We start from the raw sequence: 117,873 nt of genomic DNA on the forward strand, positions 1-117,873 counted from the left end.
TTGATTTTGTAAATTGTGATTGAAAGGTGGTTTAAACTTTCTGGTTTAAATTTATTCCAGCTTTTATTTTCAAAACACTACTTCAAATGTTTTCAGAACGTATTGACTGTGTACCTAAGACCTGAAGATAACAAATCTCTTGCACAGTGCACTGTGAACCAGCCTAGTCTGGACTTGTTAAATGTCACAGGTGTATTAGGGCATGGCAGATAACACACTCTTAGATGTGGAAGTGATCTTAAGGATCACTTTCAGAAATGCAAAAGAAATGCTGCCATTGCAAGGGGTCATGTAGAGTGAAAGATTCATGAAGTGATATAGGATGATTTTTATTTAATTGCCTGGCACATAATCAGATTGATAGAAAAATTGAAAATGTCCTTCTTTTTAAGATACAGGTTGGCATTAACTAATGACTGATGCACTTGTTGAAGACACTTGCTTTAGTGTTTATATTAGTATGATTCCTCTGAGAATTAAAAAAATCAAAAGAGAAAATGCATTGAAATGCCCCATGTATTGTTTTTGAGGAAATTCAAGCACATCATCTCAATACCAGTTTCTCTGGATCAAAATGCATTTGGTTTCGATACATTTGAAATGGTTTACTACTCAGATACTTAAAAAAAGTAGGTACATCACTGGAGTGGGTCCCCAGTTAGGTCATTCTCTCAGTGAACTCTATTAATCTGCTACAAAGGGTGAGCCTTTAGGTACAGTAATATAGTGAACTGCTCATAAACTAACCTTCAGTGGTTTTGGAAGATTAAAAAGTAAGAAGAATATTTTATATGTCAATGGATTTGCAAATAAGATAAGTCTTTAAATACATCAGTGTCACCTTGCCAACATTCAGCATTTAATTAAGAATGTTGAAATTGGCTAACACGCATTAATGCCCAGCTTCCAGTAATTGACAACTAGTAAGAGAGTTAAAATTTGAATTTATGTTTAAAATTGGATGATTAAGAACATTAAGATTAAGATTAAGAACATGCAGTGAGCCCATCCTTAAAACCCCTTCTGTGATTGCAGTTTCTGTGTGCATAGCCATTTCATCTTAAAACATTTTGTTAAAACACTTGCACACAAAAGCACCGTGATGAACTACATAGACATGTGGCCTCATTTCCCAATTGGTGTAAAAACTAAGGCTCATAAAAGCTCAGTGAACTCGAGCTCGGCTCAATCGCGGTGCACACTTCTTTCCTGGAGTCAAGCCTAATTTATTCCTGCTTCAGGAACTGTGTTTGTTAATTGTGGCTACATCAATTTGTGGAATAAATAAATACCTTGCTGACTCACAGGACAATGTATCATACAAAGTGCAAAATATGCTATAATTTCTTTAGAACTCCATATAAAATATCTTGAAGTAGTAAAAATAATATCCCTCTTTCATACCTTTGTTGTGTCTTTCTAGATGTTTATATTTAACAGTTGCTTTAAATGAAAAGCTTTGCAAATCATGTTGACAATTTATAAAATATGGTATGTTATGAATCAGGACAAATAGGAGTACTAGGATCACTCAGAATGCTAGTTGTGTTTCCTTATGATTAATTTCTAGGTTGAGCTCTGTGATCATGGATTCATGCCGGCATCATTGTATCAGCCAACTGTGACTGGGATTCCCCAATCCCACTTGGCACTTGGACAATCACGGTCATAGTCGGCTAGTATAATAGGGTACAATTAATCAGCCTAGGGCTCTGGGATGTGTGTGAAGACAAGAGCCTCGAAGGTGGGTTGGTCAAAGGAGTCTGCCTACATTAGCTTATTGTCAAGATGTTCATAGCTACGTGCCAAGCTGTGAACAGCACACACAATTTGCTATTTCCGATCAAGTGGGTATAACAAAAATAATTGGCAATTCTAAATTTGGCAGTAAGCAAGCAATTTCTTAATGTTCTGTTTCCTCATCTATTTGTTTCTCCACTTTGATTGCTCAGTATCCTAGAATCTGACAAATACAAGTCTGATTATGAAAATGCCTATAATTTCTTCAGTGTAAAACATTATAATGGCTGTTACTGGAAAACGGAAATGAGGAATATTTACATTTTTTTGTTTGAATAAAACTGGAGTCTTGAATAGTTTCTAAAAAGAACAAGAAGCGGAAGTGTGCAGCAACAGACTCTGGAGTGAAAGTGCTCCTTTATCGAGGTGATCCTGTGCTATGATTACTGCCTTTGATGATTTTGATGCAGCAGCCTGACCACTGTCATGGGTGATTAGCAAACAGCTTGATAAGGTAATTAGCTGTAATTTCCAGGTTCCTGGGGAGGTAGGCCTTTTGTGCCAGGTCAACCTAGAAACATATATCAGGCTGACATAGTCTGATGGCAAGTCTGATGGCACCTTGAGTACTTGTTTTTGTTTCTATGAAAAGTACAATAATATATGATTATTATTATCAGTAGTAATAATGATAACATTAATTCTAATAATCTGTAGCTTTAGCTTTCAGTCTGACAATTCATCTTAAACATTGGTAGTTATTGGTAGTTATTTATACTGACCTCTTCTAAATCTGCAATGGGTGTGAAAAGTACTGTACTGTGGAATATACAGTACTTTAAGTGTGTTGGCTATGCTTTGTGTTAGTGAAACCACCAGTAATCAAAACAATAAATTAAATTTATATCAGTTATGAATCTTTCATGTAATTCTTTGTGACAGGATCACTGCTTTGAGGCATAAACATCCTGGCTGTTCTTCATCAATGATAGCAGTCAAAGAGGCCATTGGTAAACAGACTCAACACTTACACACAGTGTGTTAGTGTCACATTCAGGCACAATAGCAAAGATACAAATTGACAAGCTGCTGGCTTACATTATACAATTTTAAACAAAACCTATATTTTATGGTATACAAGATTGTTGGTTTGCAATAGCACTGCCATAACCTGTAACCTGTCTGTTGTATTATAAGAAGCTTATTTTTCTGCCTTTGAATTGCAGAGGTTCCAAAATTAAAGAGACATAGCTTTATAGATGCTTGAGTAGCATACATAATTATAATTAGTTTGATCCATACTAAAAACAGCTGTAAGAATGTATGAATGTCTTCTGTATTGACAAAATGTATCGTCAATTGTATTGTTAAGCACCTTGGGGCAACCTTGTTGTGAAAGGCGATATATAAAAATAAATTGAATTCAATTTGGAAATGTGATACATTCTCTATGTAATTGCATCTTCTATTTTTTACCTTTGTCCTCATAATCCTGAAAAATATTTTGTAAGAGCAGCTGCTTTTCCTGGGGGGGGGGGGGGGGGGGTTGTTTTTGGGATCAATAGCTACATCAATATGTTTTTCTAATGGCATCACTAGGTTCTTGAGGAAATTAAATGCATTGTATTACAGAAACCTCAAGGTATGCCACACCCATAAAGGAAGAGAAGTCAGGGTCAAGCCATTCTCTTTTAGTGTGGGATCTCTGGAATGTGTAGTGAACGCAATCCAAACAATACAGTACATCTCCTAGAAAATTGTCAAAGCAAATTCACCATCCAAGTCATCCATTTTCAGATGGTGCCAAGATCAGACATAGCTTGCTAAATTTTCCATAAACAAGAACTGCATGCTCCAAAATAAGTTTATTCTGATCATTGCATGTCTGTGTTAATATATTTTTCTCATGTTGACGCAGAACCCTGTGCTCAAACTTCCCGGCTGTTTTTTGTGGTTTAACAAAAGGAGGAAGTATGATACACAAACTTTAGTAAGCATTGATGTGTCTACATGCACATACTATTTCTGTGTTAGAAGATAAGAGTCTCCTCGCTACAGACATTATGTTTTTCTTTATTTAATTCAGTCATGTCTATTACAGTTAATCCCTTTGCACAGTAATTAAGGCATAACACATATCAATTCTGGATTTAATTAATAAAGCAAAGAATCTGTGTAATTTGGGAAGCCTAGTGACTTGATAAATAATTATTATCTGCAGGTAAGACGCCTCTGCTTGGAAATCCACAGACCCCTGCCAAACAAGGCTTTAATAAAATGTTCCCAGTCTATGTAGGTTGTACTAGACATTTGCTATAAATAGAACATCTGAATTGGTGTTGGAAGCTAAATTGAGGGCTGTACACAGAGTCACAACAGAACCCTTTGTGTGCTGGTCTGTTCAGAGGAAGGAGCACTGAGATACAAAGTACATTACCTTTGTGAAGGTTTTCAGTGGTCAACCTGCCTGGTCCTTCAAATACTGTACCAAAAAACTCCTTGCCAGGATTTGTTATGTGTTAAGTAATGCTTTACCACACTTCCATACCTCACCATGATTTTGCTGTACTTTTCTTCACTTTGTTTTCTTTTTACCTTGATATAACACAGTAAATGTTTATAAAGGCATATTTCATATATTGTCTGAGAATTATCAGCAGTTGAGCATGATGTTACCTCTTGGAGCCTAAGCTTGATTAATCCTGAAACAAAATGGCCTTATTTAACTCTCTGTGGGTAGGATGCTGCTCAAAAAGTATGTCATTTAGGGAGAAGGCAGTGTCCCAGATTATTCATTTGCGTCATGTACTTTGTGCAGCTGTTGCCTCTGTTTCATATAGCTACTGTATCTAGTGAAAAGAGTTATAGATAATCTGTACCAAATATTGCTTTCCTCGTCAGTGGAGCTCTGCAGCTACTCCTAATTAGTCATTTGTTGTAAAAAGAAAGTATAGCTTTGGATAATCTTCAGTCTTTAGATTATCTGGATCTAAATAGGGTTGGGTCAAAATATGGTCAGAGATGGTACCATTCTAAAAGGCTCACAATTCTCAATAACTGTTAATTTAGGAAAAATGTCCTGTACTGTAAGATTTCCTACACTCTATTTCACAAAAGATACATTCAAATGTAACTACATGATATATTTATATTGTGTGCAAGACTATTGTGTGCTGCAGTAAAGTTAGACAGATAAATCTAGATAGCTCTAGTTGGTCACAGTTTTCCCATTTCTATTTATTAACTCATGGCAAATAAAATTGTCATTACCATTGTAAATTCTATTGTTAACATAGGCAGGTAATGCTCCTAGCTCATTTTTTTATATTACAGGGCAGTTAAAAGAGATAAAGCCTTCATAGGAGGTGTTAAACAACTCACAATTATATAATTAAAGTGCACCTCAAAAGTTAATTAGCAACAGAAGATTGGGGAGGGGGGTTTTAATCATTAGGGAATTCACTGTGTGATGAGGTGAACATCTTACCAGAACACTGATGTATTTTTAATTATTTTATCCATCTATCCATTTTCTAACCACTTCATCCAATTCAGGATGAATTGTCATGGAGGAGCCAGAGCCTAACCGAGCATGCAATGGGCTTAAGACAGGGTACACCCTGGGCAGGACTTCAGTCCATCACAGGGCACACACTCAAACAAAGGCCAGTTTTCCCCAGAAGCCATTTAACTACCAGCATGACTGTGGGAGAAAACCAGAACACCCAGGGGAAACCCACACAAACATAGGAAGAACATACAAACTCCAAACAGACAGCACCCCAGGTCTGGAATTGAACACAGGGCCCTGCACTGTGAGGCAGCAATTCTAACCACTGCGCCACTGTGCCTCCCTTGATTATTTCATAAAAACTCTTAGGATTGAATATAAGTCCATAAAGATCTAACCTTTCATAGTGGGATTAAAAAAAACCTGTAAGTCTGTGTTCCCCTTTCATCTGAGTTTTAGGTTAAAAAAAAACAGGTTGACTTCTAATAGAGCCTTATAAATGAAAAAACAATCAGCATTAATTGTGATACAAACAATAATTCACCTGTATAGCTCTTCAAACCCACATTTACAAATATGTTATAGAACTTAAAGTAACCGTTATAGTACTTTTCACTGCACGGTTTTATCATGCTTTAATGTAATGGGACAGAACTGTTCTCCCTCATACAGTAGCTCCAGAGACTTAGGTTTGGCCTCGGGTGTTTGTCTGTGTGGAGCACATTTCTCCTGTGTTCTGATTCTTTCTTGGCTTCTAAAGAGTGATTGGCTATTCTAAATTGTCCCTTCCATTTAGGAGAGGAAGGAAAGGAATTGTGTGGTTTCAGGCCTGTTTTGCACTTTGTGCTTTTGGGATAAGAACATAAAAGGTTTTGGTTATCCACAACCCTCACCAGAATAAGAGGAATTTATAATGCAAAACAGGAGTTCGGTTATGTGACTTCCCAGGTCTCTTAAGAGTGTAGATATTTCCTCGCAAGGAACCATTCTCTTGGCATAGTGAGTTTCGTTATGGCTGTCCATACTTAGCACTGGAATCTATGATGAATGATTTAATCTGCAATCTGAAAGCATACACTCTACCAAATAAGTTGAGTGCAAGTGTGTAGTATAAAATAGATGTTTTATGAACCTCAAAATCTAGATGACAGCTGAACTCACCAGATTAGCCAACCACCAGAGATTATTAAAAATCTTTACTTTTTCTATTTTGCTTGCACTACAGGTTTTGTTTGACATTGCAGAACAAATTAATGAAATGGGTATGCGTTTTTTTTTCAAACCTAGGAGCCATGGTGCCATAATGATTATTTCCCATCTGTAAATGCCACACACTACAGTGTAAAGGCAAAATATTCCTGTTGATTAAACAAATCTCTATGTAGATACTGATCTCTTTCAGGAATTGTATGAATTAATATGATTCTTTCTTTGCATTTGTTTCCATTCACACGCAGTTTGTGTTTTGGGGTTTTTGGTTTTAAACTTGGCTTCTGTGTTTTCTGTATTGGCATTCATGGGATGGGACTGAACTGACTTTTCCCAGGAAACATACTGTGACAATCTGGGAAAGTGCTCAGTAAGCAGCATATTGTCATCAGCAGGTAAATGATGAAGTGCGAGAGAGACATGTAAATCAATGAGTGAAGCAGCTTATGAAACAGGATTTCATAACAGACCTACATTGATGGTCCCATTTTGTGTAACCCTGGTATCTGTGAAATGGAGAATTCTGAGTAACAGTTGATTAAAGAATGTTACTGGACGGAGTGTCCTGATAAATGAAGCCCAATAATATTATAAGTATGTATCAAATCTGGCACAAAAACATGTTACTTAAACCTTTATCCTCTCTCTAGCAATTCACTAATTATGTTAATGAAATAATCTGTGACAAAAACAGCAATTTTAATAGAAAAGAAAAAAGAAAATCCCTCATCCTCAGGTTTCCATGGCTACAATGACATCACCACTCAAGCCACAAAGCTCTGGCTTCTGAATAAGTGTAATATAAAGAATCTCCGCTTCCAAGCTGGATTGGATACTGGCTACCAGCTGTTGCCAGGCAACCTTAAAGCACAGCACGGTGCAATAACGTGATATGGATTAGAATTATTCTTGGCAATACCATATGAATTAAGTTATCGCAGATAAGGAGATCACACCTTGTAAACCTGGAAACAATGTATGTGAATAAAATAATAGATGCCGTCCTTTTTCATAAGAGGTGTGAATTTTAGTCTGTAGGAGAGAAACCTGAATTGTGACAAACTGCTGCCATCACTGACCTAAATACCTTACTGTACGTGTCAGTGCCCTGATCTATTTGGAAGGCAGTGCTAAAATGGGTTAGTTTGAAGGGTGGGGGGGGCAATAGTGTCATTTATATTAACATTTTAATTTTACATTTTCTGTATTCTAGGTGTCAATGTCTGCACATTTCTAACTATCAAAAATCAATCCTGACATTACACTTTATATTTTCTTCTTCATCTGGACTTCAAATTGTTGATGGACAAATAAAGAGGGTGCAGTGCCAAGTATCTGAGATCTGATGATTTACAGTCCCAACCAATAAAAACACTAAATGCAACAGATCAATCACTGGATTTGTTCTATGATTATATATGCCGATACATTTTAGTGACTCAGAAGTTGCTTTTCTGAGTGATGTCCAGTTCAGGCAACATATATCATTCTTAGGTTGTTTTGGAATCAAGACAAGGAGCCTGTGTTCAGTTCGGCTCTAAAAGACACAATTGAATGTTTTTTTTTCTCTCCTGCCAAGCATAGCTTTGCTGAAGAAGAACAGAATGGAAAAAATGATTCTCAGATACCAGGAAACAATAAACTTAGAAAGGGAAGAATCAGTATATTTAATGGTTTAGTCATTAAAGTCAGCTGAGTGACTCTAATGGTATGTTTTTTCCAGGTGTAGATTGCATGAAGACATTTTCCAAATAGAACTCTAAATCGTCTTTCAAATAAGCTTTGTTCTACAAGAATGTAATTGTGCTCTATGCAGACATTATCTGTATCTCCTACATCATGCAATTGAAAACAAGATGAAAACTGTCCCTTGTAAGGGACCAGAGCTAAGCTTTGCGCCTTTTTCTGCTCTTAAAATCAAGAAATCAAATACATTGGTGATTACATTTGCAGTCTGTATCTTGGAAAGTGTTGAGATTTCCATGGTATTGAACTTTTGAGGTGGTTACTTTCATAATTTCCAAAGAGTTTCAGCTCTCAAAAATTCCTTGCTTTCAACACAAATTCTAGTGCACACAGGCATTTCCTTTAACTCTAAATTAAACACTCGCATCCAACACACATGGTGTGAAATTAATGTTTGTCACACATGAATGCAGAATTGGATATCTGGTGAAAACACACAGTCCCTTCCAAATGAACTGGGACAACAAAGTCAAGTTTAGTGTTACCAATAATTAGAATTATTAACTTTCATCTTTCAAATTAATTTGAAAGTAATATTACTAAATTGGAAGGCTGTAGAAACTGCCTCTAGTGACAATGACATAACTTACTGTACTGATACAACATGCTTCCCTTGAAAAGTTTACCTACTCTTTAACAAATAAAAATTAATGAATTTCAGTGTGATTGGAAGACATTTTACACTCATTTTCACTCGGAAGGGTGTTGATCTACTGCCTTCAACACTTTAAATGATACTTTTTAGCTGGTAATTCCATTTTGCGTAATTCAAGATGGGCTGCAGCCACTGCTACTTTCAGTTCTTGCCTATTTTTGGGGTGTTTTCACTTCACTTTTTTTGTTCAGCATGTAAAACACATAATGTTCAATTGAATTTAAATTAAAGTCTAAGAATTTCCATTTTTTTCTTCTGATGAACTACTTGGTTTTGTTGGACATATACAGTGGACTCTGGAATTATTGGCACCCCTTGATAAATATGAAGAAAAAAGTAATAATAAAATAAACCACATAGTAATGACAGATATTTAATACTCATATGTAAGGGGAAAACATTTTTTTTCATGTCAGGGTTCAATTGTAAAGAAGTAATGCTGTTTTACCTAAAAAACATAGGTGCAAAATTATTGGAACCCTTCAAGAGCCTTTCAAATACTGTACAATTAAACACATCTGAAAAAAATAGAAGATTTATACTTGTTTAAGTTCAATTTTGTCTTAAGGAACTAATGTGTGTACTTTAGTGACTTCCTGTTTCCGTAGGGTATTAAAATGACGAAACATGCACAGAAAACCTTTTGTCATCCATCAGCATGGGGAAGGTCAAAGAACTAACAACAGAAATGAAGCAAACAATCTTCACAAAATAAATAATGGGTACAAAAAATAAGTAAAACCTTAACATTACCAAAAATGACTGTCAGAGCAATAATTAAAAAAATTCAAGACCACTGGAATAGTTAATTTGCCAGGAAGAGGACGCAAGCCCACCTTGTCTCCATGCACAGTGAGAAGGATGGTGAGGGTGGCAAAAAAGATCCAAAGGTTTCAGTTAAAGAAATACTAGGATTTGTTGCAAAAAGGATTATTAGACAACACCTCCATGCCAACAAGCAAATTGGAAGGGAGGAACAGATTGAAGCACCTTGAGTTTGCCCAACGCTATTGGCACTTGGACTGGGAGCAGGTGCTGTGGTCAGATGAGACCAGAATTGAACTTTTTGGCTACAGTCATCACTGGTATGTTTGGCGTAAGAGGGATTAATTTACCAAAAAGGCCATCATACCTACTGTAAAATATGGTGGGGGATCTTTGATGCTTTGGGGCTCCTTTGCTGCCAGTGGACCTGGGGCCCTTGTTAAGATTGATGACATCATGAATTCTCAAGAATACCAGGATATTTTGACCAAAAACATGGTTGCCTCTCCCAGGAGGCTGCATCTTGGCCGAAGATGGGTCTTTCAACGTGACAATGATCCAAAACGCACTTCAAAATCAACAAAGAAATGGTTGACAGAAAAGAACATCAGCTTTTTGCCATGGCCATCTCAGTCCCCTGACTTGAACCCTATTGAAACCCTGTGGTCTGAGCTGAAGAGGGCTGTCCATAAGCGCACACCTACAAACTTCAAGGATCTAGAAAGGTTCTGCATGGAGGAATGGTCGTAAGATCCCTCTTTGATGCCCTAACGAGCTCCAGTGCACCTTCACCAAATTCAATTCCACATTCCACATGTGGAAGGAGCTCGTCAGGGCCATCTCAAACGACATCAGGCCGGGCCTATCAACCTCATTAAGGGGACATCATTGACTATTTAAGCCCTGGGGAATCACTCCTTAGGGCTCAAATATTGAGTCACAGTAGCATGTGGAGTGTCAGGTTTTTCCAGGTTTTTCCTTGGCTTCTCCCAGGACACTCCCAGAGCTCCTCCTAGAAAACTCCTCCTAGAGCCCTCCCAGACCTCATCCATTCTGATTCCCCCTATTATTCCATTGATTTTTCAAATGAACTCATTTAAACTTCTCCGCTGAACCTACTCTGGCAGTTATTAATTTGCTGTGCCCTGTTTTCCATTCACGGGCGCAGCATAACACCCTCCCAATAAGTTCATCATCCTGATGAAGCATTACAGGAAAAGACTTACTGCCCTTATCCTTGCCAAGGGAGGCTCCACCAAGTACTAAAAACAGGAGTGCCAATAATTCTGTTTCTTTTATTTTGGGGAAAATAATTTATAATATAATAGTTTTTTTTGTCTTGGTAGGTTCCATTGAATCATTCATTCAGGAAAATTAATTCCTTATGTTGTTAATATATTTTAGTATTTAATGAACTCATTATTTGTTTTAAACTTTTTTGTCTTCATATTTATCAAGGGGCACTAATAATTCCAATGTCCACTGTATTGTGGGTCGTTTTGACGCTCCATGGTGAAGCACCGCCTGGTAAATCTGGAAACATTTTGTTTTACAGAAATATTTTGTCTGTTTTTGTAGCAGAAAGTGCTTCCATATTTATTGGGTGGAGCTTTATCATGTGGCATGCTTGTTGATTCATAATATACAATGATATAGCACTATAACTGGGTATGAAACTGTTGTAAAAGTCCTCTTTCATAAAAAAGAACAAATCATTTTCAGAAATGTTGAGTTATTGAAACCACAGTGGTTTTACTATTAGGATTTATGTCCTTTGTACAACTACAACACAGTCTAGGGTTTTTTCAGCATAAGTAAGGGTCTGAGAAGTATGTACTGTAAGTGTGATATAATTCACACAGTTATTACAACACATGGTAACTCAGCAAAAAGCAAGTTTTGTGAACAATCAGCACCCCAGTTTTTCAGTGATGTGAGATACAGCAAATGATTGTTAAAATACCACTTATCCTTCTAATGTAGGTTCAGTTTTATTCCTAATTGAAAACAAATAATAAAGCTTGTCTTTATGCTTCTGTGAAACATTAAAAAAGACACTGACTAAACCTGCTCTTTTTTCAGATTTATGAACAACAGAGTTCCGTCCAACAAGAGATATCAGCCGACAGAGTATGAACACGCCGCTAACTGTGCCACACATGCGGTGAGTCAGACCTTGCTGTAAACTTGGATTGCTGCTTTGCCCCATAGTCTCATCAAATTTGTGCCAGAGAGGTTTCTAAATATCCTTTGTACTATAAGCAGTGGGGTTGGAAATTGAAGATAACCCTTTATTAAATTAATGCAGCTCATTAACAAGCAGTGTGTTAGTTGATATTTTTTTTAGGAAATTCAAAAAATTAAATGTTAATTATTTATTCTCATTTTTTGATGAGTAACCCATGTGGTAAATTTGATCAAATTAGTGATACATCTCTATGCTGCACACAGACTCTTTCTTATCAAACAGGTAGCACTGCTCAGCTGATAACTTGGCCTGCTTAAAGCCAATGATAGTGAGCAGTAATGAATCAGCTTAGCTGTTGTTTACAGAATAGGAGATATCACTACAAATTATTGTTGCGTAATGACAAGGTAGTAGTCAATTTAAGTTAAGCATAGGTTTGACAATTACACATTGATTACTCTCAGATTACGGGCCACTTTACCTGTCCTGTCTTAAGGTGATCTCACATTGTAGTAGTGATAGTGACCCTAGCCAGAATTCCTGACTTCCACACACTTCTTCAAGAGGCCTAAAAGTTGTGTGATTATAATAAATAAAAAGGCAAACAAAATCTTAAGACACAAAATCTTAAGATAACATGCAGTATGTAATCAAAAGTGTTGAATAAAGTTGTTTAATGAATTAGGAAGACCTTGTTTAGAGTATTTTTTCCAATTTGGTTCACCATGTTTCAAAAGAAATTGCTGCTCTGGAGTTAGAATGTAATTATATGTCCTACACTGACAGGCTGAATAAATTGAGTGTTTTTAGTCTTGAACAGCAAAGATTACAAGGGACCAAATATTCAAAACCTTCAAAGATGTTGAAAAAGTCAAGACAATGCATTCTTCAGAATAAACTGTAAAACACAAACCATAGGACACAAATGGAAACTATGTGCAAGTGCATTTAAAACTGAGAATAGGAGGCACTTTGTTATACAAAGGGTTGTGGGAGTATAGTGTAAGCTTCCCAGCCATGTTGTTTGGAAATGAATACAAAGCAAATGAGGAAAACAATACAGTTATTTTTATTATCATCTTTTAAATTTCATTTTTACTTTGTTAATCTTAATTGTTAACAGTGTAAACTTAGAAAGAGATATTACTTAATAACAGGATTTATATTTATATTTGAATGCTGTTTAAAAATAAATCCAAATGTATGATTAAATGTATAGTCTTTTAAAGAAAGATACAAAAAGGAAACAGCAGACCTAATAACAAATAACAAACAAGAGGGTTATTACTGGCTTTATGGAAAATTCTCAAGAACAGTAGGAAGTATGGGAGTGAGGCTTTGGAGCCATTGGGACTTCATTGATTGTAACAGACTCCTCTTGACAGGAAAAAAATAAATTATTGTAGAAATCTGGAGGCTTCCTGGGGAGAAAAATAAACGGAAGACGAGTAGTCTGGCAGCTGGTATTGCTGCCTCACTATTCCTGGGTCCTGGGTTCGACGATTCTGGCCTGGTTCATCTTCTGTGTGGAGTATGCAGGGTTTCACATGAGTTTGGTCCAGGTGCTACACATTCCTTCCAGTCAAAAGTTGTGCTGTGTGGGTTAACTGACATCTCTAAATTGTCCGGTATGTGTGTGTGTGTGTGTGTGTGTGTGTGTGTGTGTGTGTGTGGGGCATCCTGTCTGGTCCTTTGTAGCATCCACTGTCAATACATTCAACAGTCTATCCTTCAAGTAGAATTCTACCAAATATACTATATTCAGTTGCCCAGTGATCCTACAACCTGTAATTGTGAAGACAGTTGGGTTTTGCTTGCAGATCTTGTAGCACCTTTCTTCAATACCATGAATCCAACACCAGGATATACATCAAGATAGAGGAAAGGAAGACCCCTATGTAACTGTAATGAATATTTCTTTTTGGGTTTTTCTTTCTGATTTAATATTAGCATAATTATGAGTGTCCCTTCAAGAAAAAATGTGTTTCGAGTAGCACAAGACAGGATACATTGCTGAATCCAGACTCGCACTCTTAAACAGATTCATTTGAAAAACAACTGAAGCTGGGTTTCAGAATATAAAAAAGAAATGCACCACCTTTTTTAACATTATAATACCTCTAATCAGTAGAATGAAGCTAGGTTATCAACTTCATCCTTATAGAACAAGCTACCCAACCATACAGCCGAAGCCTGTAACCTGGCTTCCTTCAAGAAATGGCTGGATAAGATCCTTGGATCCATAAACTGCTAACTACAAATGGGCCAAAAAGCCTCTTCGCATTTGAATCCTTTCAAGAGGTGAGTTACTAAAGAGCAGCTATTCTTTATTTTCTGTTTATGGGTTTTGCCATTACTTTAACTGAGGATCGTGGTAAATTAAAGAATCATAAAATGTTGAGACCAGATCCGACAGACAAGTTATGGCTCCTGCAGTTTATTTTTAAACATATTTTTTTTCCAGCACGAGAGGTCTGTACATAAAGATAACACATTGTATGGCAAATTAATATTTTATTGGAGTTGTGTAGTGGCAGGTGAAGGGAACACCACTCAAGGAGTTTCGCTTTTAATCTGAACTCATTTTAACCTCAGACCCCCTCTGCCTTTGTTAAGGTATGATTTTTTTTCAAAGGCAAAACCAGTCGCCTGATGTTTTAGAGCAGCTTTACTCCTGTGAACGTGTAAAGGGTGTGAGTTGATTTGAAGAAGATAGAATGAGGTGGGTGGTTTAGAAACAGCTGGTACACATCACTGCTTTTGCTTCTAAAATTAATTTCCAAGGGGGTTAAATTCAGAGGACTCATACTGTATCTCACTATCATTGTTTTGTGCTGCATCCCTATAGATTTGTGTAAGACGTAGATTCTTTTTCATTTTTGTCTCTACTAAGTACCCCCCTGTGGTCAACTTATAGATCACTGAAATAACCTGATAACTTCACCAAGGAAAAGTTTATAGTATACAGGTTTCATCTAAAACTTATCTCTTCACTTGTACATAAGAATGATGATATATTGTATAATAATATAAATACAGAAACTTTGTTAGTTTCTTTTACCTTCCTACCTACCCTGTTGTCTCAAAACAAGCCAATATTTTAGGTTAATTTTATGTATATGAAAGAAACACCTAATGACTTTTAACATAACATTCCATATTAAACGTTAAATATTTTGTTTCATGCCTGGGATGTTGTAAATGAATATAAATTGTTTTTCACAAGGATTATAACCTGTGCAATTGACTGACAGTGGATTTATTTTCTGGTAAATTGAATTGCTTGAATGTTTTATTCGTAACCACATGCATTTTTACAAATCAAACATTTCTGAAGTAAAATAAAATTACAATTTGAAATATTCAGGTTCCATATTAAAAACCGGTATTTTCTATATGTTTTTTGAATGCATTAGTGGAATCATCTTAATTAGAGCAATAGAAACGTCTTTAGCAGTGTTTTGTCTGTGCAGTTGATTGTTAACATAATGTTATGTAAACGTGGGAGATTTCATTTTTTTCTTTTTGCATTCCTGGCTCCTTTGGGCAAAATGCACAAAGCTAACAGAAGGAGTATTTGTATTAAACCAGAAGCAGAGGTTAGATAAAAGATTCTTTTTCCTTTTTCCAGCTCTGGATAATTCCAAGCATTCTCGGCAGCTCCATTCTCTACTTCCTGTCTGATGACCAATGGGAGACCATTTCAGCATGGATCTACGGATTTGGGCTTTCTGGTCTTTTCATTGTGTCCACTGTATTCCACACCATCTCCTGGAAGAAGAGCCACCTCCGGTAGGAATACTGATCAGTGATTGTGGCAGAGATCATAGACAAGACCTTTAAAAAAGGTCTACAAGGAATAAAGGAAAAAAAAGATCAACAAAATTATCCTAGGTCCACAATTTCAACACAATAGATATTGAATAAGCTGTATACATGAGTTACGTGACTCATTCTTTGGTTTATTTGAAGGCACACACAGTAAAAGCCTTGGTTACGAGCTCCTGATAAAGACTTTTATGAAAATGTTGAGGTTTAGCAGTGCCCCGATTCTGTGAAATTATATGAATAGAGTTTAATAACTTGTGTAGTGCTTTTAATATTTAATAAGATGCAGTAAACTTTCACTGTTACTGGTGATGTCTTTGTGAACTAGAGAATGTAATAGGGTTGCTTGAAGTGGGTTGTTATTATGGTTAATTTTATTAACCTATTGTCAAGCCATATTTCACTCATAACAGTCTCATAACCGTAAGCCAGCTTAGTGAGCCAATTCATATATTATTAGGAGATGTCATACCAGAGCAGAAACATGTCTGTGTCTATTGTCTGTTTATTGTGGCCAAAAATTACTCGGCATATGCTACTGTTCTTAACAACTTTCTATTGAGGTTTGGTAATGGTATGTAGATCTGCAAAATGGGGCCAAGCATCTGACCAAATAAAGCAGTAGTGGAAAAACATTTTTATTTACACACGAGGAGGTCTGAGAATGCACAAACTAAATCAACTTCTAAACTTCAATTTCTAAACTATGGGGCCATGTATTAAGTACAACAGGATGATAGTCACAGTTCATGGTATGGCCCTCTCAGACACATACACCAGAGCCCGTTTTCCCAGAAGCCAATTAACTGTGGGGGAAAACTGCTGCACCCCTAGGAAATCCATGCAAACACAGATAGAACATATAGACTCTATGCAGAGAGCACTCCAGGTTCAGAACTGAGCCCAGGGCATGTACAAAGGAAGGCAGCAATGCTAACCACTGCATCACCATGCCGCCACTTAACCTCACCCATTTCTATCTACAGTACATTCAGTTATCTTGTCCACCAATGCAAGTACTGTAGTATAAACCTTCACTTCTCCTCCCTCTCTCTTCCTCATCACCACCCCTGCAGCAGCAACCTTGGCTCATTCCTTCAAGCAGGAGGGTTCCATTAGCCAATTGTTCTCTCAGTCATGCACGTCAGACCTGTACCAAATTACCTCTTCATTAGCCACGTGAAGTCTTTAAGTGGGAACCCTGTGGTCTGGATGAGCTATAAACACCCATGACGTGAAAGCCAGCTTGTTATTGCCAGCTTGTCACAACAGAATACTGAAGACAAAATACCGTCCCCATTCTAATGGTCAGAATCTATAATGCAATTATAGGGAAAGGTTTTCCTTTTCTGATGAAGTGCTGTGTGAGAGACGTATGTCAGTGCCAGCAAACATTTAATAAATGTAACTCTTTGTGGAAGAAATACATCATTACCTCTTCCCTTGAAGAAAGGTTCCATACGAAATTGTTAAAAACCTAACTCAGTTTGGTCAAAATATGGTTGACCAGTTTTCAGATTTGTATTATAAAAATAACTTTTTTCAGTGACCAATCTAGAGGTTAATAATAGAGCTAGTGTACAAGCCCCTTCGATATGTAGTATTTCTATTAGATGTAGATGAGGCAGTGGAGGTGAGAACCGTGAGCGCTAAGGGAAACACAGGCAAGAATCTGTAATTTCTCAGAAAACTCCACCCATTTCAAGTGAGGTATTCAGTCCGAAATGAGTGTGTATATGACTGCACGGGAAAGTAAACAGGATGTTGAATAGTGTGGCATTTGTAAACTAATAAGAAATTGGATTTTGTAACTGTATAATTTCTAAATTAGATTGTGAAATCCTTGCAGTTAGTTATGCAAATGTAACATAACAAAAACAGGATTTTTTTGTTACAAAAATATATTTTCTAACCAGCTCGGCAATGTGATAAGTATATTTTAACTGGATGTTCATTTTACAGGAAAAAGCACAAAATCCCAGCTGGCTTTTCTCATTTTATGAATGCGGCTGTTTGTGTCTATGACTCTACTGTTAGAGCACATAAATGCCCTGCCTCATTAAGAACATTTCTTTCCCCTGGGATGAATTTGCACATTTGCTTGGGAATTCATTAAGTTTGACCTGAAGTGCAATTAAAGTAATTTTCTTTTTAAGAGAAAATGTCTTTCAATATTAAAGAAGCTGATTTAAAATAATACAGGAGGATTCCATCATCTTTCCATTTGCCAGGTTGTTTTAAATTACATATTTTTGTTTCTGTCATTTTGTAAAATAGGTCGTATATTAAGTGTAGGGACAACTATATTTTACTTTGTAAAATGTAAATGATTTTGTCGATGTTGTTTAGAATTAATCCGCAATAACCAGAAATTCTGCCTAAATGTTTAATGAAGATATTAAGAAAAAAACTGGAAGCAAGAGCATACCTCAGACGTAAGGTCCAAGACTAAAAACTGAGGAACAGGCACAGAAGAAAAAAGACATTAGAATTGCCGAGAGGAAGAAGGAAAAGAATTTTGCAACAGAGGCTAAAAAATTATCAAACATTTTTTTTCAATTCTACAACAGTAAAAGAACTGTAAAAGTGAGAGTTAAATTTGTTGAGTTAATAGAGGATTTATAATAGAATATTATAAATATTAAAAGGTGTAATAAACATGCAAAATAAATACTTCACATAGGTTCTTAGAATAGACAGTGTCAATAACATGGCCCACGCCTTGGAACAAGCAGTACTGGGTAATGTTAGAACAGCTGACAAAGAGATTCTACAGTGGCTAAGATACTTTAAAAAATAAATCACCTGGTTTTAATGTTTTTTTTCTTGGTAAGAATTAAGAACGTAGGAGGATGCTATTTATAGACCCCTAGCTAAGCTATTTCAACCCTCACACAGAATATGATCAGTCAGTCTTATGTCTGTTACTGGTAAAGTTTTGGAAATGCTAGTTAAATTGTGGATGGCACTGTACTTGAACTTCAGCCTAAATTGAAAAACTTGGGGGTGATATTTGATTCAGACTTGACATTCGACCCACATGTGCAACATCTTTCTTCTTGGACATATCTCAAGACTACATACCATGTTATTGCTAACTGTGGCTGAAAAGCTGATCAACACATTTGTTTTCTCCTGAATTTACTACTGTAAAGCACTACTCGCTGGGGTTTCTAAATCCACATTGAACAAACTCCAGTATGTCCAAAATTTGGCAGCTAGAATACTGACCAGGTCTAGTGCAAGTGATCACATTACTCCTATCCTGGAGTCCTTGCACTGGCTTCCTGTCAAGTTTCATGTCAGCTTCAAAATCCTAATACTCACCTACAGGCTCTGCATGGCTTGGCACCCCAGTACCTGTCTGAGCTACTATCATCCTACTCCCCACCTTGCAACCTTTGCTTTTCTAGTTCTGGTCTCCTATCTGTCCTCCAAGCTCGTCTACACTCTATGGGTGGCAGGGCCTTCTCCTGTTATTCCCTAAAGCTCTGGAACTTTTTCCCCTAGGATATCAAGAGTTACCTTCTCTAAACACCTTCAAATCTAGGCTCAAGACCTTCTCATTTAGAAGAGCCTTTACTTAACTGGTTCTGTTCTTTACTCCTGTGCTCCTACTGTATTCAGTACCCCCATCTACTGTCTTCTCTCATTGTGTGTTCTCATTGTGCATATCTTGTGTGTTTTTTTTAAGTTATTGTTGTCATTCCTGTAAAGCACTTTGAGAACCCAGCTTTAAAGGAGCTATATGAAATAAACTCTATTATTATATTAAATTAAAATAGTGTAACTAAAAAATGAAATTTTAAGGAATAGCTAACATTAAATTAGAAATGAATGGTATGGCTTAACTAATTTACTGGAAATAATTATTCAGTTTGAACAAGCAAAAATGACATTAGATACCACTAAAATATATGACACTATCTCTACCATATTTTGATCTCCAGAATGCTTTTGATAAGGTCCCTCACAAAAAGGTAACTTCTGAAATTAAAAGCCGTAGGATCCAAGGTATGTATGAATGTTAACTGAGAACTGGTTAATGAACAGAAAAAAATAATCTTAAAACTCCCATTTGGATAAAATGTAAACAGTGGTGTGCCTCAGGGAACTGTTTAAGGCCCATTGTTGTTCGTGATTGTTGTTCAATCTCAATATTTCAGATTGTGATATAGTTTATCGTGCTAGTTACATTTGCAAATGACACAAAAGTATGGGTAGTGGCACAAGTAGAAATGTGGAAAGAGAGTTCCAAAGAGACTAAGAAAAATCATGGAGTGGGCAGGAATGTGGTAATGAAATTTAACATTAAGATGTGCGGAGTGATCCACAGTAGGAGCAGGTATATATACTGTACATTGAGTGATTTTGAGCTGCAGGAAGACAATCTTGGGGTGCACAGATGGGATCTGGTTCATTATGTAGATTCTTCATCAAGAAGTGAGCAAGCAATAAATACTCAAATTATTTGTTGGGTATGTATGTGTGAAATCCAATGATTTGTGCTCAAAGTTTACAATATGCTGTTTAGAAAATCTTGCAACCTTGTTTAGATTATTTTATACAATGTTTGTCATTCTATCATAAAGGATACTCTAGACTCAGAAAGAATTCAGAGAAGAGCATCAGGAATGGCTCCTTGTCTCTGGGGGTTAGAATGATGATTAATAGAGGGAGATAATTGTCTTCAGTCTAGATCAAACAAAACTGAGAGCAGATTTGAACCAATTATATAACATTACTGGGTGTATAGATGGAGTCAAAATAGGGGACTGTTTCACATTCAATAGTGAAACAAGGATATGGTGTCACAACTGGAACCCAAAAGAGATTACATTTTGGATGAAGAATAAGAAACACCTCTTTTGACAAAGATCTGTGGGCTTCCCACCTGAGTAATAAGCAAAATGTGCTGAATGGCCTTTTCTCATATGAATGATTTCTTATGTTCTTAGGTTGTTATTTTATTAATTTAATCTGTGATCACATTGTATTTTATTAGTTTTTTTATGAATTTCATGAGTATTATAAAAGAACTACGTACATATTGGTATCGCCACTTGATATTTTGCTATTTTGTTTGGCTGGGTCTGTTTTTCAAACTGAACCACAAGAGGGTGGTTAAGAACCAAGGTTAAAAAAGAGTTCATATTGACTGAGTTACTTGCCAAGTATGTCAAGGATTGCTGAACAACTTAAAACTTTCTGGGTATCATGTACACGTCCAAGATCTGGTCCTATTATCTTTAAATGATTCCAAAAAGTTCAAAACAACCCTGTTTTGTTGATCCTATTTGAAATGACCCATGAGGGATGCTAAACCCATTAAGACTCCCCCCCCAGTCAGAGAACAGAAGCATTTTGGTTCAGGATATTTTAATTTTGCATGAAATTCTCTAAAGTTCTCAAATTCCTTGTTTAACAACACATATTTATAAAAATGTATTTTTTTACCTTTGTCAGTTTAATTAGTTTGGATATCATTCCTGGTTTTCAGATTTGGTTTAATCAAAAGCTTCTTCAACCTTTGGTTCAGTAATTTTCCAGTCAGATGGTACAGATCTATAACTCTGTGGTCAAGCACCCCCACATATTGATGAAATTATGGTAAAAAACCCACAAGCTTCCTAATTTTGATCTATTATTAGAAACTAATTTTAAGCTGACCTTGTTTGCAAATAAGAAGCAATAAATCACACTGTCTTTCCTGTTTGTGAAGGGGTTGTATATTCCCCTCTAGTCTACTGTAAAAAATCATTAGCCCTCCATTCTCCAGGGTTTTTAAAATGGGTTTTCCAGACCAAACATCTCATTGATGTTTTCCCAGACTACACAGTGGAAATGTGCATGAGGATGTCCTGAATAAAGCGGTACCATTTAAAATGAAGGATGACCCAGCAATGGCTAAGATTCCCTGTAAGATTGCAATCAGTTTACAGAAATCTTTAAAGGAGCACTAATTGGAATAGTTAATTATATTCTAATTCACAAGAAGAGCAAGAAATTAAAGCAAGCATGTGTCCAGTTCTAAATGGTCTGTTGTGTTGAGGCCTGACTTCAGCCATTCTTGTCTTTCTTCCTGTGACAGGACAATTGAGCACTGGTTTCATATGTTTGATAGAATGGTGATTTACTTCTTCATTGCTGCCTCCTATGCTCCCTGGTGAGTACAAATGTTAGCTGCATCTCCTTTTCCTGTGCTTAAAAGATTGCAATGACCCTGTGACATCATGGTATTCTCAAATGTCTTTTCCGACTTAAGTCATCTTACAGCATTTTAATTTTCTGTTATAAATAGTGTTGCTCTAAGCCACAGTGTTTTTGTCTAAGGTTCTAATGTGCTATATTTATTTTCTAATATTTTACCATAAGGGGCTTTAAACCGTAGCATTAAGAACAGCAAAGAGTTTAGTGACATCTTGCAAAGCCCATTGTATTAATATGTAAAAAGATGTATTTAAAAGTGTGTTTTTGTTAGGAGTCAACATTTTCATTCTTGACTGGTGTGGGTCCCAGTGCATTAGTCTTTTTGTATAATCTTTTGCCTCTTAAGTACATTGAAACACTCTACATTTTTTTCTCGAACAATCTTCTTAAATTCCTTCTGTTGTGTTGAATGCTAAGTTTGTGGTGTGAAAGCTGAACTATTTTGTGCAGCTTTTACTTTGTCTGAATTATTTTGTTTAGTAGCTTAGTAGCTAGAATTTATATGTTCGAAATAGGATTGTAATATTTTAAAAAGCCATTAGTAATGTTTGGGTCTTTAATTTGAATTGTTTCCTGCCATTGCTAAACTTAAAAAGATCCCTCTCATTTTCTGAAATTTCTCACAGTGAATGGCACTGATCAATACTGCATTAGTGATGATATAATCTCTCTTTACTGAACTGTTTCCTGTTAGTACGTCCTTTCTAAGAGGTCATGCTGGGTTGCTTGAATACAAATATTCAATATAATGGCATTTCAGTATTTATAAATACACTAGTTTATCTTCAAAAGCCTTCTAGAAATGTTATGGTATGATAGTTCTTTAGTCTGTTTAGGTGAAATGTATAAATACCAAATTCTTAATTAATTCATTTATATTTACTTTATTTATGCTTATCCAAATGCCTTTTGTTTAGTTGTTGATCCATCATATTTTTCACTTTTACACACATATTTTCAATTTTTTTAGAGAATCTGGCATTTAACCTTTAATGTTTTATCTGTGCACGAAATGCTGCAAATTCAGAAAGAATTTCTCTTTGAGAGTGCAGTTTAATTTATAACCATCTGTCTCCCTCTCCCTTTACTCTTTCAGGTTGAACCTGCGGGAGCTGGGACCGTGGGCTTCTCACATGCGTTGGATCATTTGGATCATGGCCTGTGTGGGCACAACTTACGTCTTTTTCTTTCATGAAAGGTGAGAGATTTTCTGGGCGAGACTCCTCTGCTGCTGAGGCCTTTCTGTGTGCCGGAGGTATTTGATTTTCTTAATGATGTGAACACTGCTTTTAATGCACAGACTGTCTCTGTCTGTCTCTGCTCAAGATGTCAGGAAGCTCTCCTGCTTCTGCTAATGGTTTTTGATCACGTAGCCTTTTAGAGATGCATCCATTATAGCAGGAAACAAGTACACAGACTGTATAACAAGGTCAATTACATTTGACATTTTTTAGATTTTAATCTTTGCCAGAATGCAGTAAAAACCATTTTCCTCAGTGACTGCCTTCCATCTGTAATCGAAAGTTACTTTCTCCAGATAACATAGATAACATAGAGGTTTTTCTATGTTTGATATTATTGAGTTTTTACCAAGGTATGGCTCATAACTTCAAGTTTGACTTTTACCTTTACTGACTAATTGCTACAGTATCCCCTTTAATACCAGGTGGACAGATGCCAGGCTGTAATTTCTTTATTACTTGTGAATTCCTCACACAATAAGTATTTTGTTACTCATGCTTACTTTTATGTATGCATACTGACTACATGTTGACACAACATACATTCTTAAGTGAATAGTATTAATGACAGGAGACTAAATGTTCAGTGTATATTAAACTTGAACACAACAAAAAAAAGTGTGGCTTCTGGGTTCAAGCCTGGATCATGTCATTAGCCGGAGGTATGGTGTGGTGGATACATTTTACTGCAGTGGGATTGGCTGGCCAGGCTCTCAGCGATACAGTGACTCCCTGCAGCCTCCTTGGTGCTGACAAGCACAGGATGGCACAAGACCCCCGTCTAGTTGGCACTGAACCTCTGGTATGAAGCTGTGGTGTCTATGATGTGTTAAAAGTTAAGTGTCCCGAAGTGGGCAGGTTAGCGAAACCTATCTGCACTTCCTCATTCTCGCCTCTATGTGGTCACATGTAGTGTAGCTGCTACTAGTCAAGATTTGAAAAAAAACATGTACTGTAAGTAGCTGTTTGTAATGTGTGTAGGTATAATAAAAATAATTGGCAATTGTAAATTTCTTAAGAAAAGTGACACTAAAACAGCATAAAACAATATACAGTATATGATATTTTTACTTTATTCATTCCTGATCTTTTTTGGTATATCATTTACAAGATTTGTTATAGAATGATAAATTATCTAAAATTATCAATGTTATAGTTCACTTGAACAAATGTATGCATAACAAATGTATACATTTATACATACAATGTGTAAATGAATAAATGTATGTTCTAAGAAGAACACAGCATATGGATTTTGGCATCATTCTTTAAATGCTGATCTCTGGAGCGATGTTTTAAATAAGAGAGAGTTGGACACAGATTATGAGGTTATTTAATCTGTTGAATATCAGGCTTTACAAAATAAATAAAATTCCAGAAAGCAGCATCTTCAACCTGGTACAAAGTATGCATCACAGATGTACAGCTTGTATTGAATCTAGCAGTAGCCACACATGCTGCTAACCTGTGAATTTCACTGCAAACACCTCCTGTTATGCAATGTTAATCAGCATAATGAATTTATCAATGTCATGTGTGTTCAATAAAATGTCAGTGTGCTTGTTACAAAAATGGGCATATTATTGATAATATGTCTGATTTCTTCTTGCAATTTCTTTTTAAATCTTTTCTAGGTGTACAGTTCTACATAGAAGGTGTTGAGCATGTGCTTTTTGTGCTTTAGTGTTGCACTGCCACCTGTTGGTCATTATGTATATTACAATTACTGCCATGTACTGTGGTTCTTTCAGATGGGTTTTATGTGATTATGTGAGTGCAGTGTCATAGAAATACAATTATGCCAATATAATACTAAATTGCATTTATGCATCACTTTGTTATCCCAAAAGATGTTTAAGTGCTTTACATGCAGGAGGGGAATTAGCTTCATCCACCACTGAAGTGTAGCACCCATATAGGTGAGGCACAGCAGCCATTCTGCAGCAGCAGATCAATAAGAGAAGTGAGACCTTTCCTTTGTGGTCCCAGTACTGACCCACTTGTGTAGGTTCTGAGATCTGATCAGATCAGGCTACAAGATGGTAACAATGCTGTAGTTGTAACTACTGCTGTCAGTATAACACTTGCAAGTTCACTATTTGCATTATCTGTGTGCAATTATACCTCTTTTCTTTTTCTATTCTATTTCTATTTCTGTTTTGTAGGTACAAGATTGTAGAGTTAATATGTTATGTGATAATGGGTGTCTTTCCTGCCTTAGTGATCCTCTCAATGGTAAGAAAATTCAGACAGCTTCAGTGATTTCAGCTTTAAATAAGTACAGCAGAGTCACGATTTTACATTATCAGTAGATATCCATTCCTGCAAGGGGGTGGCTTATATGCACATAATTTACAGTTCTCTAAGGTTAATAGATGATTCTGCTCAATTGGAGATAACATTTGTGATAAAAAGAAAGCCACACAGTGTGCTTCTGAATTAAACAGTAATTTTGTATGTTAAAACCATAGGCACTCTCTTCTATGCACAGCAGCAGATAAAGATAAATTAGTTTTACTGTACACAGTTTATGTTTTTCATATTTTATGAAAAAAATATTTTAAGTTCCTTAAAATAACAATGGTATACAGTACATACTGAACGATGTGCATTTCACAGTACACAATATAACTTTAATATGTAATTATTTCCATATGATGTTAGAAGCTTAAGCATGACTTTTGATATTACATTTCTATAGATTATTTGATTTTATTTCACTACTAGCAGCAGAACTTCAGATCTCTGATGTTTCTCTCTGGTTGTTTCAGGCGGATAGAGATGGGCTGTTTGAGCTGATCCTAGGTGGGATGTTTTACTGCCTAGGTATGGTGTTCTTCAAGAGTGACGGTCGCATCCCTTTTGCTCACGCTATCTGGCACCTCTTTGTGGCAATCGGGGCTAGCATCCATTATTATGCCATCTGGAGGTATCTCTACAGGCCTGGCAGCACAGAAATTAAAACCTCTAGATAATAATGCGGAACTGTGTGACAGAAATGTTAGCACACAGGAAATGATCACACACAATGCCAAGTGAGAATGAGTTCCTTTCAAAAGTTCCTTTTTTATGTTCTGGATAACAGCTTTCCTTAATAACCGCCTTATGAGTAAAGCCTAGCCTTTTTTACAGAGGCCACCTACAGAGGCATGTTTCAGCATAAAATATGATTCGGAAAATTAGATTTTACTATCGATTTAGATCAGGGCGGTTTCTAGTTTGGATTTTTATAGCTGAACTGAATCTTTTACCTACAAATGTAAAAACAGATCTGTGCTTAATCCTTTTCAGTCAAATGACATACTGTACTTAATACATAATTGGGATAGTTTGCTAATAACAACTGGTATTTTCCAAGCTTTGGGTTCATGATATGGTGATGCTTTAATAATAAGAGTTTTTAATTCCAGTGTTATTGTACATTAACTAACATGTATCCTATTGAAGTCAAATTGAATGTATATGAAGTTAGCAAGTATTAATTTCCATATTCTCTCATATAATTTGTCTCATTTGACTCTTTAATTTTAAACAGTATCTCATTATGTTCTTAAGATTCAATATAGGCATCCTGAAGGAACTTAATTTTTGAAGAATATTATTCGAGCCTAGTAACTTTCCTTAGAAGGATAAAGTAGGGTACCAAACCAAGAGTATTAAAAATACACATTAACATTACCAGAAATACAGTATTTTTGTTTTTCAAACTAATGTATTGATAGTTTTAATTTTGCAGCAAATGTTGCTGGAATGTTAGGAACAGAAAAATGTGAATATTATGTGCAGGGAAATTCCCTATTCCTTGCGCTGTATTTGTTTTACTCTGTGAATTTTTGTGAGGTGTGAAAATAAGTATCTCCATGGTTCAACAGGTTTGTGGTATTAGAATGCTAAATCCAAAAGCTAAAAAAATAAAAAAGCTTTTGGGGGGTATTGAAACAACTAATCTGCATAAAACATACTAATATTCTTTCCAGAATATGATTTCCAGTGTTGCAGAATAGATTTGTATTTGCTTAACAAAATCTGCTGAAAAGTTTGGCTGATCTCTGATTTGATTCAAAATTTGACAAGAATTTTATCACTCTTCTTTTGAGATGGGTCAAGCATCTTTTGCTATTACATGAACTTATTATGTATTCTATATCAATAAGTACTGTATGTTTTCAAAAAAGGGACAATAACCTTTTACCTTTATGATTACACAAGTGAATATACTTGTTTTCTGTTTTAAAACCCAGGAACTATAAGGGTAACAGCTTGAAAGTCTTTTGTGACAATTAATATCCTCGGAAAACTTGAAATCATTCCTATTAGTTCTAACTGCACTGGACTGTCCTTCATGCCAGTGTTTCATTCAGAGTACTGTATGCATTCCTTCAACTATAAGCACCACAGGGTTCTGTCATCTTAACTTCTGGATGAAGCCAAGTTGCTACATCCACAGCAAGGCTTGAAGGATGACAGGTGTAATGCATGGGATATCTGTCCCATTTTTCAATGCTGTAGTATTTAAAACACAACCTGAATTAACCTAGCAGAAGTGTAAGTTTCTATGAAATAAGGATTTTATGATTTTCTCTTCATTACCATCTACTTTTTTTTTTTATTTCTAAAAATAATAAACACCTTCAATACATGTCCATAAATTGAGTTATATGATGCAGAGTACTCCGCTGATAATTACCAAGAGTCATGGCCTTGTCAAGTATTTGCCATGCTTAGCTGTACTTTACTCTTAGTATTTACTTAGTGCTTTACTCTTAGTAGTAGTGTTTTGTGGGTACTCTGCACTCTTGTAACCAAGGCCTACAGTATTCCACCTTTTATATTCAGGGCCCCATATTCAAAGCACTTAAGTGTAGAAATAAGGAAAATGGGCAGGATAAGCCATCACAGAAGTGCCTCACCTTACTAAACGTACGTTATACAGTGTAGTAACTACATATAAGCACATCCTCAAGTGAGCTGTGACTGAGAGCATTGTTGGATGTGTCAATGAATACATGCACACTCAAATCTCATTTTCAGAGGCTTTGTCTCTTAGATGTGTGTGAATGAGTTAAGCATTCTGAAACCACAGCTACTGGTAGGTACCCAACACATGAATTAAAGTACTATGCAATCATATTAAATCAAAGGTTCCTCGACCTCTCAGTTATGATAGATAATGTAATATTAGAAAAGAAAACCACAGTCAAATAACTGTGTTTACATAGTACTGCTATTACCCATCCCAAATATTTAATTTATTATATACTGTACATCAATTAATAGCCCCCACACATAATAAAGAAGGTGGTGGATTATCATAAATAAATATTGCAACTAGCACATATCCTGATATTAAACACAAAGAAACACTAATAATAACAGGTTTACTTTGTGGTCATTTTGAAAACATTACATATACTAAGAATGAAATTCTTAGGAGTTCTTATTTATACGTATAGTTTTAAGCTAATTTTTTGTTGGCTTAAATCACAAATTGTGCATGAGTTCACAGAGATTTGAATATGGGGCTCTCAGGAGAAAGGGTGTTTAATGATTTCTGTTTAACTGGTTTTGCTTCTGTTCATAAGATCCAACAACAGCAGTCTTCACAACAGCAGACCTTCAGTTGTACATAAATCTGTTCAGAAAATACCAATGACTTCAATCTTCTAGTATTGGTGCTTTAAGGTTGCAACACACAACTTTTGATATAGGATGCAAAAAGTCTTCCTGACTTTTTCCTGATAGTTTCTGAAATGGCATTAAAAACTACATTCTCCAAGACTGTGGGTTTATTTTAATTCTAACACAGCTACTATTATGCTAAGTAACAGTTTACAGTACATAGAGGCCAGAATCATTAAGTTAAACTTAATGCAGATGGTCATTTTGTTCAGTACACAGGGTAATAGAACAAGATTGCCAAGATCTGTCTCATACTGGTGCAAGCAGCTGTTGGCAGTACAGTCTGCTCTTGTTTCTAAATTGAACAATGTATTCCAAGCACTGAGTTGTAACCAGGCTGTTATTTCTGGTGTTTTAGAATTCCTTTCTATTGTTTTTCTTTTCTCTAAGGAAATTTAATGATAGAATTTTATTAATTTTCTAAAATTTTTGCCCTGGGGAAAGTGAATCCCTGTGCTCAATGTGTCATAATTTTAAATAGAATTACCAGTTTTTGTTTGCTCAAAGTAGTCAGCTCATACAGTATCCAGCATGAGGTCCATTAAGGAGTAAAGGAAAAGTAGACTAATACGAATCCCTTAATATCAGTTTTACACCCAAATACCAAGTGTGAAGTATTTATTCACATTTTTGTTTGCTCTACAGAAGTACATAGAACTTTTATTTCTGTTAGCCAGATTTAATTATTTCAAATGAAACAAATTCTTAATCCCTGTAAAAATGTATGAATATAAATCCTGGAAAATTGAATGTGAAGCTTCGGCTTGAAAAGATTTTGCTGAAAATACTTAAAAAACAAATTGAAGAATTTTCTCTTAGGGCATTTTGTTTGTGTGACATACTGTACAGTAAATGGCATTAGTTTCTTAATTAACTAAGCAGTGTACAGTAAACTTGACCTTTATCTTTATACAGTAAATAGAATGTTAGAATTTCTTCATTGGCCCTTGTGCTGAATGCGGTGTCTTTCTCTTGGTAGTGTGTATGTCTCACAGGCAAAGATTTTGTCATCCTGACCAGATAATCTTCCCATGTCTGCCTCATTTTTTACATTGTTATTTAATAGTAATAATGCTCTATGATAAACAAAACCAGAAGGTAATATTAAAGTTGTAATATTTATTTACATTTTTAATGTATAATTTATAATGTATGATCTTAAAAGTACATACTTTGTTCATTCCTTAAAAATAATACCTACGTGTGACAAATCTTTTTATAAATTTCTATTCTATTTTTTTTATATAAGTATGTGTGCTTAAAATGCTTTCCTGTTTATTGACTGATAGCATAGTACATAGATACATAGTACATGTATAGATACATACCGTAGTAAAATGAGTGCTTTCTGAATCTCTTTATATATTTATACATACAGGTATATTGGAAGACTCATATACTTTGTGGCTGAAATGTACTGTACATTTCTCAAAGTACCATTCTTATTATTATTATATCACTATTATACAGCCTTATCCTATAGAAACAGCCTGTTGCTTTCCGTTCCATAATTATGCTGTATTATGTTCCAGCCAATCCCTCAATTGATAAATTGATCTGTAGCACCTAGGTTAATGAAGCAGTTAAGGATGACTTAAGGTGCCAAGTCTGACTTACCCTGCTCTAGGTCTTTATTATGAGCAGGACGTTTAGCACTTCTTTGCCTAATTTGTTGTGTAGTGGGACTGCTGGCACATAATGTCTGTTGTGTGTCAAAAGGTGAGGGTTGCACTTCAGAGGTGGGCAAAATGGGCACCCCATTTATATAGAAATTGCTTTGGGATTCTTTTGAATGAAAATCATTAGGTAAATACAAGGAATTATTAGAATTGAAACCTTGTCTTCAAAATCTTTTTTATGTCTGTGTGATGTCTATCAGACAAAAAACAGGAAAGCAGTGAAGTTTTTCTAACTTTTATATGTTTATGCTGTTTTTGGAAAATATTGTTAGTTCATTTTTAAAGCACTGCAAGTTTTATTTCTTGAGATAGAAGGTAGAAATTAACTCATGAATACTTTTCTATTTAAAATACAGACTTACAGAGTGAGGGCTACTTTGTTTCCTACACCTCAGATACACACTACGGAGTGCAGTGAAAGCAGTAAAAAAGTAATTTTCTTCAGTAATCTCTCTATTCTTGTGACAATAAGATTTGCCTTTTAAATACCAGTATAACTGGAATTAGTGCAAGGAATTATAAGCCATCTTTGTGCTGTGCTGTGCTACTTGGTTTAAAGGAATAGATCCTACAAAACATTTATATGTGTTCACAAGATGCACCTCTGTAAGCCTGTGCCATCTGTTGAAGCAGCATGAGACAGCTGTCAGCAAAATAAAAGCAGTTCAAAGACAAAGATGTTTGAGAATTCGCCCTTCCATTTTTCACGTCTTGGTTATTTTAAAACAGAAGAAGAAGCTCACCTACTTCATTGGGACAGTCTGTGATTTATTACTGCTTGCCGAGTGTATAACCTAATATTCCTTTGCAGTTTCATTTGTACCTATTGTAACATTTTGATGTTAAAACATTTTGGTTTACCATTAAGGCATGAGACTAACTTTATTAATTACTAAACCTTTACCCCAGATTCAACTGCTGCACTCTAGAAAAAAAAAACTACTGCAGGTTTCTATGATTAACCACACTGCCTATGACTTTTAGAATGATTCAAAACATATCTACTAAGAATACTACAGCAACTTTGTATTAAAGCATAGTTTATAATACAGTGTTATGTATTATTGTGTGGATCTAACCATTGTCTATATCTGCTGGCTTTACTGTAACTAGAGATTTGTGAATGTGTTCAGACTTTTTAAATCAAGGATTGTAATTTTTGTGGTGATGCTTGTATTTTATATTGTATTTGTCATTTAATAATAACTTTTTATAATTATCTTTTGTGTGTTGTGTGTTGATAATGTTTGCATACAGAACTCAGTGGGACAAGGTATTCTCTATAGTTGCATTCAATTTCTGAAATAATACAGTATACATTAGAATTAAACATGCAGCTCACACATATAAATAGATGTTATTAGATCTATTCACTCTGAAAGTATAAAATAATCTGGATCTTTGGTTCCAAAAAATAAATGAAAACATATACAATAAAATTTCACTTCTAAAACTCTTGTTGAAATGAGTCTAATCCTAGAATTGTCATCAGAGTTAACAACTGCCTTTCTGTTAAACAGAAAATAATCAAAAGGCTTAAAGGAAGATATAAAAACATTATAGCCAATATGCACAATGAGAGTCAAAGTTTCATTTATTTTAAATGTATCTACTGTCATTTATTTTAAATTTGTCTTTTAGATATTGGGCAATAACCAGCACATAATGGACAATGAACGTACACCAGAGAGAAAAAAAAAGCCGTAGCCAAAAATATACTTAAAAAAGAACAACAGTTCATTTGTACACGTAATGATGAATCTCTAAATGTATTATACAGTAGATAACATTGACTGGGATTTGACGGAGAGACAAATAACTATATAATTATAGTTATATACATATAATTATGTTATATACATAAATTACCCTTTAAAACAAATTGGTTAAGTTTACAAACAGGACAGCCAGAGCTGGTTGTAATAGAAACTGATGGTGTAGTGCTTACAGTCCGTTTGATAAGCTAAGCATTGCGGATCTTCCCAGTAGATGGAGACAATTAACTTGTTTTGCGGTGGTCAGCTGCATCTGAAGATAACTGGGGCTGTCAGAACACGAGTCGACAGCTTACATTGAGTTCGCTTTTCTCCGGCGAGACTCGGACCCGGGGAATGCAGATACAGGAGCTGAAGGAATGAAAGGGTAGTACTGAGAGACGCGCAATATCAAAGGGAAGCCGAGCTGTGGAGACGGATTAGGTTGCGAATAAAGCGTCCTCGCTGCATATACTGTAGGACACAAAGCACTTGCTTACGTTACTGTATTACCGTGTCTGGAATAGTGAAGTTGAAGAACATGAGAATATCAGGAGAATTGCACCGGCGCAGCAGAAAACGTGAGTATTCGTTATTATTACACAGTGGGTATTTTGAGATGCATTAGAAACCGAATTTGAATTTTAGAATAGAAAGGCAAAAAGTTGGGGGAAAAAAACTTGATGCTAAAAAATAAAATTGCCACCCTGTATTGAATTACTTAAATATACATAAAACATGTAGCTATAGGATGGTGTTTCAAATAAAATGATTTCAGTGTCGGTAGAGATATTTATTTCATAAAGTTGTTGAGCATAAATATTGATCCTAACGTAGGCGGACGTCTACGCTTTGCACTCTGAGTTCATTTGAATGTATCTAACGTTTGTTAATATCTGTACTAAGACTTAAGAAAATAAACTAGTTCGTAAGAGGCGTGTAAATGCAAGCTTGTCCGGTTGCTATTGGAAACCGAGCTGTCCAAGGCTGTAAACACAACCAATGCCGCGGTGTGATCAATTTATTGCTCAACGCAGCTGCTTGGAGTTTCTAGTGCAATGTAATACATTGAAACAATACATTCATTTACTGGTGAATTGCCCCAAATTCAATTAAAAATGGATATGTTAGTATTATAAATGAGTGAGATTTAATTGATACAAGTTTTGGAAAAGGAAAATGAATCTAAGAGCCGTAAATTGGAGCGCTTTTGTTTTAGAATCATTTGACCGTTTTGTTCTAAGTGATAATTACTGAGAACTGCAAAACGTTTGTATGTAATTGATAGACCAAGAAAGAAAATTGATTAAATAAATTATTACGAAAGTTATCTTGTGAGAAGGTATTGTTATTTACATTTAAAAAAATACTCTTATATCCGTTATACATTAAGGATGTATTTAGTATTTTAGTATTTAACCAAACACAAGGCAGAATGACCAGTAGTTTACAGCATAAACGTCACATAATTTTAAAAGGTTGCATCTCTCCAAAATATAATTTTAAGAATATGTCGGCTAATATTGTTGAAAAAATTGTAAGTTTTAGTATACAGTATACTTACAACTAATAAATTCCTAGTTAAGAAGCACTGGAATTACAAGATGTACACTACAATTATTTTCATTTTGTTTGAAAAGTTCGAAGATTAAAACTTCTTGAATAAAATGTTTTCCGATTTTGTTATTTTAATGCGAGTATTGCAAGAGTATTCTCTACACAGTTTTCAGTCACATTGGCTGAAACATTGCACATTCATTTTTCTAAGTTAAATATTTCTCTTTGGATTCAACACCCTTAAGTAATTGTACAGTACAGATCTTTTACAGAGTTCTGTCACCTTCCTAGCCTGTTTTCGGTCTGCACTGTGCCTCACTGGTTTCTGTCAGCTCTTCATTTCAAAGTTTTGGAATGTTCTGGCCTCAACTCAGAGCACTCACATTTAACATTTTTGTGTGTCCAAACACCAGGATGTGTGTCACAATGTGGTGGTGCCAAAACAGTTTCTCTTTCTGTTAAATTCTGACCTAACCACCATCTTAGAGAGCTGGTCCTTCACTCTTGGTTAATAATTAACCCATCTTCTTCTTGACTCAAGATGCTATCTGCTTACAGTTTCAAATGTCATGTGGATGTCTGGTGGTTTTAAATGTAGTGTAGAGGCTGTTTTAATGTCATCAAACATACTGTGGAGTGTCCCACTAAGCTCACTCAGCTCACTTCTCAGTTAGATAAAAAAAAACATGGGTATTTTCAGAGTGTTTAATGTGTTCTTGGGCCTGATGTCCTGATGTGTTTAATGCATGAAACACTGTATGCTCCATTCTCTTTTTTCCCCCCATCTAAGACAAAAAACCATTCCTGCCCTTCACAGCCAAAGTGATGAGCTCCTGAAATGAAGTGAAGCTGTAAGGAGATCCCACTGAACCTCTGGGATACAGCACTCATATAGTCTGGATGCAGTGGAGAAGGCACTCTGCTGCAAGGTAAGCAAACAGTGAACCATGGCTTGTGTTTACTGCTTAGATCTACAGCAACTGAACCAGTCTGCAAAAGAGTCTCAAAGCATCTGAAAAATTCGAATACATTTAATATCAAATGCCAGCAAAACAGGTGAATACTATTCTTCCAGCACCAGATTTCATTTACAACACACCATTAGACTATATAGAGAATACTCCAGGCAATCATTGCAGTTCAATTATTATATGCACTGTGGTAAATTAATCGAGTGCAAAGTAATTGCTGTGGGATTTCTATCTCATTATAATAGTTACCATTACAGAGTTTAATGTCACAGAGTACTGTATTCAGGCCTTCCAATTACTGCGGCTCTGTAAAACTGCCATCACTAAAAAAAGTATTTTCTGGTACATTTAATCAGGACAGGCTAGGTCTATCATGTCCAGTCTCTTCTTCTTCAATAGACTGCACGATTAGCATTGTTCGTCTACATTTCATTGTATTGTAGAAAGAGGTTGCATTGCACAGAAAGAGATTTCTCTTACACATTAGCGTCTCACACATCATCTCTGTTTACTGCCTTTTAAAAGCTACTCAGTGCAGGCATTCGGTACTTACTCTTACTTCATTTACGTTTTCCAGTGGTGTTTTATTCTTCCATGTTTTATTGGGCACATTTGTGTTTGCTTTGCTTGGGGAAATCAGTCCAAGCCCATCCTGCCGGGAGTGTGGCTGTGCAGATGTCAACCGATATTTCAAATTTTAGTTGTACAACTGTGTATGAGTGTCATGGGGCAAGATTAGATCATAGAGTGTATAAAATTACCTGCTGTCATAAAGAAGGGGTACCATCTACAATTACAAAGATGATTATTACAAATATTATTTTTTTTTTAATTGATTATCTTAACATAATCTAAGTCCAGTTGTCTTGCACATCTACAGTAAGTTACAGTAGATTTAATAGAATATTACCAGCTATGTGCATCTAGCTTTCTTATATTGCTTAAAAGTTATTTTTACACAGCACTTCCTACTTTATTCCTGTTTTTTCATCCTAATCTCACTCCAGTCCTTTTTTATAGTATAGTACTTTCATTTTAGTCTGATTTTTACCATAATTTTTACCAACTAATACTGCCGTAGAGTGAGATAATGTGAAAAGATCTTGTAAATAAAATATTATTATTTTTGTCCAAGATAAAGCATACTGAAAAGGTTTTCCAACTGATATAGTATTTTATACTGTACACTAAATATAGTGTAATATCTCAAAAAGTATAAAATATTTTGACATATAAAGGTTTTGGGCGTGATTTGGAAAACTAGGATAGTGCTAACCTACTGTATGTATATTTTCTCTGAATATTTTTTTTTAAAGACCTTCATAGTTACAGAACTTCTCATAAATGTCTTGAGTGAGGTGACGTTCAGTTTTATCTCCTTTCTTTTTGTGGTCAACTGGAGTTTAACAAAAAATACAGGTTTTGATGAAAATTAGAAAATTTTCTTGGCTCCTCTCCTGAATTCTTCGCTCAAAACATTTTTTATCCTTTAGTTCTAGAGTGCAGTCTAGCGAGAGCCCAAGCGTGATGTTTTATGGGTCCTCGGCCAGCATGTCTCTGCCGTCCAAGAACAAGCTGAAGAGACAGAGTCGCACCTTCACACAGGTCCTGTATCGCACGTTGAGCTACAGGGATCGCCGATCAGTCACTGACCTCCCTGAGCGGGTCACGGATGACCCGGCGGAGCTGTCCACTCAGAGCTCAGCCCCGGGGGTCCTGAAGATCTTCGGGGACGAGATCTGTGTGGGAGCCAACTACAAGAGTGTGTTGGCCACACCACGCTCCAGTGCTCAAGAGCTCATTAAGGAGGCCCTGGAACGCTATTCCCTCAGCAAGGCAGCCGCCGGCGAGTATGTGCTGTGTGATGTGATTGGGAAGCTCGAGGGGCCCGAGAAGCACTGGCGGACTGAGTGTCTCCGAGTCTTGGGGGACAACGAGAAGCCCCTCCTGCTGCAAGACCTGTGGAAGCCCAAAGAGGGTTTCGCTCGCCGCTTTGAGCTACGCAGGCGGGTGGAAGTGGAAGAGATGGCAGCCCGAGAGAAAGACACCGTCACGGCAGGTGAGCGTTCAAATGGCTCTCACTCCTCTTCTTGCTTTCTTACATGCTTTGAGGTGTTGGTGCGGACTTACCGTAGAAGTTCAATTTTAAAAAGTGGCTCCAGTCCCCCTGGTGTGCTCTTTTGCGCTACATGTATTCTGTGGATCTTTAGGGATTTTTTGGGAAAAGCCACATTGTGTTCTGTCCAGCCCACCATTATTATTGTTACTATGATTGTTTTTGTTGTTTAGGATTATTATTGTCATTATTGTTAAAAGCATTTTCATAATGCAAATCCAGGTTGTACCCTGGCCTGTGCCCGTTGCTTTCCAAGATAGGCTATAGCTCCACTAAGACCATGAATTGGAAGAAAGGTTAAAAAATGGCTGGATAGTAGGAACAGTGAAGACTGTTTAAGGATTTCTGCATGCTTCCTTTATTTCTGTTTAATCTGAGGGGTGAATAATAGAACCTCAATGTCACTTTAACCCTCTAGCTGTCAAAGCAAGCAAAGCAAAGCGTTACTATTCCAATACCATTGATTGAATTCCAGAGTCTAAAAAGTTTTGAGTCTTAATGTGAGAATGCTGGTTTTTCATAATACAAAACAGTATAACAGGTTCAAAATTAGTGCTCAGATGTTTGGAAAAATATTGATACTTCTTACACAACTGCTTGTGCAAAAAGTGTGGTATGCACTGTGATCACTGTGAACTTTATTTTATATAGTGCCTTTAAAGGTTGCTTCTCAAAGTGCTTTACAGAATGACAACAACAAAAAAATACACGAGATATGCACAATGAGAATACACAATGAGAGAAGATAGTACAGTAGATGGTGGTTCTAAATACAGTAGGAGCAGGGGGGTAAAGAACAGGGCCAGTTAAGTAGTAAGGTTCTTCTAAAGAAGAAGGTTTTGAGTCTGGATTTGAAGTTTAAGTTTGAGTTTAGAGAACGTGACTCTCTGATATCCTTGGGGATAGAGTTCCAGAGCTTTGGGGCATAACAAGAGAAGACCCTGCCACCCATAGAGTGTAGATGGGCTTGGGGGACATATAGGCGAACAGAATTAGAAGAGAAAAGGTTGCAAGGTGGGGAACAGGGCGATACAATCTCAGGCAGTTACTGAGGTGCCAAGCCATGAAAAGCCTTGTAGGTGAGTATGAGGATTTTGAAGTCGACACAAAACTTTACAGGAAGACAGTGCAAGGACTCCAGGATAGCAGTAATGTGATCATTTGCACTAGACCTGGTCAGGATTCTGGTTGCCAAATTTTGGACATACTGGAGTTTGTTCAATGTGGATTTAGAAACCCCAGCGAGTAGAGCATTACAGTAGTCAATTCGGGAGAAGACAAATGTGTTGATCAGCTTTTCGGACAGAGTTAGTGATAACATAGGACGTAGTCTAGCGATATTTCTGAGGTGACAATATGCTGCACGTGTGGGTTGAATATCAAGCCTGAATCAAATATCACCCCCACATTTTTCAATTTAGACTGAAGCTCAAGTACTGTACCATCCATAGACAGGTTTACAGCATTGGCTTTATTAAGTTGATGGGGGATGCCAATAAGCATGACTTCAGTCTTGTCACAGTTTAGATAAAGGACATTTTGAGCCACCCATGTTTTTCTGTCTGAGAATTACAGTAGATAGAATAGAGACAGCCACATCAGTATCTGAATTGGTATGGATGTAGATTTGAGTATTGTTAGCATAGAAATGAAAATTGAGGCCATGTGATCTTAAAAGCTGACCAAGTGGAAACATGTAAATGCTAAAAAGTAAGGGGCCCAGTACTGAACCCTGAGGAACACCAGACTTAACAAATACGGTTTCAGACCTAAATCCACCAAGAGAGACAAAGTGATAGTGTTCAGTGAGACTTGAACCATTTGAGAGCTGTGTCAGAAACTCCAAACACAGTCTCAGTACGAGTAAGTAAGATATCATGGTTAACAGTGTGGAAAGCAGCACTGAGATCAAGAAGAATTAGGATAGAAAGAGAACCAGAATCAGAAGCTATTAGAAAATTATTAGTGACTTTGACCATGGTAGTTTCTGTGCTGTGAAGTTGTTGGAAGCCAGATTGGAGGGGTTAGAAAATTTGCAATGAGGTGGTTATTTAACTGAATTGTAATAGCACATTCTAGGATTTTTGCAAGAAAGGGTAAGTTGGAGATGGGGCAAAAATTATTTAGATTGTCCGGAGTCATGTAAGACTTTTTTGGCACAGGGGTAATGGCAGCAGTTTTGAGATCGCCGGAATGTCAGTGCTCAAGGTTATTGGTTATCAGGTTATGATATTGAGGACAACGGCACAGAGAGAAGTGAAACAGGACTGAAATAAAGTGGTGGGGATGGGTATAATATACAGGTGGTGGATTTCATATGTGAAACCAGTTTACTGATGGATACAGAGTTAAGAAGAGATAAGTTGGAGAGTAGGGAACCAGTAAGGTTGGGCAAGCAGGGAAGAGGTGTGGAAATGATATGCGTTGTGTAGAGAATGTAATGCCAGATGTTGATCTTGGGACTACAAAAATCTAAGAATGTGTGGCAAAGTTGCGATGAGACGGGTAATGTGGTGGAGTAGTTTGGATTTAGCAGTCTGTTGATGGTGGAGAAAAGATGTCTGGGGTTGTTATGGTTATTTTCAATGATGCGAAAGAAGTAGGTAGATCTAGCAGACTCTGTCGTATCCTTATATTTAGACAAGTAATATTTCCGAGCCTGATAATGTACGTTTAGGCCAGAAAGATGCCACCTATGTTCATGTTTCCAGGAGACTGCCTTCATTGATCACAGATGGTTAGTGTACCAGGGGGTAGAGCTTGAAAAAGAGATGGTTTGAGTTTTTGGAGGAGCAAAGGTGTCGAGTATAGATAAAAGAGTGCTATTAAGCAAATGTATTTTGTCCTCTAGAGGGTCAGAGGAAGAGCAACAAGATAAGGAGGATAGAACAGAATTTGTGAAATTAGGCTGATCAACTGATCGCCAGTTGTGGAAATTTAGAGCATGAGGGGGAAGTGTTAGGAACAGGTAATTCCAGACTGAAAACAATAGCAAAGTGGTCAGAGACCTAGTTCAGGGGAAGAGAAGTGGGGAAGCCAAAGAGTCATTTGATTAAATCAAGAGTGTGTCCTTTGTTATGTTTTGGGCTAAGAACAAACTGAGTTAGATCAAAGCATCCCAATAGAGCTAGAAAATCCTTAGCCGAACTGGAAGACGTTGAGCCGATATGTATATTAAAGTCCCCTAGAATAAAGATCCTCTTAAATCCGAGGCATAAAAATGAAGGTAAATCACCACACTCACCTGAAAAGGCTTCATTAGGTTTGGGTAGTCTATAAACTGTGGCAATGATGGTAGAGTAGGGAACAGAAACATTTATAACAAGACATTCAACAGAAGAGAATAGAGGTGCAGTAACAGGACTTAAATTGTAAAGAGGATTGTAAATAACAATAATGCTCCCACCTCTGCCTGAAAGACGAGGGAGGTCAAACTTGAACTTGAACTTTATTGCCATATGTAACCGGTACATGAAATGGTACAATGGAATTCTTACTTACAGAAAGTCTCTCAAAAAAGTGTAAAACACAAAGTGCAGACAGTGCATTAAGACAATATACAAACGAACAGTAGACAATGTATAAGTAAACTGGTCAAATGTAAACAATGCAGACATGTAGACTATGACTGCAATAAATAAAATTACAATGAGGTAGATGGTGTAGGTGTGGTCCAAGGGGCATGGCCAAATGTGTTCGCCAATCACACTGCTTGTGGGTAGAAGAAACAACTTGTACCCCGGAGGGACTAGTTGGTTGAACAGGAGACCATCATTTTGTCTGTGCCAGGTTTTTTTCTGTAATAAAATTACATATATACAGTATTACATATAAGAAGAGGTTAAATATCTATGAATGTGTTTACCTCTTAGCCCATAGACATGAAGGCACTGAAGACTCTGTTGAAGAGCTGCCTAATCTATGGATTAGCAAAGGTTAATAGTCAGTGGATATTCTTGTTGACTGTATTGTTTTTTGTTTCATGTTATGTATTTAAAAAAGATTTAAAGATCAGGATCAAGCAGGTCCTTAAGAGCTTTTTCAAAGTTTTCTTGTTGATGCATTTGTGCTTGGAGAGGATAGAGCATACCTTTTCACTATACATTTGTTATAATTTAAAATTAGTTCTATCTTCTTCCCTATATCCTCTACAAATGTAATGTCTTTGCTACTTCTATTGGTAATTAATTTCTTTGGAGTGGGCTGGGGTGACATTTTGAGATTGTTACATTGTAATGTGAACCAGCATCTTGTCATTGTGATTGAGTTATAAAGTGGAAATTAATACTTCATACAGACAAGATACCTTTTATATGCCACAGGTATCCAGATGTTTCTGTTAAAGGCATATAATTCTAACATAAATACAGCTGTAGTTTTTTAAGTTTCTAAATTGACTAAAATCTTGAAATACTAAGGTACAATCATAAATGCTTTGGAATACTTAAAAAGAACTTGGCTTTATAGACTTTTGGTTGGCAATGACGGAACATTTGAAAATGCTAAAGTGTTGGTTAAAATTAATGAGTGATTATGTTGTGTGTCCGGAGGTAATGTGACTGAGGCACATTTTAAGTGAGAAAAATGGAAACCTGTCTGGATTATGTGAAATCCTGACTTTTTGTGTGGTGTCACATCTTGGATCAAGACTGCAGCAATCCACTGAACTGCAAACCTCCTTTTCTATGATTGTTTATGTTTGTGAAGTTTATCCTCTTTCAGTGCTAAATCACTATTTCAACAAGATTTTCAGCTTGAGCCGAAACCCCAAGGAGAACCCAGATCAATACAGCTAACAACTTTATTGAATCATTTATTCTCAGCCATCTGATACATTGGGTTACTGTTGGAGAGAAAGAACCCACACATTCAGCACTATTACTTCTACTCTCTATTACTGTGGGGTGTCAGCTCTTTGTGTGCAAGACATAAAATTAATGTTTTCTTTGTATGAAGTGTTTGGTTTCTTCTTACTGACATATTACATAATATACCAGTTTTTATTTTAAAAAATGGAAATCCTTTGAATTGTTAAATAACAAGTGAAATACATTTTTCCTATTACTTTTATGTTTTGGCATTAAATCCAGATAAACTATAAGGACATTTAACAGACTAGCAGCAGTATAAATTTACAATTAATGTTGTTCACCTTTGAATTAGTTACTGCTGGCAAACACAGGTGAAGGTATTCTTTTAACACACAGTGTCTTAATGATGTAAACCTGCTGTTTAAATATTTGTTTCTGATTATCTTAAAAGTGACTGATCATCCCAGAAGAGCTTTTAAGAGAAGGTCTCATATAACATAATAAGAAATATTAACTTAACTATTATTATGTTCTTGAATGATAGATGAAGGACAATTAATTTGCTGCTAGCTCATTCAATTACACACACAATTTTGCACAACATCAGTGTTAAGTATGTTTTATTGATTGCTATACAGTAGCAATTTATTAAATTTTAAACTTTTGATAGCATGGTTAATCAATAAAATGTCCTCTTTGTTTGATTTGTGGCTGCTTTTAAAGCCCTGGAGTTTGATTCCTGTTTATTTTATTTTCAGAAGACAAGGTAATTTAACAGTGAGAGGAAGACACATTTCTAATTCTATGAACTTAACTGTTTGAATTACTGTAATTCAGAACAGTCCGACTGTATTGTGGTAGTGAATAGTTGATCAGATATTTAAAGTAAAATTTCAATAATTTTCAGCACCCTAAGGTAAGAGATAAGGTAAGAGAATTGCCCTTTTCATTATTTAATAAAAATCTTTTTTAGACTTTTAGTATACTATATATCACAATATATGCAACACAATATGTAATTACTTTAACTTAGTAGTTACAGTATTATTAATTTATTATTTATTATTCAGTAAATATGAAATAGGAAGCACCTCAAGGATTGCTTCAGCAAGACAAAAACTACAGGCTATCATAGAATACCCATGAATCCAACTGTATTCCTTAGATGACGCAGATCTCCTTGTATCCAATACAGTCTTGATAGCATCATGATTCAATTCCATAGGGCTATAGTACTGTTTGCTGATTAATTCTAGTTCTCTGTCTTAAAGTGGCAATGGTAGAACACCCTATAAGAAAAACCATGAAAGATCTTTGTCACTCAGGCTGCCTCAATGAGGTCAAAACACTTCAGCTTGTTTGTCTTTCTCTTTTCCCTGCTATCAGGCCTTCAAGGTGCTTCAGAGTGGTTTCTCATTGGCTTGAATGCCATTTCCCTCTCTCTCGCCTTTTCTTGCCATTCTGTTGCTACCTACACACGCTTACTGAACAGAGCACCCATTAAAATAGAGAGTACTGCAGCTGTCAGCTATCATGGTTGTAACAACCAACAGCTGCATCCTCTCAGGTGATTATTAGCTGATGGCCTGTCACAGTCTGTGTAAGGGAACAGCATCATTTTGGTGGTCATAGTGTAACAGTCTATAAAACCATTAACACAAACTTTAGGAGCCTAGTTGTTGTAGTCCTCTGTAATCTCAGCACGTACTCTATCATTGTGTATGCTATATCACCCTACACCTCACAACTGGCAACCCACTGCATCTAAGCAGGTGTGAGCCTGGCCAGTACCTAGATGGGAGACCTCCTGGGAAGAACTAAGGTTGCTGCTGGAAGAGGTATTAGAGGGGCCAGTAGAGGGTGCTCACCCTGCGCACTGTGTGGGTCCTAATACCCCAGTATAGTGATGGGGAGACTATACTGTAAAAAGGTGCTGTCCTTCTGATGAGACGTAAAACCAAGGTCCTGACTCTCAGTGGTCATTAAAAATCCCAGGGTGTTTCTCGAAAAGAGTAGGGGTGTTACCCCGGCAAATTTCACATTGGCCTTTACCAGTCATGGCCTCCTAATTATCCCCATCTATGAACTGGCTTCGTCACTCTGTTTTCCCCACTGATAACTGGTGTGGTGAGAATACTGGCGCACTATGGCTGCCGTCGCATCATCCAGGTGGTACTGCACATGGGTGGTGGTGGACGGGAGTCCCTATTACCTGTTAAACAATTTGAGTGGAGTGTCCAGAAAAGTGTTATATAAGTGTAAATGTATTTATTATTTGCTTTACTTTTTTGGAATTTGAAACATCCAGTTTTGTGTTAAGTGTTATGTGTTAATTTTGTATGCCTGTTTTGGATTAGGCAATTATTAATCAGTTGTTAAAACCCTCCTGTGACCACACAGTCCTCTGCAAGATACACTGTGAGAATCACCCATAATTATGCACACTGCTAGTCCAAAAGTCCTTACAGGAGGGTTAATATCAATTAGGGGAATGATGCAGTTCTCACTGACAGTACAGTTCATTTGAAATAGAAGCGATACAGTAGATATTACTTTTTGCAGCAAACCAAGGACATACTGTCTGATTCAAATCCAACCAGCTGGTGCTCATGTATTGTCTCACAGGTATTTGTGGTCAGCAGTTTTCAGCCCTCCTCTAAAAGCAATGTGCGACCAGCACTCTCTGAATCTGGGTGATTGTCTTTCTTTTCATTCATGTTCCTTTTTTTTTCAATGGCGTATTGCACTTTTTACAGTAGATAATGCACCTAGTTGTCTTTAATTTGATCATTACAGGTGAAGCTTGTTTAGTCGTAAGGCTTACCTTTGAAGTGCACAGGAAATAAAGTTAAAAGGTAAAGGTGACAGTTTTGTCTTTGCACAGCTGGAACTAGATACTGCGGACATAGGGAGGAAAATGGAAAAGAACAGAGTGCTCTAAGCTGGCAGCCCTGGGCATTGCAGTCAGCATCACAGAGAGGGAAGGAGCTCAGAGCCTTGGGTTAGAAAAGAGTGCAGAACCAAAATTCTAAATTGACAAAGGCTCAATGTTTCATTAGAAAAAATAGCTTTTGCCTCACTAATAATTGTAGGGCATTACTGTTGAGCTGCTCCAGGGCTTGAAGAAGCAGATAAGAATGCAAAGCAGGCTGTGATGGATGGGAAAAAGAGGATGCACAGGGTCCCTCTCAATTTGTTAATCTGACAGCTCGATGGGACTCATCTCACTAATATTGGAGTTCTCTGCCAATTTAACCTTGCATTTTCGATGTGAGGGGAGCTCTAAACAAAACGTTCTACATGCAGCTGAAACTGGCGCAAAATAGTATTCCAGTCACAGCATTTGTTTGAGTTGCATTTCCGTACAACCAAGCAAATGCAGTAATACATAAGTGGACCAGCTGTTTAGAAACCTATGTGCCTAGCTGACTAATGTCCCATACACATATGCAAACATTTCATGTTAAAGAAATTACAATTGGTGTAGAGTTTTTTCGGACCAATTTTGCTAATTTAAACACCAGTGACACCATTGGGACATCCCTGCTGGAACAGTTGTTCTCTGATTTATGTCATTTTCATTTTTTGAGCAAATATTTGTTCATTAAGATGTTTCAAAACACAGTTAACCAAGTACAGAATAAGGAAAAACACTTAGCTCAGCACACAATATCTCCACTTGTTATCCATAAGAGTAGATCTCACCTCTGAATAACCCAACTTCAAAGGAGATGGGTGAATATATAAGAGATAGGAAGCTTCATGTAAACAGCGTCAAAGAAAGACAAGAGTCCAGTAATATTTGGGAATTTAACGTTTTTCAATAAACAGCCAATCAAATCTGTTTCTTCTGCTTTGAAAGACTAAGACTAAGGGTGTGCTTTAATAAGAGCACAAAATGCAAACAACAACATACTGTATGAATGTAAGAATGAACCTTATAAATCTGTTTCTTGAAGGAAGCCAATATATAAGCTTTAACAACATGGCTGCATAGCTTGTTCAAAGACATTGTCCAAAGAAATTAAATTGATAGTATTCAAATCCCTATTCAAATTGTAACAGGTTATACCAAATATTTATCATTTTTGCCCCTGATTCTAGCATATTATTTTCATGTATTATGAGATGTTTTGTGATTCTCTACCAAATGTCAAATTGTTATTAAGTGTGAATTTTTAGGAGCATTTTGCATTCGTTGACAAGAAGGTAATCAACACAATAATACAAAAGGAACTGAATAATTGCTATTTAGGAAAATATATATTACTATTTAGTACGCCATTATTTCCTGCTCTGAGAGCTGTATGTGCTGGTATTGGACAAACTTTGGTATTAGAATTTATAATACAGAATTTGAAATGTTCATGTTATTATTCTGGAAATCTGTTAATTTGCTACACCTAGTTTTGTCTTTTGAGGCTGCTTTCTATGTATGTGTTAGTTTTTCATATGTTCAATTGTCAAATGTGCATTACCCATATGCTGTGAAATTGAGTTGCTTTTGTACAGTATTGTCAATTTAAACAGCAGGCATTACAGAAGGATCAAGGTCACTGAAGTTAAACGCTTATGCTAGAATAGTGGCAATGAGTAAGTGATATCGTAAAAAGGAGAGTTTAACAATCTATTTAGTGAATGAATTTAAACATTTAGGCCAATTTATTCAGATTTTATTGAAATGTTTCAAAAAAAAATTTATTTGTTATTGTTAACTGAGCAGTCTTGAACTTAGTGCCCATCATGAGTCAGTGATACAGGGGAGTTGATAACAAAAGGTGATGTTCATAGCTACAGTATACACAGTATGAATGTCACCATGTCCTCTGTGTAACCTCTTCAGAGATTGGGTATGGAACTGTGCCTCCTTTTAAATTCCATACACTTCTTTAACTGAGTTCCATTTAAGGTCAAGGTCAGCTTCAGAGTTAAGTGGCTGAGAGAAGGTTTATTGGCACTGAAGTGTGAAAAAAAAAGATGCAGAGTTATAATAATTGTAGGTATGAAGAACAGACTCCGTTGGGTTGAGGGGAGTGTTTTGTGTTCTGAGAATACAGTAGGTGCTGGACCCCTTTTTGAATCAATCACACTGGCAGCTGCTCAGTGGGGTGATTGAAGCATTTAAATGAGTCAAGGTTAATTAAACTCCCACAATTCTATGGTGAGCACTTAAATCTATAATTAATGGATGCATCTGGTTAGCTGTCACCAAGCAGGTATGCAGACCTTGATCCTGAATGTTGCAAAAATGATACAGAACATCACTCTGCACCAGGACCCAGGCTTTATAGTTGAAAACTGTACTTCTACACCTGATTTATCTGCCCTTAAGTCAGTGCCTTTGATTGGCAGTAGTTCACTCTAGATTTGTGGTCACCCTGAAGTGCCCTCCTTGAATATCTTGTTGGATGTACATTGCCTTGCAAAGGTATTCATTCCCTTGTAATAATGTTTCATTTTGTTCAATTATAAAAAAAATATATCCAGGGGTAAAAAATTATCATCAAGACCTCACTGGTGAAACTTCCAAAGGACCCCATAAGAACATTTGTTGGTGAAACAAGTTAAATGTCAGCAAAACCCTGAGTCAGGAAGTGAATTTCAAGCAAGGATTCAACAGCGGAGACCAAGAAGCTTTCAAAACAGGCTGTAGAAAAGCACAATTCAAGAGAAGGGTATAAAATATTTCAGAAGTACTTACTGTCTGTTTGAACACAGTGAAGTCTATCATTAAGATGGAAGGTGTATCATTCCACTCAGACAGTGTCCCTCCAAACTGAGCAGCTGGGCAAGGAGGAAACTGGTTAGGAATGCCACCGTGAAGCCAATTGTGACTTTGAAAAATAGCAGAGTTCAGTGGCTGAGATGGGAGGAAATCCTTTATGGAGTTTGCAATAAAGCATTCAAGTGACACTTTGAAGCTTTCGTGGCCAGACTAGACAAAATTAGAACTCAGGTTTTAATTAGCAAACCTAATACATAACAGAAGTACAATGAAGACTGAGATACCCTAGTGTTCTCCTTTTTCCCTGACGGCTTGGCACAGGTTTTTACTCCATATCAGAGGCTGCCCAATTCCATTGATGGGCTGATTCACCAGGGTTAAGATGTCTGGGCTGGATACTGACCACTCACCTCTTGCTGCTGAGGCAGTCTGCTCAGACTCCGATCCAGCTCACGCCATTCCTGGACTTCTCACAGCACTGTAACCTCCTGTTCCAGGTCTATTCAGGGCTTTCTCCATGCAGCTCTGCCTCTCCATTCCCATTCCCATTGTACTCCACTCCCAGATCTCACTGCGCAGCGCAGCATCTGACTTGGACTTGGACACAGACACCTGATCTCCACCTTGAACTCCTTGGACTCTGCTGCCCTCCCATCCCTGTGGTTCTGTCCTACATCCAGGAGGCAGCTTCCGCCCTCCTGCACTTTAGGGCTCTCCCTGTGCAGCCGTGCATCTCTGTTCCACTTCCTGACTGCTTGAATTCTCCTGGCCTCAGCCCTGGGAACCCTGGACTTTTCCCTGCTGCCCCCCTTCTCTGGAGGTTCCATCCTACATCCAGGAGGCAGCTACTGTTGTCCAGGACCACAGGACTCTGTCCATGCAGTTCCCTCACCATTGCCGACAGACCAGTTTTGGTTTCTGTTAGTCCTGTCCCTTGCACCTTTTCTTTTCTCTGTCCTTTTTCCAGCTGCCCTTCTGGTTCCTCTTTGGGACAGCTTCCTCTTTTGGTCCAGGGATCTCTTATTTCCCTCCTGTCTCTCAGGTTGTTTGGGTTTTTATCTTTTTCTCCTTTTTTCCTTAGTCTCCTTTCAGCTTCCCAGATGAACCCTCCAGGCATCCTGTGACCGCTCTGCCCAGAGAGCATTCCCCTTTTAGTCTGGCCTTCCTTAGGATTCTTGTTCCTGGGCTCTGACTGGGACTGCACCCAGCAGCTGTGCTGACACAGGGCTCTGAGAGCTGAGAGAGATCTTAGGATGGGACCTTGCCACCCATCCTCCACAGATGTCTCCCCGAGTGGCTCCAGAGAATGCCTGGGTATCTGATTCCGTTTGCACCCAGGCGCCTGAGAGTGAACCAGAGAGACCGTGATGACAGAGCACATCTGGCCTGGACTTGGAGGAGACCCTCCATAAGGGCGTGTGCCTTGATTCACTGGTTCCCAGGCCTGGATCACTGTGTGGGGGCTTCCTGCCTCGCCAGCTCGGCAAGACCCTTCCTCTCAGGAAAGCCCCTGGGGCAAAGTACAGCTGTGCTCTGAGGAGACTCTATTCTGTCCTGCACATCGGCCTGTTGGTTTGCCGGCCTGCACCCCTGGCTACTTGGTGGGCTGCCTCCCAGATCTATGCAACCCCCTGTCCTTCTGGGAGCTCGGTAGTCGGCTCTATCCCAGGGCCGAGTGTCCCAGATTCCAGTCTGTGGACACTTTGCCGTGTCAGCCTCTCTCTTTGGTCGTCAGGGAAGCAGACAGCCGGCATCTCCCAGGTTGTTGCTCTTCACTTGGTTTCTTTTCCTGTTGACTGGCTGGGGTGTTCCCTGGCCCACTGGCCAGTTCTATTTTTTCCTTTTTCTTTCCATTACTGTCTGGCCTGGGCTGATTAAACTCTTCCTGCCAGTAATTAATTATTCTCTTTTCACCTTTCTGTTTCTATTTTCCCTTTGTCCTGGGGCATCCTAGCCCTCAAACAATCGGGTCTTCTTGAGTTTTTTTCCACTCTCCGGTCACTTGCGCTTGGGCTCTGACGCATCACCACCCGCATGGCAGTAACCGGCCACGGCATTACACCGAATTCATATTTTTGGATGCCAAATTTACGATGAACCCAGATTGTCCCATGAAAAGTCTTCTGTAGTATTCCAGTCCCTACTAAAATTGTAACAGGTTCTATCAAACATCTAGAATAAAAATAGAAATGGAGGAACCCCATTATTTTAGTTTGGGGTTTTTACTTGCAGTTTTTGCTCACATTTGCTCTTATTTCAACCATAAAAGTGTTCAATGTGAATATTGGTTTTGGTTAATAATCTTCACTGATTCTTAATTATTTTTATATACACCATTTGTAAGTCATTAAAATGGCACATCATTGGAAAGAGGTAAATGCACTTCCAAGGCACTGCACATTATATTGTGATGTCCATCTAGAAAAGCGCTGCTATAAATCTGTAGGGTCAGATTGTCTGCTTTTCCTGTGCAGCTCACAATGTGTGGATACTGAGATGATGACAAATTATAAGTAGGCACACTGTCCACAATTTCATTCTCTTTAATTGCCCTTGAATAGTATTTCATATACACAGATTTACATAAAGGTCTCATTTAACATTACCTTTCAGACACTTTTCACTGAGAGGTAAAGAAGGATATCTTCCCCAGATTCATGCAGAATCTGTCATTTTTCAATGTAGAGCTTTGTCAGAAAGCAAACAGTTTTCCAGCCTAAAAATATATTGATAAAAAATAAATGTGAAGTGACATGAAGTAATGATCTCTCCAAAGAATCTACTAACTGAAAGAAAAAAGAACCAATACAGACTGATATTGATTAAGAAGAGGGACTGTTAGTTAATTGCTCAGTCTTACCTAGGTAGAATTAATTAGCCAATCAAGGGACATATATTTAAACACATAGAATAAGTACATGGCCCATCTGAATTAGAGAATGCAGCACAGGTGATGAAGATGATGTCTTTTTAAAAATGTTTTGCTGTGGCCTTAAAAGTAATGTTACCCTAAAATTGTATTGCCTCAATACCACTGGATTATATGGTAGAACTGGTTTTCAAAAGTTATTTTCTGTCTGATTTTTTTAATCCTTAAAAAGAAAAAGAACAGTTAAGAATGAACACAGAATATCCAGTAACTAAAATAAAGCAGTAAAAAATGCGCAGTGATGTAAAGTAGGCTTTAGTCACCTTTTTTTCTTCCACCAGAAATCCAAAAATAAAATTGCTGGGAACTATGTATGGATATTTGTTTAGTGTTTTATTATCAGCAAGGCTACAGTATACTGGGCATCTGCAATGCACCAAAATATTTCCTCTCTGTGTTTCAATTAGAGTTAGAGTGGTGTTTGGAATATTATAGAATGGCTATAATGGCTGGAGTCAAGTAATTAAATATACATGTAAAGCACAAAACAATGATTAAGATTGATAATAAGTAGATACATGTGTCCCTTCTGATGGCAAAGCTGCAAGAAAATGCAGCTAAGAAATATGACAGAATTTTCAAAGTAGTTCAGGGATAGAGGATGGCATGTTTTCGAGGAGGCTGTAGAAATGTGTTTCTGAAAGGTGAATTTGGAAATGGACATATTGTGAAATTCCACAGTTTTGTTTTGGGGAGCAACTGTGGGCAAGAGAAAAAACTTACTTTTTATGTTTGCAGTTTTTCAAGGTCAGTTTTTTTAGTGACCTTGTTAGGTTTTCTGCTCATCCTTCCTGTTTGCAATAATAGTATGCATGTCATTTCCAAGGAACATTATTTCTTTGAAATTGCCTTCTGTAATTGATAATAAATACACAAATTGTTTCTCACGTGTCTTTAGGGTTTTCTGCAGATGTTTTAATGAGAAATAACTATTATTTTAACATTCCTAACAAAATAGGTATTTTAAAGAATTTGCCTTACTCTTGGTTTGCAATGTTTAATTTCTTTTTTTTTTCTTATTACAGACTACTGACTACTATTACTATTACAGACTACTATTTGTAAGGTTTCCTCAAAGGTTTCAGTTTTCTGTTTCTTCTGTTTCTTTGGAAATGATAGCTCAATATATTGGTTTATTATTTGCATGCTTATGCTCCAACATTATGATACTAAAGCCTTCACTTTAAAGCATTTTCTTACCTCAAAAGTCAGATTTGCTTTGAGATATGTATATACATACTGCGTTTTTTAGATATTTAATATGCCTTCCTTTTCATTGAGCCCAGTGGCTGAAGATAACCCAACATCCCTACATTCCTTGTTATAGGACCCCTCAAAAGCTCTCAACTAATAGTGCCACCTACTGGTAGAGCTGGGAGTGTTAAAGCTAGGAGTTCACCCCGCTACCATCGCTTGGCACTGCGTTCTACTGGTCCAAGCTTTAAAGGTGGGGACTTTCCGAAGGTATGGTTTCTCTCAGCTCCTCATCTCCATCGCTTCTGATACAGTACATGGCACGTGGAGCTAGTCAAGACTCATCATTATAGAGTGCTGCATTTTTACAGCCATTTCCATGCAGGTTTGAGACCTTCTTTTCTTAATTTGTACGAATTAGAAACTGCCATTTTTCTTTTATACGCGCCCATTTTGGAACTGCCCATACTTACAGTTACTTGGTTCACCGCTACAATCCCTAGCACAGAGAGAGTAAAAATAATATGCATGTGCTTCAGAACATTCATCAGACCATCAGCTTTCTCTCTCACTGCTGGCCAAGAGTGCAAACAGTGCAACTACTGCATCAGGCACAGACAGCAAGCTCAAACACGTTCACTCAGTTTGGAGTTACTGTAGCATGGAAAGCCAGGGTACCCACGCATACTTTCTAGCCTCTCATCCCCAGCACTGTTTCATCAGTTCTTCACAGGCTCAACTTGGAGTCCTGTTTACAGTTAGCTAAACAAAATATCTAGATTTTATCCATAGATCTTGATTTGAGGGCCAAAGCTGTGCTCCAAATGGAGAAGGTTAACTCTGTGACATTCTGAGATGAAAAACTAAAGATAATTCCCTTTTAAGTTAATTCAGTGAGGGTGGAACACTACAATACTTTAAATCACACTAAAGGCACCAAAGAGGTTTCCTAAGTGCAATGGTCTGCCTACAGTTTCCATTTAATCTGGCATCACTTTATATTAATGTAATTTTTATACAGCACAATAGGTCTCTTTTTATTTGGGAAGAGACCTCAGGCTGATTAGAGCACATAGCAGAAACTAAGAGATGGCATACATTCTCCAGTGCTAATTTGTGGCTTCCCCACAAAGACCAAAAGGTTGCTATTTTACTTTTAAAAGGTGTTTAAAAGTCATTTAAAGTGAAAATGAGCCAACAGGCTCCATGTCTGAAGACTGGCTGACAGCATCATGATTGGATTCCAGTAGTGTGGAAGGTGAAAACAGTAATGCTCACCAGCTCATGATAAGTTCATTGAATGTGTAAGAATGTACTCAGAACATATTCTTATTTTATTATTCTATTGCTTAGATTCATATTAGGTTCACTAGGATAAAAATAGAAAATAACTACAGATAATTTGGGGTTTTAACTTACTTTCTCAAATGAATTTTCTCTCAACAATAATCATAAAAAACCCCTTGACATTACATTAATATCCCAATGTATGCTCAGTGTTAATGAGCAATACATGTGCTATCACGCGCCATCAATTTGAAGATAAGTCTTCATTGTTATAATTGTGATTATTTCCCTCTAGTGTCTGACTGTACACCAAGACGAGTAAAACTGATATACCATGACACTAACCTTTGGTTTCTTTCCCAGATATAAATGCCCAGGCCAGGAAACTGCAGAGGAACAGGACAAAGGGATCAATGGCGGTGAACCCTGGATCATCATTCTCCCGCAGCCTGAGTGAAACGAGCCTCAATCTTGTGGGTGAGCCTGGAGACGAGCCAAAGAGATATTACTCCACATTGCCGGGGCCACTGAGAGGGAGGAGCACCAGGGAAGGCCCTCTGATAGGCAGGAGGAAGGAAGAGAGGGATGCTGGGGGCGTGCGACACTCTCTCTACCAGTCCCCGCATCTCCTGCTGCTCCAGGGATACAACCAGCGTCAGGTATATCTGTAAGGTGTTTCCCCGGGTCTGTCTGCAGCTTCCACTTTCAGCTGGTGGTGCAAAGAGTTGGTGCAGCTGTCTAACTGAGGGCCCATTTAAGGGGACCTACTGTATAAAACCTGCTGGACTGTTGCCCAGACCAGACTTGGGCAGCCCTGTTTTTATACACATGAATATTGTCAATCAAAACTTGAATGTCCCAACTGGACACACTTACTTGCATGGGGAAAAAATGTGAAATGCCTATTCTGTGTAGTTAAAAGTCCGAATTCTATTGAGTCAGGGCTTTGAATGGCCAACCGAGGACGTTCACTTTCTTCTTGTTAAACTGCTCTAGTGTAGCTTTGGCTTTGTGTTTTGGGTCATGGTGTTGCTGAGGGAAGGTGAATTTAAATTCCAATTTTAGGTCTTTAGCAGAATACAGCACGTTTTCTTCTAAGATGTGCCTTACTTTGCTCCATCCATTTCCTCCTCAATCTTGACAAATTTTACAATCCCTGGTGATTACAATGTAGCTCCTAACTTAATGTTACCACCATAATGTTTGACTGTAGAAATGGTGATGATTAGGTGATACACTCTGTTAGGTTTGCACCAGATTAAATGCCATGCATTTAGACCTAAAAGTTCTAGTGTTATCTTAACTGAACACAAGTGTGTTTGTCTCATGTTTGCAGTATTGTTTAAAAGCTTTGTTGCAGACATATAGGATCTGAGTTGGGTTTTCCTCTCTGCTAGCTTTGTGGAGTGACAGGGATATTGTTAACTCATGGATAACTAGTGGATTTTCTCCCATCTCAGACATTGACTGTTGTTCTTTCAAATTCACCATTGGCTTTACTGTGGCATACCTAACCAGTTGTTTCCTCCTTGCCCTGCTGTTCAGTTGGGAGGGAGAATCTGATCTGGGTAGTGTTTGTGTGCTATATTACACCACCCACTTCTTAATGATCAACTTCACAGTGCTCAAAGAGATATAGAGCATTTTAAGTATTTTGTACCCTTTACGAGATCTGTGCCGGATAACTTTATCCCTGAGTTGTTGTATAAGCTGCTTGGTCTACATTAACAATTTTTTTGCTTGAAACTTGCTAAACTGACTCAAGGCCCTTACAGAAAACATATTCATTCTAAAATCATGTGAAACACATTTATTGCAAAGACAGAGACCATTCAGCTAATTGTGGTGTAATGTAGATCTACCAAAGGTGATGAATACTTATTTATTTAATCAATCTATTTTAGTACATGATTTTCTTTGTAGTTTTTGCTGACTTTTAACTTCTTTCATTCATTAAAATGGTGAGTTTGAGCTTTTACATTTTGATTAAATGGTCACTTTAATAAAATACAGTATATACAGTATACATCATTTGGCGTTCAGCAAAATGGGGCATTATTGGAAAGGAGTGAATACCTTTGAAAGGCACTGTATGTTACATGTCACAAATATTTGCAATTAAACTAGTTTATTTAATAATCTATTAAATTTAATATATTGCAGAACTCTTAATCTGTAAGTAATAGCTTTTCCTGTTGTATTGTTTCATAATTTCTAAACAACATTTCAAATATTCTTGTGAATTCACATGTTTAAGATACAGTTTAATATTTATGTTTGTAACAGCAACATTTCATGACATGAAATTCACATTTCAGAATGTCATTCAGTTAAATGATAAGTTATGAAATTTGCAGCACATTCATTTTAAACAGTAAATCCTTTAATTATGTGTTGTTTTGTAAGCAAAATATTTTTAAAATAAACTTACAGTTTTAGTTTTTTTAAAAATGAACTGCAACTGAATACACTTTTCAATTGGAAAAGGGAAATCTCATTTAACTGTAAAACTACAGAGAACTGCTTTAGAGCTATCCTGTGCAGTCTTCATATGAGAGGGCAGTACATACAGTAAGCAGGCTTAGACATAATGCAGAGAAACTTCAGAAGCAACTGCAGTGGGTATAGTCAACTGACTGTGCACAAGTGAACACTGATTGCAATGCCAGCATTTTTGTTAAACAGGGTGTTTGCTTTTTCCATTGCAATAACAGAATACATGACGAATGTTTTCTTGCAGAATTTATAAGAGTAACAAAAATTAGAAAGGTAATAAAACTATCCCACCTACTCCTCTCTGCTGAGGTGAGATGATCATTTTTTTTTGTCTAGGCATGTAACATAAGAATTGTTAATCATATAAATACGTCCACTTGGTGACAAACAGCAGGCACACATAGACTTTCCATCTGGTTGGTGTCCAGAGATGCTCTTTGAAGTGCTGGAGTGTTAATGGAAGGTAAAGGATTAAAGTAATACAGTTGTATTAGCATTGCTAGCAGAGGAATCCAACAAGGTTTTCAAGTCTTACTTTACTGTTGCTTGAAAGTAGATTACTTTCATTAGTGTAGTGAAGAAGTTTTAGTTTTATACAAACATTACAATCCTTAAAACAAATGTCAGAGATACCTAATCATTTTCCCATTTATTAACCTCATGGCTATATTTTATTTAAATGTTTTTTTTTAAATGTTGTGGTAAATGTTAATGACTTTTTTCCATTTTCTAATTATGTGGCAATGCACGTTGTTGTTAGAACAACAGAACGAGTGACTGGAAGTACTTTCAGTGGGCAGGATTGGATGATATTCATTTTTTAAATCAAAATCTTTATTTTCCCTTTCAAATTCATTAGTTCTGGTAAGGCATTTATTTTTTGAGGAATTATTACTCTGAAGTCGGTGAATGCTGATATTATCTTTTGTCTGTAAGAAAATTAAATACATTACGAAAAATACTTAAAATAATATAAATTTGTAGTTTTCTATGTTCTAATATATGAAACAGAAATACAATAATTTAGATGTATCTTCAATAATATATTAAGAATAAATTACATTTATTTAGTGCATTTAATCCCAAAGAATCCCAAAGCACTATATACATACAGTATGCACATATACAGTACTTCATTCACCAGTGTCATGTGGAAGGCCAGTGGAATGTACCAGCAAATCACTACATAGTATATTAGATGAATAAATGAGAAATTATTTCACCAGATGAATCAAGAAGGAAATTGATAGAACAGATTGTTAAAGCCTTGAGTGGAATTTAGTCAGCACACTGGGGTTGATACCTATAATCTTTTATATTGTGCTATGGGTCCTCTAATGACCAATTAGTCAAAACTTCAATTTAATGTCTTATCCGAAAGACTGTCAATCATGCAGCATTAATATATGCACTATAAGTGAGCATTGTTTGGAAATTCCTGGACCACAAGGGGATGGGCCACCTAGTAGTCCACCTACACTACTCTCAGGAACATCTGATTTCCTTAGAGTTTGTCATCCCAGTGCCATCCCAGTCTTGCTTTGTTTTAAGGTCTAACAAGATCAAGACTACAAGGCTCATAATATGCAGTGGGATGGGATAAGAACAGTACAATCCATTTTAGCAGACAATAGGTCTGAAGCATGTTAGGATTTGTGGGAGTAGTCTTTAGCAGGTGAGTTCTGAGGAGACACTGGAAGGTGGCCTTAGGTGATGTATATTCTCCTTGCAAAAATATGCCAACAGACTTCAGTGAGTAGAAAGAACAGAGTGGTGGTTGCATCTTTCCAAAAAACAGTTACACTGGGTTTACTTTCCTTGCAGGATTGCCTGGTATACCTTCTGAATCGAGATCAGCACACAGTAGGCCAGGAGACAGCTTCGGCACGACCTAACATCTGCCTGTCCTCCCCGGATATCCTCCCACTGCACTGCAAGATCAAGAAGATCCAGGTGGTCCGGAGGTTCAGCCACACTGTGGAGGAGAGGCTGGTGCTGGAGCCATTGCCTCATGGCAGTGTCTTAATAAACTTCTCCAAAGTGGAGTGCACCACCCAGCTGCGCCACGGTGACCTCCTTTCCTTCGGAGTGCACTACATCTTCCTTTACAAGGACCCTGTCAGCTCCAAGCCACTACCTGCCCAGACACTAACCAGGCTCAAAACCCTCAACCAGCTGTCTGAATCAGAGCTGGACGTTGGCTCAGCCCAAGCCTGTAGAATGTGTGGCACAGTGATCAAAGACAAGATCCCGCCTCGTCGAAACTTCAAGCCCCACCTGATCAAAAACAGGAGCCTACAGAGGAGGAAACTGCACCTGGACTTCGACAAAGCCCATGAGGATGAGTTGATTGGGAGAATAATGTCCCTCATTGAGCCAGGTGGGGATGACCACAAACTGACCCCAGCCTACCTCCTTTGCCTGTGCATCAAGCACTCAGCCACAGCTTTTGAGCCAGGGAGCTTTGGGAAGCTTCTTCTAAAGATTGTGAAAAGGATACAGTCTATAGCTTGGGTTAGTGTCGCTTTCCCTAAAGCATTGGGGATGTCTCTAAAAGCCTGTTTATTAATTGTGTGACATTCATTTTTCTCCTCGTTCTCTATTCCTTCATCTTTCATTTCTTCAATGATTAAAACACCTTTGTTTCCAATGCTGCACTCTATGAGGAGACAGGTCCTATATGAATATTTATAATTATAAGCTACCAGCTATTGCAGATTTCAACTGTCTTGACATATAATTGCAGATAAATTGCAGATAAGAGTTGAGTTCAGAGACTTTTCTAAAGAGGTTTGGTATTGTGTGTGCCTTAACTTATCTTGTATAGAACTGAAGTTCTCCTTACTTGAATGCTCCAATGTAATGTTCCAGGAGTATATTACTTTGGTTGCACCTTGGGAGTTGTAAGATTAAAGAATATCTTATAGACACCCAGTGCAGTTAGTTGTCCTTGCAGAAATAACATGCCATACTGAAAGCTATAAAGTAAAACTGAAAAATGCTTTGAGTGTATACAAAAACATAGACACAAGACATTGACTGTGGCCTGTTTGCATAGTAATTTCTGTTAGATTTAGAACCAAATAGAAATTATTGATGGTCACTGTATTAAAATAATATCAGATAACAATATGTAATACAAAGGAACAAAATTGTGCTATGTATCACTTGATCATTAATTAATATACCTAAGACACTAACTACTTTTCTATGTTATTTCTCTAATAAGCACATTCTATATGATTAAGTAAACCTTATTGATTACTGAATGCATGTAGCTTGAATTAACTGGTGTGACAGAGAAAGTCAAATGTCTTGTATAATCACATGTATACAGGAACATCATAAATGTTCAGAATAGTTCTTTTGAGTGGTTACCTTTGACATCTTAATCCTTGTGCAAAGAATATTAGGTGATAATGGGAAAACAGAATGGTGTTGAATATATAGCACATAAAGCTGTTAATTCAACAATTGTAGCGATATGATGGTTCAAATTTATTGAAATTGGGACAGTAAACTTGGCGAGTACTTTATACAGTAGCTACTATATTACTTTATAATAATCAATTAATCAAGGCAATCAACTTCAATACAGTTTCCAGGAATACAATATATAGATATATTAACATTTAATAAAACTTGCAAAATAGACAACTGCAAGAGTAAACATATATATATATAAATACTGTATGCATGAAGTAGTTCAGGTGGGTAGCTGTGTCAGCATGCGTAGGCTGCAAAGGAACAAGTAATAGGTTTATTCCATGCTGAAAAGAGAAGAAAGAAAACACAATGTTTCGGCCATGGAGACTTCTTCAGGTGTGAGCCAGCACAGCCTCCACAACACTTCTTCAGCCCTCACACCTGAAGAAGGCTTCCATGACCAAAAAGTTGTATTTTCTTTCTTCTCTTTACAGCATGGAATAAACCCATTGTTCCTATAAATATGCATTGTTACAAATGGTTGATCGTGCACTCCGGGATTTAAAAAAGATATTAAACTGAACAGGGTAAGAATATGATGATTATAATATTTGATATTGTATCCAACCTTATAATTTAATTATTCTCATTCTGTGTTCCAAATAACAGCTTAATTCTTGAAAGTTATAATGTGAAAATTGAATTTATCATCCAAAGTAAGACATTTGGCTAAGCTATATTGATCTCACGGGGATAGGAAATAACCGGATCCTGTCGCAGTGTGAACAGTCCTTCTGTGCTGAATGCTGAAGGAAGTCCTGGCTCTGGGCCAAATGAGCTTCAATTGGTGCAGGAAAAATAGGGGAAGGTTCCACTTTACCTCACGCTGAAGATGGATCCTTAAATGAAATGTGCATGAAAAGTTGGGAATTTCTGCAAATTGAGGAGAAACTTAGAAGGTCTATTCACCCAACTTTTGTGGCTGCTACTCTGAATATTCCACACTATTCAGGGTTTTCCACAAAAGCTTAGCTGTATTATTTTATTGATCAGATGAAACTACAGTACATTTGGGAGCTTGCCACAAAATCTCTCTTGCTGCAGAGGACATTTTGGGCAGGATTCTTTTCATGTTTAGTCTCTCAGTCTGGCAGTTACTTTCAGGTAACTTTTTACTTTCCAGCTGCAGAATGGATAATAGTTGTTAGAGCCATGTGAATAGTTAGCTGTCAAGTTGCCAAGGTTTCCTGATCGAGAACATCCCAAACTATAATTTGTGTTGTCATGGGTGGTGAAATGGTTATGATGTCATCTGGTGTAGTGTTCATGTACACTCTGTACCCTGTCAGTAAATTTATGACATGATCTCTATCCAGTGTTTGAGTGCAGATGTGTCTTCCTATTAGAATTGCGGACTAAGAGGCCTCAATGTGGGCAGTTCATCACTTAGAAAATTGACTAGTTAAGCAGTGCCAGGGTAATTTTCTGCTAAGGCAAGAGGAACATTTTTATACTTTTTCTGAACACTTAATTCTAAGCATAATAATAATTAATTTCGAACAACCTTTGAATTTCCATTTAGAAAATGCCCTTCATGCTATGTATTTCCTTATGACCCCTTCCTGTTGAATTCTTGTGAACTTGAGCCACTTAAAGTGAAAAATTCATTAAAACTAAGATTTTAACCCACAGGAAATGTTTTAAAATGAGCAGCCATTCAAATTTATTTCCCATGATAAAACTTGCAGTTTTCTCATTTTTGCAGAGGCAAATGGTCATGTAACTGATGTACAAACTGCATTGTTAAGGAGGATAAAAACACCCCTGGTGTGTGCAGCACATTGCTTCAAAGAGATGATTAAATTTGAAAGAAAACCATTCCATACATTCAAAATAGATTGACTCTGTTGTTTTTGTTTCTAGTTGAATTGCTGTTATTTTTCAATGTAAGCTGTTACATATTCATTGTACTAAAATTTTGCAATTTGTGTTTGAAAGGTATAGCATTAAAATGGATTGAGTAGGTAGCTGCGTCAGCATGGTAGCTGCAAAGGAAAAATTAGAGGTTACTTTCACACTGAAAAGAAGAAAGAAGAATAAAACACATTTCACACAAAGTGTGTTAAGCACTTGAATAAATTTTCAGAATTGAACTAATCTCTGTTTCTAGTACTAAAATTGTCTTAAATTTGAATGATAATGGTAACATTATATTAATTAATGTAAACATAATGAATGAAATTATAACATTTGCTGTGTATTTTCAGTTGAGTTACATGGTGGTGCAATGGTCAACATTACTGTCTCACAGCACCAAGGCTCTGGGTTCTAATACAGACCTGGGGTGCTATCTGTATAGAATATTGTATTTTCTCCATGTTTGCATGGGTTTCTACAGTACCTACAGTTTAAGGAAATACTGGTAGATTATTTGGCTTCTGGGAAAATTGACCCTAGGTTCAATGTATGTGTGTCTGTGTCTCCTCTGCAATAAACTGGTGTCCCATTTATTAATACCCCTGATCACATAATACAAAAAACTCATATAGCAAAAAGATTTATGGATAGGATAATGTGTTATCATAATAGCATTGCACACAGCAGTCATATTTGTCAGAAATAATTAACATCTCACACCTGAAGAAGGCTCGACAGCCTCCGCTGTGTTTCTCCTTCCTACTTTTCAGCATGGAATTAATCTTTTCTTGTTCCTCTCATGAAATAACTAATTAAAGTCCGGAGCTTTATGCAGGTACTGTCAAATGGTGGTTTATGACAGCCTGAATCTCGAAGATGTCGGTTTTTGTTGGAGATCTCCAACTGCTATCTTTGGATTTATTGTTGCCTCTTGAATCACTTGTCTCACAGTTTGTGGTGTGAAAATATAGTTGCATCCTCTTAATGTCTGGATTGCCACTATACCGGTAGCCTTAAATTTTATTTATAATGGACCCGACAATAAAAAAATGGAAGACTAATCTTTTATAGATTATTTTATAGCCACAATTTATGGAGGTCAGTGACCATTTGTCTGCATTCTTCAGAGAATCTTCTGACCTTAACCATGATGTGGCTAGTTGCTAGTTGCTGCTAACTGTCCTCCTTGTGCTATCTCCTTTTATACACCAGAAATGGGAAACCTTCATAGACCTCTACATAGTCCAGAATACACGAGTAGGATGATATTGTAGAATTGTTTTTGTGTGTCGTTTTTTTAAAGATTCTTAAACAGTAATACACCATAAATCCGACCCTTGTGTTTTCTGGAATTCAGTTATGTTAAATATGAATTTGCTCGGTGCAGTTGCATTCTAATTACATTTTTAGAATTGTGTAAAATAAGGTACATTATCTAGGCAATATTTGTTTCTGTTATACTGTATGTTGTTTGTTTCCTATTCAATCTAGATAGACTTCATAATGACTATTTAATATAAAAATAAACATCTTCCTCATTTATTTTCTTTTTATATAGATGTTTCATGGTTTCCTTAATAGCTCTCTGCTCCTTTATGCAATGGCTTTAGCATGTCTAATTGTGTGTCTCTCACAGGAGAAGACGAAGGAGCTGGCAGAGAAGCAAGCCCAGCAGTGAGTATTGCATTACCCATTATAGTGGTCCATTTCTTTATCCCAAAAGGCTACGGTTAAACAAAGCTGAACAATTCAGTGATATGTAAGAGGGAATATTAGTATAAGGAAGAATTCTCTAAGTGTCTGTGAGGAACTGAAGCAAGACATATTACATGATGCGAAGGATCTTTTTTATCCTTCACATTTAGGGATTGATTTAATGCAAAATAGAAATTTCTACAGTATAGTTGAATTTGTGCTCATACGGAGCTTATATCAGCTTTGTACTGATATAAATGTGCAGACAATATAATAACCCTATAATAAGACTAAAAACATGTTCTGCATTCATAACATAAAACAGATGCCAGAGACTGAGTTAAATGTAAGTTTGCTTTTTATTTATCTTGTTAGAACTACAAATTGGATACTTTTATATATTAATTATACTGTATATTTTAAAAGTTGTTTATCCAAGTTTCAGTCACAATTCTAAATACACAAAGCATCTTAATACCAGTGAATGTGTTTTCAGATACTCTAACTAGTCAGACATAATATCAAGTTGTAGGGCTAGTAGGAAAAGTTTCAAATTAAAGCTTCCCCTGTTGGTGGCGACATTGACAATACATGCTGACATTGTCCTTCTCTCCCATCGAATAGCCAGGACCCAGCCTCCCTGTCTCTCCTTAGTATCTCTGACCTGGTCCCTGACCTTCAGATCATTCTCTTCTGGATGTCCAACGCAATTGAGATCCTCTATTTCATACAGCAAAAATCTCCTGTTTACATGCAAGGCATTGAACAGATGGATATTAAAGGTACTTGCTTTCATATTTGTTGAACAGACGTTTTTTAGGTGTGTGTATGTAAAGTTTAGGGCCTAGAGTGGCTCATTGAAAATTGATAGTGGAGTTACACTCCCACTCTAGTGCCCCCTTACGATTGGCATTGACCAGGGGGTATCTACAAAAAGTATTGTTTACTGATCTGAGCAGATGGTTTAATGCAAGGCCTCAAGCCCTTCTGAACAATTAAGGGTTTTAATGTGAGTGTTCTTTATTTACACATTAGCAGATGGCAAGATATATGCCCTTCCCCCTTTGTTTATAGATTTCATTTTTTTTCCTTAGATTTTGTGTTGCACTTTATGAAAAAATGTTTTGAACTTTTTTCAACATAAACTTCAGCTGGTGTCACTTTCCTTAGGTAGATTGCGTATACTGTGACTCAACAGTGTCTGGGTCTCAGGGTAGCTCATGGCAAACAGGTGCAGTTGTGAAATCATGGAACTAAGGATGAAGCCACCACCTGATACAAAGGTGTATTCAAGTCAGATAGTTTGAAGTGAATGAAGAGACTGCTGTTCTATAGTTATTCCTCACTGTTTTATATTTAAAACGGGCACATATTAATATTCTATTACTACATAGTGACACAGAGATGTGTTATTTTCTTCTTTAATGTGTATATATTTACTGTGTTTTATAAATAAAGTAGGGATCCTGGGGCTTCTTTTCAAATATGAAACCAACTACAAGTCATTATTTTACCGTCACAAAGTCTTAACCAAATAACTCCAAGAATGAATCTAAAGAACCCCAAAAATGTGTGGCAGAATTTATCTGTAATGATAAATGTAGACTGGTGTGTTGCAAACGTTAATTAAGTACATGGTTTGGGAGTCATTTGTTATGGAGATCCTTGTGAACTAAGAGGAATTAATCAAGACGTGACAGCTTATACAGAACATAGCTTTCATGTAGAAGAACTGCATTAGAGAAATAAATGTTAAGCATGACTCTTAAATCTTAAAAAATAAAAGCCCTTTGCTTCCTGAAATGTCTGGTGTAATGCCTTGCATGGTGGAAATGAAAGACAGTTGATTGGGCGAGTCAGTGAAGGGCACTTGATCTTGCTTTATTGCGCTCTTGTCCTATGCCCAGTGTAATACAGCGTGATACAGCGAACTGGAGGTGCTTTGTTGGTAAATGATGTTTGAGTGCTAATTAACAGTGACAGCCCCCAGCCTCTGAAATGCTATTATCTCTCACAAGCTTAGCTGGGATTCACCGTCATAACGTCCTTGTGACTTGTGTTACTAAAGATGGAATTAAAGTCAGAACAAGACAGTGTAAGTCATGGATAGAAAACAACAATAAAAGGTTTAATGAATCATTGTTAAATTGTTTTGTGTGTGTTACAGATTGTAGCAGTCCATGCCTGTCTGTTTATTTACTGTTTAATTCATTTGGAATAATAAGTGTTAATCATCCAGGCTACATTTTCTCAACAGCTTATTCAGCAAGCAGTCCCATTTTTATGGTGGGGAAGGTTATTGCTGACATTTTATTGACTTTGGCCAAAATAAACAGTGCTGTAACATACATGTGATGCTCTGTGTCTCCCACAGGAGTCTTATCTCAACAGCACAATTTTATCAGTTCTAGTTAACGCATGGAGCCTGCACAAACAATACAATACCGTCAAAGAAAAACTATTATTTTATTTGAATTAATATTAAAATTGATAATTAATCTGAACAAAACATTCCCATAGCCTTGAAAAAAGTAATAAGATCTGAAAATGCTTTTTTTTATTTTTGTCAGGTGGTTTCTACTAAAATCTGTTGAAGCTGATTGAGTTTCTTTCTGCATTTATGAAACCTTTTAGATAGGCTTGGAAAGGAAAAAAAGTTTGTTCTTACAACTACATGTAAAGTAACGCTGACAACTTTATTCCTGGTAATTTCAGTTCGGGTTGAAATGCCATTAATTTTAGTGTTACACCTAGGCAAGCATCCTGTAATTGCAAGGTAGATCTGGCTTTAAAACTCATAACTAAACTCCACATTGGTGACCAAAAATATTGCATGTCTTTGGGTTTTCCAGTAATTCTGTCCATAACGTCTTTGAACCTGCACTTGGAAATTTTATCTTGAAAGCATAGAGAAAAAAAGAGTAGCAATCTATTTTGTGTTTTTGTTGATATTCACACTATGGAGGTGGTGAACTACAGTAGGTCACAGTATACTTAAATTAACATAGCGTCTGTCCTTGTACCAAGCATATTAAATTCCTGGGTTCCCACTTAACTTTTTTTAATTTGCTAGCACAAATTTAATAGTTAGACTATCCTTCCATGTGCTTGTCAGCATTTTTTCCTAGCTAAAATAATAATCTGTAATACTTGTGACCTTTATCCAAGAATACCATTATAGTAAAAGTCACTGTTTGGCTGTGTGCTGTGCCCTCTGTAACAACCCTTTCCAATGTCCCCATGCATTTATGCTAACTCAGGCAGTAGAGCTCAGCATGTAGAGGTGTCTGGAAGGAATCCCAAACCAAGCTTCTTATCTTCAACACAGTGTAATAATAGAAAGTCTCCATGGACAAATGTTCTGGATGCAGATTTATTAGCAATATTTCGGTTTAGGAAAAATACAGCTGTTCTGTTTATTATTTAATATTACTCACAACAGATGTTTCTACACCATCTTCACACTCAGCATTGACAGCATAGTTTCTAAACAGAATTAAACCAGCTAAATATCCCAGGCCCACTTGAGCAAGTCTGTTTACAACCTAAAACTAATTCAGTACTGTTTATTGTTGTTAAACAAGAATTGTACAAGAAGAAAATTGTCTTAATAAATGATATATCATTTCTAACATCAAAAACCTAAAATGGCCTCCGGGTTAACATTTGTCTGTCAGAGACAGAGCCTCGTGTGGAAGCAGAGATCTGAGGTGACACAACTCAAGATCTTAATGACGAGTCACAATTCTGATGAAAAGAGGCCGATAGGAAACTACAAGAAAATCCTGTTGCCAGAAAATAAGAAGTGACAAAACAGCTGAGGTACAGAATGAAACAGTATTAAGGGCACATAAGAGAAGTAGATGCAAGACTATTAATAAAGATTCTGTATGTTTTTTTACAACACATCTTAATCAGCAATGCCAAATTCTTTCTTTTATTTCTGGCAAGACTGGAGTGACCATTTAAGAAAATGACAATATACATTAAAAGAAAAGACTATTAACCATACATTTGTCAACACCATTCTATTCGGTAGACACACTACCACCTTAAGCAAGAACGAATTTGAATGAATTTTAATGAATGGATTTGAATTCTTGCTTCAGTGGATTGATAGCAATATTTAGGAAGCTCCATAACCTAACTGAATTGAAATTGTTCATATTGATATACACATGAGTCATTTGATTTGAGTATTTTCAACACTGTGCAACTTGCTGCACATTTTTTAGAAAAGTACGGTCTTGAATGAATGCTATCCAGTTATTTCTTTTCAACTGGAAAAAAGACTGTGCTGTTTGAAGTGCTTATTGAAAACATGACACAATTCCTTTGCTTTATCTGGCTTATGCCGCATTGCTACCATACTGTCTGGTGCTGTCTATTACAGCAGCATAACCCCTTAGCCTGGAGGGTCCCAGAGAAATATATTGGAGATGCACTGGTTGCTAGACTGTGACCATTATGCAGGTTTTTGTACATATCTCAATGTGGGATAAGTCTGATACCTAAGAATTGGAGAATCTCTTTACAGTTAATCTGTTCTTAACCTGAATAATGATCTCTTGCAGCAGCAAAAACACATACATGTTTGATTTGTCTCATTGCAGCTAAAAAATGTTAATGATGCATTCCCTGCCATCGCTTTCTACTACTTGGATGTATGTTGCCAGTGGAGAGGTGGCAGCCGAGGCTTGGAGTGCTGTAGCAGAAGCAGTCAATTCCTCGCTGCACAGTGCCTCTGTCATTGCTGTCTTATGCTTCTACTGTGGCACTTGAGTAGCAACAGGAGGGGATGCTCGGGATAGTGGGAGTGCTGTTGTACTTTACTATTTTGTGAGAGAGGGTGGCATGTTCACACAAGAAGTCACTTTGAATTATTGACCTTATCACAGTAAGCCTCTTAGCTTCCCAGTTTTCAACTAGAGAGGAACGGAAGAAGCCAGTTAGCAATTGTGTGTCCCATTTGTGTAAATATTGATGATCAATGAAAAGTCTAGTGCATCAGTAACTCATTGGGCACATATAATATGTTATCTACATTTTAGAATGAACAGATAGATGTTGATTGTTTGAGTATTGTAGTATGGTAGTATTGTTCTTTGGGATAAAAAATACAGTTTGTTTAGTTAAAATCTTAAAAAATTTGAAAAGACACGATTTTATTTAGCATGTAGAAGTGAAAAATCTATAACAATAACAATGCCCCATCCTGATTAGAGATGTCACCTGAAATAATAATAATAATAATAATAATAATAATTTTCGACTTCAAAATTCAGCAGACCAGTCCAGAGAAACCAATCAACTGGTTCTTTTAGGGACAGGCCACATCCTAAAAGGTACAGTATAGCATCACCGATCCAGTTCAGGGATATCACACTCATCTGATCCATCCACATCTACAATCATTTCCAGAATGCAGTGGTTAGAGCATGCAAAAGATGACGCATCCTGAGCATCACAAGAATGACTGTAGCTTATTATCTGCATAAAAACGTCTAGAGGCAGTTCAGGGGTCAACCTGAAAGTGACTCAGACTTGTCATCTGTCAGCCAAAGAACACATGAGGTGGCCACAGAGAGAGGTGGAGTTTGTTATTGACCAATGCATGTTGCTTTATCCTTGACGGACCTGATGGCGACAATGTGGTGACCACTATACCAATTGTTGCTCAGGTTTGTTTGTTGAGATTGAGGGCAAGCTTACTGCTCAGCAATACAGTGACAAAGACCTTGAACACAACACACTTTTAAGAAGTATTGATTTTTCAGAATAAGACTAAAATTAAAATGGCAAAACATCAAGAAAACAGTTCCGAGACCTGGTTGTGGTCAGCATTTTTTCCTGACCTGGATCTGATAGAACATCTATGGGAATAGCTTGCCAATGGCCATTAACTGGAGAGAACCATCACCAATAGCCAACTGGCTGCAGCTTTACAGGAAGATTGGCAAAGCATCCCACAGCAGTCTGTCCAGAGGCAGGTGTATGGCTCAGCACTGCCAGGATTGTGTTAAAGATCAGGGAGATCATATCTTACCATGTATAAACATGCCCAAATCAAACGTTGGCTTTTTTTGTATTTTGACAGTGTGTCACATTGTTTGTTGAAAACTTAACATGGTTTTCTGTATTTTGGTTCATATTTTGTCTGTTTGATTTCTATGTTTAAAATATTTGATTAAGTCCATGTGAGTGTTGTGGTTCTTCCTTCACTATAGAAACTAGATGGCAAAGCTCCACGGCACAGCTTTTTTGACACATTTAGAAGTTAGTTTTTCCATGTAACTGTTACTTTAGGATGGTGCTTTCCAAAAAGATATTTTTTTGATTTGACATCAAATATTGCTTTGAAAATAATAACACGAGGTCTTACAAATACTGAAGAGCATAAAGCACTGTAGAACAGAGGACTGCATAGCCCAGCCTCTGGAAACATTGGTGTGGTGATCCTGAAGTGATTTCCTCCAACTGTTTGAAGGAATTTCCTATTTCACATGGGAGAATAGACAAACTGACCTGAGCCTTAGTTACTTCACATTCTTTTTTCCACTAGTTTTATTATATATTTACATATTTCCAGCTATTTGGATTGCATTTTTTGCACTTGGATAGCCCTTTTAGCCTTTATACTGTAATATTTGTATTTATCTTTTAATTAATACTATTCAGTTTTTTTTCTGTCTCTTATTTCGGAAATAATTTTCTGAATCTTTCCAAACCATTTCTTTGCTATCTTTGCTATCTGCTTCCAAAACTCTTCTACGGACAGGTAAACTGTTACACAATCCACTGTGCAAATCTTGAAACCAAATCATCCAGACCTTACATTTATAATTTAAAAAAATGTATTTTCAATAACCAATTTATTGTTCCTTTTTTCCATTTAATTTCATATTGCTCAGGGTGACTATTTTTAAAACTTGCAGTGTATTCCTCCCAGGACATACTGGATTGAAACTTCCAGAGTTTGCATGTATGAGTTCATACAGTAGAATGCCCTGTACATGCAGGATCTATGGAAGAGATAATTAAAGACCTGAACTGTTGCTTGAAAAAGCAAACCTGTGTTTCTGAGAAACCACAAGAAATGTCTGAATCTCTTTTCCCTTTCAGCTACATTGTAAAACTGAACAAAGGAATGGCTTGATGAATTGATGGTGGCAGTCTCTGAAATAGCCCAGAAACTCTTGAATGTTGTTGAAGCCAGTCACTCAGCTTGATAAATTATGGACCAAGGGTTGATTTGGGGAAGAAAAGAAAGTTATGGAAGCATGTATGAAACCCTCAGTACTGAAATTATTACATTTTGTCCTGCCTGGGGCATAATTTTATATGGCATCAAACTTTCCATATTGCCATTTTTTGTTCTTTTTTATGTGCCTTCAGTAGTAAGCTGAAATAGACTTGATTGGGAAATTGTGCAGCTTATGCTTATGTCAGAAGGCTCTGGGTGGCTTTAAAAGATACCTTTCCAGAAGCAAAATTTATGTTTTCATTAAATTCTGTCCAGGTTGACTGCTTCTAAATGTCATCTTCTGTTGAAAGGTGGTTTAGTATTGTGGTGGCCTGCAAAATATCCATGATCTGATTTAAAAGTTTTTTGTTTATTTTTAGGCTCCAAGGAATCTCTGCTTTCCACTACAATATCAGCCAATGAGGAAGCCATGACAATCCTGGAAGAGGTGATAATGTACACATTCCAGCAGTGCATCTATTATATAACCAAGGTAAAGAAAGCAAGTTAGTTTTAAAGCATATGAAGCTCTCTCTCAGCATTCTGATATTTTCATTATATGGTTAATCAAAGTCTAAGACAGTCATATAAAGGTTGGTTCTTAAAGAGTGATGAGCTCATTATTACAACCATTCATACTCAATCTTATGTTAATGATGGGTATTATTTTTATCCTTTTCTATTGTTTTTATTTTAAACACAAATGATAGAATTATTTCATTATCTTCTAATAAACCAGTTTATATTAATGAGGTGACACAGGATATTCCCTGATCTTTAAAAAAGTAAGGTTTTATGAACCTGTTCTGAAAAAGGATCCATTATAAGGTGTTGAATTTCTACAGTGCCCTGGTAAAATAAGACAGCCAATTGCTAAATATCTGATGAGGGCTTGAAAATGGAAATGGAAGTTTTTCAGAATACACCCAAATATTTAATGAACTAGCTGTGTCAGTGGTGTAAATTGGGATGTGAAGACATGACCACCACATACTATTACATCATACCAAGTCTAATATTTACAGTGGATAAAATGTGTGGTCTTTATCTCCCAGTAGGTCTCATGGTAAATTATAAGTGGTGAAGCATTGTACGGCACATTGATAAATGATATATTGCTCACTATTCCTGCTGTGCATACTGGGGTTATACAGTACAGTGCTGTAAGGAACTGCAAGTCTAAGAACACTGGAATATTGCCAGTGCTGCTTACCCTTGATACCACCAATAAAAGCATGCCTTGCTGATACAGTATATGGACAAACGAGAATCTTTTTAGCAGCACATTTCTAATGTTATTCTGAAAACAGAATTGCAAAATAGACAAAAGTTGCTTCTTTTCTCTATAGAACAAAATACTCTGTTTTACACACTTTTATATTAAATATTACTGAATATTATTCTGCTTAATATGGAAGTAGCATAGAGAATACTGTATTTTGAATACCTTCTACATCCTTTATATTTCTTGTAAAAATCTTTATATTTTTCATAGCAGCTAGATATGCTATGAGTTTAATTGTTTTTGTTACCTCCCAAATGGGTTTAACAAGGCATGAGGTGAACCTCACACTAAACAAGTCTTATTTACTCCATGTACCAAACATTTATTAGAGTTATTTCCTCTCTATATTCCCCAATGGCAGCAGATGGTTATTAGCCTGCTGGTACACAGAGTCAGGTGCTGGCACACTCTGACACCAAAAAGCCTTCCTAATCAGCCGTCTTATGTGTTCCTGCCACCTGGTGTGAAAGATATTAGCAGCTCCATCTTTGGAAGTTGCAGACAATCCACTGTCGACCACCAGGCTGGAAGGTTGTCTGGACCGAGGGGTTTAGTGTGGATGAGACTGTGGCAGAATGTGAACTCCAGTTCCTCTGACCACCTGCCAAGAGTTAAATCCCCTTGACCTGAAAATGGACTGCCTTAGCATGGGAAAAGCAACTGCAGGGGACATCTGAGTTCTATTCAAGACATAGGTTTCAAAAAGAAAATTTCAAAAGGTCGTGGGCACAAACAAGCCATGGAGTTCCAATGCAAACCTTGTTTAGAGTCATTTTCAAGGCTGTTACTGTTTCTACGAAATCTGGTCTTATATACAATACAGTATGTTCACTACTGTATATACAGTTGATCCATAAAGTAATAATAATAAAATGGTGCCAGTATTTCTCTTTTTCAGCTTGTCAACAAGGACACTTAATAATATTGTGTTAATATCACCCTGCAACTCACAACTGGCAACCCAGTGAAGCTAGGCAGGTGTGAGCCTGGTCAGGACCTGGATGGGAGACCTGGGAAAAGCTAAGGTTGCTGCTGGAAGAGGTGTTAGTGTGGCCAGCAGGGGGCACTCACCCTGCAGCCTATGTGGGCCCTAATGCCCCATTATAGTGACGGGAACACTATACTGTAAAAAGGTGCCATCCTTCGGATGAGACATAAAACTGAGGTCCTGACTCTCTGTGGTTATTAAAAATCCCGGGGTGTTTCTCGAAAAGAGTAGGGGTGTAACCCCAGCATCCTGGCTAAATTTCCTATTGGCCTTTACCAATCATGGCCTCCTAATAATCCCCATCTGTGAATTGGCTTCATTACCCTGCTCTCCTCCCCACTGATAGCTGATGTGTGGTGAGCATTCTGACGCAATATCGCTGCCGTTGCATCATCCAGGTGGGGCTGCACATTGGTGGTGGTGGAGTGGAGTCCCCATTACCTGTAAAGTGCTTTGAGTGGAGTGTCCAGAAAAGTGCTATGTAAATGTAAGCAATGATTATTAATTATGTGAGTAAAGACTGGGTCCTTCAGACTGGCATTCTGTTCAAGGCCATTGTTTCACAACTTGACAACCGGTGCCCCTAGCCTTTTGGATTCTAGGCTAGCTGCCAGTGTATTGACAATGTACATGTGCTTTTTTTGGTCATAGATAAATTGTATGACAGTTAATTAAGTCAACAGATAACTTGGCCTTGGGAACTCTTAGTTTAGGAGAAAAGGAGTATGTATGCCTTTCTCTTTAAGTATTGTGAAATGAATTGTGAAATACAAAGCCCGTATCGTTGCTACAGTCTTCAGTGAAAGCATGCTGTATGTTGCAATTTCTTCAAACTAAACAAGTCATTTTGTACTGTTATGTGGGGTTGAATGGGAAGATGTAACATGCAACAACTAAATGCAAGGTAATAGTTGTTCATGCAGTCACAAAAATGGGTTTATGAACTACCTATGGTTAGCAGTACCTTATAGCTACTGGTGCTTATTAACTGACTTCGTAGTCAGGGATAATTGACCAAAATCCTTTGAAATTAATTAAGTAATCATAGAAACCAATAAAAATTATAAACAAAATGTTATCTCATAACTTTAGACTTATTTAGTACATTCCACTTGGCAACACACTATCACAACATTTGTGAATAGATGCAAGAATCTGATTTGTTTAACATAAATGTTATGACTAACCCCCCAGATAACTAAGGTATATTATGAGTCTTTCTCCAAAGATCCTTTCAAACACTTGCAACACAAAGAAAAGCTGCTTTCTAATGCACAATTTCCTCACACACTTGATTTCTGAGATGTATTATGTAGCCTGAAGTGTGTCATTATCACCTACCTTCTCTCCACTTCTTCAGATTTGCAATTCAGCTTTAATAAGTAGAGGAAGACTTACACCCTTTTTTTAAATTGTTTTTTACTTTGGAAAACAAGGATTGACATTAATAATAATAGTTAGATTATGAAATCTAAGTTGTAGAAATTGGTATTATGTCTATGTCTAAAAAGTTCATTTGAATTTTACACGCAATATAAAGAAACTTAATAGGTTAACAGGATTAACCTGAGCCCAGTGACTTTTAAGTATCTCCACTGGGAAGGGAGACAATGTGACTTATGCCCCATCTGTTCTGTTGGAGAAGCTATAATTGGTGCTGTACAGCTCTCCTAATATAAATTTTATGCATGCTCTTAGGCTGAAACCTTATCTGTGTTATGGGCGTGTGTCTGTTGTTTGCCAGGGCACCCAGCCTCCTGAGAAAAATCCTTAGTTATGTTGTCAGTAAATTATTAAAATAACCTTCTGTACATATAGTACCTGTTCTAAGCCAAAAAAAGAAGGTATTGGGAAAAAGTGATAGCCTTCATGAGGAGTTCATTTGGATTAAGAACTACTGTGGAAATGTGAAATTTTAACTCTTTTTTTTAAGTCTTAACAGTTTGAAAATGTTCATTTTAAAATATTTTATTGTTTAAAAGCTTACAGGTGTTGGTTTAATACCTTGTATCTTATAGATAATATTTATTTTAAATTTTGTCTTCAAGATATAACATATTTCAAGGTTAAAATACAGTAGTTATAGTAGGTAGACTATAACAATGGAGTGGAATTTTATTCTTCTTATTATTATATTATTCTTTCTAACTTATATCAATGATCTAGATTTTTACATAGTTGGTAGACTAGTCACATTTTCAAAGAATACCAAAACAGAGGGATTAACAAACACTGCAGAAGCAAAAAAAATATATATTCAAAAATTGAGAGCAGAATGTTATATGCAGGTAGTAAGTAAATACAGGGAAGCACTGGGCTTGAAGAGGCTATTTAAAAAGTCTGTAGCTGTTGACAAACCATTTCCTTTTTAGTATGAGGGGAAGTACTAAAGAAGAGGTAAAATATCATTAGCAGCAGACATTACAGAATTACCACATTTCAAGATAATGTGCTAACTGTGGAAAACTATTTCGCTAACAATGTTAACCTGTATATTCTGGCAGACCAGAAATCTATGAGAGTTTGAACATGGCATTCCTGAAATTCTGAATACTGATCAGGTGCATCAATTTGATCTGAAAATATGACTAGTTTACTAACAATGCAAAAATCTAGATAATTGATATAAATTAGAAAGAATGGCTGTAATGGCTAAACTGTTGGAGAGGTTCTAATGAGAGTACTACGTCTGGGAACTGGTGATCTCTGCCTTTGGCCCACATAGAATTACTTGCTCCAACTTGTATATGGAAGACCAATAGCATACCGTACATGCATGATCCAGAAGTCAAAATGACCATGGGTTTCAATAGTTCAAGCACTAATATTACAGGAATAACAGTTTGGATAGAGCTAGATTCAGTGCTAGGTGACCACAACATGAAAGTTCATTGTTTATTCATACTGCAGCTGCATGAGATCTTTAGTAACTTCCAACAAGCTGTAGACCCAGCTTTCCCATTCGTAACCATCTTACTGTATATGCTAAGCCACTAGACCTCCACACTATTATCAACTGGATTCATGTCAATAACATCACCAGTTGGAGATCCCATGGAGTATTGGAAAGATGCACATTTGAAAATGGTTCCTTTTCAGGCTGGTTTAGAATTTTCTACAGCATCAAGCAAGTGGTATATTGGAGTCATTCCAGAAGTTGTTCAGCATATCCGGGAGGGAGGTATATTGGGGCTCCATCTTGGTCGCTGTATAACTTATTAATCAAGTTTTAAAAACCAAAACAAGGGGAAACAAATTAGTAAGATGGAAGTACTGTAACAGGCCTTCTTTATTAACCACCCAACACAGATCAGATTCTTTTTGTTCCAAACTCCTTTACAGTGTGCACTTTACACTACTACAGAATGTTTTTCAAGTTCAAGTTCACGTTTATTTGTCATTCCAGCCATATACAAGTATACAGTGGAACGAAATATCATTCCCCATGGGCCACAGTGCAAATACAGACAGGACAGACAGGACATTGACATAGACATTGTAGACAGGATCCGCATAGTCCAAAGTGCAGATAGTGCAAATTCCTAAGGCAAATACATAATACAATATCCACAAAACACTGGGGAAATTAAATCCTGTTTCTGGAATTGGAGTGGGAGCAAGTAGATTCCAGGGTGTTGAGGAGCCTGACAGCCTGTGGGAAAAAGCTGTTACAGAGTCTGGTGGAGCATCTTTTTCCAGATGGTAGGAGGACAAAAAGTTTATGGGAGGGGTCATCTACTATACTGGAGGCCCTGTGTATGCAGCGTTTGTGATAGCCCTGGGGGGTTCCGGTGCTCATTGTGATGGTGCTGGAGATGTTATTTCCAATCCGGACTATCTGAGGTCTCTCGGTCAGAAAGTCCAGAATCCAGTTACAGAGGGAGGTGTTAAGGTCCAGCAAGATCAATTTTTTTGTTAGCTTCTGGGGGATGATTGTATTAAATGCTGAACTGAAATCAATGAAAAGCATTATTACATAATAATCTTTCTTATCCAGGTGGGACAGGGCCAGGTGAAGGGCAAGAGATACAGCATTATCAGTAGACCAGTTGGGGTGGTATGCAAACTGAAGGGGGTCTAAAGGGTTAGGGAGTCTGGACTTAATGTGGCTCATGACTAGCCTCTCGAAGTACTTCATGATAATTGGTGTGAGTGCCACGGGGTGGTAATCATTGAGACAGGACACTGACTTCTTTGGCACTCGTATAATAGTGGTGGTTTTGAAGCATACGGGGATGACCACCTGGCACAAGGAGCCATTAATATACAGTACAATATATCTGTGAGGACATCAGCTAGCTGTTCTGCACATTCCTTGAGCACACGACCAAGTATATTATCGGGTGCAGTAGCCTTACATGGATTAACTTTGGCTAGTGTCCTCCTTACATCATCTGGGGACAGGCAAAACACCTGATCATTGGGAGAAAGTGTGGTTTTCCTCACAGGCACAACATTCATTGCTTTATATCGTGCATAGAAGTTGTTCAGCATATCCGGGAGGGAGGCATCACTGTCACTGGCATGTGGGGTAGTCCTGTAATCAGAAAAGGATTGGATGCCCTGCCACATTCGCCGCATGTTCAGAAGTGGCCATGGATTTTCCGTGCATAGGTGCGGTTTTCCTCCCTGATGGCACGGGACAGGCTGATCTAAATGCAGCATCACGGGGTCTTAGCAGTGCATATACCTCTGCAGTCAGCCATGACTTCTGGTTGGCCCGTGTGATGGTGGATTTAGAGACAGTGATGTCATCTATGCACTTACTGATGAAGCCAGTTACAGATGCTGCATACTCCTCTAAGTTGATGAGATGCTCATAGGTAGCAGCCTGCCTGAACATATTCCAGTCTGTGTGCTCAAAACAGTCCTGTAATGCTGAGATGGCTCCATCTGGCCATACTCTGATCTGTTTCAGAACCGGTTTGGTACGTTTTAGCAGCGGCCTGTATGCTGGAATTAGCATAACGGAGATGTGGTCAAAGTAGCCCAGGAGGGGGCGGGGAAAAGCCTTGTATGTGTAATTTGATGTTATAATTGCAAAAAAATGTTAGGTTAAAAAAATAATAATCAGATACCAAGAATGCTGTGATTAAGTCTAGTATGTTTTTGGCCTTTCCATTCCAGTCTTTGTATGTTTCTCTGCCTGGCCTCTTGGATTGCAACCCTTTCGCGGCAGACAGTAGTGACCCCTGCTGGCGAGGCTCGGGAATGCTCCCCGAGTCGATTCGTAAACTGCTCCAGATCCTTCAGACAACCCAGGACCTGCTCCAGCAGTACGAGGTCCACCCTGAGATCCAGTCCCAGATGTTTGCATACCTGTTCTTCTTCTCCAATGTCTCTCTCTTCAACCAACTCTTAGACAAAGGTGAGGTTTCAGCTTGTTTTCCCAAAAGGGTCCTACTTCCTTTGAAAAGACACAAGTTTGTTATTATCAAATACAAATACCAGAGATCATTTACACATTGTACACTAAAGTCCTACTTTGCAATTCTGTAATGTAATGCCTGCTTTTTTAAGCCTTGACTAAAAGTGTCTTCTTGTAATAACTACCATCATTTCCCCAAGCTCTTTATACCTCCAAATCCAATTAATTTGTTCTGCAGGTACTGTATATTGGATTCCAGATAAGTCCTACATAATGATTTCAACAACATTTTGATTTTTCTTTACCAGAAAATCTTTAAGTAGGAAACAATGTAAAAGTAAACCTTTGCACTGGCTTTAATCACCTGGGGCAGTTCTTTATGACAGAGTCAAATATGAGCTAGATAGTGTTGAAGAGCTGCATGTTTATATGACACTTCTACCTTTCCAGTAATCACTGTTGCCACCTCAGAATAGAAATACCTCGTTCAGTAGTAAGAAAACTTAATCAAACAAATAGAAGGTTTTTACCAACATTTTTTACAGTGCATTAATTTAAAGTGGGAGAGTTAATAATAAACTAGGGATAGACTATATTGAAAGAAGTATTCAAAACAACAGAGCTAGTGGTATTGAAATGTAACTGTTGTAGTTTCTGGTTTGTTGTGTTGTTTCTCTAAATCTCTAAATTTAATCTCTAATAAACATTTGATACTGTGTGTTTCTAAAATCCTTATTGCAGAACAAATAATAACAAATAATCCTCTATGTTCAAGACAAAAAACCTGGAAATTGCATGGAAATTTCACAGAAAGTGACAAATATATGTAATGCATCTGAATAATGACAAATACAGTATATATAATATAATGATTTATATAAGTTTATATAAGTTTCGTTATTAAGTTTAATTATTTCATTATAAAATGTTGTGTTCTTGCATGCTTTTGTGCTGTGTGTGTTTTGCTATTAAATGGTGTTAAATAAGACTTAGCCAATTTTCTAAGACAGTTTAGATATTATACAACAAAAACCTATAGATACGTAAACCAGTATCTATATATATTAACGTCTCTCAGATGCAACAACAATACACAAATCTCTAGTACAGAAATCAGGGAGAAAGATTATTCTGATCTTTTAATTAGAACATTGTGTTTAAAAGGGCATAGCATAATGGCTTTTGAGTCTTGGCAATTATTCCAAGTAGTTCTTTGTCCAGTGAGATGTTCAGTGAAATCAGAATGAAGCTATTAACCAGTATATTGCATTGATGGTATAGTAACATAAAACACTCTGTGCCAATAATAAAACCTGCAAAAAGCAATAGTTTCAATAAAATGAAATACCGTACTGTTGTTGCATTTAAATGTTATGTTGGACAAAAGAAACAAGTATAAAATAACAGCAAAACGAAGGCATCTCCTAAATTTTCATGACTCTCCACATAACAAAATAGCTAGACTTTGAGTCACGAAGGAAATGAGCCATTGACAGATTGAAGTCTTAATGGGATGGATCTTCATAAGCCAACATTTTAACTAATTCTTTTAAAGTTGCAAGGATCTGATTGCAGACATCTGCATAAAATATTGGATTGGTAATTCCTTTTTTATCCCTCACCTGTGACATTAAACAAACATTAAATCATATTGCACAATATAAAGATTTTTATAGCTTAGATTTTTTTTTTAAATGTCATCCATCCAGCAAATCTTCCTCATTACAACTTACTGTAGGCTTCATTTTAAAAAATCTCCTGCAGCAAATGCTAACTGTATTGTATAAATTACAGAGCGTAAAAAAGCACCCAGTGAAGATAGTGATTTTAGTAGTCAACATTTATAATAGCTAATTTGACAAGGCAATGAGTGGAAGATCTTTGTAGGTGGGTCTTTGGTGAGGGGCAAGCAGTGTTCATAATGCTGTAGTGGCACTGGTGTTTTTAATAAAGCAATAGTATTAACCAACAATTGCAAATCTAGAAAACAATTAATCTGTTGGAATAGCACGCAATCTCTATTTTAGTTGTTTAAGCAACAATATGTCTGTGAAAATACTGCCTAGTTATAATTTAATTAAATGCTTATTCATAATTCACATACTTAGCCATAAAAATGTAGAAGAATCTCAGTCATTTTTAGAGGTTTTATAGCTAAGAATGAATAATTCAGCACCATACACTATTGTCTGGGGATGTGAATTCAATGACATTTTTCATAAAATGTTTCAGTAGGATTAGTTACAGAGTTTTCTGTTTATAGTAGGATTAGTTACAGAAAATATTTTGCTGTGTTCCACTAGAGCTTGTAATTATTTAGTATTTTGAGACAAATAGCATTCCTTAATATGCAGGTGCAGTAAATTGTGTTGGTCATCTCAGACCTAGCATCAAGATAAGGTAAAATACTTCCAAAATGTACATTGCCCTACAGATTTATTCATAACCTTGATGAAACAGAAGCCAAAAACATCATATAACAGAATGTGTTATGGACTGGATAATGTGTCTTGCTTTAAACAATTTTAAAATTGTTCCTCTGTTGTTGCAATAGTTTTAAGTTATATTTGTCATAAATAATTGAATTAGAGAAAACACAAGAGTCACATTTATATTATATCTAAGTATTCCATTAAATAAAATCAAATAAAAACTAATGTACAATAACATTCTGTTCCTTGAAAGGGCAATGCTTTTAGATTGAGAATTGTGTAAGAGAAAATAGTGATATAATTAGTGGAGTACCACGGCGATCTGCATTAGGAACACTGCTCTTTCTGATGCATACAGTATCAATTATATAGATTCTGGATTTGTTAGTAAATATTCAGGTTTCAGGTAGTGAGGGGAAAAGTTGCCTTGTATCTCACACAACTAATTAGCAGAGACCATGTTACACATATATAGTTAAAAGTGTATGATAATATTAAGATTACACTGTAAAACCACATTTACAATATTATGTACTGTACAATTTGATCATGTTACAAAAATATATTACTGCCTATCCAGAAGAGCAAGCAGATACATCCCCAGGCTGAAAGGATTTATAGTCTTGAACAGGAAATACTACAATGGGTCCCTATCCACGTATTCAAAATCTTTAACGGTATGGACAGCAAAAATCCATTGGATTTTTTCATAATCAAAATTGAAATACAAAAAAACCATGTGGAAGTACATTATAAAACAAGAACAGTGGACATGTCTGAATTTTGGAAGATGGCTTCTTTCAAGAAAAGGCTGGATGAGATACTCTAATCAGTTACCTACTACCATGCTTTATGGGATGAATGCCCTCCTCTCATTTGTAAAACGTCTTATTTTCTCAATATCTTGTTTTCCTGGGGTATAAAAGGAGGTGTGATATGGAAGATGCATGTAACACCATTGTTAATGTCAGACAGCTCTTTGAAGACTACATTCAAATTGTTATTGACCTCCACAAATTGGGTTAAAATACTAAAACATAATGCATCCCCTTCCACTGTAAGTTTCATAATTAAAACCAATTAAGGTACTAGTATATTAGCATCCCTACAGCAGTAACTGTATAAGACTCTGTATAAGTCTCAGTGTAAGTGTAACTCACCACTATGTGCTGTGAGACAAGTGGTTTGGGAAGCAACTGTAAAGTCAAAGGCAGAAGTGAAAGATCTCCAATATGCGTTCGCTTGATGTCACCTTCATGAATTTCTAAACTTTAACTTTCTGAGAAAGTTTGCCCAGTGCAATACTTCTAAGATTACAGCACTGCTTTTGCTTTTTTTCCAGCATAACACATTTCCCAATCTGTAAATAATTCTGGTTTCTGATGTTTTTTGTTCCTGCTTCATTTTCATGCATAAATCTAGAGGTCACTGTACTGTATGTGTAACTAACTACTGTTTTTAATAAAGTGCTTTGGCATTTTGACATCTTGGGGGAAGACTGAAATACTAATTCATCATTTGAGTTAAAGTATGTAATGTATGAATGTATGTGCCTTGTTGTATATTTTGATTATTTTTGTTAAGATTGTCATAAATGAGAGGTTTCTTTATATCAAATATATTTTAACTAAGAATAGGTGGTGTACTTCCAAAGAAAAGTTCTTTGACTTCTTTGACTGACTTCACCAGTCAGTCAAGGTGGTGAAAAATCCAAGTCATTAAATTCCTACCTGTTTAAGTGGTTCCTAATCATATTTTTATCACGCAATAACAGTGGGGAATTTAGCTATTTTTCTCTATGCTTACTATATCATATCTCCTACAGTTACTGTATTTTTAGATTATACATACACATGCATTATCGTACAGATACAGTCACTCAGAACACTCATTAATTCTTATTACCGTATGTGCGGGACTGTAGTATGATGTGTGACTCACTGGCCAAAGACGATCAAAAGGTGGCCCTTGTGGTGTGTTAAATGTTGGTGAAATCATTGCTTAATTTAATGTAATTCTACTCTGTATTTTTAAATGCACTTAATCTGGAATAATAATATAGAATTATGTAAATAAAGATATTTTGGTAGCTGGAAGTAACAATAGTTTCTAAATGTCATTAATGATATTAATTTATGGATCTAAATATTATATAGTTATATAGCTGGTAGTAGTACCACTTTCTTTTTATTTTATTATATATCACAACATGTCAAATATTACAATTATATTAATAATATATTAATATCATGAATGAACATGAATGTGTTAGCAAATGGGAATACTGTCTATGGCAGGAGTAAAGACCAGTGCTACCGGTTTACAACAAGCCTTAAAACGAAGTCATATATATAATATAGAATATAGAAATGGTATTAAAAAGACCACTGAAACAATAATGAAAAAATGAGACAAGGCTGGGACCCCCTGAGACTGAAAACTGCTAAAAAGTGGAGGAGGGGTGATAGCTAAAAATAACCGAAGTATAATAACATCTCTGAACGTTACTAACTATATTAATTTGTTAATAATAAAATGGAAACTGAACTGAGAAATACTGTAAATATATAGCAGGTAGTAGTAGCTCTTCAACTCAGTCGCTGGCTGTGGTTCAGAGTCACACTTTGGTGGCTCAGTTGCGTTGTCTCCTCGTGATGGGGGGGAGGGAGAAAGGGTAGGGGTGGGGACTGCAATTTTGTTTTCTCACTCTGGTATGAAGAAGGACAAGCTCATACGGCTTTGGGAAGTTTGCAACCATTTTTATTTTTTTGCAACACCGCTTTGAAGTGTAATGGCAAATGAAACTATTTGTAAATAAAATGAATTCTAGGTCAGCCATCGAGATTACATTGAAATAAATATTATACTGTAACATTTACTATGTTCTTTTCAGTTTGAAATGTCTAAAATATTTTTTATAATCAAAATCTGAAATAAACTCTTTCTCTAGTAATACAATATAATTATAATTATGTGTATATTAACATTTTTCTTTATTTTTTATGTTACAGTAAATATTCACTTTTCCTTTTGTCAGCCAAAGGTTGCTTGCTGGGTTTTAATCTAAAGCACAGTGTTTTTGTTTTTTTCCACCTTTATGTCTGCTCCATTGTTTTTATCCTGTACTAGGGCTTTTACCCAAATCCCCACACTGTTTGTTTGTTTCTTAAAGTAGCTGGATATCAGTGATAGGCGATCAGTCTCTGTCAACAGACCATAACATGCTCCCATTGCAGTGCACATAACATGATAACCTGCAACAACCATTCTGGGCCCAGTCACTGGAGCAATGCATCTTCATTAAAAAAAAGACAGGAATCATCTCCTACATGGATAAGATCCATGTACACTGTAGCTCAGTGTTCCTGCTTAAGGTTATCTATTTGTGTTGTCTTCATGAGAAGGCGAACAGTTTTGTGATTGTGTCTGTCTACAGTTACTCGTTGACTATTGTGGAATTGCAGCCCAAAACTTAGTCACAAGGCAGACAACAATATTATTTCCAGCAACAAAAATTATTGGTTTAAAAAAATCATTGTGAATCACTGCCAATTTAATTTCTAAGTATTTTTAGAAAGAACACAAAGATAATAAAATATCAAACAAAATCTAATTTAGAAGTGCCGAACTGTTTTTCCGTTAGAATTTGGTAAGGTCAATCGTGTGACTTGACTTGACCTTGCTTGAGATCTGTTGCTTTTTCCTGGGGTGTAGTTACATGTGCACGTTCACCTCCCCCTAGGAGTGCGAAACATTTCAAAGGGAAACACCTTGCTCCTGCTCAGCAGTGAGCTTCATTATGAAAAGGGCTGTGCCCCAGTGCTTGTGGGCTGATGTGTCCGAACGGGCTTCCTGCCACACTATCTATATAAATGACTGCAGCAGCCATGGCAACCAGGGCACAGGAGCACTGAAGAGATGGCTAATGATACATTACAGGAGACAAAATGGAAACTTGAAGCCTTTCTCTTGCCTCCTCCCTACCCTCTGCTTTATTCAATTTACACAACTGTCTCCTCATTTCTCCTACCAGCAAAAGAATGTTTTAACACTTAAGCCGACATCCGCTTCAGGCTCCTACATCACGCATTTTCCAGAACCACAATGTGGTTACAGCTGACCTGTCAAATAGTCATAACCACGCTATGTTCATAGCGCAGCTGTCAGACCAAGTCAAACAAACTGTTTTGTGAGTCTTATTTTTCTTTTGGAACCGGCAGTAACCAAATAACAGATAACATTTTGTTATAATAGACAGTATAGAACCTTACAGATTGTAATTCCTTTTTTACAATCCTTTTTTACAACCTTAAACTCATGGTTTTATTACAAACTTTGCTTGTAACTCTTTGTGCTACAGTTGACTGTTTGAAGACTTTTGAGTAAGGAGCCTGAAATTAAGTAATTTGACATTTGTATTCCTTTTCCAAATTTGGATTTAGCTGTTACTATGTAATTCCACTCAGTGGTCAGTACCTAACAACACAGGTTTGGGGAATAGTGCAATAGGATAGGATCTGAGAGTGTGCACACTCTCCTGCATTAATATTATGTATTATATGCACTATGTAATAAAATGTTTTATTCTAAACATTGAAAATTCAAGCTCTAAACATTTTGATTTTCAGTCTATTATTTTTTTCTTCTTGGTTGAAGTAGAATTTTAGACCAAAAAAACCAACATTCCCAGAATCACAGAATTGAGAATATGAATGCTTCTGTCTTTCCCAAAAATAAATATCAAAATATATTTTTAAACAGGTTTGAGATCTGGACCTCTTTATTAATTTAAAAAATAATTTTATCATGTTGGGTAATCAAAGGTTAAACATAATTAACATAATACTATTTATAAATATATATATACAAACATGGTTTGGTTGGGTTGAGTATGTTTAGTTTTTTTTTTTCAGATTTAGCTATTATTTCAAACAGTACACAATTGACTTTCCTGTCATTAAAGGAGATGGAGATTACAGTACTAGACATTCTGTAATCCTATTATTGTGGATGGTCTTTGAAGTATTATCTGATAAAAAACACTAAACATATTATTGTACTTAAATAATATAGTGTAACAACTTGCAACTCGGTAGATTAATTTACACTTAATTAGTTAATGTAAAAGAAATTTTAATTAAGTTAGAGACAGAATATGTTTGAACTGTTACATAAAGCCATGTATTTACACCTTGGATTGAATGTTGAAAGCCTTTACATTTCTTTTATTTGGTCACTGTCACCACTTCTAATATTTATTAAAATCCTTTTAAGTTGTGATAGCATTTCATTAAGAGCAGGTCTTAAAGTGCCCTGTATGAAGTGATTCAGGTGAATTTCAATTCTTAAGCTATAAAAGTAAAAATAAAAAAAAAATTATTGTTTGCTTGAAAAAAATATAATTGCAACCAAAGAATAAAGAATATATTAAAAACAAATTGTTACAGGAACATTGTCCCAGTTAAATATTCAGAAAGCCACTTCTAAAAGAAAATTAATGCAAGGAATTATGAGATGTATTATAGTTGAGAATATCTACAGTACTTGTTTTAGGCTGGTTACATCCTGTCTCCCCTTTTTGAAGTGTTGTAGGAGTTGTAATTATATATAGATATAATTATATACAATATAAATGAGGTAAAAGCACAGTTACAATGGAATTCAAATCTAAATCTCTATTTTTGATGCATAGAAAGTCTTGAAAAGCAGAAGCCCAGCAGTGCACTGCAGTTCCAGTATAAGAGAGTTCTGTGATTTCAGATGCTGTACTGCATGTTCTTATTTTGTAAATACATTTTCCCAAGGGAGTAATAATGTCTACAATATTTATATTCCTGCATCACATTCTCTCTCTTTCCCACGAATGCTCTGCAAAAGTATGCTGCAGTGTGGGATTTCTGGAGAGAATTATGCCTTATAACACCTGCAGGAAAACAGTTTTTATTCCTGCACTTTCAAAAGGCCTTGTAGAACTTAAGGAAGACTACATATTCATGTCCATCTCTGATCAAATACTGTACATTGCAAAACTATTGTGTCTCTAGGGTCAATGATTTATTATTCTGTGCCATTTACAGTGGAAAACAATTTTTTCAGTAATCTTTTTTACAAATCATACATTTGTTCTTAAACTGGTTTTGATTCATATTTGATATATAATTGGACAGTAGATCAGAATTGGTCATTAGAAGAACCCCGTTAGAATCATTTAGTTGCTTAAAGTTCGTTTGACTTAGGATTAATCAATTTCAGTAACTCTGTAATAACTGAGTAATCAATCGCTCAAATATAGTGACCCAATGTGAGGAAACCAACTTGATTTGTGAATCATTTCTCCCACGTTAAAAGTAAGTGTTTTGATGGCATAAATCTAAGTGTGTAATAAAGAGTTAAATAAAGTAAAATACATATTACCTAAACAGAATTGTGACCTTATTCGGAGATAATAGTGAAAAATAAATGTACAAATTATAGTTCACACTTAAGCCTGAAACCACCCAGTTTGTTAGTTTTTTCCTTCATCTTAACAGGCATATTACATACAGTAGTTTCAAACAATATATATTTTAATATTTTATTAATATATGCATGTACTATAATAATGTATTTATTATATTACACACTGTGAATACCTGCAGACAGATTGTGGCATTTGTGCTTCATCTCATAGTGTGAAATATTAATTCAAGGCTTCATTTTAGACTTTCCAAATGGTGATTCTTGTAGGTATGAACATTTTCCTTGTCTATTATTCCTTTATGAACAATGCCCCAGCATAGGCTACTCGAAATCTCTGTAGGCATCACATTCCCCAGCATAATAAAAGTTCACCAAAGTAGTCTACTCTATTCTGTACTCAGTCCTTAAGTTAATGGCTAAAATGTTCTCTAGGATGACATTTATTCTCACTGTATTATAGCTGGCCTAGAAATATAGAAAAAAAGAATTATATAATTTCCTCTCCACAGTTATATTAGATGCTGCAACTGCTGATAATAATTAATACTTCCCGTTTGGATGGTTCTAATTCAACAATCTGACCTCAGGTTATAAACTATTAAACATAGGATTGATTACTGTACTGAAGATGTCTAGACAATCCCTCTACAGACTGAAATATGTAATAAAAAACAGATCAATTCATGCTCATAAATTAGTTTTTTAGAACGGGGATATGGGAAAAAATGCTAAACAGTGTGATAGCCAAATTTCTCTTCATAATACACATGTGAAAGATATTCACACAGCTTTCATCAGTACTGAGGATCACTCCAGTCCTAACGATGATGTTTCTCCCTGTACAGGCCCTGCCCGTGGGTGGCTCTGCTGGGCCCATGGGGTGCGGATCCAGGCCAGTTTACGGATGGTATTGGACTGGGCAGGGAAGGCAGGACTCGGTCACCTAGCTGAGAAGTTCTTCAGCAAATTCTCCAGTGCTGTGAGCTTGCTGGCCACACCTACCGAACAGCTTGTGCAGGTACAGTATGGTTGACATGCCCAGATTTTTTTCTTAAACCCTTATGAAAGTTCACCACACACCATACCACAATTTTTTTTTTACAGAATTTGAGAAGAACAGGTAAATTCACGGAGCAGTTTATTTTATTCTTCCTTTAACTCTCATTATCTTGAATCACCAGTTGTGTATTTTTCACATTCATGGCTTTGAAACCAATGACCTCACATAAAGGAGTATAAATGAAGTGCAGACTACCTCTATAGAATGTCATTTGGCATAATCATCTTATGACATTAAAATTTGATCCACATGTTAAGTAATTAAAGTTATGTGTACACTTATTAGCCAGTCAGGACTGAGTTAAAGCTATATGTACTGTTGTCATGACACTGCTGTATGTAAGCAGTGAGTCATTGTAACTACGCAATATGTTTGCCATGAATCATTGTGATGGAGGGGCTTGTCATTGTGATCAATAATATTGATTTCAATACCAGAATTATAATATTTGGGTCCTTAAGGATATTTTAGCATTTATAACAGACACATGGATTTTTATGGTTCTTGTATTTGTAATTTTCATTATATTGTCACAAAGACAATGTTCTGAAAGGACATTAAAAATCTCCTCAATGTGAAAGCCTATGATAATATTAATTTTGCACAGAAGATGCAATTAGTTACGTGAAAAGCAGGATATAATATTACCTATCAACATTTTATTCTCTTTGCAGACTTTTGGCAGTATAGTCAACAAATAGAGAAATGAATTAATTTTGTAGGTTTATTAAATGCCTCCTGCTACTTTCTATTCTGCATTCCATCACCATGTGTTCCTTTACTGCAGCCAGAGATTCTCAGGAGGAATAATTCTTCTTCCAGTTGCTTAGTAAAGCTCTCCATGTGTTTGGTCCCCATAAATATGTCTTTTGTTTGTGTCTTTACCTCTGTAGATATTCAGTTTTATCAATTTTATTGACTAAAATGGGTGCACATTATTAAAGTGTAACCTGTCAAGAATAAATGCACAATTATAACTTTAATTTCTGACATGGAAAAATGTCATATACCTCCTACACATTTATGACCCACCCAAAATGCGTTCTATTCCGACCTGCCCACCTTTGAACCACTCATCTTTTAGCACATCACAAGCAGCACATAGCCGTACAGGCGAAGATTGGAGAGGAACCACATCTCTCACCAGCAGCACTGCGAAATTGCAAGTGCCTGGTCAGCCACAGTGGCTCTGTGGCCAACTATCCCTGCCCTACCCTCAGCAGCACAAAGGGAATCCAATGGCCATCAGCTGCAGACATGACCCAGGCTCGAACCTGCAACACCTGGATCACAGGATGCTCAACCTGTGCACGGGCGAGCACCTTTACCGCAGGGTCTATCCTTCAATAGCCAGGCAGCTCTTTGTTTTATCCTGTTGAAGTGCACTAGGCAAAATGCCACACACATCATATCCACAGAATAAAGAATTCAGCAAAGTGGCTGGGAAGTCCATGTTCATCTTTAGTTTAGGTTCTGCCACTGCTAACTAGCTAATAAAATACTGTGAAAGCAAATCCAATCACGACCCTTATTAGTGAAATATATACTGCAGACCCTGTGAGCTGTAGACAAATTTTTAGTATTTTGTTATTATTTTTAATAGCTATCATTTTAAAATTGTTATATTTATAGGTTTATACATTGTTCTTATAGATACATCATACTGCAGAAATAATGTGAACTTTAGCAAACATTGTTCTTTTAATGTTTTCAACTTAACATTTATCACTTTAATTCAAAAATTACATATATAAATGCTAAATAGTTACCTTTTCCATCTTGAAAAAATATAAAAACCACAAAGTAATATCCTGTAGCACAACTGTAGAGAAAAAACAGGATTTTTTTATGAACCGAGTTACAAATTACACACAGACATTGGCAGAACAATTAAGGTTTATGCTTCAGCAGACAATAACTGGGTGTCATTTGGATATTAAATGGTCGCTTGGGTAATATTCCACATGCCACTCTACAGTTTAGTTTTGTATATTAATACTAGGTATAAATATCTGGCCTCAGGAAATCATCCCACTTCCCATTTAATAATAACTTTCTGCCTGACAGGCACATTAGGAAGGAAACAAAGTAATATCTCATTGTATAGTAGTATCACACATGTGTCCTTTGGTGTTGTTTTACATAATAAAGAATTGCTTACTACAACATTTGAGTCAAAGCCGCCAATAAATTAATTTTTAGTTTAAACACTGGTTGTTTTTTTATGATTATGAACGCTTATTTCACCTGCTCACCTGATCTTCAGCTTTTTATCAGTCCTGTATTGACTGCTTCATCCAATCTCTCATGGCCTACTTTCTGCACATAAGGATATGCATTGCGTAAATATTATGTTAAGGGATAAATAGTATGTTTAACTTCTTTTGCATACCTTCATTATCTGTGGACAAAATCCATCAGATGCCAAAAGGAGTTTCTGTATAAAATGTTTTCAATTTTAATTTTTACAAATAGCAGCATTATGTTTTGTTATCAACAAATCTCAGCTGCTAACTAAGGCTGGTCCGGGTTAGTACAGGGATAGAAAACCTCCAAGGAAAACCCGGTTGTGGCTGTAAGTGGTTGGTGAATCAGCAGGTGACAGTCATCCATCTGGACCAGAATATCCTAAAAAAAAGATTCTCTAGGATGTTAACCTGGGAGATTGTGTTGTAAGAGCTGCTGTCTTTATGAGTCTTTAAACTGCAGTTCTGACTACTTGGTCACTGAAGGTACAATACTGTGGAATTGTTAATATTAGTAGGAATTTCTATATAATGTTGTTAATTTCCTGCAATGTGGAATTCTTTCTTTATACAGTATAACGTGCTTATAATAAATGATGTCCATATAAGTTTGTGTAAGGCTCAGTAAAACAGAAAAATAAAGCTAAAAGCAGATGAATGAGAGCTCAGAAGCAGGCTCTTTCTCGGTTTCAACAGATGAGCTGGAAGTCCTTGTGTGCTGAGTACCCTGCGCTCAAACCAGTGCAGCTGCACCGCCTGCTGACGCAGTACCAGCTAGCCCCAGAGACCGGCCTCGTGCCCAGCTGGCAGCCCAGCCCAGAAGAGGAAGCTCAGATCTACAGGACAGGTAAAGGGCACCAGCAAGATTGCTTGGTGCTGGCGAATCCCCAGCTGCACAGCAGCTGTCCTGTACTGTGTTCTCTCCCTCCAGGGCTCTCTACTGAAGGTGCACTAAACGAAGTGTCAAACAGAAAGAAAAGAGGTGGAAAAACTGGAAACTTCACATGTGACGTTTCAGTCTATACAACGCTCATTTAGTTTGTTTTAAGTCTTCTAATAAATAAAAAAAAACAGATGTAAAGAGTGAATTACAGTTTCAATTTTTAATATTGCTCTCTATGCAATATTTGAACTAATGCATTTTGTATTTAAATCAGCCAAGACTGGTTATTATAACAGAAGTACACAATACTTTTTGTCTTCTAGATACAGACTTATGCTCTGTTTCATATGCCTTGGTTTTCCTTGTACAAAGACCGAGTTGTCACATCCATATAACATCTTCATACAGGATTACTTCTTCCATTACTTCAGGGGGAAATGAATGAACTAAGATTTGCTGTTCACAAATTACCATTTTCATTTGCTGCTTTTCAGTGGGCCTTTTAGAGAGTTTTGAAAACCATCCTCCCATTGTGCTGCCCAGCAGTGGCTTTAAAGTGGACCTGGAGTGCGATGCTGTGGACAACAACATCTACAGGCAGCTTCTCTATGTGCGCCACTTCCTGTGGGGCTTGAGAACCAAGTCCCCCTCCACAAATGGCAGCTCAGATTCACAGGAAATTCAGGTGACATCAGCCTTCATTCTCCTACTGTTTGCATTTTTGATTGTTTACCTGTAAAATTAAGGATAACTATAGGATAGTTATTTTAAAAAGGACTATAGTACATTTACCTCAATCTGAGAGAGAGTATCAGTGATGTATGAATTTATTTGCTTTTGTTATGTTTGTTATGTACAGTATTTTGTTGATATGATATTGTCACTCTATCCTGAATATGCAGACTTACTGTATGGATTCTGGGATTCCTACAGTTGCATATTTATTTTCTTTGCCATATAACTTTAACTAAATCTTAGCAAAAACTGAGCATCTTACTCATAAACACTGAAATAAAACAAGGGATAGACCAGACAATAGTGTTAACTTCCTTAATTAAATTCCCCTTCTTAAAAATATTTTTTGGCTGAAATCGTTTTGAGTTCCCACATTGCCTTCCAGTCTGTTTGGGAACTCTAAATCACTTAACCACAGCTCATCTGCTGTAATCCAGGCCATGTGCTGGAAGCAGATGTAGAGGTTTAGCAGTAGTTATAATCCCACAGATAAAAGGAACCCTTAGCTCACAGCTACAGCACATTGGTAGACATGAAAATCATTCCTAATCTTATTAAGAGTTTAAGATGTCTAATGAAGCAATATGCCTTCTGGGATTATGATAGGTTTACATGTGCTTTTCATTTTCTAAGAGTTTCATCTAGGGACTTTACATTTAAAGTATATATGTAATTTACATATTTGTTGCTTACCCCATAGTGGATACAGTGCATAATATTTTGTATTTATTCCACAATTGTTTTTAATTTCCCCTGAAGGGCTTTATTAACCATTTCTGTACAAAATGGTCATGCTGTCATTTTTGCACTAGCAAAGTTTCCTCACTGTACTTATTTTTCTAAGATTAATTTTTAAGGATGCAATCTATGGCTATCTCAGTCTCTAGAATCTTTTCTTGCACCTTGATATGCTTTGTTCAGTTCATTTGAAACACATACATTTAACTTGTCGCTACTGTTGGACACAGACCTGTTAAAGCTTCTCCTTATTCTCTGGTCTGACACCAGACTTGCTCTCATAATGGATTACTGGTGCTTTGTTACAGCATGTGTTCTGCTCTTTCTGCTTCCAGAGAGAGCTGCCACTTTCTCACAGCAGCCCAAGGCACATGTCCCCTGGGGGACAAATCTCGTCTACTGAGCCCCACAGGCCTGGTACTCACATGGATCCAGAAGTGGATGGGAGAGTTTCGGTGGTGTCCAACCTGAGCAGCAGCTCCAGGGAAGCCCACTGTCAAGAGACACTGAAAGAGAAACTTCATCAGGTGCAGTTGCAGTCCAGTCTGAGGAGAAACGGCTCATTCCGGGAGAGCATGCAGCCCCTCGACCCTTCCTGCCTGCTAACCCCTCCCAACACTCCTCTGTACCCTGACCTCGGCGACCCAGACAAACCACAGGTCAAAGGCTGCAGTAGGACCCCCCTTGACCTAAAAAAAGGAGTCAATGGCTTCATTGCCAATGGAGTGGAAGGTGAGTTCACAGGGATGTGCGGATGTAACCTTTCAACCTTCATGTTGAATTTATTAAATCGACAGACCATGGAAAATATCATTAGTACCATTCTGTGGAATATTTCAGATTTATCAACTTTTCTCTAGAAAGAAAAGATTGTTTTGTTCTACTATTATGGAGGTGTTTTGTTCAAAAACAGACTCAAACTAGGTTACGATGTTGCAAAGTATTCCATATATTTGTTAGTGTAACTCATTTAACAACATAAGTTCATCTTCCCATTTAAAGTATTTTAATTTTTTTCCATCAAATTTTATTCATAGAGTGATGTGATGTGAAGAATGACTCTTCTATAGACTTTGATTATATTCTCTTCTGGTTCTGCACTCCTGGAAGAAAATAAGATTTCAAAATATAAATGTCAACATTAAGGTGAAACATGCACTGATCATTCAGTTTACATCTTGGAAACCTGAAATCAAATATTCAGTTGCATTTGCAACTGACCTGACCTGTTCTTTTTTTAAAAAAAAAACAAGATTAGGGAAATAAAACATTAACCAGGTAAATTATCTGTACTATTTTGTTTTTTAAGAGACAAAATATTTTAGTTTTTTTGATGTGAAAAAATAAAATAATTATCTACTACAAAGCAAATGACCAAATCCCCTCCTCTTTGATGATCAGCTGTGTCCTAGTTGTCAAATTCTATCTTCAGCCCCAAGTGCATATAGCTGCTTCCTCTGTGCCAAACATGAACCCAATGCCCCCTTCTCCAGCCATTAGGACTCTCAGCCACCTACCTTTTCTTAGATTTAAAACTTATATTTGAAGGGTCAACCTACATGTTCATGTTACAATAGATATTTACAGCAAAGGAACAAGTAATAGGTTTATTCCATGCTGAAAAAAAGAAGAAAGAAAACACAACGTTTCGGCCGTGGGGCTTTCTTCAGGTGTGAAGAAGGCTCCACGGCCAAAATGTTGTGTTTTCTTTCTTCTTTTTTTCAGCATGGAATAAACCTATTACTTGTTCCTTTGCAGACTACGTATGCTGACGCAGCTACCCACCTGAACTACTATAGATATTTACAGGTCAGTTATAATTGTTGTCAGTAACAGAATGTATTTCTAACATAAACAACAAAAGCTGGAAGGAGTGCATTTAAGGTTGCCCGCTAAAAAAAAATTCCTTGTGATTTTCAACATGGACTTAAACAGAGACAAATGAACAATAACTGATTGCTACTTTTTGCTTTTAAATGTTCTCTGATCTTCGTTGGGTAGAATTGCAATACAATAATGGTAACAATAAACTTTATTTTGTATAGCACCTTTATTATATTAGAGAAAAAATAAAATTGTCTTAACTATTTTGTAGTTGTACTATTTGTTTTGTTTCTTTATTATTGTAAAGTTACCTACATTAGGAATGTGCTTTTGGCCTGTTTATTATTACATTGTCCTACCTCTCACAGATTCTGCAAGATATTAATAACTCTCTACAGCCCTTCAGACAATCTGATCATCTGCATCTGAATTTCTTTTACTTTGGAGAATGGACTTTAGTGCAAGCACATGAAGGCTCAAAGTATCTGGTTAGGGCCAGTTGGCAACTAAAACTTGTTACACATTCAGAAGCAGTACTTTTTACTTTTTAAAAGACTACTCAGCTAACTGTACTTCACTGCTGAAGCTCTGCATTAAGAAGTGGGTAACTGTGGCAGTAGGAGGCAAGCACAGTCTACTGTGTGTTTGTATCTCATGCAGGCAACATGAGTGGGGTCTTTGACTTCCCGACCCCAGTGTCCTCCAGTCACAGCTCAGCTGCTGACGATTTCTGTTACGTGTTTATAGTGGAACTGGACAAAGGACCCTTTGGACTGGGCATGGGACTGATTGATGGGCTGGTAAGTTCACAGTCAACTTTTGTTTAAATCATGACGAAGACTGTTATGGCTAGGCTGCATTCCATGATTTCCAAATAGAGTGCCTTGCAAACGTATTCAGATCCATCCCATGGTGACCCATTTTGTGACATTGCAACTTGAGTATGCTCATATTTTTAAAAACTTAATAAAATTTATTCAACAAATTTGGCATTAGGTCAAATTCTAATTTCACATTTATGCTCTCCTACATATAAATACCCAGCTATCCACAATTCTGAATGCATCTTTTCTATCATTCTGCAATTCAGTCTCAGTGGAGACAGTTGTCTCTTGCACTCTGAATTGCTCTCATGTCAACCAGGAATGGAGTTACTTTCTTACATCTTCTCAAACAGCAGCTCTTCAACATCACATTACCCTTTGGAAAACAACTGTCTCTGAACCTGTCATGCTGTCTGCTCTTTTATTTAATTTCTCCTCATTTCATCAACCCTTCCTGGATCTACAATTAATGTGGTCACTTTGTTTCCTTTTCCCTCTGTCTCTTTTCTCCCAATTCCACTTATACTGTTCTCTCCATCCCCCCTTCTTTCTATTTCTGGTTAAGCATCCAACCCAATGTATGTATGGCACCAGGCTATTTTGTTGTTTTGTCTCCCTTTTCCCCAGTGCCTATTTTCTGGTCATGGCCCTGGCTGCTATGGTGATGGGTTCTATTCCCTTTATCACCCCTTTTATCCCCCCCTTTGCTCCTTTCTCCATTGGTGTCCATATGGTGCGGTGTCAGCCCTCTTTCCTCTGAAAACCATTCCACCTGCGAATGTAGCTGATAGTTCCTCTTCTTTTTGGAGTTCTGCTTGGTATCCATTTTCACCCATTCAGTTCTAGAAAACGTCAGCTAACAGTACTTCTCTACCTTTTCCTTCCTGCTTCTTTGTCAGTATAGTTCAAGTTACTTCAGTTCACTGTCTGTCTAGGATTTGGTGGCTGTACTGCCACCCGTTTCTTGACTTGCATTCCATCACCTGCATCATATAGATAGATAATACTTTATTAATCCCGTAGGGAAATTGATGATGATATATGATGATATTGATGATATATGCTTTTTATGCACTTCATTTTCCACTAGTATTATTCTGAAAAGTTCCATATCTGAATATTTTTTATGTAACAAAGCTTAAGCCCTTCATCATAAGTGTTATCATTTTCTCAGGCAGATGATCAAATGCTGATGTATAAAGTATGCTCCCCTTTTATTTGTGGTGGCTCAATTCTTCATTGCTAGAATTGTACCAACCTACTGAGACATTTTAATCAATATTTAAATGCTCAGACTGAATACTGCTAATGGTAAGATTGATCTTACATTAAATGTACAGACTTAACAGTATCAGAAAAAATAAATTAACTATGTTGACTGCATAAGTATTCAGATATGTGAACTGATTATTTGTTGGAAGCCCTTTTGCCAATATTACAGTCACCAGTGTTTTTGGTTAAGTCTCTACAAACTTTTCACAACAGCATGGAGCAATTATTTGCCATTTATCTTGGCAGATTTGCTCAGTAGAAGGCAGGACTTTAGGCCACTCAAGGAGATTCACTTTCTTATTCTTAAGCAACTACAGTGGAAAAGAAAAGCTTTGGAATTGTGCTTTGAACCATTGTCTTGCAGATAAATTAAATTTTGTCCCAGTTCTAGGACTGAAGCAGGTTTAAGAATTGCCAGTATTTTGCTCTATCTATGCTACAATCAGTCTTGACAAGATTCCCAGTCCTTGCTGATGAGAATCAGAACTAAAATATAATGCTGCCACCAACATGCATGAGAGCAGGGGCAGTGACTGTGTTGGGTTTTCTTCAGATGTAAGATGTTTAGAAAAAAACCTCAAATTTTGTCTTCGATGACCAATAAACTTTCACTTAGGTGCTTTGGGGTTATCGGGAAATTGCTGATCAACTATTGGATTGGCTATTGGATTTCATAAAGTTTTATTTACTCTTAAATAATGTAAACCACTATTAACTGTGCAGAGGCCACTAATTGTGTGGTTCATTACAGTAATTCTTTATACTGAAAGTTTAGGTTTAGCACAGCAAGGGGTTTGAATACTTATGCAATCATGATCTTTCCATTTTTCTCTCAATTTCTTTTTTGTTATGAGGATGTGGAATGGATTATGTATAGTACATAACAAAGAGTACTTCAAGGTATAACTGCAAGCTTTAAAGCAACTAAATATGATTTAACCTAAAGATTCTGAATACTTTTGGAAGGCACTGTATAGGCACTAATTAATATGACTAATCTTAACATTTATCCTTCTGTTAAACTAATATAAAGTTTTTCTGTTGCTCATATTTACGAACCAGCATTTTAGACCAGCTATCTTGTATAGCAATAATAAGAGCATGTTGGGAAGTACCTTGTAATGTCTAGAGGGACTTCTTATTAAATATACCCTAAGATCAGTTGTCATTCTGGAGAAAAAGCCCAGTACTGTGTTTTGTCCTGTAGGTTTTGTGATGACTGGCAAATGATTTAAACCACCATTATAGCTCAACAATTTTACTTGGAACAAAGAAGATGGAGCACGTCCAGTTTCAAAAGATGCAAAGCCATCAAATCCTATAAAGACTTAAATATGTAAATGAAAGAGCAGTGAAGGCTTGAGGGCCTTTGGTTTATAAGGGAATATCAGTATTACAAAATTGATTCTTTTGGCCTTGGAGGCATTTCTTCTCTATTCTAATGCTAACCCACAAACAGCAAGATTCAGTCAAGCAAAACAACTTTGGACACCAGAAGAGCAGCAAAGAACCCCGATTTAAGATCAGTTTAATAAATGAAACCATAATCGGTTCTTGGGCTATAAAACAAAAGATAACATTGAAGCCACATGCCCTTCTGCATTGAATTATCTTTTTTAATAGGATAAACTGAGTACTGTAACCACATGACTCCTTAAGAATTACAATGCCCAACTAGGAATAAGTGGCTCGCTTCTGACACGGATACATACTGTGCTGTATTCTACTAGATGCGTAAATTCTTTTATTTTGTGGTGTTTTTTTTTAAAAACAATTACACAAAAATGAGCAGAGACTTCTGTATGGATGATTTCTTCCCACTATTTAGCATACTCCGCTCAATTCCCCTGGAATCTACATCAGAACCCTGATTCCTGATGGGCCGGCCGCAGCTGATGGACGACTTAGTATCGGGGACAGAATCCTGGCTGTGAATGGAACTAGCCTCATTGGAGCAGATTATCAGAGGTCACTCTTATTTCTTAATCTGAAGACATGGTGCTTAAGAAGTCATCTGTTAGTGGTTCAGTCTAAGAATTGGTATCCTCCAGATAGCTGTTTCTTTGAATTCAAATTTATTGTGATGCTACCACTGCTCCTTACTTTCAGACTGACACAGAGCACCATTATATGACATGTAAAATTAAAAAAGAATACCTGTATTGCACGCTTCTGTCCAGATTCTTGTTTGTCCGGTATCAAGGCCAAGGAAATAGATTGATCTGACACATGCTTTCATTTCTTCACAGTGCGGTAGACCTCATCAGACTAGGAGGCGGCAGACTGCGTTTTCTTGTTGCGAAGTCAGATCTGGACATCTCTCAGAAAATCAGTGCTTCATCATGTTGAAAACCAGTGACACACTCCATCTCTCCACCAGAGAACAGTTAAAAAGGTACCAAGGTGCCCTGGCAAAGTGCTGCTCCAAAACACAATAAGGCAGTACTTTATTTTTTACAGAATCACAGAAGGCTACTAAAAACTTATATAATGTAATGCAGGACTGTGCTTTACACATTTGGAAACTGTAAAGTAAATTTGGTGCTGATTATTTGATGCTGGAGTGTTATTTCACAAAAAATATGATATGTAAAAATTACAAGTTGTGTTGTGAAGCCGTCAGTGCAAGAACATCTACTGTCTTCCAGGCTCAAAACCTAAACTGCATCACAGACCAGGGCTGGAGTTCAAAAGTCATGATTGTTAACACTGACATGCATTTGCAAGATATAAATATATATTCACAAAATAAATCTGAATTTAGAATTGTGGCAAGAAGAGCTGTTCAATATCTGCACAGGCGACTTCATTTGCAAGCAGCACATTTTATAACATACAATATCATTCAAGGACACTTAAACAATGTACTGTACACACAAATGTTGGCACAATAAATGCAAGAATAAACATAAACGTTATCAAAATGGTAAATATTTACTATTTCTGTTAGTGATGGATATGTATTTCACAATCAGTAAACACGTGGAATTAATGCAACTCCATGTGGATACCTGATGAAATGTAATTTGTTTTATTGACATCACTTTTACAAATAACTCATGGCTTGGTAGTAAATGTGTATAGGAAAATAAAGTAATTCCTTCAAAATAATATTTTTTTGTCTAGCATTCATTTTGACAACTTTATGTATTAAACATTTATGGCTGTAGCCAATGGGAAAGAAACAGAGAAATGAACAAATTATATGGACCTGTTTTACACCAATAAGACCACAGAGCACATTTTAAAGAGAAAATGTTTATTCTAGTTTCTCTATATAGCAATAATTCCACAATACTTCATACAGCTCATTTAACTATATCCACTTCACCACAATGTCATTACCTTTCTATTTATTTACAGACCTGTTTCAAAACGTAATGTCTGTTTGATTTACTGCAATCGGAAGTAAAAATCCTACTGGCTCATGATTTCTGGTTCTTGGGAACCTCGATACTTATGTTACCATAAACCATATCCTTTAGCCTTAATGAGGTGTGTGCGGTCAGACGAGGGAGTCTTGTTATGCAGGAAGGAGGTCATTGCCCTTCTGCAGCACCTCACTCAGGGCTCGCATGGCAAGGGGCAGGCAAGTGTTAGTGTCCCTGTGCCACCGAGGGCTGGTCCCCTGTGGCGACGGTGCCAGGACAAACTGGGCCACACTGGGCAGCTTGAGCAAGTTGATTAGTTCATTGGCCCTTGTGAGGATTTCCTCAATATCCTCCTCACTGTAGCAGGAGGTGACTGGAGCACTGCATGCAAAGGATCGCATCTTGGAAAGGAACAAGGACACCCTAGTGGGAAAAAAGAAAAAAACTCAGGTACAGTATGTGACAGCTGCCACATATTTTTCAGACACCACTATTACTCATTCGTAGATATTATTCAAAGCCTAAACAAAAGTTAAGAACTTCTATGGATCACTTATCTTTGTCTGACAAAATGGGAATCTGGGTTCTAATTACTATACTAGGAACTCCCATTCTTTGACAGTAAAGTCACTGTATATTACTTAAGTGAAAAAGTTATATTTAGTGAATCTCATATAATTACATATAATATATGTCAGTTTTGTGCATGCTTATTCAACACTTAATTTTAGGAAGCTATTAACATTTCATCAATCGTTAATGACTACACAGCTCGTAATATAAGAAAAACTGTGGCACTCGTTAGGCATAAAACACAGCTTAACTACCTTCCATTTTAAGTAAAGAACCACTGTGAAGAAAGAATCATACAGTCCTGAATGGTACAAAATTACTATATATAAAATGGCAGGTTATAATTAAATCATCAGTTACAGTAGCTTTTTTCAGATGAATATTGGTATGCAATTCCTGGCATTATCAGATGAAGTAAAACACTGGCCCACCGTAGTTTTTTTGATGAATAACTACAAATGTTCATACACCTTATTATTATAATCACTTTAGTCACATTACTACAGGAAAAAAACTGTAACAATAATAAACAAGAATATACACTACAAACAAGCTTTATGACTGTCACAATTATTTTGCTGCACAGTAATTAAACAACTGTGCTCAATTCATCACAGGTGTAATACTTTAAAAGTTAAAGTAGTATAAAAATAAATCATTAAGTTGTAGAATGCACAGCAAAGAGGAACCTGGTTAGGCATGCCACTGTGAAGGAAATGGCAACTTTGAACCTGTTAAAGAGCTCAGTGAGAAAATGTCAACAATATCCCATTCACTTCACAAAAGGGGCTTGTAGGAAACCAAAAAACATCTCAGATCTGGCATGGGGTTGGAAAACAAAGCACCTGATAATACAAGCAGGTGTCAAAATGTTTTGCAGTCAGAAGAGAAAACTAAGGATTTTTTGTCTAAATGCAAAGAGTTACATCTGACACAATCCCAACACAGTGCATCACTCAGTCAACACCATCCCTACCGTCAATAATGGTAGTGGCAGCATTATGATATAGATAGTTCTCATTCTTGTGGCCATTGTTAGAACAAATCCTGCTTCAGATATAAAACTGGAACACAACTTGGAATAGCTTAAGAATAAGGAAGTGAATGTGCTTGAGTCACAGTTCTGTCCAAAGTTGAGCCCTATTGACAATGTAGAAAGACTGGAAAACTGCTGTCTATGAGTGATCCACTAGCATCTTGAGAGAGTGGTATTAAGTATGTATCGAGTGCCTATTTATTTATGTTTTTTTGTAGAAATAAAAACACAATTTGAAAAAAAAAGAACTTGGAACAACTCTCCCAAAATCAGTGTGCAAATGTTGCACCAAGCCAGTATAAAAATTGGTACAGATAATCCTAAAAACAATGGCTGCAATTTCTACAAAAATATTATATAATATTGAGTTCAGGGCTGAGAACACTTAATGTAATCAACATATTTCTTTTCTTCTCTAGGTTTAGCTGACATTTACTTTAACTTATCTCTTAGACATCTTTGGTTTGAGTAATTGGATTTTGAATAAAACATAAACAATGTGTGCACAACATGGTGTCATTTCACAATTACCATAGGAAAGGTCTGAGTACTGTTGCAAAACACTAAAGATTTCTATTCATCAAGATTTTACGAATACATTAAAATAAATTAAATCTCATCTCAATCAACATGGATCTCAGACTAGGTTTTTTTAAGCACTCAACTGGAGGCCTTTCAGCTGAATCTGTCCCCCATCACAGGCAACGGAAAACTAAGTCCTACACATACCGAAGCCAATCATTTCCACTCATAAGAAGAAATAAAGAACAAGGCTAGGAAATTACTTACAGCAATGTGATACCATTCCAATACACAAGATATATAACATACAGGCAAAATCATTGTTTGAACAGGGCCCACAATAGTGAGGAAAATGCGCACTATGGGCCTATAAAACTCCTCACCTAAGAGTTCTTGCCATAACTACATCCTTTTAGTTTACCTGGGAATGAGGTCTTGGCTTCGTGATGCCAGCTTGGCCAAGGTGGACATCAGCATGGTGATGACTTTTGGGGAGAACCTAGGGGGACTGGCAGACTGGCGCACCTGTGTGATCTCAAACAGCACAGCCTCCAGGGTCTCGAAGAACAGGGTTATCCGCTCCACAGTGCACCGCTTGTCATAGGAGACGGAAAGGTACTCGCCAATGGCCCAGACCTACAGAAAACAAGGACAAAAAAAACTAAATGCCTGCTGCTTACTCGGCACAAATTCAGTGACATAAGCATCATCCAGTCCCAGGTGGGTGTTTTGCTTCATTACTTATCTCTTTGGTCTGTCTGCCCTCACAGCTGAAATCACAGATGTATGACAAATGTATTCCAAGTTCAGCAGTTTCTTTCAAGATTTTGTCTACACTATATATGTAACCAGAAGAACCATCTTAGATTCAAAAGACCATTTTAAAAGTGTCCATGTTGGTTAGTTTACTAATTAACTTGGATTTTAATAACTGACACTTCACCTGACACTTCTTCCTAGAGTAAGAGTGTCTTTTTTACTTCAGTGCAATTTTTTTCTTACCACATGGGTGTAGAGGTTCTCCTTGCTGTATATATTCCCTGTGGTACCTGTGAAGTCCAGTAGCTCCTTAGACCACTCCACAATAAGAGACGGTTGCAGTTTACACAGCACTAAGAAGTGGGAGCTAAACACCCTAAAAGAGGGAAAAGAGAAAGAGTGACAACAGTTCACAAGATATTGACTAAAAATAACAACTGCAACCAAAGACTTTGATAGATTTACACTTATATACTGCATATCAGGTATCTCATTAGAGAATATTAGAAATAAAATGACTCAATAAACTTTTTCTAGTCATCATCATCAAAACATCCATCAATTACCACTGTACTTTCTTTTATTAAATCACACTCCTCACCTCTGTACTTCAGTCTTGTAGTTTTTTATGTTGAACAACAGCCCGCTTCTCTCCAGTAAGACTAGGACAAGTTGGTTGATTAACTTTGTGTTGCCAAACTGAATAGGAAGTAAAATGAGGCCAATTAGCATATATGTGATGTCAACAATGTTGAACAAGGAAGTCTCTCAACCAGTTAACACAAAGCATCATTCAAGCAAACCTGAAAATAGTCATGTTCTGGTGAAATGTAAAAATAATGTCCTTAGGCAGACTTTGTAACTTGCAAGTGCACACTGTTAATTAGACTGAAAGAACTTGGGTTGATGAACGTATAAGAATCCATCTACACTGACATGTCTGGTATCTCAACATAGCTCAGAACAAGCTTGTACCACTGTTTATCAGATTAACTCTGGCCCATTAGTTGTAAGAACACTGCTGTCTGCCAGTTAGTGGTTCTGGAAAACATGTTAGGATGTTATTTGTTACCAATACAACACAAAGCAGAAAGGCACTTTTACATGCTGTATTTCTTTCTAAATGAGACATCAGCTTTGACAAGAGCAATATACCCATTTCACAGTTTTCAGCAATCATATACCCATTTCACAGTTTTCAGCAAAACTGTCAGGTATTAGTAAAACAAATATACCCTGTAAACTTAAATGATGAGGGAGGAACTAAAAAGAATGGCCCATCGGCCTAAGCAGCTCTTGAATCCAGCAGTTATTTTAATTACATGAAAACAGACATTCAAGAAACAACACACAGTAAAAAAGATCACTTTGTTTTTTAAGTCTTTATGTTTTTAGCAGAATCCCTAAATTTATTTGAAATTTATAAAAACAGAACTTAGAATTTATATGTATAATTTCTGTGCATCTCCCTTTTTGCATAAAGTATAAGAATGCCATGTGCTTTATACACCACAGCACATGAAAGACATTAAACTTTAAAGCCAAATGCCTCATTGAATGCTTAATACATACATCTGGAATGTGTTACCTGAGCAACAATGTTGAAGAAGATGTTCAATAGCACAGGAACTGTTTGAGCACACTGCACAACGCGTGGGCAGTCAGCCATATCGGACAGTATCTCATGAAGCCCATTTAATCTCCGAATAAAAAAACAATTGATTAATTAGTCTAATAAAAAAATTAAACTCATATAAAATTGTTCAGCTTTGTGCCTTTGAAAGGTAGTATACATCGCCCTATAAATGTCTTGTTCACCTAACAGAGCTACTTCCTCTTTCATGCTTCACTTTACATGTCAAGTTGCCTAAGCAGAAATCATTGCCTCGGCCTTTAACAAACATGAAAATTTACATTAATAGGGACACATGAGCTGACACTTTGCTATAGTTCAGATAAGGGCAGGCCCTTTACAGCTGACAGATGCTACCACAACAATATAATACAAAGCCTAGTGTTCCAGCCAAGACCAGACTCCACTGATTTATGAAGCAATAGGGGTCAGTGAGCTTCCCTATAATTTTGTACAAACGCAGAGCAATGGCTCAACAATACAGTTCACCTAATAATGAAAATGATATTTTAAACAGAGATCACAGCCACATTGCATAGGAACAGCTTAATTGATAATACAGAATTTATTTCTCATGTGATATAGGCAACAAAGCCATAATAAGTAATTCTGTTTTGCTGGTCAGGAGCATAAATGCAATTTTCCAAATTAACAGTAAGAACTGAATTGTACCCTAAGATTTTCCAATACTCACAACATGGTTAGTTCAATATTACTACAACTATTACTGTTCCAGAGCTCAAGTCAGCCTTTACTGAGATCAGTCTTGATGGAGTACCTGTCAATGGTATCTCCAGTCCCAGCCTCTGTCCTCAGGATGTACAGAAACATGCCCCTATAGCTGGGGTGTCGGAATGCCTCCATTGAACTGGATACCTTCACACTCTGATCCAGAAAGAACTTGTCGGACCTTGGAGACAATGGTGACCTGTGAATCACACAGAATATTACCTACTAGCAAACGCAGAATACAACTCTTGTTTTTATTAAATTAGGAGCTGTTCTATCCACCTCTGAGTATGTTAGCTTATTTAAAAAAATGTACTAAGGATCAGAGCATTTGATATGTGTAACCAACTAGAACAAAAATGTAAACAACAGCTTTAAAAGCACTGCATAACTCTTGACTGTGTATTTCAGTTTTTTCTGGCTTTTAATCAGCAGAACAGATGCCCCCTAGTGGCCAGCCTGCCATGACTGCAAACCATCTGTACATTTCCAACTAAACGGTCAATACAAATTGGGAGATAACTTTCAGAGCCACTGCAATGAGTTGTCACTGTTGGGACTGCTGGGTCCCTTGGATACATGATTTATCAGCAGCACGTCAACGTGGCAGCTGGTGCAGCTGACAGATATCTGAAATGCTTCAGACACAGAGCTGGAACAATTCAAAGCCACCTTCTGCAGCCCACCTCAGTCTTTAATGAATGTGCTGGCTTCACCTTTGCACTGCTTGCAATAAAAAAGAAAAATAAACACACCCCCTGGAGACAGGGTGAGCTGATGGGAATGTGACTGCAGCAATTATTTACAGGTAAAGTGCAACGTGTCTGTACCAAACATCAATAGTTTTCATTGCTTTCATGGGTTTTTTTTTGCCTTTGTTTTAAAATTCAATTCTTTTTTTTCCTCTCCAGAGGACAGACTGTATTGGCATGACAGGGTCTTCATCATTCTTTTCAGTCCAAGTCAATCAATACTGAAGATTCACTATGGGTGTACACTAAGGGCAAAAATCTACTTTTGGCACTATGCTTGAATCTTCAACCAATGCTTAAACATGAAGCAAAAAATGAAGGAACATGCTAAGAGTACCCGATCCTTCAAGAGAAGCAATGTAGTTCTCATCATAATTCTAAGTGTTCAAAGTTCAAATTACCAATTATATTTGATCAAATCAAAACTGATCATGGTGGCGTCACTAAAGAAGAAGGTATATACCAAACAGTCCAATGGTCCGTCATTTTGTAACCATGCTCTGTTCTTTGTCATTGACAATAGGTCTCTTATAAGTGTATAAATACATACACACCAAGTAGATCACTGCAAATTATTTTATGAGTTCTAAATGATATGTACTGCAGTAAAGTACACCCATGACAGAGTAAGAACTGCAGCACCTGAGCTGTATATCAATCGCTGCAGTCAGGCAGGGCAGGTCCAGCAGAGAATGGAGAATCTCAATGGCATTCTCAGGAACAAGCAGGGAAGGAAGCAGCTCAACATATTCTGAGATGAGAGCAGGGCTGTTCCAGGCAAGAAACTAGTTAAAGAAAAGCAGAAAAATGTAAATTTACAAAGTTGCATCTTTACTAAGCATGCATTTTGTACTAATTATTTATATGCTATGTTTGTATTTTAAATCTGATGTGATTCTAGAATAATAGTTTGTTAAACGACAGTACTTATTTGATAATTTTATCATTTATGTTAAACAACATTTATCCTATCAGATGGTAGATAATAATAATTAAAATTAATTACTTAATTAAATTATTCATAAGATGAAATATTTGACTCCTCCTATTTAGTATTTCTAGGTGTCAAAACTGTAAATTTAGTCAGCAACTGTAAATTTAATTGTGATTTTCTGCAGCATATACTAAGCTGTACATATACAGTATAAAGAATACTGCTAGATGCAATAAATTCATAAAGAATTGCACAGACCATTCCCAGACTTTTGGACCTGTCCATTGATTGGTCTGTTGTACACAAAAGTAACATATTGTTCTGCATGTTTGCACCACAGTTTCTGATGTCCACCATGATGGTCAGCACAATTCAAAAATGTGTCATGGCTAAAATACTTGACTCCACTGTTGGTGACTCCACTCCAAGTGAGGTGATCTTCTCCAGGCTGTACCACACTAATGGCACAGAAGTGTTATTCTGTTGGCATATTGGCCCCCTCTTCTAGATTTTAATTAGGCTTGACAATTAACAGATTAAATTAACTCATCGCCTCTGCCCAATCAATCAAACTTCCCAGTAATAAGGGTATTTAGGGCTTAGGTAACAATTAAAGTCACTTGAATGTATCATGATCAGTCATCGTAATTTACCAGAAAATTTATTCAATATAGAAATCCCCTATACTTACATTTTCCTAAAACATACATGAATAAATAGAGGAAACATTTTATTTATATAAAGTATATATATATGAGTATATAAAAACTGGTTGAAAGTACAGGGAAGATAGATTCTACATTTAACCACTGCTTCTGGCATTCTGGGGAACTGGAGAGAGGAGAAAAAAAGGACATTTTGTGCATTGGAAAGCTACAATGGGCGTAATACTAGATAAAACTTCATGTAGCTCAGTTTTTTTGCCTCCCTACATAGTGCTATAATGCCAAGGGAATTCCAAGTATATACTATGTCAATCATTAACCGTAAGGCTATCATTATGTGAGAAATCAAAAATTGATGTAACGTAATTGTATATTTTGATTCATAATGTACAGCATGCTTGGGTTTTGAAAGGAGTTTTATAAATAAAAGTTGTTATTAATAATAAGTCAGTTTTCAAACATCTCCACTGAAGTTCAAAGGTGTCTACGATTAAACATGTGAACAATGAGAGTCCTTGCTCTAGATAATTCACAATATCAGTTGAGGTTCAAGCACAAGGATTCTCCAGCAGAAGCCCTAATAATTATACAGGTGCCAGAGAGCTCACCTTAAAGAGGTTTGGGAAGCTCTGCCTGTACAGGGCCACACTCTCGCTGAGTACAGTTACATTGGCTCTGCAGAACTGAGTGAATTCAAAAGCCAGCATGGGCTCCTGGAACTGCTCACTGGGGACAATGGAGAAGAGCTCCCGGAATACAGCCTCAGAGTCCACTGCTGCCGTCTCACCTGGCAATACATCATTCATTACCATAGAGCACAGCATTTCACTCTCTTATAGGCAAGAGGCAGCTTTTCTTAACTCAACTAACCTGAACAAATTGAGCACACAATTTCAACAGTATTCTATTACTTGTAATAAAGATATCCACAACTTATGTTACTTACAGTACACTAGCAATCTGATTCTTTAGCAATGAAAAGAGGGAATATATATGTATTTTTTGTCATTGATTATTTCTGGTTTACTTTCTTTTAAAGCTATAAAATTAACTTTCATTAAACCATGTACACTGCCTGTATAATACACTGATTTATATTATTAAGGAAAAGAGCTGAGATATTTTGCCTAAGTAACACAGAGATCTTTTTCTTCACTTCAAGCTGTGGTTTTTGTGTTAAACTGATCAAGTGCATAATAAATGAAGGGTCCGGTAAAACACCAGCTGCTGTTGGAAGCAAGATTATTTGTCTTGCCAACACCTGAGTCTTATCAATTCTTAAAAAAGAAAACGTAAGGGTTTCAGGAGCATGAAATCTCTGTTACTGGTTTATAGAGGACTTACTGTGGTTGAGATAGAACTGTGCAATTGGCAGCAGAACTCGAGAATAAGCCTGGTCTCTTCTAACCCGGCCATAGAGAGCTTTGACATAAGGAAAGGCCCGGTACACGAACGAGGGGTCCTCTCTGCAGATGATATCCATCACTGTCACCGCTTCGATCATGCACTGCATGCAAAGGAGAAACACCACACCTGCTCAACCCAGTGAAACATTCACACAGATCACTCATTGCTGACCGTGGGGCAGTTATTTCAGCACAATAAAAACAGCATGGGCTAACAGATTAAATTATGCACTGTTTTGAGAATTCTTTTACTTTTTAAGTTGCATTCTTTTGTATACAATTACAATTGTTTCTTAATGATTCTTTTGTATTTTTTTACATCTTGTACTATGTAAATAATTTATACTGCATAAGTCAGTCTAGAGGAAAGTGCCTGTCAAACACATTAATTCTTCTTCTTCTTCTTATTATTATTATTATTAGTAGTAGTATTAATAATAATTAATTTAATCTTAGTATGCGCCGAAATAAAGTAAGTGCTGTCTATGAGTCTAAAACTGAATCAACAGCACAACAGCGTTGCCCTTATCTTAGGGTAGTGAAAGTCATTAACAACCAAATCAATCTAAGATAAGTCTGGTTCTTGCAATTCAATTCCATGTGCATCAAGAGAGATTTTTTTTTTCTGTAGTTTTCCATGTATGAAGGTGTTTGGTTTATATTAGTTTACATTTTATTTGATTCCAGCCTCCCGAATTCTAGCTTCTGAGAAGGAAGCAGTCTGACTTGTTTTTAAGACGCTGTTCTGACAAACTGCAGCTACAAAGGATAGGAATGCTAAAGTTTTAAGACCAATATACGCATCTGTCATTCTGATCAAATGCTAAGCAGAGAAGGCACGGACAATTGTTTACCTCACAATGTAATCCTCTGAAGTATGGCAGAATACATTTTAACAATTAAAGATGGCATTAAAACATTATTACCATCACTTACATGATGAATGTTTATTCATTTTTAATTGAACTGAATGCAAAATAAAATGGCACCCACTGTTTTGTAAGAAACCAGATTTAAGACCTTAAGCAACACTGCACAGCCAGTTTGGACCCTGAGTTTCAAATCCCCAAAGAAGTATAGAAATGATGTAGTTCATGCTTGTGTACGTACAGCTTTTTGCAGCTCTGTATCAGACTTCTTCAGGGCCTCTGAGAAAAAGAAGCAAATGCATTAAAAGTGAAAGCCAAAAATATTCCCAAAGTGAGCGGCAGCAATAAGTACCTAATAGGAATATTCAATGATAAACAATTTTAATTACCATCTACTTAAAGACTATAGACCGGCACGTTAAAAGGCAAACTCAAAGATATGTGTAAATGTCATCAGCACTCACTCCTGTCGCTCTGCTCGATGAGCCGGTGGCAGTACTCGAAGGCTTTCTCTCTCAGTCTTTCTTTAGGAAGAAGCAGGCGGCTGGCAGTAGAGCTAGTGGAGATTATGGACACGACAGAGCCATCCACTTCAGACCGGTCATCTGCATCACACGCAACAAGACACAGTGTTACTTATGGCATTTCTAACCACGCAAGTCAAAGTGCACAACATGTAGCATAGAAAATGCAGAAAGCATTTTCAAGATCTTTGCAATGAGGGGGCAGTCAATTAAAAAATTTATCAAGTGTCCTAACTGTTGCAACTTTCATGTGTGTGCACAAGGATAGGTCATATATGGAAAAATAGTTCCAAGTTCAATTTAGCAAGTGCATAGAGAAACAGTAGGAAAAAATCATCTTTGTATAATTAATGTAGCATGTAAATAACTGTGCCATTGGGCATGCAAGCATTTTTTTAACACTTGATTCAAACATTGAAAATGTAATCAACCTTTAGCACAATATGCAAATATATTCAAATGTCAATCTCAGGGGCAGCACATGCAAAATAGAAGAACAACATAAAACTTGCTTCAAAATGTTTGTCTAAACTTTACACACACTTACCATGATGTACTGATTCTGAGAACAACACTTTCTTATGCTGTGCTGTTAAAAATGAAATTTCATTTTCATTAGCACAAACCTCCACTTCTTTCTGTTCAAATTCACATATGAGTGTGCAGTTTACAGCTGAAAAAAAGGCATTGTTTCTGTCGTAACTTAGTCTAGATATATAAATTATTACCAAGAATATACTGGATGTTGACAACCCTAGGTGTAAGTACAGAAACTGACAAAGTCCTGTACTAATAAGAACACAAACACCATGATTCAGGGTTGCACAACCCCCTTTTAACCAGACTTCTCAATATATTTCTGTCAATTCACACATTTCATCATATTTCACCAAGTGATGTAATTGTCTGCCAGTGGAGATCTCTGTTTCTGCAAAGAGTTCGGGGTGGGGGTTCAGTGAGATTAGAAGTAAAATATAAAATATTGTATTGTATTTTCCATGCCAGTGCACTCAGAATGTAGTTCTAAGCAGGTCTTTTTGATTTCTATACACTACCTGCATCTGCATTTCCACTCCCATCACTATTGTAGCACAGTAGCCACTTCCTAATCATAGAGAAGGCATACATGCTCATCCATTGGTCCTCTGTGTAGGTCTGACCCACACACAGTACAGTAAAGAAGTCTGCTGCCACTTCGCCATCCACCTCTGTGACTGGAACAGGCTGGCTCAAGAGACACAGACAAAGGGTTACCTCCTGCAGTACAACATTCTTGTGTTCTAATGTCTTCTGCGTGTGCTGTCTAAATATCAACCCAAAGTAAATGATAATTTATATGGTATTATAAAACTGACTTATCCCATCAACTAGCTTGCTTAATAGATAAATTTGTAGACCATTTCAGAGATTCAATTATAATTCACTTCTGTAAGTATACTGTATATATATTTTAGACAGCATTTAGTCCTATGAGAACACAATTCTCACGACTCTCTATTGTGAATCATATTTTTAACAAATATAAAAATACATTCAAATATTACATTTTTTAGATTTTATTATTAGTATTAAGTCATAGAAACATTCTGCCTTGCCTCCCACTAACCATAACCCTAACCCTCTACAAAAAAAACTTAGCTAACTACAGCTAAAAACCTTCCCTCATGCAGATAATTCATACTACTGTAGGTTCAATGGAGCAGCAGACATCTGGCACTGGAAGCAAGGGTCTTACTCTACCTGTCGGTTTCTCGGGCCAGTAAAGAAACCTCCGGAATACAAGAACGCTCCTTGCTGAATGTTGGTATACCACAGCCAGTCTACAAGCTTCCTGCTGACCAGGTTGATATGATCTGCATTCACAACATTACAATCAGTGTCTCAAAAACCATACAGGTATGGCACTCTATACACATATTGAACAACTAAAATGTAAACTCAGAGCTTTGCACAGATTGGAATGGAATACAGAACGATTAAACATAGAGAGATTCCCTGTATTACAAGGCTAAGGCAGTGTTTTTTGTAAATCCAGTATTCTGAACATAAGTGGTGATCATTCTTGAAACTGTTACAAAATGCATTACATGCTGATTTAGGGCAATTAAAATCATTATTACATATTCTAAAAAACACATATCTGAAAAGTAAAGGAGAGCAATCTCATTTCTGGTTTCTTGCCGTTTACAATACCATACAACCGAACAGTATTCCTAACAGTTTTTCTAAATCTCTGCATTAATTAATCAGAAATCACAAAAGAAAGAGTAATGCACACCTTCTGTCAAGATCTTGGGTAAAAGGCTCATGGCTTTTGAGAGGATGGGAAGCAGATGGCGTGAAACCTGACCTTCAGGCTGTCGTGGCTCTAGACACCTCAGAAGGCGATGTAATAAAGTACACACCTCTTCCTTTTTCCTAGCCTGTTGGTGAAAGAGGGAAATTTGTCCTTTTAATCACATGATATCAAATAACACTAAGTAATCAAGAAGAAACAAAAGATTTTCTGACAGCCTGTCTAAATTTACCTGTGTCAGTGTCACTGTGGCTACGTAGCTGACTGTCCTTCCATCTTGAAAGTCCACAGAGAGACCTTCCACGTCAAAGGGCAGACTCTCTCTAAGAATTGCAGAGGACAAGGCCTGGAGCTGCTCTGAGGTGCTTGGAGAGCACAGCAGTGACTGTAGTTTCTCAAGAACATCCTGAGGGAGACTACATTCATAAAGACAAAAGAACAACTACTAAAACTGAAGGGTTTTCTTTCTTTTTCTTTCTAAGTAACACTTGATGTACCAGTTCACACCATTGCTTCCTTGCAGTGCTAGGGCCCTGGGTTCAATTCTAGACCTGGGATGCTATCTTTGTGGTGGCTGTATGTTCTTCCCATGTTCTCATGGGTTTCTTCCAGGTGCTCCAGTTCCCTTCCACAGTCCAGAAAGATGGTGGTAGATTAACTGGCTTCTGGAATTATTGGCCCTAAGTGAGAATGTGTGCATGTCTGTGTTTGTGTCTTCCTGCAATGTACTGGCATCCTGTCTCTGTCCAGAGATTGTAATGAGACGTAAACCTGAGGTCCCCACTTTCATTAAAACTCCCAGGGCATTTCTAGAAAAGAGTAGGGGTGTTGACCCAGCATCCTGGCCAAATTTCCCATTGGCCTTTATTGATCATGGCCTCATAATAATCCCCATTTATAAATCAGCTTCATCACCCTGTTCTCCTCCCCACTTATAGCTGATGTGTTGTGAGTGTACTGGTGCACTATGGCTGCCGTTGCATCATCCAGGTAGGGCTGCACATTGCTGGCGGTGGAGGGGAATCCCTATTACATGTAAAGCGCTTTGCGTGGACTGTCCAGAAAACCACTGTATAAAAGTAAAGAATTATTATAAATAATTATTACCATACAACCACTTATCCATGGTATGTGTCATGGCGACCCAAAGGAACAAGTAATAGGTTTATTCCATGCTGATGCAGCTATCCACCTGAACTATGGCAACGCAAAGACTATCCCAGAAGAACGGGACAGTATACCTACTAAACAGATACCAGTCCAACACAGGCCACATGGACACAAACAAGTACACATGGACAATTCACATGAATACAAAACAACCCACACTACATAACATAGTCAGCACTCCCTGGGACAGTGGAAAAACATCATGGTACCTGGAGACCATAACGAGACCCTAGATTTGAACCCAGAACCTAAGAACTTTGAAGCAGAAGAACTAAATCCAACACCATCATGATGCTCAACATTCATGTGGGGAATTTTCACAAACGACTTAAAATAAATACTATAAAATGACAATTCTGTCTCTCTTAGAACAAATTAATGAAAAAACTTATTTAAATGCGTGGTTTATACTTACGTCCTGCCATATTTTGTTGAAGAGACGATGAGGTAGAGTCTCTGCAGAGAATCAATGGTTTCAAGTCCATAGTCTTTGTTGTGAAGGAGTCTGGAGATACGGGAGTAGAATTTCTGCAGTTCTTCCTCCCGGATTTCTCTGTACAAAAAAAACTGTAAGAACTGACTGAGATATTCAAATATTACTAATATATATCTATTTATACACTAAAGACATTTCAATGGACAATATATAATTTTAACAAGTACTGTAACACTATTCAACTCAAAAGGGAAAGCAGTTAGACATTGCTCTGCTTCTAGAAGCCATTACCTTTCATATTAACCAGACTCTAATAAACAAAAATATAAATAAACCAACAACTTAGTATTCACCTTCATCACATTGTTACACACTTTTTTAAATTATGGGAATGGGATCAAAGCTACAGTGAAATGGCAGAGGACAGAATGATATTTTAACAAAGAAAATGGTCTTTTAAAAAGTACCAGTCAGCTCCAAAACTCCTAACTCAGAGCAACATACAGTCAAGCAATTTGAAAATATTACACAACCGTCTTCAAGGGTTCCAAAACTGAAGAAAAAAAGAAAAAACTGTCCAGCTGATGTCAGCAAAATGCTAGGTTACATGATCTCGTACATGTTACAATAATATTCCTTTTGGTTTTAACATTTATATTACATTTTACTTTTAACTATTAACTAAGCAACCAGTACCGAGATACATTTGACTTTTTAAGGTCTATGTCTGAATTTGAACAAACTATCATTCCAAATGCAACTGTCAATTGTGTTAAGAGGAACTGCTTAAAACAAGGCTTTCAAAATCACAATAATCCAACCTCCGAAGTCGAATCGTAGGCTGGATTATTCAAATACTGCTGTTCTAGAATCAATTACAGCGAAGAGAAACCAGATATACTGGGTGTAAAGAATGTTTTACACCTACACTGACAGGTTAAAACTGTTTTTAGAACTACTGTAAAACCATAGTTGACAGTACTGCACGAAATAATGTATATAGTTTCTATATATTTATCGCTATGTAATCCCTAATTCATCTGAACATAATTAGGGTAATTATGGGTATATTTTACCGTTGCTATTATTTTCCAATAATGTTTTTTCAGGCCTGGACAATAAAGAAAATAATAGACTGAACGTCAAATTAATGCCCTACCAATGCTCAAAACGCCAGTATTTACTACAGAAAAATGAGACATTTCACAACATCCCAAAATATATAGTTACAATTTGGGTTATGTTCTGAATTAAAACACGTTAATGTAAATTTGGACTATCAAACCACCAAAAAGTGCTCAAAACTGCATATAGAGCCATAAAAACATTATTTACTGTATTATAAATGTATGCACCAAAAAAGGAGACGCCAACAACATGTTTAATATTTCACAAAATAACAAGAGTAGAAAATGCAAAACCAAAATGGTGAACACAATTACATCAAAGAATTTAGTATTTCTTCTTTTCTGAATTAACAGGAAAATATGTTCATTTAATGGATTTTATTAAAAGGCCGCTTTAATCGTCGTTGTGTTTATGTTGTAATTCTGAATCACGTAATTTAATCTGGTGTTTTTTTAAACCAATCTTTCCGGATTATTTTATGTTTCAGTAATGCTTCAGTATCAGGGAACGGATTAATTAAAATCCCTTCGTAATTATCAGAACCAAAGGATTCCCCTCAACAGTCTTTAACATTCCCAGGTGTTTTAAGAAAAAAATATTTAAATACACCACCAGTCTTTTCTGGTTTTACCCATTTCCCAAATTAAAGAATCTAAACTACTATATTTTCTAACTTTTTTATAGAACAATTTAGAAAGTCTTTGACGTTTACCTCGCCTGCTTGATCAAACTCTCAGTTCCAGACGCGTACATAGTTGAAAATGCGCTCTTTGTTCATCAGAGTATGTTTACAATCATCAAAACAAACTGAGCTTCTTCATTTCTTCTTCCCTGTAATGTTTTTACTAAATGAAAACTAGTCCGTCGCTTTCAATTGTCCTAATGGAAAATACAACTGAAAAATTGTAGTTCCGCGCTGTGCTTCATTCTGTTCATTTTCGCCTTCATGTACTTTACAGAACTTTATGGGTTAAGATTTCGTTATAAATTTAAAATGCCGGTGTAGTTAGTGTACCCCTGCTCTTTTCGAGAAACACCCTGGGACTACAAAGAGTCGGGACCTCAGTTTTACGTCTCATCCTAAGGACGGCGACTTATCACAGCAGTGTCCCCGTTACTGTACTGGGTCATCACGACCCACACAGACCGCAGGGTGAGCGCCCTCTACTGGCCCCACTAACACCTCTTCCAGCAGCAACCTTAGTTTTTCCCAGTAGGTCTCCATCCAGGTACTGGCTAGGCTCACACCTGCTGAGCTTTAATCGGTTGTCAGTTTTGAGCTGCAGTCTTCTTCAATCATCTTCAATCTAGCCAATTTAGAGAAGCAATAAAAACTGTTAGGATATACAGTTAGTAGTGTAGAATTTAAATCAAAGTATATTCAAATGTACAATCCACTAATAAGGCATCTTCCAAATATTCAAAATCCTGGAAGACATTGTTGATTCTGAAGCCCACTAGGATGGTTTTGTCAGTGAACAAATCAGGTGACACCAGTGAAAACTATGGGAAAATGTATTTAAAGCTTTGATGTTCTTTATCCAAAGGGTTGTGAGAGTCTGGAACAAGGTACCTAGCCATGTTGTCAAAACAATTCCCTGGCTTCTTTTAAGAAATGTATTGATGAGATATTTGGATCAATTAGTGATTAGAAACTTAAACTAATAAAGAATGTAACAGTACTTTGAAACAATACTACAGCATCAGACTGTATTCCTACCTGCTATAAAGATCATGAAAAATACATAAGAAAGCCTCATCTATATATTTTACATATTAAGTTGTTCTGAACTAATAAAAGTTTATTTCAATTCATACAAATTGTTGATGATTCTTAGTGCATACACATATACCAATAATATCTTGCTTATGAATTTATATCAATTGCTTATGATAGGAATGAATCCTGCTCTCAAGTTTAAATTAACACCATTAGCACAAAAGGCTTGAGGCTTATTCTCTAAGTTTCTGTTATTGTATAACCCATGAAATGTGGAAATAATATAATGGAGAAATTGTGAAGGGAAGACTTGGCTGTCCTCCATGTTTCCAATGCTGACAGAAAACAGCTACTGGCTACTGCTGAAAAGTGGCTGCACCAGGAACGTGGTTTTAATTTGTGCAACATGTTTCATCCTGACCAGATAATCTTACACTTGTTTGTCATCAGGACAGCACACTAAAAAAGTAACACACATTGTTGGAACCACTCCTACAGGAAACACACAGGATTTAAATTCTCTTTAATGTATCATTTTTCAAGGGTTATAGAAATTGATCTCTCCCAATGCTCAACACGTCCTTCGGTGTACACATCTCCTTTTTGAACATTTTTTTTTTGCGTCTTGATAATACGGATAACATGAACAGGGAAAAGAAATCAGACAGCAAACCAAAAAGAAATAATCACAACAGTTATGAACATCCTCTTGCAGTTCTAAAATGTAACCATCTCTAGAACATTACATTGTGTTAAAAGATGTATTCTAAAATCAGGCTCCTGTTACAAGGAAGCACAGCTCCTCAATCTTTGAGACACAGTGAGCATTTCAAAGTGACATATCTAGCAGCACTGGGTCTTGATTTTGTTAGTGAAGGATCAGAACTGACAGATTTGTGCCCATTAAAACTAAATCCACTGCACAACCTTCACGTTGAAGAACTCCACTTTGAAGCGTATTTTATGTATTACACAACGCAATGGGTTCTTTAGGAGTTCGGATTTGGAGCAGCATTAACACCTTGTAGCCTAACAATACCAGTTTTCAGAAGCCTAGCTGGGAAGTAACAGGATACCTCCAAGGAAAACCAGGTTGTTGCTGCCAGTGGTGTTGGTGAACTCTGTGATGCTCTTCTCTCTGTACAGTAATTTCAAAACAACTTCTTACTTCTCAATCTGATCAGTGGTGTAGTGGGGTTTTCGTCACTTTAATAACTGTTACGCATCATCCAGGACAGTGCCGCATACCAGTGGCAGATGAAGTGCATCTTATCCTGTACTCCTATATGTGAACCTCGTTGGGATGACATGCACTAAACAAATGCAACATATTATTAATTCAACCCATATCTATCCACTGGTAAATTTATTAAATGTCAATTAATCAAAATGAAATAACATCGACATCAAGAGGCAAATGGGAGGATATTTCAGGTATATGTGTGATTTCCTGCACTAAAACAAATAATAAAGGTTATGCACAATAGGGGATAACATTGGCCTATGGACAGTCAGTTCCAATTTCTTCAATTTTTCTTTCCCTGTCTTGAATACAGATTTATTCAGCACTTGCATTGCAAAGCACCATTTTAAGCTTGTTTTATCTGAAAGCAGTAGTACATAAAGATCTAGTATCTTAACTAGATTAACACCCCTAATCTGGC

General features: G+C 36.8%; 3 protein-coding genes across 4 annotated transcripts; 2 read left to right on the forward strand and 1 right to left on the reverse strand.

Moving 5' to 3' along the window:
• The first annotated feature begins 11,703 nt into the window (after positions 1–11,703).
• On the forward strand, positions 11,704–31,668 carry mmd2a (monocyte to macrophage differentiation-associated 2a). Its single transcript, XM_088936902.1, has 6 exons — positions 11,704–11,790; positions 15,446–15,606; positions 21,734–21,808; positions 22,949–23,050; positions 25,259–25,328; positions 25,865–31,668. The coding sequence occupies exons 1-6, from the start codon at positions 11,713–11,715 to the stop codon at positions 26,066–26,068; spliced, it is 690 nt and encodes a 229-aa protein (XP_088793028.1). The 5' UTR covers positions 11,704–11,712; the 3' UTR covers positions 26,069–31,668.
• Positions 31,669–34,603: 2,935 nt separating this feature from the next.
• On the forward strand, positions 34,604–98,035 carry radil (Ras association and DIL domains). Its single transcript, XM_088936646.1, has 16 exons — positions 34,604–34,691; positions 36,227–36,792; positions 51,642–51,761; positions 53,159–53,454; positions 57,116–57,805; positions 62,271–62,308; positions 62,954–63,111; positions 69,953–70,065; positions 76,973–77,213; positions 86,950–87,122; positions 90,107–90,257; positions 90,788–90,978; positions 92,102–92,498; positions 94,251–94,390; positions 97,515–97,654; positions 97,936–98,035. The coding sequence occupies exons 1-16, from the start codon at positions 34,663–34,665 to the stop codon at positions 98,033–98,035; spliced, it is 3,543 nt and encodes a 1,180-aa protein (XP_088792772.1). The 5' UTR covers positions 34,604–34,662.
• An 892-nt stretch (positions 98,036–98,927) lies between these two features.
• On the reverse strand, positions 98,928–115,377 carry ap5z1 (adaptor related protein complex 5 subunit zeta 1). 2 transcript variants are annotated; one of them, XM_088936897.1, is made up of 18 exons: positions 115,202–115,377; positions 113,341–113,478; positions 111,988–112,171; positions 111,738–111,882; positions 111,200–111,312; positions 110,515–110,683; positions 110,007–110,048; positions 109,400–109,540; positions 109,177–109,214; positions 108,005–108,167; positions 107,269–107,447; positions 105,704–105,846; positions 104,359–104,508; positions 103,536–103,647; positions 102,549–102,646; positions 102,191–102,323; positions 101,610–101,824; positions 98,928–99,480 (listed from the first exon to the last, which is right to left on the reverse strand). In XM_088936897.1, exons 1-18 carry the CDS (start codon positions 115,240–115,242, stop codon positions 99,210–99,212), a joined length of 2,475 nt encoding a protein of 824 aa, XP_088793023.1. In that variant the 5' UTR covers positions 115,243–115,377; the 3' UTR covers positions 98,928–99,209. The 2 variants fall into 2 exon arrangements, with proteins under 2 accessions (XP_088793023.1, XP_088793024.1); XM_088936898.1 differs by lacking the exon at positions 110,007–110,048.
• Between the last annotated feature and the right edge of the window lie 2,496 nt (positions 115,378–117,873).

Source organism: Atractosteus spatula, chromosome 18, assembly GCF_055471065.1.
Source record: "Atractosteus spatula isolate fAtrSpa1 chromosome 18, fAtrSpa1.hap1, whole genome shotgun sequence".
In the NCBI taxonomy this organism is placed as follows: domain Eukaryota; kingdom Metazoa; phylum Chordata; class Actinopteri; order Semionotiformes; family Lepisosteidae; genus Atractosteus; species Atractosteus spatula.

What these genes read in the sequence shown, in the direction of transcription:
- mmd2a (XM_088936902.1), top strand. Translation starts at nt 11,713, where the DNA reads ATGAACAACAGAGTTCCGTCCAACAAGAGATATCAGCCGACAGAGTAT. An exon ending in TGGAAGAAGAGCCACCTCCG is followed by an intron (nt 15,607 to 21,733) that starts GTAGGAATACTG and finishes TTCCTGTGACAG; the next exon opens with GACAATTGAGCACTGGTTTC. An exon ending in CCTTAGTGATCCTCTCAATG is followed by an intron (nt 25,329 to 25,864) that starts GTAAGAAAATTC and finishes TGGTTGTTTCAG; the next exon opens with GCGGATAGAGATGGGCTGTT.
- radil (XM_088936646.1), top strand. Translation starts at nt 34,663, where the DNA reads ATGCAGTGGAGAAGGCACTCTGCTGCAAG. An exon ending in TACTGGTCCAAGCTTTAAAG is followed by an intron (nt 51,762 to 53,158) that starts GTGGGGACTTTC and finishes TTTCTTTCCCAG; the next exon opens with ATATAAATGCCCAGGCCAGG. An exon ending in AGCTCAGATCTACAGGACAG is followed by an intron (nt 90,258 to 90,787) that starts GTAAAGGGCACC and finishes GCTGCTTTTCAG; the next exon opens with TGGGCCTTTTAGAGAGTTTT.
- ap5z1 (XM_088936897.1), bottom strand. Translation starts at nt 115,242, where the DNA reads ATGTACGCGTCTGGAACTGAGAGTTTGATCAAGCAGGCGAG. An exon ending in GAGTGGAAATGCAGATGCAG is followed by an intron (nt 110,049 to 110,514) that starts GTAGTGTATAGA and finishes CATTTTTAACAG; the next exon opens with CACAGCATAAGAAAGTGTTG. An exon ending in AGCCAAGACCTCATTCCCAG is followed by an intron (nt 99,481 to 101,609) that starts GTAAACTAAAAG and finishes TTTTCCCACTAG; the next exon opens with GGTGTCCTTGTTCCTTTCCA.